Source organism: Hydra viridissima, unplaced genomic scaffold (assembly GCF_058129835.1).
Source record: "Hydra viridissima isolate aposymbiotic clone 2 unplaced genomic scaffold, HvirCarnegie_v1 scaffold_8, whole genome shotgun sequence".
In the NCBI taxonomy this organism is placed as follows: Eukaryota; Metazoa; Cnidaria; class Hydrozoa; order Anthoathecata; family Hydridae; genus Hydra; species Hydra viridissima.
The window spans coordinates 17,470,622-17,577,500 of record NW_028324307.1 but is presented as its reverse complement, the minus strand read 5'-3'; the positions used below and the strand labels follow the sequence as shown (position 1 = coordinate 17,577,500).

General features: G+C 30.9%; 8 protein-coding genes, 1 long non-coding RNA gene and 1 pseudogene across 16 annotated transcripts; all 10 read left to right on the top strand.

The window, feature by feature from the left end:
• Positions 1-6,933: 6,933 nt before the first annotated feature.
• On the top strand, positions 6,934-7,797 carry LOC149885436 (uncharacterized; annotated as a pseudogene).
• Positions 7,798-14,924: 7,127 nt separating this feature from the next.
• On the top strand, positions 14,925-16,660 carry LOC145190972 (uncharacterized). The gene is made up of 2 exons (XM_090094688.1): positions 14,925-15,484; positions 16,021-16,660. The coding sequence occupies exons 1-2, from the start codon at positions 14,925-14,927 to the stop codon at positions 16,658-16,660; spliced, it is 1,200 nt and encodes a 399-aa protein (XP_089950814.1).
• Positions 16,661-29,978: 13,318 nt separating this feature from the next.
• On the top strand, positions 29,979-31,191 carry LOC149885435 (uncharacterized). The gene is made up of 3 exons (XR_016455262.1): positions 29,979-30,133; positions 30,244-30,299; positions 30,804-31,191. It is a non-coding gene; the product is annotated as an uncharacterized LOC149885435 (long non-coding RNA).
• Positions 31,192-44,110: 12,919 nt separating this feature from the next.
• Positions 44,111-44,747, top strand: LOC149885434 (thioredoxin-like protein 4B). Its single transcript, XM_090095593.1, has one exon. The coding sequence runs from the start codon at positions 44,111-44,113 to the stop codon at positions 44,558-44,560; it is 450 nt and encodes a 149-aa protein (XP_089951719.1). The 3' UTR covers positions 44,561-44,747.
• Positions 44,144-58,464, top strand: LOC145194976 (polynucleotide 5'-hydroxyl-kinase NOL9-like). Of its 2 annotated transcripts, none has more exons than XM_090095590.1 (16): positions 44,144-44,532; positions 44,941-45,269; positions 45,361-45,421; positions 45,642-45,800; positions 46,235-46,411; positions 46,520-46,616; positions 47,086-47,173; positions 49,399-49,530; positions 53,819-53,958; positions 55,534-55,696; positions 55,797-55,871; positions 56,037-56,217; positions 57,029-57,100; positions 57,446-57,518; positions 57,675-57,805; positions 58,151-58,464. In XM_090095590.1, exons 2-16 carry the CDS (start codon positions 44,953-44,955, stop codon positions 58,283-58,285), a joined length of 2,001 nt encoding a protein of 666 aa, XP_089951716.1. In that variant the 5' UTR covers positions 44,144-44,532; positions 44,941-44,952; the 3' UTR covers positions 58,286-58,464. The 2 variants fall into 2 exon arrangements, with proteins under 2 accessions (XP_089951716.1, XP_089951715.1); XM_090095589.1 differs by having other exon boundaries at positions 44,369-44,532; positions 46,235-46,435.
• On the top strand, positions 50,428-52,275 carry LOC149885433 (uncharacterized). The gene is made up of 4 exons (XM_090096046.1): positions 50,428-50,521; positions 50,662-51,448; positions 51,566-51,707; positions 51,967-52,275. The coding sequence occupies exons 1-4, from the start codon at positions 50,428-50,430 to the stop codon at positions 52,273-52,275; spliced, it is 1,332 nt and encodes a 443-aa protein (XP_089952172.1).
• Positions 58,465-58,563: 99 nt separating the features above from the next.
• Positions 58,564-67,139, top strand: LOC145194953 (MTRF1L release factor glutamine methyltransferase-like). Of its 3 annotated transcripts, none has more exons than XM_090095592.1 (10): positions 58,564-59,203; positions 59,462-59,514; positions 64,087-64,180; positions 64,341-64,448; positions 64,576-64,640; positions 64,793-64,836; positions 64,951-65,059; positions 65,316-65,411; positions 65,557-65,670; positions 66,209-67,139. In XM_090095592.1, exons 3-10 carry the CDS (start codon positions 64,130-64,132, stop codon positions 66,243-66,245), a joined length of 624 nt encoding a protein of 207 aa, XP_089951718.1. In that variant the 5' UTR covers positions 58,564-59,203; positions 59,462-59,514; positions 64,087-64,129; the 3' UTR covers positions 66,246-67,139. The 3 variants fall into 3 exon arrangements, 2 of the variants coding, with proteins under 2 accessions (XP_089951718.1, XP_089951717.1); XR_016454887.1 differs by having other exon boundaries at positions 58,913-59,208; positions 64,550-64,640; XM_090095591.1 differs by having other exon boundaries at positions 58,919-59,208.
• A 3,837-nt stretch (positions 67,140-70,976) lies between these two features.
• Positions 70,977-75,007, top strand: LOC149885432 (uncharacterized). 4 transcript variants are annotated; one of them, XM_090096472.1, is made up of 6 exons: positions 70,977-71,163; positions 71,678-71,900; positions 72,099-72,314; positions 73,211-73,323; positions 73,406-73,460; positions 74,471-75,007. In XM_090096472.1, the coding sequence occupies exons 3-6, from the start codon at positions 72,103-72,105 to the stop codon at positions 74,634-74,636; spliced, it is 546 nt and encodes a 181-aa protein (XP_089952598.1). In that variant the 5' UTR covers positions 70,977-71,163; positions 71,678-71,900; positions 72,099-72,102; the 3' UTR covers positions 74,637-75,007. The 4 variants fall into 4 exon arrangements, 3 of the variants coding, with proteins under 3 accessions (XP_089952598.1, XP_089952597.1, XP_089952596.1); XM_090096471.1 differs by having other exon boundaries at positions 70,977-71,207; XM_090096470.1 differs by having other exon boundaries at positions 70,977-71,900.
• Positions 75,008-80,512: 5,505 nt separating this feature from the next.
• LOC149885431 (uncharacterized) lies at positions 80,513-90,374 on the top strand. The gene is made up of 6 exons (XM_090095574.1): positions 80,513-80,601; positions 83,186-83,508; positions 83,669-83,769; positions 84,134-84,197; positions 89,608-89,744; positions 89,981-90,374. The coding sequence occupies exons 2-5, from the start codon at positions 83,414-83,416 to the stop codon at positions 89,726-89,728; spliced, it is 381 nt and encodes a 126-aa protein (XP_089951700.1). The 5' UTR covers positions 80,513-80,601; positions 83,186-83,413; the 3' UTR covers positions 89,729-89,744; positions 89,981-90,374.
• Positions 90,375-96,713: 6,339 nt separating this feature from the next.
• On the top strand, positions 96,714-102,020 carry LOC145195086 (CDP-diacylglycerol--glycerol-3-phosphate 3-phosphatidyltransferase, mitochondrial-like). 2 transcript variants are annotated; one of them, XM_090095573.1, is made up of 6 exons: positions 96,714-97,029; positions 97,646-97,723; positions 97,879-98,153; positions 98,392-98,972; positions 100,504-100,574; positions 101,523-102,020. In XM_090095573.1, the coding sequence occupies exons 1-6, from the start codon at positions 96,796-96,798 to the stop codon at positions 101,574-101,576; spliced, it is 1,293 nt and encodes a 430-aa protein (XP_089951699.1). In that variant the 5' UTR covers positions 96,714-96,795; the 3' UTR covers positions 101,577-102,020. The 2 variants fall into 2 exon arrangements, with proteins under 2 accessions (XP_089951699.1, XP_079928983.2); XM_080072857.2 differs by lacking the exon at positions 100,504-100,574.
• Positions 102,021-106,879: the final 4,859 nt, after the last annotated feature.

Sequence of the window (106,879 nt, the reverse complement as noted above, 5' to 3'; positions counted from 1 at the left end):
ATAGTACTTGCATTTGACCGTAATTTCGTAGATATTTTATAACTAGGCTAAGTAATAAAGCACACAAAGAAGTATTAGAGCAAGTAGGAAGTGATAAAAGCATCGATTCAAGAAGGACAGGGTGGCGAGAGGATTTTTCTTTTATAGTAAAGACGGAAAGTGAAACATTAGTAAAAAGGCTGAAGTAGTTTTTTGAAACAAGAAGGTACCGTAATACAAGTAAATTCATTAGTTGAAAAAGAGGATGCTAATTTATATCATCCTAATTTGTTTCATCCAACGTAACTTCTGTTACTAGTGAGGCTTGACCAAATCAATTGATTTTTGACTGATTAATAGTTTAATATTAAAAAAAGAAAAGATATCTTTTTATCTCTATTCACAATATGTTACGTAATGTTCTAAAAAATACTAAATAAAATGTATTTAAAATACAAATGCTTGGTCAAAAAAGTATTTAAAATACAAAATAAATGGCATCTAAATCTTATGTATATATTCGTTAACTCTCAGCTACAACAATTGTTCAAAATGTTAATCTGACAACCGATTTCTAAGTGACACAGTAATTATGGCTCCTTTTGAAAAAAGACGTTCAACTGGAGCAGTTAATGGAACAGTTGCATTAACAACTCTGAAAAAATTTTTAACAATTAGATTTTGTTCCAAACACCCTAACAAAGATGTTAACAAGCCAACTTTAAGATCTCGTAAACACTCGATAATGACTGCTGACTGATTAACTTCTTTGCAATTTTTTTTTAATAATTCAGATTTATAAAAATTATCAGTTCCAGATTTCGAAGTTTCATCAGTGTCTGCCGAGCCTTCAGCTATATTGAATTTTTGTCCCTTTTCTATAAAGACGTTCTAAACGCAGCCTTTGTTTTCTATGGGACCTATCGCAGCTTTAATTGAGGATGAGATACAGCTACAATCGAGTAGATCCTGGATTAGCTATTGTATTCAAATAAAGGTGGGAAACGCCGATATAGGCTTGAAATCAATCCCTCAGCTAAACTTTCACTTTCATCAAAAGTTTCTTTCTAACTTGCTGAACTGTTGGCATGAGGAATCCCAGAAAACAGTTATCTTCCCCTTGAAGTTTATTCAGAGCATAGCAATAGGTTTCATAAGATATTTATATTCTTCTAATACCTCAAACTCCACTGGTTTGAAACAATGCAATTTTATTGCATCCATGACTTGTGGGAGCTTCTCTTTTACTCTTGGTTCTAAGAGTAAAATAGAAGCTCTTAAATCTTGTATGGTCGACATATGGCATCTTATGTAGAATTCCACCGAGTCCTCCCTAGTGTTCACAAAGAAACTTTAGTAATATTCTTCACAACATCGGATGCTTGTGAGCTTTGGCAGACACGTGACCACAGTTTTGAGCGATTTGCCATTGCACCCCTGCGTTGTCCTTTGTATAAACCCATACCATTTTTAACCAACTTCGGAATATCATTCTTGGCAACCAAGTTCAGAGTATGATTGGAACATTTTATGTGTTTTTGGTAAATACTTATCGTTAATATGTTCTTCTTCTTTTGTCAGAATGTCTCTTCTTCATTCGATAAATTTTGTGGTTCTGCTAGTTCTAGTGATACCGGATTTTCGCAATCATCACAATTAATAACATCTTGGAATTCTTTTTAATTGTATTAAGAGGTCCTTCAATTTGACCATCAAGCCTTTTTCGAAGAGTTGGATGAGACATAACTGTGATAAGGGAAAAAGGCAGGTTACTAAATCATTAAGCGATTGTTTTTCATCTGTTATCAGTGGTCAAAAATCACTTATAATGTAGTTGAAAACTAAATTGTTTACGTTTGCTTGCAATATAACTTTGGTCCTTACTGTTAATTTTTGTGTACTTGTAGTTGAACTCAATGTTAGTTGACCACCAGTTCCACTTAAAAACCTATTTCTAGGGACATCTTTCCCGTGCAGAGCAGCGTCAATCAGACCCCTTTTTTTAAATATTCTCGGACATTTTATCCTTGTATGAATTGTATTTGCTAACTTACTTACAATGAACAGCTTGAAAAATTTATAAAGAAAATGTCATTTATTGAAAAAGAGAATTTTTCTTGTAGTGTTTTTATGTAATTTAAAGTTGAGAAATATTTATCAACGATTACTATACTTAAAGGAAAAAATTGTTATTACTAATATTTTAACGAGAATTATTGCGCGTAAAGAAAAGTTCGCGTGTTAACATTAACAATTCGGATTGATACCATTGCACAAAACCAATAGACATTCCAATACCCCTATACATCCAACCGCCTAAGCTACAACACATAAAACCCCATCCACACTCTCGAAATAAAAATACAAGTAAACATGCTAAAAAGCCCCGCCTCAAATTGGAGGTCCTACCGAGATTGAATGCGTTTCTCTACTTCTGCATAATTAGAGAAAACTTTTCTGAAATCAGTATTCATGTCATTCACATAAACGTACAGAACATTGTTTATCATTCACTATTTTGATGTAGTTAAATGAGAAAAAAATTTAAAAGAAGTTATTTAATAGAAGAAAATTATAAGAAGAAATTAATGAAAAAATCAAACAACACATAGACTCACTCATTCAAGCCTTTCAAAATGAATATGAACTCTCTAAGCGTGTATGGATAAAATCAACCAGCTTTACAGTCTTAAAGAAAGATATGATAGTCCAGAAAAATTCATAGCCAACCTGGAAAAGTTATGCCAAGAATTAAATTTTACCGAAGAAACAAAGGTAGTTTTATTAATTCAAGGCGTAAATTCCAACCTTAAACGGAGACTTTAATTTTGTCAACCAGCTACTTACCAAAAAGCAGTCAGAATAGCACGCATCAACAACTCTGTCATGAACGACGATAAAGAAAGAATTGTTGACATCGTAGTGAGAGCAATGACCAAGCTGCAAACTAAAACTGCGAAGGCAAACTTGGTAACATTTGCTGAAAATGATGCACCTCCACTAAACACTTACAATAAGAAAGCTGCCAAATTATACAACCCTGAAAATGTAACAAGGGAAGTTGCTAGATTAAAAAAAGAACTAAAACAACTAAAATTGCACCTAGAAAACAGCAAATGGAAAAGCTACACCACAAAACAATTACTCGATACCATAAAACCAAATTACCTTCTACAAGTGTCATAATGTAGGTCATACTGTCAAAAACTGCCACCAAGTCTTCCATGATCCCCGGATTCCTTTACCCAATAACGCAACGCGTGAGTTCTCCTAATACAGACCTTCTTGGAGAAACAGTGACAATAAATACAATTCGAACTGGTTTAAACCCCGTAAAAAGATTTTTTATCATTGATTTTTCTTTTTTTGTTGCTTTAATTTTTTTCTTTCATTGATTTTACTTTTCTTTCTTCTAATAAGAGGAATAAAGTTGTAATAAAATTTATAAAAAATTAAATGGTTTTTAACATACACATTGTTTGAATGACTTAAAACCAATTTTTACACATTCACGGTATAAATTTGGATTCGGATCAAGTATACAAAAATAGGATCAAGGGTGCATTATGTAGGCTCAAGGGAGCATATTGGTATGCACCCTTGATCCCAACTCAGTGTTATTAATTTTTATTATTATACAAAAATAGGATCAAGGGTGCATTATGTAGGATTATTTTTATTTTTTCAAAATTATTTTTAATTTATTTAAATATTTTGTTCAGTAAATGATCATTAGATTATAATAAAATATAAAGCTTGCAATCATTTACTGTTAATTTAGAAGTCAAAGTGAAAATATATATTCAGTAAATTGGCCGGATAGGTTTTTAGGATAATGGGTGCATACTCTCCCCAATATATATATGCATGTATATATATATATATATATATATATATATATATATATATATATATATCAATTATGCTAAACTAATAAATTATTCGTAATAATATCTTTATTTTATAAATAAAAAAATTAAAAAGTATTTGGTATTTTGAAAAACATTGAAAATGCGGTATACATCCAATATTGTATTTCAAAACCCAATCACATATATTTCAATATAACTTAAATTACGTATTTGAAATAGTAGCATTTTTAAACTTTTTCAGCCTGTGGTCCTCATTCAAGACCAATTAGTTATTGGATTAATTGATAGGGCAATTGCTAGAAATAGAACAAGGCTGGCAAATAAAATACCAAACATTGTTTTAGTGAATATTGTTGGTGAAAACAAACCTACAGACCTAACTGCAAATGATACTAATAGATTTGAGGTAGGCAAGCTGTTTATTAAGGTCGTTGCGTTTTATTAGTCAATCACTATTCGCAATTACTTTTGTTTTTGCAACTTCCTTTTTAACAAAAATATATTGATTTTGATTTTGTAAGATAACTTATAGGGTAAAGGCTGTTTGAATATTGGTAGGGTTAAGAACGTTATCTTTAAAGACACGTTTTTCTTATCGTTTAAACTGATTATAGAACTGATTCAAAGATTAATAGTTAGTCATTTTAAATGCAGTTGTTTAGCATACATCATTCATGGCTGTATGGTATCTCAGTCAGTTTTGAAAAGAGACTGGTTGAGAGACCCTTATGTGCTTTATTTGTTTTGTTTTTCTTAAACTTCGAAATAATGTCCTGTACTCGGCCAAGTTATTTTAAATTGGGTATGCATTTTCAAATTCGTGTAAAAAGATGTGCATTTAGTTATTTGCGAAGTACATAGAGGAATTAAGAAATCACTTCTCTCCCCTTTTTAAGTATGCAAATAAAATGAGTGCTTGCAAATAAAGTTTAGTTTAACAAAAGCTGTTAAATAAATTCCTTCGTTTTTTACAAAGCTTTTATCTGATTTTTCCAGGGCACTCCACAAAATCTAATCCATGTGAACATCAATCGGTTTGTCTATAACAATGTTTAAAAAAATTTGACTACAAAAAATAATACTGACAAAAATATCGTCTTCTCATAACCATTCTTCATATTCGAACCTACCGAAAGGTGATTTCTTTTTTTGCTCGTTATATCATTCCCCTTTTCTCTGTGGCATGTCTTTCTCGTTATCTTGTTTTTCCAAAGCCATAGTCTCATATGCTAAGTCCTTATAATCGTAAGGTAATTTTTTTCGAAGCATCTTATATCTTACCCCTCTTTTCTATGACATGTCTTCCACGTTGTCAAGTTTTGCCCAAACCCAGGGTTCTAAATATTCGTTACTGCCATAAGGTGATTTCTCTACTTCTCTTCGTAAGACATCTTCGCTGCTTTTTAGTCCCAACCCATATGGTTGGTTTCTCATCAAACAAAAATCAAAAAACATGTAATATTTTTTTTACCTGTTAAGAAGTACTAAATAGAATATAGGTGCATCCAAAACGACTTTTTCGGTTCTCAAAATTCTTCGGATAAGCTGGCACCTCTACATCGGTACAGTAGTTGGTGTTCGTATAAGTTAATTTACTATAAAAATTAAGTGCCGATTATTAAAATTAAAGATGTGTTTTATGATAAAAGAATACTTGCATTTTGCTTATACAAATTTGCATCTTAAAAAAACAAAAATGGTTGAGTAGATATTTTTTGCAAATATTTATCAAAATCACTTGCATTTTTACTATTTTCAGATATTTTTATCTTCAATTGTTGTAAGTGAACTCTTTTGTTCCTAATCAAACATAATTGTTTTGTAATATTGAATTTGGAGCCAATACAAATAAGGAAGTGTTGTAGCACATAATTGCAGATTAATAATTAACAATCCATCATTTACGTTACATCACTAAAAAGATTTTTATCTTTTCCATTTGTAAAATTCTTGCTTTAGAAACGAATTTTAAAATTCTTTAGAATAATTGAAAAGGTTTAAGTTGTAACAACCTGACCCATGTCAATCCAGAAGATGGTACATCAAAGTTGCTTCATCTGGATTAGGTTCAAAAATTTCTCAATGAATTTTGGCGTAAAACTTCTTATTCAATATTAAACGTTATGTTCAAGTTTTTTCCTAAATTCATTTTTAACGGGTTCACGGAAAATAAATATTCTAGTCAGTAACAAGTGCAATCCCGGGACCCCGGCCATTTTAATAATCCTGTAATCCCAGGATTGCCTAACTTTAATCCTGGGATTTCCTATAAGATTGAACAAAACAAAGCGTAATGAAAAAGTATTTAAAAATAACAACAATTTTGCGTATCAATAAAAAAATTTTTATTCAGTATAAAATTGTAAAAAGTATTGTATTTACAATAAAATATTGAAAAAGATTGATTTAGAGAAAAACAAAAGTGAAAATCTTCGCACTTTGTCATGTTGGTTAAGATATACACTATTTAAAAATTGAATACGATCTGATTTAAATATTAAGTTTGTAAGCAATCAAAAATATTGCTATAATATGCATGCTTGCGATACCCATATGCTTGCGATATTATATATTACGGGTTTATATTTATCTTACAATCGTTATATAATACAAATTTATGTTGATTCTAAAAAGTTATTTACGTAAACTTTTTTTAAATATTCGCGTTAAATTAGATTTTTTAATACCTTAGTTACTATTGTTAATAATTTTTAATAGCTTAGTTTCTATTGTCAGTTTTTTGAAACTGAAAAAAAGCGCGTTTTTTTATGAGGTAGAATCTTAAAATTAAAAGTTAAATCAGTATATCATATGTGGATTTTACAAGTAAAAGTTACTCAGCTGTTTGGAAATATTCATCTTCGGGATGAAAAAGGCCAAACAGCGATGTGTAAATTTCCAAACTGCAAGAAGATTTTAAAAAATGGTGGAGGCTCAACAAAAGGACTTCATACACACATGTTGTCGGTGCATAATGTCATAGTCATAAGAATGCAGTCTGGAAAGACCGACCGTTTCCATTGTTTTTCGATTTCAACTTGAAAACTGCAGAACGACCAGCGAACCTGCACAAGTTAAAAAAATGGCATCTTTTAACAGCAATTTCGAGACAAATAGTGATTTAGAATGTTTGTTTGACGTGGTTGAAGGAGAATTTTTGAACAATGACATTAACTTAGTTACAGATATAGATTCTATTGCTTCTGATATCAATATTTATAACGATAATGTCGAACAACATGCATGCATTCAGTGTCCTAAAGGTTTCAAGACAATTTGAGGTTTAAAGAGACACATTGCATCGAAGCATATTTTAGAGTGTTTTGAAATAGGTTCTTCCAAACTGTATAATACGGAGAACTCTTCTAATAAATTGTCACCACTAAAGCTGAAAAGCATAGTTAAAGAATGTGAAAGTTTATTTGAAATGGACATGTGTCTGCCATTTGATATTAGAAAACAGTTTTCATGCGAGAAATTAAGTTATTCAATAGATGATGCTGAAAATTTTTGGCAAAAGTTAAAACCTATTATAGTAAAATTTAATGGCATTAGTGATTTACTTTATCAAGATTATTATGGATTGTTCAGTGATAATCTACTAGCTTCACACTTCAGGGATCTAACTTTGAGTAATACACTTCTTACTGAAATGTCTTCCCTTATTTATAAAAAAATCTTTCTGATATAAAACCAAATACTATTGAATCTGTAAATACAACTCAGGAAACAACTGATATAGAGAGAAAGAGTTTACAATATCTTATTAGATATTTTTCAAAGCGTGTATACTAAATTTAAAAGTGGTAAAAATGTATGCAAGTATAGCCAACAGTGTGTTTTAATTTTCCGGCTCCGCAGGGTTATGAAAGATGATACTCATAATAATAACCCAGTACTACAGCATGCACTGTGTGTCTTTTCGGGAGAAGTATGCCAAGTTTAGGTATAGTTTTTATTGACCTTGATGTTGAGCACCGTTCAGCATGTTGATTTGACTTCCCTAACTTGGGCTGTTCAAAACGATCAACGCTCTGATCAATGTGATTAGCATTCTACTAAAAAAAATAAATTCAGATCATCATGAATTGCGTATTGAAGACCTGAATTCTATAAATATATGATGAAAGAACCCACTACCGCTGTAAAACAGAAATGTGAGAAGGCTATCAATTCTTGCAAAGCTTTGGCGGCCGCACAATGAGAAAAACAGGGCCTTCTCCTCGAGTTGTTGGAAAAGGAGAAGTTAGAGATCGCCGCGGAGTCTGCAAAGAAGGTAGATGAGGAGGATGCAGGGAACCTGCAGAGATAAAAGCAACCAGAACCGGAAAAGAGACAGGACACTGGTGATGAGAGGCTAGAGGAAAGAGGGGTAAAGAAGCAGCGCTTCATTTATCGCAGTATCGGGTAGATCGAAGATCCCTGAAATATCGGGCTAATCATAACAGCTGCAGCTCCCATCTTGTTGATTGTGTAATCAGGAAAGCGACAGGTAAAGGCTGATACACGAGTCGATTCCTATTCCCAGGTAGTGGTGCCAGTCAAGACCTCACAGCAACAAACACTAGCGACTGGCGTTGTTGTGACGGCGACGAGCGTGATTAAGCAAGCGCAATTGCACAACAACTCAAAAAAGACAATATCTACAAGATTTTTGGTTGTTACTAAGGATTCCTCAAAACGAGGTATCTCTTGATGTCTTCGGATTTTCGGGTTTTCCGTCTATTTCGCTGTTGAATGTTTTTCGCACATCCGTATCAATATTGAAGAAATAAGTCCGATATTTTCTTCAAGAATCTTAAACTCCTCGACAGTATATCCTCCATCATTAATAGCGGCGCTTCCTGGAGGGAGGCCACAGCCGCACAAGTTTGGGTAGAGTGTGATAACTCTTCGAAGAAGATTTGTACCGCTTTTCGATAACGCTTAGCACGCTCGAAAGAATGCCACATGTCACCCTGTCACAGGTAAGCATTTTCCCAGGCATATAGCCAATTCCGGACTAAAAGACTGAAAGACTAGCAGTGATGAAACCGGTTAGGAGACCAATCTTATCAGGTATAGTGACCCAGACCCTTTTTGTGGTGCTTTTTTTCTTTTTCAATAGTAATTGGTGTTCTTCAGAGAGTTCGTCTGTTATATGCAATGGAGGAATATCAGGAATCTCAGGGCCCACCTATCCTTAGCTGAGAGTTTCGTCAGTGTTGACTCTTCGATCACGGATTGTGCGGATGGTGCTTCGGAAGGCACGGTCAGGGCGGTGGTCAACGCCGGGTAGAGCCTTTAATCAGACATTGTGTGTGAGTCTTATATGATGGATGGGATTCTTCTTCAGTTAGATCAGTAGTATACTACATCATATCATCCAAGCCATGAGAAACCTTCAGGCAAACACCGTCTATGCAAACAGTCCGTCGTTCAGCGCCTCTTGCACGCTAGTCTCACCATTGATTTCCTCGTAGTGCTCGCTAATACGGCTGTCCAGAATTATAAAAACACCTCCAGGAATTATGGTGTTTCTTGTCTCATGTGACGCTGTTGATTCGAGTGTTTTAAGTTTCCAGGGTAGACCTAGGACTGTTTTTGATGTTACCGTTCTCAACGACACAGCCCCCTTTGTGTCATGGGATTCCAACGGTAAGCCGAGATCGCAGGAATTGCAGTCTGAAACTTTCATAGACCAGATAAACTTTAAATTTCATGAGACTGATAATACTCCAGTTGTCCTCGCAAAAGCTATACTCGTGTTCGAGACATGTGACTTTTATGGTCAAACTCGGCAGTGGACAAATGTAAACTTTGTGATTCAGTGCGCGACAGTATAGCGAGACCCAGCAAGGCAGCCACAGAATCCTCCATGATTAAGGCTCTGAGTTCTTCCTGTTTCTCATCTGACGTCATACCTGTGGGTAGCTTAACATTAGGCTATTTATCACCTGTGTCTGGCTTTATCGGATTTTTATCCCGTGTTGGTGTTGATTGGATTTTTATCGCCGGTGTTAGGTGTTAAAGCATCTATAGATCTTTTCTTCACCCCACTGAAGAACTAAAATAAAAACAACGATCGATAAAAAAACAAACATATGATTCACCAACTCTTCACATAAATAAGTGATAAATAGTTAGAAGAAAAGCTAAATTCAACTGGGAAAAAACGTAAACACGAAGAAGCGTGTATGATAAAGCAAAAAAAGAGTTAAGTTAAAAACAGCTGAGAAGAGACGTAAACGCGAAGACTCGTTAGTGAAAAAGCGACAATAAGAAAAGTTAAATACAACGATCGGAAAAGACACACACAAGATGACTTGTCCACTCTTCACATAAATAAATGATAAAACAAAAAGCATTTAGTTAAAAGCAACAACTGAGAAAAGTCGTAAACGTGAAGACTCGTAAACGATAAAGCAACAATTAGAAAAGTCAAAAACAACGATCAGAAAAGACTTATACACGATGATTCACCAATCTATCACGTAAGTAGACGATAAAACGCAAAGAAGAAAAGCTAAAAACAACTGAGAAAAGACGTAAACACGAAGACTCATCAACCTGCCGTATATAAATAAATGAAAAGATATCGCAACTGGAAAACAAGCAAAAAACTATAAAAGCTCAGAAAAAGAGAGTCTAACAGAATTAGAGATAGAGGGATTAGAGCGACTGATGAGTACGGTTGTCTCTTTAGAAGAAGAGTTTTAAAAGGAGAAGTAAGACGTAATTTTAAAGAGAAAGTTTTAAGAAAGTTTTAATAAGAGTTTTAAAAAAGAGAGAGAATTTTATGATAAGAAGAGTACTTTGATGAACAAGCAGTTTTATAGGCAGTTTAATAAACAGTTGAATAAAAGAAGAAAAGAAGATTTTAATATTGATTGTTGGAGAATAACGAAAAGATTTAACTAAAGAAGAGATATTTGTAATAAAAGAAGATGTAAAAGAAAGAGGAGTAATTGATATAAACAGCATTTAACACTGTAAGAAGTGTAAGAAAATATTATTTGTATTATATAAAAGTTAAAAAATATGAGTGCTAGCCATAACACATTAATAGAACATTTGTTGAGTTTTATTTAATATCATATACTGAGGACGGCGATTATAAATTTAGCCCTTTTAGATTAAACCTTGTCCATTCATGACCAAATGTCCCCAAACCTCGCCCTTACCTAACCAAGTACTCTCCAGACCACTAACCTCAATCCCAACCTCCATATACCTAATCCACACAACCCAAACCTTCCCCTTCCCCTTACGCTTACCTTTACAAACATTAAATAAAATAAAATAAATAATTAAACAATAAAAAAAGCAATACCCTCACAATATGCACCTGGAGCAAGAGCGAAAATGAGAGTTCTATTAACGTTTGATGATATGGTCTCATAGGGCGTGATTTTGACACCAAAGTTTTTGGGCCGTACTATTTAGGCTTCCCTAAGCGTTTGAAAACAATGCCTGGACATTCAAGTTCTGGCTGTAGAGCCTACAATGCTCCCTCGGGCTGCTAGTTTTTCTATCCTGGACGAAGTTTGTAATCAGTTATGAGGTCTCGAATCTGTGCGAACTGACACGAGAACTCATAACTGATAAAAAATTTCCCTTTTGTTTTCCAGGCATTGATATCAGGATTGTCCTTATACACAACTCTTAAACACTTGTAGAACAGATCCTCAAGCTCTTTAATTTCTTCCATCTTATTTATTCACCACTCTTCTCCTTCGGGAATTTTGATTAGAATATCATTAGAAACAGAGGTTAGGATTAAACCGGTTCCCTCATCTTCAGACGATCCAAGGTTTGCATATTCTTCTAAAGTCTTCTAAAATTTCTATCAAGTGTGCTGTATCTGTGATTTCCATCATATATCTTGCATTAGTAAAGCCTTTAACAAATTATAGTCGCCTCTATTACAGAGTCGGTTATTCTTCAAATATTGTCTCATAATAGGCCAAGATAGTTTCTCTATCAAGCATGTATAGTACACCGCTCGACCCCACATGGGACGTACTGACATGGGACGCTATTAAAGGTGAGATGTTGAAAACCCCGTCAAATTTGGTCGTTAACTCAATACCTAAACCTTCGGGTTACATATTCTGATAAGGTTCCAGAGCCTAAGTATTGAAATGGGTGTGGTACCTATGGTATATGATGTGACATTTGTGAGAGTGATCAACCTGACAGCTCGTTTCGTAAGCAATCTCGGTCGAGCTATATTAGACAAGATGACTATCCGAATTCAAAGTCAAGAAATCATGACAAAGTCCAGAAATCTTGAAAATAACCTTCAGTCCTATGGAGAGTACTGAGGTATGCGTAACCTATATCTATCTCCCTTTCAATGCACCTCTCCACATCGTTTGATGCAAGGCTGTGTTGATCAGGCTGATTTATCTAACCATACTAAGGTCAGGGTCTTCCTCATTTTGTGATCTGTGCCTAATTTGGGTGCAGCTAACGCTTACGGTAAGAATCTTTCAAAATATTTCACACCTCTCAACTTTGAGATGATTAAAGGTAAAGTTCTTTTCCAAACTTCTAGTTTTGAAGACCATCTGGTGCATGAGATCGTTTTTAGCGACCGATCTTAGGTCATTATCTCGACTGCAGTTTCAATGATATTTCTTTTGCCTCACTGTCTGCAAATGTTGCTCTGAGTTCTCAAGGTCGCTTTGCAGTGGCTTTTGGAAAAATCATTTGCCCCAGAAGGGTCCAGCAAGTTAGTTCACTAACCAGTTGGCTGCTTAATGTTAATATTGTATGCGACAGCTTGAAATTTGTTGTAATCGCCTGTCCCAGCTCAACCATTTCGCACGCCAGTCTGAAAAGACTGCTTATTCCCAACCTTCTGAAAATAGAAATAGCGATAGAAGGGGGAATCCAGAGCAGTATGTTTGAAAAATCATGCCGTTGTCTTTGAGATGGCCAAAGGTAGATTTTGAAACAATCGACTAGAGTCTAGAACAAATCGCACAGCTTCCCTAGAAGCAAACATAGGTATTAATAAGTGATCCTCACAAGCCATAACCTTTTATGATTGGAAAGCTGGTACACACTAATTCCTCGCAGAGACACTTCTTTAGAGGCTACTTACATCTAGCCTTATCTGTCACAGCAACTCCAACGCCACCCTCCCATCGCCAACCCCGCGCTAGATGCTGTAGGATCCAGAGCATTGAGCTGTGGATAAATCCGGTAGTTCGCCAAGTCACTGTTCTCATCCCCTAACTGCTTAGCCTATCTCTGCTGGTCTAAAATGTCTAAGTATATCGGTCTGAAAGCCTTTAATTAAGTGACATTCAAATGATTGTTTAAAAGTAATGATTGATAAAAAGTGATGAATACTTCTTAAAAACTTGTTAAATTTCTAATAAAATCATCAATTCTTTTAATCAATTATAAGAAGTTTATACTTTTTGGTTTATGTTCAATTTCCTTCATTTTTTTTTCTAAATGCTATCAAGGATTATGGTTTGTTAACAATTGCTCTCTATTCATACCTGATTAGTTCAGTGAAGTGAGTTTAAAACTTTATAGTAACAAATTGCTTAAATATTGCCTTCAGGTTTACAGCTGACAGCAGGGGCGTGCAGAGCGTGAGTCACCCGAGCAAATTGCTCGGGGCCCCGGACCCTATGGGGGCCCACAACAGCGGCAATAACACTCCAGGTTTTTTTTTCTTTCTCTTTTTCCCCATCAAGAGCTTTAACTTACATAAAAAATAAAAATAGCTCATTAAGTTTAATGAAAATTGCCTCAAAAATGAGCTTAAGATCTAATAATTTTTTTAAAAATAAATTTAGCGTTGCGTAATTTATAGAAGATCTCTGCGTAAGAGCTTTTGTTTAAATCTTATCTACATGCTTATCTTGAATTTAGCGGGAAAAGTTATCATGTGTTCAAATGTTATTTTAAAAATGGCGTATTTGGATTAATTTTTTTACAGGCGATTTGCTTGATTGTACAATTTAATTTATAGATTAATAAAAATAAATTTAATTTTTTTATTTTATTTTATATTATTATTATATTATATTTAACTTAACTAATATAAATTTAACTAGTTTTTGTGATTAATTATATATAAAAATTTTGTATAAATTATTTAATCTCGTATATATATATATATATATATATATATATATATATATATATATATATATATATATATATATATATATATATACAAACATATGTATATATATACATTTTTATATATACATACGTATATTATGTATATATATACATATATTTGTATATACAAATATATGTTCTTATATATATATAAATATATATACATATATATATATATATATATATATATATATATATATATATATATATATATATATATATATATATATATATATATATATATATATGTATGTATGTATATTTATATATATATATACAATATATATATATATATATATATATATATATATATATATATATATATATATATATATATATATATATATATATATATATTAGACGAAAGTATTTAAAAAAATAAAAATGAAACGCACGTATCCATCTGGTGCATCAAAGTTAAAAATCAGTAAAGTAAAAAAAGCGGCTCTACAAAAAGGAAGGCAAACATTATTTGATGTTGGAATTACAACTACTCCTAAAACATCAGATGCCCTTTCCACTAGCTCAACGAAGCAAAAATATGACGGTATTATCCAATCTTTTGTTTCTGGTAATAGTGCTGGCAGTATAGAGAAATTAGCCACTTTTGAAGACTCTCAAATTAGTGGTAGTGATAATACTTCTACAAGGTCCACTAGCAGTGATGGACCAGCATTGTTGCAGTCATTTGACATTGGTGAATTTGAAACAGAAAATTTCTCCCCTTCTCAACTGGAAAAGTTTGTCATGGCTGGTCACATTCCTTTCCCACAGGATGTGCCAAAAGATAATGGAAATCACATATTTCAAATGTCAGTTTTGAAAAGCAGAATGCCGAATGGGGAATCCTTCTCGCGGGATTGGCTTGTATTTAGCTCAGCAAAGACAGCATAGTTTTGTTTTTCATGCGTATTATTTTTACCTAGAAATCAACTTCCACACATGACTTCATCCCTTGCAATAATTGGAGGATGGGGATATGAAAAGAAGTGGAAGAACCTCATCAATCGAATTCCTGAGCATGAGCATTCGAAAACCCATAAACAATGCAACATTCAGTGGCGTGAATTGGGAGCTCGAATGAAAACTGATCAGTCAATTGAACATTTGATGAATCGCCTAATTCTCAATGAAGGTGACACCTGGAGAAAAATCTTGGAACGAATCTTGGATGTGATTCTGTTTCTTTGTGAATGTGGATTGGCTATTGGTGGAAAATCTGACCTAATTGGAGATTCTCATAATGGAAATTTCTTAGGATTGCTGGAACTGATTTTGCATTATGACCCAATTCTTAAGGAACATCTGATAAAAGTTAAACAATCACAGAACAAGGGTCAACGTCTTCAGGAGCATTACTTGTCAAATCGTTCTCAAAATGAATTCATTGGCCTTTGTGCAGCTGAGGTTCGCAGGCAAATTATAGAAGAGTGCAAGTCTGCAAAGTATTTTTCAATTATGGTTGATGCCACTCCTGATGTGAGCCATACTGAACAAAGTACGTTTGTCATTCGATATTTACATTAAAAAAAACCTGGAAAATTTTTAATTGAAGAGCGGTTTTTGATCTTTGCAGATTGCGCCAAGAAGACTGGATCTGATATTGCGGAATTAATTCTGGAAACTTTGGAAACATTAAAAATTTGTTTTGAAGACTGCCGTGGCCAAGGCTATGACAATGGAGTCAACATGTCAGGAAAATATAAGGGTGTTCAAGCAATCCTACAAAAGAAGAACCTATTGTCTGTATTCTCACCCTGTGGTTGTCATTCATTGAATTTGTGTGGATAGAATGCTGCCTCAAGCTGTACAGATGCTGAGAATTTCTTTGGAACTGTTCAAACCGTATATACGATCTTTTCTGCTAGTCCGCAACGCTGGGAAATATTGCAAAAGAGACTTCACGGTGTGTCTTTGCATGGACAATCAGGAATACGATGGACTGAGAGACTTGACAGCATTCGCCCTTTCTATAATCACTTGGGCCAAATCATTGAATTTTTGAAAGAACTTAAGAGCTTGAATCTCACGCCTAAAGCAACCAGGTTATTAAGGCAAGAAAGGCAACTATTGATATTGAGGTGGAAAATATTGAAGCATTGATTGGTCAACTCAAATCTGTTCGGGAGGAATGGCCTACAATTTTAGAAGAAGCCAAGTTAGTTGCAGATGTTGCAAAAATCAGTTTTGAATTTCCAATCCACAGAAAAGTGAAACGCAAAAGTTTTTTTGGGGTGCAAATTAAAGGTGATGAACAAATTACGGAATTAATAGAAGCAGAATCAGGAGAGGAGGTAACATTTCGGAGAACGGTTTGTTATCATATTTTTGATTCTGTAACTGGTGGACTTACTGCACGTTTCACAGCAATTCAAGAAATCCTTTCTATATTCTCTTTTTTGTGGAAGTATCAAAAACTGTCTGAAGCGGAAATCAATGGTGCTTGCTCATACTTTTCGCAAAAATATTCTTGTGATGTGACCGAAAATGAACTGACTGAAGAATTGCTTCACATAAAACAAATTCATACTGCAAATTTTGGAAAAAAACCTCTTGCCCCATTTGACTTATTAAACAAAATTTCTGAAATGAAGCTTAAAGAACTCTTTAGAAATATAGTAATTGCATTGCGTATTTTTGCTTCAATTCCAGTGATAGTGGCTTCAAGTGAGCGTTAATTCAGTAAATTGAAGCTCATCAAGAATTTTTTGCGCTCAACTATGGGACAAGAACGAACAAGTGACCTCGCCATTTTGAGTATCAAGTGTCTATTAGCACAAAACCTTGATTTCCATGATGTGATTGAAAAGTTTGCTAAACAAAAGACAAGAAAAATAATATTGTAAGAAACAACAGCTGGACTATTTAATTATACTTATACTCCAGTAATATAATAAAAAAATTTAAGCAGGCCTTTTTTTTTTTTGGAGTAAAGGGTTGGGCCCCTAAACTGAAGGATGCCTGGGGCCCCCAAATCCTGTGCACGGCCCTGGCTGACAGGGTTTTTTTAATGGTGAAAGTAGAATCTATTAATACATAGACCTGTATAGTTAAAATACTGTTTATCAAATGATTAAACTTTAAAAAATCGCGTTTTGCTCTTAACCTTCGCTTCTGATTGTTCAGCGTTGTTTTGCATTGAGAAAACGGTAAAACATTGAGCAACGTATGAATAAATGTGTGACAATCGAACCAGCTTCGAAGAAAAGCAAGTGTTTGGATCATCATGAGGTATATTTAGGAATAAAATGTTGCTGCCACTTCGTTGTGGGTAGCTCAACAATATGGTTTCACCAATATTTTGTTTGCTAGAACAGTATAAAAATAATAGGGTTGAACACTCAACACCCATAGTTTTCCCACTAAATGATAAAAACATATTCCTACTCTTCGACTTTCTGAAGTGACAAAAGAATAATTAAGAGATTAGCTATTTAACTTTTAAAAGAGTATATAGCTTTGCAATTTATAACAACGGGGACACCGAGGCTAGTTGTTTATAGTTTAGTTTTTAAGCTCTGTACATCTCTGAGGGAATTTGTTTGAAAGTATCAAACTTTAAAGTTTAAAAGGAAATGAATTTAATAAGGTTGTATAGGTTTCAAACATTTATTTTAGAAATGTGATATAAAAGGGGCTGCGGAAAATGAGAAAATTTTGCCGAGTTAATCCGTTCTTTCGTAATTTGTTTTGAGGTAAATTTGGCGAAAGTTGCTATTGGTTACATTTGAATACCAAATAAACAAAAACATGATTAACAACATTGAGCACCCTTTTTAAGTGCAATCTTTTTTTTATAAAAGCTTTTTGATAATTTTCATCAAAAAATAATTTTAAACTTTTTTTTTTTTTCCCCTTACGCCGATACAGTATTTTGAACAAAGGTTATTTTTGAACATATGTAAAGAAACTAGTAAAAACAAAAAGAAATTTTACTACTAATTAACCTAATTTTTATTTAACCAAATCATTAATATTTAATAAATTAATCATTAATAGTTATTATCACTAGTTCGTTTCAAAACTGTTCGTTTAAAAACTGTCAAATTATAATTAATATATGGAAATTAATAAATATAAAAAAAAGGAAAGAAAATATTGTATAAAAAGAATTATAATTCTTAAAGTTTCTTAGGAATGCTTGAGCGAAATCAATATGACAAAAACTAATAGAAGAATATTATTATGCATACTTGTTAAATGTTAATCTGCTATTATGCACCGCAGAACTTCCTAATTTGGATTGTCTCCAATGTTAATATTGCAAATCAATAAAATTTGTTCAGGAACAAAATAGGTACGAAAAAAAAAGAAATAGATGACTAGAATAGTACTATTAAATTATGATCATTTAGTGCAAAGTTTATTTAGGGCAAAAAAATGCAAAAAAAAACCTTCCGGCAAATTAAATAAAAGTAGTCATTTTAGAAAACATTTTTACGACAGAAAGTTATTATTTTTACGTTTCTGCTCCTTAGAAAGTATATTTATCTAGGTCACCGAAAACCAATGTTCTTTTCTTAATAAACACATCATCAATTTATAAATTTCGCGTATGATTTTTACATTAAATACATCAAAATATCTACCGCTACCAGTAAGCAGAGATACCAATTTCACCAAATATTTTTGACAACTAGATAACTGGTGTTAGATTACTTGCTAATATAACTACGAAATATTTTCATGGTTTCAGTGCATAACATTTTACTAAAAGCACTTCATGATCTGAAAGATAAGTACGTTATTCTTAAGTTGATGTTTTTATTTGTAGATTAAAATATAATTTTAAAATAAAAGTGTACTTTTATAGTAAAATATGGCATTTTTAATAACGCCTAAAATTGCTTTAGTGGTTGGCTGTGCAAATAACGTTTCCATTGAGAAAAATAGTTAAAAACAACAGTGGGAGGAAAGAGTTTTTAGAAGTTTTAGTGTTGTGAGTTATTTGGCTTTTTTTTTGTCTTAGAATAAGAACATTTTTATCTAGATACAATTATGCCTTTTATAAAAAGTTTATACAAACAACGACGTCGTAAATATATTCAAAAGAAATACAAGAAATTACTGGAATCCTCATTTGTATCTTTAGACAGTTTACTTAATGTTGGAATCTTAGGAGGAGATAATTGTTCATCTTATGAGAATGAAGGGACATTTGAGGAATATTCTGACCATTTGAGTATTTGTTTTCTGACAATGAATACTCTGATAATCACGAGCTTAATGATTACGAACATAACTCAACTTTGAAGAAAAGTTTGTCTGCATGTTTTAGCATTTGACCAGTTTTAAGTATACTATAAATAGTTAAACAAATCTCTTTGATAGCCAAATTTTTTACAGGAGGAATGATCAAGAATTGCTCTTAAGCCAAGCCCTAAAAAAAGTAAGAGAAAGTTATCAATAATGTTATGAAATAAAGCAGATTAATATGTGACATTTTAGTTGTTTATCTGTCAAAGTAAGGTTTTCTTTAGCATCTGAATTTTTATTTTCATTCTAGCCTGTTTAACTGATAATTCGCATGCATTGAGTTTTTTTGTAAATACAATATTGCAAAGTAGTTTATTTACAGTCCAGACTATTTTTATTAGGATTCCAGTCTACCTCTTTTGCCGCTGTCTGATTCTATGCAAGAAGTTAACGCTGATATTAAAAGTAAGCTTTCAAAAGTATTAAGCCAACTACTGGGAGTGAATAAAATAACAAATTATATATTTTATTAATTCTTTTATTTTGCATTTGTGTAATGCTCGGGGTCAGTGATTTATCTAGAAGTTATTTAGGGACACAGGTAAAAAGATTTTCAGCTTATATTTTGAGGACCATTTTTTTTAAACAAAAAAAAAAAATGCAGTCAGCGCACAGCTGAATGGATATTTGTAACAAAAAATCATTTTTTTAAAAAACAATGTTTGCAGAAAAAAATGGTCCTTGATTTCTGAATTTGAGAATCCCAAATACTTTAAATGTTGTCAGAACAGTCTACATATCCCTCTAAAAAGAACTTATATATGAATTATATTTATTTTAACTAATTTGATCTGGAGTTATACTAGAATATTTTGGGTGCCCAAACCGGTATACCAGTGTCAAAATCAGCCTGAATATGTCACTAGGTGGTATGTACCCAAACATTGTTAGGATCAATTGATAAACAACTAATAGGATATTTTTGCTATTCAATTTCATGAGCTAAATAACAACTTTGAGGTTAAGTTTTGTTCCACTCTAGCGTGGAACATATAAAAATTTGTCAGGTTTTGGGCCGGCGATTAAGCAGACGGATTCATAGCTCTTTCTTATCTGTGTTCGCAAAAAAAATGACTTTCTATTGCGTTTACCATACCAATCAGTGGTGTCCAATCTATTTAAAATGTTGTCAACCAATTAGAATATCTTATTGGAGTGAGTATAAATATCATGTCTGCAGTAAACGCGCCCAATGTCCTGTTCCCAAATTATTTGAACTGTCCGCTGATCTTGTCCCTACCTTCAAGCTTGGATATGACGCGAACAGTCATTCTCTCTCTGTTATCTTAACACTAGACCCAAGTAGTGTCCCTATCCCCCGCATGTCTGACTTGTGTCACTTATCTGACATGTTGAGAAACTATAACTCTGATGGTGTGAGAAAGTTTATTGTGAACTACACCATAATGATGGAAGACTTGATTCGAGTCGGGTTCTTTAAAGAACAGACGGGGATCTGAAACAGACAATACCTAGAGTATGGGGCGATATTGGGTAAGGAAGCTGAGGTGGGCTCTCAGATAGGTCCTTACTAATCTTGACAAGTCGTTAGGTTCCATTTGGAGTTATGATATATCGACAATAACATTTCTAGCAAAATTTCTACCCCCCGCACCTGATTATAAGAAAGCAATCACTGACACTGTGTATCACAGAGCAGTGGTTGGTGTAGGAGCCCTGGCTATCTCTTGCGACTTGAAAAACACCAATCTTGTGTCAAGGACCGAGCTAAAATTTGATATGCGAATCACTAGGAAGTTGATCTGAGATTTGGTGAATTGGAAATGCAGATGATGGTCGATAAGAAAAATGGATCCCTGCCATCCTCACTTCAATTGAAAAATTGATTTAAGACGCACAGAACGCGTAATGGCGGCAGCTCTTGGGATGGCTATATTTAGCACCATTACAAGCGCGGCAGCTTTCACTGGCAGGCAAGTTGTAGCACAAAAGCCCTCAACAAATGAGACCAAAGATGAGATCAAACGACAAAACAAAGCCATGGAGGCACTTACTAAGGCGCAACAAAATTAAGCAAAGAAGTGTGAAGAGAACCTGGATAAAATGAACGCTCGTCTCGCAGCTTAGGGTGCATCCAAATCTCGACTCGACAACTATGTAATGGCGAGCCGTCTCTCCCACGAGATGATGAGTGCCAAAAGTGAGGAGCTCAACGAATAAGTTCTGAGTCTTTCTAAAAAAGCCGAATTCTCTGATTATTAAACTATTAGCGACGACGATAGGATGCTAAACTACGGTTATGAAACATAAAAAACAAAAGTAAAAAGAAGGAAAAAGAAACACGGATCGGAAAGACCAAAGATTTTCCTGATAGACTTTAGCTGTCTTAAATATTAATTCAAATCATCGCAAACCCTATTTTGGAATTTTTAAACCCCTTAAAGTCAGTCGATCATCGGATCATGGAAACCGCTAGTCAGAAATTCCTACATAGGATGAGATCAGCGCAGGACGATCTCGTCAGGCATGACACAAATGACCATGCGCTAAGGAGGCGATGATCTAAGGTTTGCATCAGCACAGTCACCCAGAACGTTTTGGTAGGCCTGGATTGCGATACCTAGGTCTACATGATTTCCGGGCTGTACTTCTAATACGAGGCTGTGTTGATCTGCCCTAGGCGTGTTATTACGGCTGACTGTCATTATGCATGGGATTGGTCGTGTGCTGCCTGGAGTTCGTCGTGACGCTGAAACTTAGCTTCCACAATGTTTAAGAAGTGGTTCTGAAGATTAACACAGCGGTTGCCATTATTTTTTCTTCCTGAGAATTTCTCTTGAGCTTATATAGAGGCTTTACGGATTTATAATAGATGTTGAAGCAGGATGTGGGATGCCGATATAGCCAGAGCTGTAATCGAGACGATTCTTGCTTTTTATGAGAACGTTTTGATGATACTTGTTGTAGCTGCACTAACTTTGATGTGGACCTTGGTTGCATTGGCTGCAATAGTGGTAGCGATAGCTGCGATAGATTTGACTACAGCGATTGTCGCGGTCAAGAGAGTGAGACAGTTACCGGTGGGGCTGACCAAATCAACTCAATTCATATTTGAGAGCGCGCTCTCTGAACGCCTCTAGCTACCTCTCTGGGTTACTAAAGCATGCTATTACCGTCCGAGCTCTCCGCAACCAACTTTTTCTAAAGTCTCCACGCTTATAAACTCAATAGATTCTAATATCTAGTTAGGATGCATTTTGGTCTAGCGGTTAATTCAACTGCCTCCCATGCTAGCAAACTGAGGTTTAAACTCCCGTCCTAGCAAAAACTTTAAAGGTGTACCCGCGAGAAATATTTGTTTGAATATATAAAATAAGAGATACATTCGACAAAATGTTTAAAAAAAGGCCTGCTTAATGTTACACCGCATCTCCTAACAAAAAGCAAGCTTGCTTACAAACTTCTTGTTGGAGTCTCATCTGGTTCATTATAGACGATGGATGAGAGAACATCTTATATTATAGCCCAAAAGCGAACTGGCACGGTTAGCTCGCTGTTAAGAAATTCCTGGGAGCCGCGAAAGTTTTAGAAAGGTTGCAGGTGAATGGCTAAAAAAGCAGGCCAAATGGCAGATCTACTTGCCAGCCCCTCACTATATGCCTAGGCCTATCTTTGAGGAAAGCAAACCTAATGCGGTCAACCTAGCGAACTTACTGTACACATGACAGAGTGGGTTGACGCACATATTCTTTTTGATGTTTCGAGCCGTTACATAGAAGCGGAGCCACTTATCGGTAAGAAGGCGACAGATTTCGCAGGTGCTATCACTCACATATACAAGCGCATTCCGCTGACGTGGCCTACCCTGTTTCAGGTAGATCCTGGCCGCAAGTTTCTTTGTGCTGCTTCCAAGATCCTCAAGAATCACAGCGTACAGATGCGGGTAGCAGCAGGCGGACACCATCGCGAGCAAGGGATAGTTGAGCGTTTCAAACGCACTCTTGCTGAGAGACTGTTCGGCGTACAGTACGCTAAAAAGATGCTGTTGGGGGCACATGGCTCTTCGGAAAGATCGACCGAATGGGTTAGGTCACAACCATCAGTGCTAGTCTCCCTTAATTACAACCCAAGCAGGTTGTAAGGTGTGAAACTCAAAGGCGCTATCAAGAGTTTGAAGGAGTCTCAGCTACCCTCACAACAAGCTCGGAGGGTTGTCGGTCTTAAAGAACCTAAAGTATATTCTAGCTCTCTCGTGCGTTATCTGTACGCGCCAGGCCAGCTGGAATTCGGAAGTTGTTACGCTACTAACCTTATCTGGTCTATGAATACATACACTATAGATTCAGTCTTGAGACAGGACAGGCAGCCCGCTCTTTATACTTTTACTATAAATTAGTAAAGTCTGGGCAAGCCAGACGCTTCGTCGGGTCAAATGAGGTCTTCACTTGCTCATTGACACAAATCTGGTGCCCTTCAATATGGATCGTTACATGCGTGTGTCTCATCACTTTTCGGTCTTTTAGGCACTCGAAAAAAGACCGAAAAGTGTCGTATTTCCTTGGTGGACGCAGCCTTGCTGACCCCCTTAAGTCTTTGTTTTTAATCTACTTTCCCGTTTTTACTCTCGTAGAGGATCGAATGCATCTTGGGTCTCAGCCCTACGAACTTATGGATGACACAACCGTTAAACTCGTCTGTGAACTTGCCCACAACGTTCTTGTTTTTCTGGTCGAAGACGGGTGATATTTCGGGTAATCGCTGAAGTCATAGAGATCGGATTTTTCCCACATATCTTAATAGATATCGTCTGTCTTAACCTCGAGTATCAAGGTATCCGTATCTGTGTACAGAAGCTGTCCCTTTAGACCATACTTGGTTTTGACCAGACCGTACCAGAAATCATAGATTAGGTGCTTCGACAAGTTGATTACAACTTGCTCATTTATAACGGTCGGTTTAGCTTCAGCCTTGTTTTTGTGTAGTGGGTGGCTACCAAATCACCATCGAATATCTAGTGCAATAGGTATGCAGGGTTGGCGATGAGCCCCCGCAAGCGGTCTGTTTCACTCGTTCGAATGAAATCAACGCGCTTATCCTCTTCCGCAGATTTTCCATCGTCTTGCTGAAGACGCTGTTGTTTATGTCTTTTTTTTACTTATAAAAACAGCTGCAGCTATACACTCAAGAGAGTCAAAGGACTCTAGCTCAATAAGGAGTGAATAAATGGACAAAACGTGAAGTCTAAACTCAAGATCTTTAGTTTTTTATTCCAATTAAACTCCAGCAAAGACAAAATTATACCAGCACTAGTAAAAGAGCGAAATTAGGTTACTTGATAATACGTCAAATAGGAAATGGAATTTGGAAAACAATTACAGAGCATCTGAGGTTTTAAATCCTTTTTTAGACTAGAATGATAGATCATCTGATGATTAACTTTTTTTCAATTTCTTGTTTGTTTATTACTCTGAATAAAAAATTTAGTAACAGAAATGCAAATAGCAATTCAAAATAAGCCTTTTTAATTCTAGGGTAATCAGTGAGAAAAGCGGTTAATAGCGGTAATAGCGGTAAATAGTAATGTAAGCAGTAAAAGGTGATAAAGTGGTAAACTTGCGTGTTATGCTTTTTCTCGCAAAATTACCGCGGTCATTGCGCAATTTAACCGTTTCTGTTTTTTTACGCAAATTTACTCAAGTCGGCGGTGAACGTTCCAACCTGACTATACGAAAAAATACCTAGTTTTAAACTCCCACCTCCTCCCTTGAAACCTAAAAACTTTTTAAAAAAGAGCGATCCCAATTACGAAATCGCTGCTACTATTTTCGCAGAAGCTGCTGCAAAAGCTCAAAGAACTCCAAATGATAATCATTGGATTTTAGCTTTTTTCCCTCCTTCTTTAAAGCGATCTCGTGCTAGTTTAAAGAATTGCGCGCTCAGCTAGAGCTACACTTTTTTCTGTTAAAGAATGAGGAATTAAGTGTAACTTTTAAAATTTGTTTCCTTAAACATTTTAGTAAAAAGTTTTATGCAGCATTTTTATAAAACTTTGTTATGACAAGCAGTAAATGATGTCGTCAAGTTGATGTTCAGTTTGTAAAAATCTTGTATTGGCGTAGAAATTCAAAAAAAAAAACAAAATTATTGCCGCGTTTTTTGGTTTTTGCTTATTTTCGTTTTTATCAATTTTTTTTTTAGTTTTAGAGATTTGAGTTTTCTTGTGATTTTGTGCGCTTTTTTTCTGCTTGATTGCGTCAAACTTTAAATTATCAGCTCAATGATGTTGGGAGGAACATTCTTTCAAACAATTTAAAGGTTACTTTCTCTTAAAAACTTTTATCGCAGTTATTAATTTTAAAATTTTTTATATTTCATAAAAATACTGCTTGTATTTCTGAAGTTTTTTAATGTAATTAGTGTATATATTTTCCGGTTCTTATTTCATTTACAAATATCAATATATATAAAGTCCATTTTTTTAAACTTTTTACATTCACATAAGAAAAATGGCAAAATAAGTAATAAAATGACTTTTTATCTATTAAACGCTTCTCTTTGTACTTTTAATGATTACAAGATGCTAAAAAAATGTTTTTAAGAAAGACCAAAAACAACCTAACCATTACATAGTTGGATAAAAATACAAAAAACTATTAATCATATTTCCAACTTTTTCATTCAAATGGTTTACTTATGAACCAGGTGGGCTCAGAAACTGCAAAATATTTTCAAAGTATTTTAAACTGCATGGAACTAATAGGTATATCTATCTAAGCTTCTTTAAATATCTCGAGCGTGACCAACCCAATGATGAAATGTTATATCGGAAGTATGCAATCAAATTTTGAAAAGAGAAGTTGTGCATAAGGGGAGTAGAAACTTCTGATTTAATCAATTAAAAATTTCTATTTTTTTTAATGTGTTAGGTACTTGAACAAGTTTTAAGAATTTGAATAAGGATTTGGAACTTAAGTTTTCTCATCAAGGATGCAAATCATAAAACCCGCGTAAGTTAATAAAATCTGCAAGTCAGTTTCTTTTGTACAACTTAGACTGATAGTATTATAAATAAATTTTCATAATTCATACATAGCTTTCGGATAATCAACCAGCGTTTGTTTTTCTATACTAAATATGTCAATTTATTTGTCAACCATTAAGCTAGCGGCAATGTTGTCCCACAAAAGTACTTCTGAAACTTGCGTGTATTTGTTGATGTTTATGGGAATCTGAATCTAAAAGAAGCTGTTGAGAATAGTTCTCACAATTTATAAACAACAAATTTGATGTCAAAACTACCAACAAGTTTCGAAGATGAAAAAGGGGAATCGTTTCTCCACGAAGATCGATGCCAAACACTTGAAGAGCTGTTAACTCTGGAAAGCAATCATGTAAAATTAATGGGACTAAATAACACTTGGATATTGGCCTTCAGATGACTTGAAGCGAAGAGACATTTGATGGAGGTTTTCAATGTGCAAATTCATACTTCAAAGGCATAAAAGGTAGTCATATTTGCACAGAATGGTAACCGTGGTTGAGAAATGGATTATAGCTAATACGACCCTGAAAGCCATCCACACCAATGGCAAAGAGTAATATTGACAGCTGTAAGGTCATGTTGTATATATGATGGGATTAAAAAGGCGTGTTAAATGTTGTTCGTTATCAAGAACATTTAATATAGCCAATTTATAGACAAGCATCAAAAAAAAAGAGTCAAGGAGATCTTTTTACAGGATGTTTTACCTCACCTGCCTCGTTCACTAAAAATTGTACAATCAGAGTACCATTTACTTTGATTGATGCAGCATAGCAATTCCTATAAGCAATTTAATTCTGAAAAAATATAAGAAAAATGAGTCATATTTACTGAAAGGCTATAGCTAAAAAGGTTTTGAAAACATATTTGCTCATGTCATCGTTTAACATACGTCTTTTATCTTTCACAAAAAGGTGGAAACTACTTCAAGTACCCAATTTTTTTGATAGACTTTTGCCGGTTGCTTAAAGAATAGGGAATATCTGCTACTCAATAATTCATCTTATTTCAATATTGGGTTTGATAGATCAACTGAGCAATCTGTGAACAAACAAGTTACAACATGAAAACAGAGCTAGTGTGTGACTCTATGCGGTAAGAAGCAACATTCTGCATTTGTACAATCCCTGTTCAAATGAATTCTGTTTACATATAAATTTTAGGTTGGCAAACAAGAGATATAAATACAGATAATAGATAAGAGATGAGCAGGTAAAGCGATAAGAGATAAAGGATAAGAGACAAGATAAGGAGATAAAGAGAAAAGATGAGATATAAAGAGAAGAATTGTTTTCAAAAAAGAATTTTATCAAAAAACGACAGCTTAACTGAGGGTCCTTTTAGATATGCCCAAATCATGATTCAAAAGTCATTTTGAGACTTTGAATAGATTTCAAAGGTCTTTGGCTTGGATCCAATTTTAGAATAAAGGATTAAACACATAGTTCTACATATCCTTACGTACCAAAGATTGCGTTTAATTGGTTTGTCATTATACTTGGCTATGATTGGTAATTGCATTAGGTATTGGGTATGACTATTTTGCCTCAAAAGTCAAAGAATTAATTTTTAAGAAAGAAAAAATAAAAAAAGTGGAAACAAAATATTAAATGATAAAAAAGAAAGCACGTGTATGTGTGTATGTATACATGATCTATATATATATATATGTATACATGATCTATATATATATATATATATATATATATATATATATATATATATATATATATATATATATATATATATATATATATATATATATATATATATATATATATATGTTATGCATGAATATATGCTATTACATATGTATACATACGTATGTATGCATGACTACAATCAATGGAAAGGCGGTCGATTTTTAGCAGGGTGAACGCAGTACTCTTTCAAACACAATATTTTGATTTTTCCCGATCGCATTTTGATTTTTCCCAATAGCAGCAATATAATTATCCTTTTTTTTTGGATTTTTGATGAATTGCTTTCCGATATTGATTAGCGAAGCTTGAAACCTTATGTTACTGCGTTCTACATTTGAAAGAATGCGACTGACTAGAATATTTGTTTTCCATGAACCCATTTAAATTATATTTAGGAAAAAACATGAGCATAACGTTTAATATTGAATAAGGAGTTTTACTCTTAAATTTGTTAAGAAATTTTTGAACTAAATCCAGATGATGCAAATTTGATGTACCATCTTTTGGATTGGCATCGGTGAGGTTGTCAGAACTTAAACCTTTTCCATTTTTCTTTTAAAATTCGTTTCTAAAGCAAGAACTTTACAAATGGAAAAGATAAAAATCTTTTGAGTGACGTAACGTAACGTTAATGATGGATGTTTGATTTAAAATTTTAAAAAAGTTTACGTAAATAACTTTTTAGAAACAACGTAAATTTGTATTATATAACGATTGTAAGATAAATATAAACCCGTAATATATAATGATACAAAATGTGGGTATCGCAAGCAAGCATAATATAGCAGTATTTTTCATTGCTTTAAAATTTACTTTTTATATCAGATCGTATTCAATTTTTAAATAGTGTATATCTTAACCAACATGACAAAGTGCGAAGATTTTCACTTTTGTTTTTCTCTAAATCAATCTTTTTCGATATTTTATTGTAAATACAATACTTTTTACAATTTTATACTAAATAAAAATTATTTTTTTGATACGCAAAATTGTTGTCATTTTTATATGCTTTTTCATTACGCTTTGTTTTGTATAAGGAGTTTTTAACCTAACGTAAATGATGGATTGTTAATTACTATTCTGCAATTATGTGCTACCACACTTCCTTATTTGATAAGGAACAAAAGAGTTTACTTACAACAATTGAAGCAAAAAATATCTGAAAATAGAAAAAATGCAAGTGATTATGATAAATATTTGCAAAAAATAGCTACTCAATCATTTTTGTTTTTTAAAAAAGATGCAAATTTGTATAAGTAAAATCCAAGTTTTCTTTTATTATAAAACACATCTTTAATTTTAATAATTGGCACATAATTTTTATAGTAAATAAGTTAATACGAACACTAACCACTGTACCGATGTTGAGGTGCCAGCTTAACCAAAGAATTTTGAGTACGGAAAAGCCGGTTTGGATGCTCCTTTATTCTATTTAGTGCTTCTTAACAGATAAAAAAAGATTACAGGTTTTTTGCTTTTTTTTTTTAACAAGAAACCAAATGGGTTGGTACTAAAAAGTTTCTAATTTAAGGGTACTTTTTTAAAAACTCTAGTAGTAAAAAAATTTCTTAAGAGTTTCTTAAGTTTTAAAAGAAAGAAAAAGTAAATAAAATACAGTTTGAAAACATGTTGACAAGTAAGATTAAATGTATTACAATCAATTAAACTAATTTGAATTCCATCAATAACATTCAAAATAATATAATACTCAGATTTATCCCTGAACAGAACACAATTTAGGAAAGATTCCTCAAACTCTTAAAAAGTTCTCTTATCTATATAAGATCTCTAATCTATGTAAAAGTAATTAAAAATCTCTTAAGATTTTTGGCTTTAAGCTCTAGTTTCTTATAAATACGTTTCTTATTAATAAAAAAAAAAAAAAAAAAAAAAATGATCGAGTAAATTTATCAAACCATCGCACAATTAAATTTTTGTAATGAAAAATTACCGGTATAATAAGAACATTTAATTTATTATGTTAATTACAACAATGTGTTAACGGGTATTAAAAAATTAATCACTGTATCATCCTCTAATTTTCATTCCAACATAATGATAAAATTTGCTTTATACATGTATTAAACCAAATCTGTTGAAAAGCATTTAAGACTGCGTCAAGTCATTTGAAAGAAATTTCGCGAGAATGGAGTTATGTATTGCTTTTAGCTACGCTTTGCTTTTCATTGGTGAGTTTATACTGTGTTGCGTATGTGTAAAGTGAGAAGGTAAACTTTTCATAAAAATTAGGCGATATCGTCTAAACTAACTGTTTTTATTGGTCTTAATTTACAACTAGGCGTTAGCAAAACCATTTCACAATGAAGATGACGGTCGGATGGATGATTCTGAAAGGTAAAATCTATTACTTTTTTAAAAAAAATAGACAGAATAAAGATAGTTGGTAAAAGAAGAATTTAAAATAACCAAGTCCGAGGTTAATTTTTTAAAATTACTTATACAAGCCTTTAAAAATGGTTTTAACCAAAAAAAAAAAAATCTTATTACCTTTAATTACGAAACTTTGTTATAATTTCTTTTTTTTCTGATCGAAATTTTTTTGCATGAAGTTTTTAAGTTTTTAAGCTGTTTTTTAAGTAGAATATCAACTTTTTAATAAATTTCTAATAAAATCATATAGAAATAAATCCACTAAAAAAGTAACAGAAAAATTTATGCTAAGTTCTTAATTGCAGCCATAATGACGGCTAACTTTTTAGAAGAAATATATTTTAAAATGAGAGATAAAATTCTTAAAGCGATATGAAGTAGTTAAGAAACCTAAGCTTTCAGAGCATTTCTAGTGTTCTTGAGTTGTAATTATTATTCATTTTGACTAAAACATATTTTATTTTGCAGTGATGTCTTAAGGAGAGAAATAAAGAAATCACCTTATGAAAACGGATATTTAGAACCGTGGGTTTGGGCGAAACTTGACGACGTGGAAGGCATGCCACAGAAAAGAGGAGAAAGGTATAACATGTATCGAAAAAAATTACCTTACGCTGATAGCGACATAGAATACGTGGCTATGTCTTGGGGAAAACGAGATAACGAGAAAGAGATGCCACAGAAAAGAGGGGAAAGATACAACCTGTATCGAAAAAAATCACCTTACGAGTATAAAGACTTGCAGTGATTTTAAATGTCAGGCTTAGAAGGCTATTAGAATGCGATATTTTAGTCAGTATTTTTTTTGTGGTCAAATTTTTTTAAATGTTGTTATAGATAAATCGATTGATGCTCACATGGATTAGTTTTAAGTTGAATGTCTTGGGAAAGTCAGGTAAAATCTTTGTAATAAACGAAGGAATTTATTCAACAGATTTTGCTAGCCAAATATTTATTTGCAAGCATTCATTTTATTTGCAAACTTAAAATGGTGAGAGGAGGGATGGTTGTGGCTCTAACTTTCTTAATTCTTCAATGTACTTCGCAAAGGAGTAAATGCACATCTATTTACACGATTTTGCAAATGCAACCTTTTTTTGTAATTAATCGGCCAAGTACAGCAAATTATTTTGAAGTTTTAATTAGTCTCCTTTCAAAGCTGACTGAAACACCATGCAGTCTTGAATGAGACATGCAAAACAACTGCATTTAAACTTACTAACTATTAACCTTTGAATTATCCAAGTGAAGCTTTTAAAAATCTATAATCATTGTCTCTGGAACACAAGTTTGTTGGCTGCAACAAATAAATAGTAAATAATAGCTTAAAGCAATATCTGTTCTATATTCAGTTTAATGGAATAGAAAAACAGGGCTTCAAAGATAATATTCTTAGTTCTACCAACATCAAACAGCCTTTACCATATGAGTCATCTTACAAAATCAATATCGATATACTTTTCGTAGATAAGAAAGTTGCAAAAACACAGGTCATTGTGAATAGTGATTCATTATTAAAATGCAACGACCATAATAAAGAGCCTGCCTACGTCAAATCTATTAGTACCATTTGCTATTAGGCTTGTATGTTTGTTTTCAACAATAATATTCACTAAAATAATGTCTTGGATTTTTTTTGCAAGCCTTGTTCATTCAGTTTAAAACTATCTCTAGCACCCAACATCAGTGTTGGGAAAAGCTTAGCATAGTAGTATTTTAAATGCGTAATTTAAATACCTTTAAAATATTTCTATTTTGGTTTTTAAATACTGTATTGGACGTATTTTTTATTTTAAATGTCTTTCAAAATACAAAATACTTTTTGATTTCTTTTTGTTTATAAAGTAAAGATATTATTAGTAATAGTTTATTTGTTTAACATAGCTGATATATTTGTTATAAGGAAGCTTGTTTTATTGGCGAACAAAGCAGCATTTATATGTAGGTCCCAGTCCTTTTGGTGACTGCTCACCTTTATTGAATGTGCTTTTATTAGGGTTTCATTTAATCTTTCCACCATTTTCTCACATTCAGGGTGGAACGAACTCGCCTTTATTTTCTTACTATTTATCATAACGCATAACTTACTCATCAATTTTGAGAGGAAGTTAGTACTAATATCTTTAAGAATGTTCTTGGGGCTCTATATCTAAGGGCTATATTATCTAGCAGTATCTGTGCTATTATAACGGTATCAGAAGTAGCCGTTGCGAAAGCTTCTTACCAGGCTGTCAATCTATCTTGAAAAACAATTATTAACATATTTCCGAAAACAGTTACAGGGTATGGTCCTACAACATTACCAGCAACTTCCTTTTCTTTTGGAGCATTTTGCTCAGCTTTTATCCAACTTTCCGTCTCTGAGTACATTAGTGGCCAAAAGTACCTTTTTCTCAGTTTGTCAATTGTTCTGGCTAAACAAAATGTCCTGACATCGCATTGTCATGAGCCCAGAATAAAATATCGTTCCTGAGTTTTGGTGGTATGACTAATTTTAAAAACAACTTCGGTTTAACTTTTACTTCGTTCAAAAATATAGTAAAGTATATCATGCTTATCGAGTAAATATTCGCATTCTTCTTGTTGTCAGAGATAAACATTTCTTTTAAGTTACTGATCTTTTAAAGTAATTCGAGGTCTATTCTATGCTGGCGTTAAACTTTCTCTTTTTCTGGTATTGTTTAACTTTTTATTATAAATTGTTTTGTTTCTCCGACTAAGTCATCTTTAAATATATAATCCGTTTGTCTAACGTCCGTTGGGAGCTAACTTGTAACATTGGATTGACATCCTCGCTAAATTATTGTTATTTCTTGAGAATAAGAATGTGTCATTATTGTCTGCTTTTGTTGCAGGTTACTTGGGTGTAACTTCTGACGTTTGAGTGGTGTGGAATAAAAGTTCTAACATGTGGCAGTTATTGCGGCAGTTATTGCAGTATCCACTAATATTCTCTTCCACTAATCATCTACTTTTTCCCATTTGCTCAAATTTAATGGTTGCGATATGTTTTGGTGTTTTTGTATCTGATTACAGTTATTACAATTGAAGATATTATTTTCCGGTAGGATAACTGGATTGATTTTGCTCGCTATAGATTCTTGGATTGAGTTTAAGCTTTTTAGAAAAGGAGTATCGTAATTTAACTTGCAGCCATTGCCATGGACAAATTTATTAACAACTCCTGATTTTGAAACTTGGTGGGCATTTTTTCCTCTTAAGTTAAATGTAGTATCGGAGCAGCTGTGTTTTGTTGGTTGGAGGTCGTTTTTTAAAAAGGAACTGTTCCTAAGAGATTGGCAGCCTAAATCAATATTATACGAGGTAGTACAATTTCAGTTTGATTTTAGAACGCTTAAAGATTTGTGTCTGGAATTCTCGTTAAGGTGCTAAGATTTTGTCCGGGACCTGTTCACGTCATCATTTGGGTTCTGATTGTATATTCTATTGTTATATCTGATTGATTATATAGTGTTATATTGTATTATTTTGTTATATCTACTGGATGAGTACGTGAAGCCTTCAAGAAACAGGTAGCTTCGTAAAGCCAGCAAAACGTCCTCATACCAATATCGACCCTACCACCTAGGCTGACCCTTACAACCCGACCAACCCCCCACACCTCGACCAACCACCACATTTCGATCAAACCCCACATCCAGACCAAAACCCACACCTAGACCACTCCCAACAAGATCCACGCCTGAGGCTGTCCTTAATCAGAAATAAGAGTCTTTAGCTCACACGATTAGTGATGAAGAGCTCATCAAGTTATTCGGAGATTACTGGAATGAACCAAAAGATCCACAAGCGTTTCCCATCTACAAAAGTAATAAGTTCTTCAAGGACTTCAATGCCATTATCTCATCAGGGTACGAGCTTAAGTTTTATGCGCCAACGCTTCTGATTGACATGGCTCCCCGCATCTGTAAAGTATTGGAGGAAAAAGGGCGGGAAGTCAGCTCATCCTTGGGGGTGGGCTGGAAAAGGACAGCTTTACTATCGGCAGTGTCTATGATGATGATGGGATATAGACAGTTAGGAAAATCGTCTTCTTGAGGAGTGAAACGATGCCAATCCTAAGTAAAATTGATATCGATAATATCTTTGTGAGATTGAGGGAAAATATCATATAGTGGCTGGAAGCGCACTTGAATGAAGGATCTGGCTGGAAAATTCTTTTTTTCAATGAATTTCTTTATAAATTTTTTAGGCTGTTCATCGTAAGTCAGTTAGCAGCAATAAAGCATACAAAGGTAACATGTCAAAGAATATTAAAAAAAAGAGGTCTAATTGACGCTGCCCTGCACAGGAAAGATGTCCCTAGGAATAGGTTTTGTAGTAAATTGGTGGTCAACTAGCATCAACTACTAGTAAACAACAATGAATAGTAAAGATCGAAGTTCTTCCTTAAGCAATGGTAAACAATTTAATTATCAGCTACATTATAAGTGAATTTCGACCACTAAAAACAGTTGATAAACAATTCTTTAAAGATTTAGTAGCCTGTCTTTCTCCCTCATCTACAAATATGCCACGTCAAACTCTTAGAAAAAAGCTTGATACAGCAGCGTGCAAAAGTTTAGAAACACGTACTTTTTTTCAGTTTTTAACGCATAACTTTTCACAAACTTTCTCAAATAACCTGAAATTTTTACCGAATGTGCTCTATATTATAACAATTCAAAATCCATTTTATAAAATTTTTAAAACTCACCGGTCAATTAATTTTTATTGTTATTTTGAAAAGACTTCCGTGCAAAAGTTTAGAAACAGCTGAATTTGGATTATTATTTATTTCTATAAAGCTGAAATATTCACTAAAACTTTCAAAATTTACAATTTCTTAATAAAATAGTTTCAATAAAAAAGTTAGTATTTGGTGGCATATCCATTTGCCTTTAAAACAGCATCACAGCGATGAGGCATCGATTCAACTAAATTAATGAAAACATCTTGAGGAATATTATACCAACATTCTTTAATCAAACCAAATAAATTGTCTTTGTTGGTTGGTTTTCTACCAACTAATTACCTGTCAATGTACTCTCAAAAGTGCTCAATGGGATTGAGATCTGGGCTCTGTGAAGGCCATTCAAGAACGTTGACTTTTTTTGATCGAAAATATTCCTTAACAGATCTGGCACAATGCTTTGGCTCATTATCTTGTTGAAAGATCCAATTGCGATTCATTTTGTCCTTTGCATGGGGCAGCATAATGTTCTTCATTATGTCTAAATAAACTCTCTGGTCCATAAAACCTTCTATGCGATGAATGGGACCCAGGTTGTCACTAATAAAACACCCCCAAACCACAACATTTCCTCCTCCATGTTTAACAGTAGGTAACTGATATTTTGGATTGAATCTGTCACCTATTGGACGTCTGACATATCTAATTCCGTCACTAATGAATAGCATAAGAAAACTGTAGCTGTTTCTAAACTTTAGCACGCTACTGTAAACTAGATGGAGTTCTTAACACAATTAAAGATTACTTCCAGATGTCTATTTCCATATGTAAAGCGGCAGACATTTGGCGCTGTTTAAAAAAAAGCTACATGAGTGTTACCGCTATTAGAATTACAAAAGATTTATTTCGAATGCCTGTTGCGCTTGTCTACAAATGTTTCAAAAAGAAGTTTACATTTGACGCAATTGAAGAGCAAATTATAGACATTCATTCCAACTTTGGGCTTGATCATCACAACATAACCTTCACCGTGACTGATAATGGTTTCAATGTTGTCAAAGTATTCAATGAATTTGAAGATGATGCCGATTGTGATGATAGCGAAACTCTGGTATCATTAGAACCAGCTATACCACAATATCATCGGATGAAGATGATGCATACGAAGTAGAGACATAATATGTTGACACCATTCTGACAAATGAAGAATATTACTAAAGATTAATTAATGTTACCAGGTAAACTCGATGGAATTCTACATATGTTGCCATATGTCGACTTTTGGAACCAGTAAGTAAAAGAGAAGTTCCCCAAATCATGGATGCACTAAAATTGAGTTATTTTAAACCAGTGTAGTGAGAGGTGTTAAAAAAAATAAACAATATATGAAACCTATTGCTATGCTCTTGATAAACTGAAAGGGGAACGTAATTGTTTCTGGGATTCCTCATGTTCATCAAGTTAGAAAGAAACTTGTGATGGTTATTCCTAAAGTCATCCACAGTGGAAGTTAAGTTGAGGGATTAATTTCAAACCTAGATCAACATTTGTCACGTTTGTTTGAATACAATAGAATCTCATCCAGAATCTACGCGATTGTAGCAGCATCTCATCCTTAATTAAAGCTGCGATGTGTCCCACAGGAAAACAAAGATTGGGATAAGAAAGTCATTACAGAAGAGGCTCAAAAATTCAATTTTGAGCCTCTTTTATAAAGGCATTCTTATCCCAATCTTTGTTGCTCACTCTAGTTGATAGAAATTGGAAAAGAAAAAGAAATTTGCATTATTTTTCGATCTACTTTTATCGAGGTTTTTCAAAAGACTTTCCGAGCTAGCTGCTATTAATCTAAAACAATCAATAAACCTCAGTTCAATTTTTTTATTAGAGTTGTCATCTTTTATATATTATCCTTTGCGAAGGTTATATCATTTTCTTTATTGTTACTTATACATTTAAAATCGCCTTTAGTTTTACCAAGATATTTTATAAACTAGTGATTGTCATATCCAGTAAGATTATATATAACAACTGGAATAATCTTTGGTATTTTAAACTAAGGTTGCAAGAGTTGTGAGCTGTTCCTCTGTAATAGCTATAATCCATATAAGGATTATAGCAATTACAGAGGAACAGCTTGGGCTATCTCGTGAACTAATCAGCTCAGATTCTTTTAGTTTTGAATAAACAGTTATATCTGAGCATTTTTTACTTTGTAGATATAATTTTTGTCAAAAAAGTTTCTTATTTCATTTTCATTTTATTAGTTAAATGTCCTGGAATCCGTATAAAAGTACATTTGCCATTCTTGATTGCTTCTATGCAATCAAGAACAGCAAATGTACTTTTATACGGATTCTAGGACATCGCCGCCGGTCTCCAGATGATTAGTACTATATATCAATATAATTAAAATTTATAAAGTATCTATTAATTTTAATACAATTATGACAAACAAAAAAGAAAAAAATTGAATTGAATTGATAGGTATGCAGTTAACAACAGGAAAAATGATACTGAAAAAATACAATACTACAAGACGAAATATAATACTAATTTATGACATTAACAGATGAACTATGATATTAGATAAAATCAAATTAGAGGAAGATCAAAAGAGTAAATGGATGGCTAACATTTGCAAACAACTGATAGAAGATTAAGAACGGCTATAAAACATAATGATAAAAATGCAAAATAACTTCTTAACTCATAGTTATAGGTAAATAATGGGATGTGACTGGTCAGAAGCTGACCATTTTCGATAAAACAGTGGGTTGCATAAATATAGAGTCACTACTTTGTTTGTGTCAAAAATTTTCTTTGAAACTAACTAATTAATACGATTAAAACCATGTTAAATGTCCTTATTGATTCTCTATCAAATGGTATATAATTTGAACTCGTTAGGTTAACCAGTCTTGAGTAATTATTAATTCAATTAGAACACACCTGTATTTCTAATTGGCCAAAATCATTTTCAGCGACGAATCCAATTTTGAGGTGATAAATCGCAAAGCAAGATTAGTTATCAAGAGGCTGGCTGGTGAAAAGTTCAAAAAGCGTTTTTGTGTACCAAGGATACAAGGCGGAAGAAGGTCATTTTGGAATATGGGGATGCTTCTCCCATAAAGGAACAGGGTCATACAACATTTACAGCGGCAGAATTAACCAGTACAACTACAAAGAGACCCTCGAAAGTAAACTTTTGCCAACAGCCAGAGCTTTTTATGGAAGACGACAACAATGGATTTTTCAACACGATGGGGCATGGGCTCACACCGTAATCTCAGTTGAAGTGGCTTGATCAGAAAAACATTATGGTCATGCCTTGGCCAGCTCGTTCTCCAGATCTCAACCCCATCAAGAACATTTGGGCTTGGATAGACAAGAGATTGGTCAAAGAGAGCATAGCCAGTGTTGCGCAATAACAGCAGGCCCTAAAAAAGCTTTGGAAAGAATTTCCAAGAGAATTATGCATCCGACAAGTTGAGTTTATGCCTAGACGTGTATGTGTGAAAGTACGTGTATGTGTGAAAGTCACGTGGTGCGCATACAAAATACTAAAATGCACCTTCCATATTTTTTGCTTTGTTTTTTTTTTTTGTTTGTTTTTTAAACAGTTGAATATATTTGTCATAAAAAATTTTTTTTTTGGAAAAAATATTTTTCTTTTTTTGTTTATAAAACCACTGCTAACAAAATATAAAACAATTTAAATTATTATCTTTTTTATTTGCTTTAAATTTTAAAAAAACATAAAAAAAAACAACACCTTTACATTTTTAGCTTTAAGGTAAATACAAAATCCCTTTGTAGTTTTACTTTCATCCAAACATTTCTTAAGCTGTGCACTCCTTCTATGCTGACGCTTATTCTTCTCTATATTAGCTATTGAACTCTAAAAAAAAAAAAAAATAATTTTAACTGCTCTGGTTTATTATGGTGCGTGATGCGTACTATTACTAAAATACACTTTAACCTCTTTATTCCATTTGCATCTCTAACAAATTTTTCTTACCGTTTTTTATTTACAACAGAAAAGTTTAAACAAAATTTTCATTAACTTGTAGAGAGTTAAGGAGATCCTACAGATCTGCAGGTCCCGCTTAAACTGCAAATGTACAGTATTGGACAAAACATTTGCAACCAACATCGAACAATGCTAAAAAGTGTTCCTAATTTTACGTCTTAAAAACGAAACAAACTATACTACCACAGCAAACAGTTCAGGATTCTGGAATCATAGCATGCCATGACATGAGCAATCAGCTGACAGGTGACAGCACACAGGCAGAATTTTGTTGACAAATGCCATTTTGCAGCGGACAAAACAAGTGCAACTTTTTTGGTTTGTTTCATTTTCTTAAGTCTGGTCCGTGTCAACGTCACGGAAGTTTTTTAATAATTAAAGGAAGTATCCAGAAGTTTCCAGAAATTTCCAGAAGAAGCATCTGGAAGCATCTAGTAGCATCCAGAAATATTTTTATGACTTCAAGTGCAAAAATGGCTCCCGATAGTCTTGGATTGGAACTAAGAAAGAAAATTATTGGCGATTACGTAAGTGTCACAAAAATGTCACAATGTCACGAATGTCAAAATGTCACGAATGTCAAAATGTCACGAATGTCACAAAAAATTATTTGTGATAAATATCGCGTGAAAAAATGGACCGTATCAAGACTATGTTCCAAATATCGTTCTACGGGGAAGTTGGCAGCAGATAACAAAGGTGGAATACCGCGTTCCACCACTTCTAGAGAGGATTCTATGATCGTCAGATCCGTCAAGAAGGTTCCCTGGATATCATCAGTCGAGATACAAAGCAAAATTAGAGCTGCCTGTATCGGACCGAACAATCAGACGACGTGCTGTTGAAGCCGGATTGTTTTCTCGACGCCCTGCAAAGAAACCGCTGATTTCACTAAAAAACCAGAAGAAAAGACTCCTGTTTGCTACATCTCATATTGAATGGAATGTGCGGAAATGGCGAACTGTCCTGTTCAGTGATGAATCGAAGTTCAACATCATTGGGAGCGATGACATTTGCCGTGTACGTCGACCGGCCGGAAAACGCCTCGATTTACGTTACTGTCATAAGACCGTGAAGCATGTTGGAGGAAACGTAATGGTCTGGGGGTGTTTTTCTGCTAACGGTTTAGGTCCAATACATTGAAACGATGGAATAATGGACCGTTTCATGTATAAAAATATCCTGAAAGATGTTATGTTACCTCATGCTGAATGGAATATGCCAATAAAATGGGTTTTTCAGCAAGACAACGATCCAAAACACACTGCAAAAGTAGTCAAGCAGTGGTTTCAAGACAACAACCTATCTGTGATGGATTGACCGCCTAAATCTCCGGATCTCAACCCTATCGAGAACCTGTGGGAGATCGTCAACCGCAGAATTAATTGTGAAGGTGTTCGTAATAAGGATCAACTGTTTGAACAAATCCAAAAGGCCTGGGCAGCGATTCCACAAAGTTTCATTGATCACCTGATTGAATCTATGCCTCGAGGATGCAAGGCTGTGATCGACAACAAAGGATTCGCCACGAAATGTTGATAGCAAAATACAGCTTAGTCAACATTTTGTCGAGTTGCACTTGTTTTGTCCAGAAGGAAATCAACTTTTTTTAATACTTTTGATTACTTTATTAATTTTCGTGTACAAATAATGAACTTTGCGATGAATAAAACTTGAAGAACTTTCTCTCTAAACAGTTACATAGTTATTTCTCTAAATTGTAAAAAGGCATCACTTTTATATAAAGAAACTAAATTAGCATTATTTGGTTGCAAATGTTTTGTCCAATACTGTAGATCAGCAGTAGAGATTTAAGTACCAAACAAATTTAGTAACGTTGTGATTAAAGAATTTATAATAACTTCATGGTTAATTTTGTTGAAAAGATTAATACTTACATTTTATGGTCGATTATTACATTTTATAAATCGTTTAATTGTTTATGGTTCATCTTTAAAATTAGTGCTGTTACCAAAACTAAAAGTTGTAACTTACTTTACTAAAAAAATCTTAACTAAAATTAGTCGACTAACTTTTAAGTCTAAAATTAGTCGACTACATTTTTAGTATAAGTAAAGTTAGTCGACTGACATTTTTAGCGTAACTAATATTAGTTAACAAACTTTGTAGTCTAACTAAATTTAGTCAACTAAATTTTAAATTTGCGAAAAATATAGTTACAATTACCCAAAAAATACTTTTTTAAAATCTTGCTATGCGTTAGTTGTGAAGTGGTTTGAGCGCCATACTTTTAATTACAAATTGCAGTAAGTTACAATTTTTATCTGAAGGGCAGCTATTTTAAGGTTCGAATTTGGAAACTGTATGGAATCGATGAAGCATAGCTGCCCGATTGAGAAAGTCATATGTTTTTCCATGTTATTTCGGATGCAGGTAATTTCCTCGTTTTCTATATCTTTACCGAGAGCCTGCTTGATGTGGTGTCCGTCATAGCCCCTGAGATTTACAGAAGACAACCGTAAGCATTGTGTTCGCTCGCTAGCATCGTCGTTTTTCCAAATAAATGGCGATCTTTCCATTATTTTCTCTCTACCTCCAAAAATGCTTTTTTTTCTCAGCCAGCTCTACTTGTAGACTATACATGAAGTGCTCCACCGCATCCTCACCACGCTATAAGAAGTGTCCCTTAGTTTGCCTATCGCTGGCGATCCTTACATGGCAATAGCTACATGGAGCTTATTTTGAGATCAGCTTCGTTAAGCTTTTTTCAGGGTCAGCTGGGTCGCTTTCCACGGACATGTTGAAGCACTCGAAATCTGCATGGATGATGAAAGGCACCAGCGTCTCCTAGTACCAATTCACAAATTTTAGTTTGTTTTTGCCGGCCTCATGCATCACGGTTCTCTGAGATTTTTCCATAACGCCTAGACAATCGCCACGGTGGGTTTCAAGGAGCTCTGCTCTCAAGAAGACATGAAGGCAACGGGACCAAGGGTGCTTTGAGCCTGTATGTTTTTTCATTCAACAACATATTGTTTCAGGTTCTTAATCCAGACATGTCGTCAGGTTAGAATTATTCTGTTCTATCTCCCATTTTAAACGTTGGGAGAAAATGAATTTTTAATTTTACTAAGTAATGATCACTTTTAAAATACATTTTTATTTTTAATTTTTTTTTTCCTAAATAGTTTCTTTAAACATAAATTATTTTAAAAATAAGTTACTTTTTAAAAAAGTAATTGTAAAATTTTAAGTAATCTTTACTTATAGAAAAAAATCTAAAACTTTCTTTCAACGTTTAAAATGGGAGATAGAACAAAATAATTCTAACCTAACGATGTATCTTCTCAGGATAGGCGTTGTCTACTATTAGCAAGAGGTTAATTGCCATGCCTTCCAGCTTATTTACATATATCGGGTACAAGCCAATCTTCTATGCGAAGACGTTCACTGAGAGTTTAGGGTTCAGACGCTAAAGTCTTCTAACACCTTGACCTTCACAGGGAAATCGTTACCCTTGAAGTTCAATTGGTGTAATATTTCGCTAGATAATTTGCGGATAGGATGGCCCATTTGAAGCATATGTTACCCATATTCTTCACGTTGATGAAAGAGCGTTTGGGGATGTAAAGAGGCGTCTCCACAAAGCTACTCCAACAGAAAGGTTGGTACACAAAAGTGCCAATGATCAATGTTTCACAGCGAAAGCCAGGTTCTTAATTCACAAACTTTCCCTGCCACTATATGATCCTAATCGTGGATTTGAAGAGCACTTCTTCGATGTCATTTTTATTGAGGATGTGCATAGTCTTAGTTTGTGTAACATTTTTTATCTGATCATCACCATAGAGATTGGCATCGTCATAACCTCCCTTTCCCAGTTCGGCTAAAAGGATTAGCGAAACTGTCCGCCCTTCCTTTGGCTTTGTAGGTCTTGAGTAAGTCGGTACTCTTGTAAACGCTTAACACTGGTAGATCTTCGACTTGTAGATCTTCAACAGGCTCACTCCCGGTTAACCCCAAATATTCCATCACGAAAAGCTCTTTCGTCAAAATCTTAATTGCTTAGCGTATGAGACACAGAATCAGGTCTTAGATCTTGGATTGTCTTACGATTAGACTTTAAAACTGGGAGTTTGACCCTGACGATGACCCTACCCTGACGATGTTTAGGAAATATTAAGTAAACAAATAATGTTTATACTCTTATTGCATAGATAATTTTTTGACTGTTGTTTTGACGTTTTATGTTCTGAAGATTAAGTCAAGACCAGTTAGCGGTAAATATATATCTTTTATGAATAAAATCTTCGAAAAGAAAATATTTTTTATATTTTGAAATTAAATGTATATTTTTGAGACGTATTTGGAACAAAATATTGCAGGAGATATTCAAAAATTTTTATTAGTAAGTTGTTTTCTTACTTTTATAAAGTGTTTCACTATGTTGATATTAAAGATTAAAAAGGTGGATTAAGTCTTATTTGCTCTTTATGGGTTCTTTCCCACCTTTGGCTTTTATGCCATCGAACGTAATTTATTAGACTCTAACATGAAATTGGTTTCCTCTAATTTAGAGAAAACCAATTTCATGCTTGACGAAAATAAAATTATTACTTTATGAATAAAGACAAACAGTTTTGCTTCAATAAAATTACGGTGAAAAAATAAATTATTCACAATGCTATTTCACTTGTGTACCATCGCCAAACCCCTAATGATATGTTCGATTATAATACTCTACCCCCTCTTCCTCCTTCCAACAAAACCTTAACCGCAACTGAAAAGGGCTCCGTTATTTCCAACGATCTGGCTTTGCAAATACTATTTTAAAACTCACGGATGCGTTAGGTTTGCGGTTATGTTTACTTTGGACCACGAGTTAAAAAAAATTCTTTTTAGTTAGACATTTTTTTATTGTAAGAGATTTTTTTTTTTCTTTCTTATTTTATTATTATTATTTTTTTTTTATTCGGGTATAATGCTTATGGGTGATTGTGAGAAGTTATTCTTTATTCTTTCGTGATTTAGGTTGCTTAAGCATAGTTGGTAGCAATATGTTTTCAATATTAAATTAAAAAGATAAAAATGAGTTATTTGATGCGGTCATTAGTTCAAAAGAAAGATATTGATCGTGTTATAAAAGAAGTGGCTGAAAAAGTCCTTGTGCTTCGATTTGGGAAAGTTGACAATCCTGATTGTTTGCAGTGCGATGAAATTCTGTTTAAAACTTCTGAGAAACTAGCTAATATGGCAGAGATTTATCTTGTTGACATTCATGATGTTCCTGTATACACAAAATATTTTGACATTTCAATAATACCTACAACTGTTTTTTTCTTTAATGGACAGCATATAAAAGTTGATTATGGGACACAAGATCACACCAAGTTTATTGGTTCTTTTGCCTCAAAACAAGATTTTATAGATTTGGTAGAGGTTGTGTATAGAGGGGCTATGAGAGGAAAACTTATTGTCACATCTCCAATCGACCCTAAAAATGTACCAAAGTATGAACTTCTTTATCAAGACATTTAGTTTTTCTTTGAGTTTGAGTAGAAATTAGTATATAAATAAAAATGAATTATATTACAGATACTTTCTGTACTAAAAAGTTCTTAATGGAAGTATCCTTTTTTTTTTTGGATGTATTTAAACAATTATGTATGAACTTTTTTACAAGTATTTTATTTCAAAGTGAAGTAAAAATTTCTTAGAAGGTAAAATAAATACTTTATCATCTTAAATTAACATTAGATGTTCATTGTTTTATTGTTAATAGGTTTTTATTTTATTTTATTTTTCTTGCAGTTATATGTTGCAATTTAAATTATATTGGATATTCATTTTGTAGTATCTAAATAAGAAAAACTGTTTTAAATATGTTGTTATTTCTTATGTAAAATATTTTTGTTAAGATACCATACAAAATGGCAAAGAAGAGATTTCTTTTTTCAAAATGGTCATCAAATAAAATGTTATCCAAAAAATTAATCAAAAAGCAAAGAAATTATGGCAAAGTCATTTCAAGAGTTAATTTTCCGTTTGTGAAGTCTCGAGATAACAACTATAATAAGTCTGTAGTACGAGTCAAAAACCATTTTAAATGCAAGCTAAAGTCTCTTGTAGAACATTCAAATGAAACTTTAGAAGCCAAATCAATTTTAAGGAAGCTCTTAAACAGCACAGCAAACAGCAATTCTAGAAAGGCAGTGCTTTCCAACACAGCAAAGAAAGAAAAACTAAGGTTAATTTTTAATAGGAAAATTTGTTCATGAGTTGATTTTTTTTAAGTTCATACCTGTCAATTATTTTGTGAAACTGGTTTTTTTTGATAGCTTTTTTGTGACTAAAGAAGAACCAAATATACATGGCATATTATTTCTGAAACATTATCAGGTTGGTATCATAAACATTTCTACACTTTCTTCAGGGAATAATATTAGCTTATTGACAAGTATTATGTTAGAATTTGAATGTTACGGTTTTTAAAAAACTCTTTTAGCAGAAGAAGTACTCATAAAAATATATCTTAAACTTCAAAAATTACAAAAGATAAAAATATTTTTAATGCAAACAGAAAACCAAAAAATGTTTTCAGAAATTTTTTTTTATTTAGAAAGTTTCTTTAACTGGTTATGTACAAATCAATGTTCTATATGGTGAAGTTGAAATCAATGGGTATTCCGCAAAGGGCATCCTAAACACCTACAGTATTTATTCACCAGTGACATCTGCACTTCAATATATCAAAGACAATACTAAAATATCTTGCTCGGTATTTAATATTTACTAAAGTTTACTTCGATTTTGGATGCACCAATAATCTGTTGATGTATCATTAGATTACTGGTCTAGATATCCTTGTTCTTCTGGATTGTAGTACAACTTAATTTGGGGATAATTATACATTGTTACTAAAAAAAATGTAAACAAATATAAAGAATTGGAATTTTTTTCTCACAAACTGTTTGCGAACTCTAAAAAGCTCCTGAATGTTCTAAAAAGTATCAATAAATTAGAGAGTACCATTGCCAAAATCTGGTTTCAATTTTTTTTTAGGATAATGTTTTTTTTTTCGTTAAAAATGTTTTTATTTTTTTGGTTTTGTTATTATTTTTTTAATTTATTGAAACATTATTTTATTATAATATTTGTTATATGTTATTTTGCTGTATTCTTATGTTTTTTTTCTACACCTTATTCCTTCAGGTTACTGAAAAGAAAAAATTGGTGACCTATCTTTCCAACATCCTTAAAGGAGTAGACAAATTAGAAGAGTTTCTTAAACATCAAAAAAAGTTTTATTCTGTCATACTTGTGGCACATTTGAACTCAGTATTGCCACATATTTTGTTTCGAACTCCAGCTGATTTACATTCACCACTGGTACTTAAAAAATGTTTTCTTAAAGCAAGTTTGCTTTTTCATGATCATTTTTAACAGGTATTTTAAAATTTTACAAAAGAACATTTTTGAAAAATTTTTTAATTTCAGTTTTCTGCTGATTCTTTTAATGATGCAGTTTTGGAAACATGTGCATGGAGTGAAGTTATTGATGAGATACAATCCCATTCTCTTGATATGAAAAATGGTAAGACAAAAACCATGGGATTTACAGTTAGTTCTAAAGTAATACTGTTTCAACTGTTAAAAATTGAACCCAAAGTATAAGATTGTTTTTGTGTTTTTGTTTATGACTAAGAAATTTTTATGTGAAAGTTTTCTTGTGAAAGTTTTCATGTGAATTATGTATTGCATAAAAAAGATAAAAAAACATATAAGCTCTTTGAAAAATCTATTACAGAATTAAATATCTAGAAAATTATGTTACATCAATATTAATTAATATTGTTTATATAAATATCATCTTTTATAACATCTATTGGTTGCAAATCAATATCATTTTTCTTTTTCTTAAACTCTCACTCTTAAACTTCTCACCCTAAATAAATTATATTTTGAATAAATTATATTTGGAATAAATTATTTTTTGAAATAAGTTTTGATCTGAGGAAGTTTTTTGGCCAAATGATTAAAATTTCTCTTTTTTTTCATCTAAGAGGTGCCATGTTCAATAATGTTTTGTGGTGGTAAAGATGTTGGAAAATCAAGTATGGCACGATACACTATGAACAGAATGCTCTCTAGGTTAGTTAAATTTTTTAAACAGCATTCTAAGAATTATTTAGTTGTTCATTATATTCAGTATTTTTTAACTTTTTAAAAAAATGTTTTTATATTAGCAGATTTTTAATGTATTCATTTTAGAAAATATTTATTACAGAAAATACTAATTTATTTTATAAAACAAATTGGTTTATTTCAGAAAATATCAGTTTGTTCACTTTAGAAAATGTTTGTGTAACTTATTTTTTAAAATACTTAATGCCTTTAATATTTCATGATGCAACTTCTTGATATTCAGTTACTATAACCTATAAGTAGAAAGTAAGGGGGATCCCATCCCCTATGAAATTTAATTTCAAGTTGAAACTATTTGTCTGCTATTTAAATATGTTGAGCAAAAAATGTTAATAACTGTTATGTAATTTATTAATGTCAAACAGGATCTAGTGTCAACTGATTCATATTTGAATCAAGCAGCTGTAAATCAGTGTCACTATGGAAAACTATGAATTGATATATGCAATCCATGACACTGTTTCTCAACTTGCTTGTGCTTTTGCAGGTTTGGCATCAGCTTACATTCCTGTTCAACAACTTGAACAACACTCTGGTAATATTCTTTGCCTTGGCAAAAGACAAGAAATCCAAACTCAGTTTTATATCTTGCTCATCACAATCATCAATGATGTTTATATCCTTTAAGTTGATGTTTGGTATGTGATGAGAAATCACAATTCTGCAACTTTCCAAAAACTTTGAATTCAGCTACAAAATGTGAAAGCTAAAGTAAGAATTCGGCCCAACTAGATTACCAAGACTTGTTGACAAAGTAATGTCTAATATTTAGCTTTTTTCTAAACGTATCCATGAGTATTAAACCCAACCAAAATAAAATGGCAAACATTAACATAGAATTTGTAATTATATATTTGGAGTACTATAAAATTAAGAATGTATATAATACTGCACTTCATGTACATTCTTAAAGAAAATGATCTTACTAATAGCTCAAAATATTCATACAAATTTCCTTGAGGTGGACACCTTAAATCAATAGAAAATTAGAAAAAAGGAAAAATTGTAAAAATGGGCAGAAGCAATTCATTCAGTAAAAGGAAACTTTTTAACTAGAGGACAATGCAGTTTGTTGGCCTAAGGTGATGGGATTTACTCTATCAGCAAGTGTTAAAAAGTGGTGGTTATGCAATTTTTCTTAAAAGGCTACATTGTCAATTCAAAATTGTTTTTTATATTGGCATTGTCAATCAATTTCATAACTTTTATATCATTTCTTTACTAGTTACTTCATTTTTATACATTTTCTCTTGCTTTGTGTTGACTCTTTGAGGAATGTTAATGATTAGTTTCTTATTTTATTCTTTACACTGGCAAAGATACAAATGAACTTCTACTCATCATGAACTGCATTGTTGATTATAACAGCAAACATTTATAGAAAACTCAGAATGTGAACAACTTTGGTTTCTTTGAATAAAATTAACATATCAGGATTCTTATATGCTTTACAAGAGTGAATAAATAACATTTTTAAAAAATGTGTTATTTTTTGTACTGGAGTATTTATTTTGGTCTAGAGTCAAAAAATATATAATCTAAAGGCAAATATATATATATAAGTACATGACAGACGATTTCTGCATATCTAAAAACATAAAAAATTTAATATCTTTTAGTACATCTTTTAATATCTAGAGTACAAGATGTTAATGTTTTAATTGACTTGAGTTATAAATATCATCATAAAGTTAAGTTTTAATTTTGTGACGAAATTGCAAGCAAATTAAGGTAGCAATTGCAGCAAAAGTGTGGTAATGATGCTTGTTCTTTGAGTTAATTATTTTCTATTTATGCAATTAAGTTTAAATCTTTCAAAAAAGACCATTTACATAAAAAGATTGTATCTTTTAAAGAGGATCAATTATGTAAAAACAAATGCTTCGTGCGGAAACAAAAGTTCCAATTTTTATTTTCATTTTTTACCTGTGGAAAAGTTTTTGAACGATATGTTGAGAGATCAATGTGCAGGTTTAAATTCAAGTGGCACAGGAAACTGTCAAAACTGATATTCCAAATCTTTTTTTATTTTGTTTTTCAAAAAAAAAGATTCTTTAAAAATATTTTCATTATTTGTGATTTTCATTTAGAGTGAATTTAGAGCAGATTTTGAATTAAATAGAAAAAGTGTCTAATAAAATTATTTTAGTTATAATTATATTTCAACACAGATATGATTCAGTCTTTTATTTGGAATGTGACTGTGGTCAATCAGAGTTTACACCCCCTGGTATATTATCTCTTGTAAAAGTAACACAACCTCTTCTCGGACCTCCTTCAACTCATCTTTTAAAGCCTGAAATGTAAGTTATAAACTTGTTCAGAAAAAAAAAGGTTTTGCACTTTATTATTTTTTTATTTGTGTCTTTTAAAAATTGCAGCAGCATTAAAGTACAAATTGACGCTATAAAATGTATTAACAAAATTTTTCCTTTTGGTATATGTCTTTTAAAATACTTTTGAGATGTAGGAACCTAAATTCACATCTTAGAAAACATTTATCTATTACTTTTGATAAAGTTAATGCCATTAAATTTTTTTAAGTTTTGGTATAATTTTCAGTTTCCTTAAGCATTCAAAATACTTGTTTTAACTACTGTTCGTTCCCCTTATAAATTCCATTTATTATTATTATCTTTGTTATTATTAGTATTATTATTATTAGTATTATTATTAGTAATAGTATTATTATTAGTATTACAGGGTGGCCAGCGGTCCTTGAAATCCTTGAAATCCTGGAAAAGTCCTGGAATTTTATAGGTCCTGGAAAAGTCCTGGAAAAACACCCCTTTTTACAAAAAATCCTGGAAATCCTGGAACTTTTTTTTATAGAGTTATATATTCCGTTTATTATGAAAACAAGAAAATGGAATATTATATATTCCGTTTTCTTGTTTTCATCTTTTACAAAGTTTTTAGTTTAATTATGTATTTTCTGGAATGATCAAAATATTTTAATTAATTTTATTATATTTATTATTAATTCTACTAATTATTTAGAAAGTAAAATATACAAATAATGTATATATATATAAGTTATATAAGTTAATATATAATATAATTAACATAATCCCAAGTCAAAGAACTGTCGTTTCCAAACAGAACGGCTATACAATAAAAAATATTCCTCTTGGATAAAATTTTGTTCTTCAAAGAAAGCAAGATGTAATTGGTGTTGAACAGATGTTAATATTTCTAACATGGGAGTATCTGCTTTGGATTCTCATGCAATTGGTAAGAAGCATAAAGAGCATGCAAGGACACATAATGCAGCTGATATATTCTTTACAGTTAGTTTTTTAGTTATTTGATTTGATTTTTTACTTTTTGTTTTTAAAAATGTTTTTAAATTTTGGAATGCTTGGAGCAAATTGATTAGCTGTGCACTTTACCGGTTATTAATTATTTTTTTTTTACACATTTTTCATTCCTAGATTTTACTACAGAAATATCTGGCTATAAAGCAGCTTTTGTTAACTTACAAGAACATTTTCCCAATTCAAACAAGGTTTTAAATGACAAAATGGCACAACCTACTATAGAGGATCTTCTATCTCCAGCTCTGGTTACCAAGGCAGAAATAATATGGACCTTAAATGTTGTAATGTCACATTTTTCTTTAAGATCATGCTTAAGTTTAAATGAAATATTCAAATCTATGTTCTCTGATAGTACAATAGCATCAAAGTTTGCATTAAACAAAACAAAATGTGGCTACTTCGTAAGTTTTGGTTTAGCACCATACTATCAAGAGCAACTTATATCTGAAGTCAGAGCATCACACATCTTTGCTTTGTCATATGATGAGAGTATGAATGTAACCTTTAAAAATGAACAAACGGACTGTGTTGTAAAAGCTAGATATATTGATTCTAAATTCCTCAGACGCCCTAATTCACAGAATTTATTTGATAAACTTATTGAAGCAACAGAGATGTTTGATCTTGGAAATCTAATTCAAGTATCAATGGATGGTCTCAATGTTATATGGGAGGTTCTAAAAATGTTAGATGAACATAGACAGGAAAAACGATATTCTGATATAGTTAATATGGGAAGTTGCAGTTTGCATATTGTTCATGGTGCCCTACAGACAGCAATAAATTCCCAAAAGTGGGAGTTAGAAAAAATATTTCGTGCAATGTGTAATCTTTTCAAAGAGTCACCAGCTAAAATAGATGAATATATTAGAGTTTGCAAAACTGATCTGCTTGCTTTGCTGTAAGTAAGCATATTTGAACAGAAAAAAATATAATAATAAATTATCTTATCTTTTATATTTATATATAAGTTAAGAGCATTTCACCATTTATATTTTTGGATTTTATTGTTTCACAGTTTCTGTGCAATTTGCTGGGTAGAAGATGAAGGTGTGGCTTCTAGAGGCATTATTGTATGGCCAAACATGGTTAAAATTATAAAGTATTGGGAATCACTATGCAAAAGCAGACATCCTAAAAATAAGAGCTATGAAGTTCTGGTATATCATTATCTTCACAATTTTGTACCTTTGCAAATGCAGTTTTTCAAAGATTTTGCTAAAAAATTGAAAGGAAAGCATGAAAAAATTTGAAAAAAAATTGAAAAGAAAGCATGTTGCAAAGTTTGATGAAAATGATTCTCAAACCAAACATTTTAAATGAAGCTGCAGCTGCATATAGTTTAATTAAGATTGAAGTATGTAATCAAACAACCACCTAGATGGAAACAAAATTGAATTTGGAACAGCACTAAAACAGATGCTAAGTTCTCTTTATTGTAAACCAGAAGAGAAATTAGAGTTTATTGTGGAATGTAAGCAGTTTATCATAGTGTTATTGCAAAAATTACAAGAAAGATGCCCATTGAAATATTCTTTAGTGAGGAATGCCTCATCTTTGTCTCCAAATGAAGTGGTTCAAAACAAGGAAATATCCGTTGTTAAATTCAAGGCTCTAGCTGAGACATTAAGTGCATTAAAATGGCTTTCAACTGATGATGCAGATAATGCAAAACAACAATATGATGAATTTGTTAGTGCAGAAAGTGTTTTAATGAAAGTGTTTTAATGAAAAGTTTGAGTCTTTTAACTAGTTAACTGATTCTTTTGATAAATTTCTTGCTGTCTATTTACACAAAACTCTGAAGTATTCAGCATTGTGGAAAGTCTGTGCTATCATTTTTGTGTTATGTCATCTGGGTTCAGATGACATAACACAAAAATTCAGTGTCAACATTCAGTGTCAACAACTGTTTGTTGACACTGAATCCTTGTTCTATCCCCCAATCTGGGATAGAACAAGGATTCAGTGTCAACAAACAGTTGTTGGTCGAAAATCTGCTAGAGATCTCTTATTTCTCAAAGAATAGTTATGATCACATCAATTTTCATGACATTGTTATTCATCAGTATGAGCTCCCCAGTGATCTTTTAAAAAGTTGTAAGCTAGCATACAATCGCTACACTGCAGTATTGAAAGAAAACAAGGATCAGTAAAGTTAGATGAAATAAGCAGGAAACGTCAATTGATTGATGGAGATATTTTAGTTATTAAAAAACAGAAAGAAAGTGTTAGAAAGTGCATTGAAGTTCTCAAATCTGATGCTGACAAGTTAAGTATCGACAAGAAGTAAAGAGAGACTTCACTGTCCTTTCAAAAGCAAATTCTTTTAGAAACACAATTTCAGAAAAAGAACAAACAATTAAAGACCTTTCATTAAAAAAACTGGAGCAATCCAAAAAAGAGATAAAATAAAAGAGTTGTAACATTTAGTTGTTTCGTTTTAAGACAATATATTTTGCATTTACTGGCCCATTTTATTATCGAGAAAAAATCAATACATCCTTGAATAACCCAAAATTTCCTTGAAAAATCCTGGAAATATCCTGGAATTTAAAATTTACTTTTAGCTAGCCACCCTGTATTATTATTATTATTATTACTATTATTATTATTATTATTATTATTATTATTATTATTATTATTATTATTATTATTATTATTATTATTATTATTATTATTATTATTACTATTATTATTTTTGTTGTTGTTGTTGTTGTTGTTGTTGTTGTTGTTGTTGTTGTTGTTGTTGTTGTTGTTGTTGTTGTTATTATTATTATTATTATTATTGCTGTTATTATTATTATTGTTATTATTATTATTATTGTTATTATTATTATTATTATTGTTATTATTATTATTATTATTATTATTATTATTATTATTATTATTATTATTATTATTATTATTATTATTATTATTATTATTATTATTATTATTATTATTATTAATTATATTATTATTATTATTATTAATTATATTATTATTATTATTATTATTATTATTATTATTATTATTATTATTATTATTCAGTTGATTATAATAGCTATTGTTTAATTTGAAAATTAAGCAACTTTTTATTTTGGCATCAAATATTTTGTTCAGTCTAACTTATCCTAATTGATTTGGTAAATAAACAATAAATTTGCTTGACTAGTTCACTCCCATATTACACTTTAAATATTGATTTGGTTTTATATTTTACTTAGTTGCTTCTTTCTTGCCTTAATGTTACATCGGGGCATGCATATATTGAGTTTGTTTCTTTCAGATCATTTTTCTATGGTTATATTTCACCAAAGGATAGTCCAACACAATACATTCACTTAATTGGACAGTTGGTTGAGTTTTATTATAAAAATCATTTCAATTATGGTCCTCTCATTATAAACCAACAAGGTTGGGTAAAAGGTATATTTTGCTACTATCTAAAACTTGCAAACATTTTATTCTTTTGGTGTTTTATAGCTAATTTTAGTTACTCTTTGGCTGTGGCGATGGAGTAGCTAAAGGGTGGTGCAAAAGTTTCTATACAATAAAAACTCAGCTTCATTTCGTTAATAAAAATGTCTCTGTAAACAGTGATTACTATGTTAAAAGTATTTTACCAGTTTATAAAGAAGCCATGAAAAATAAAAAACTATTCCCTGTGCCTAAATAAAATGAAATTTAGATGCAAGATGACATAAAGTACCATACATCAAAGACTGCAATGTCATGGATTAATGAGAACCTTACAAATGTCTGGGCAGATAGGCCAGGAAACTTTCCAGACCTAAATCCTCTGGAAAATTGCTGGTCTTATTTAAAAGATAAGGTATGTAATGAACCTAAAGTTCAAGCAAAGGACAAGCTCATTTCCATGAATATTGGTTACCATAGAGATCATAAACATAGTCAAGACTTGATCATGATCATGAAAGCAGATTAAATTTGATTGCTTCTGAAAAAATTTTCTGAGTTTTTGTTTCTAGAAACATGTGTGTAGAAACTTTTGTGCCACCCTGTTTAAATAAATTTAGATTGAAAGTTATCAAGTTGTGTTTTTTTTAATGAAAGTTTTAATTTTAGTTATTCTAAAGTTTTAAACTTTTCAAAAATAAAATTTTAAACTTTAAAAAATGACTTTTAGGTTTTCAGTTCAATAAGTTCACTAAAAAACATTTATGATTCATAATTAATCAAAAATGTTGCTCTTGAGTTCAAGTAACTCTTTTCACTGATTATTTTAATATAATTGTGTTATGCAGATTGTGCTATAGATTTCTTTTAAAACTAGAATTTTAAGTTGATTCTTTGAGTTTTATAACACTTACACAGTTGTCTAAGAGCACTTTAGTACTTACCCTTCATTTAAAACCAACTTAGTTTTTATTTCTTATTTAAAAACACCTTGGTTTTAAATAAGAAATGAAAACTAAGTTGGCTCATTTCAATTTAAATTTCTTAAGATTGTGTTTAAACTTTTTAATTTATAGTTTTAATTCTGCTTTGATTAAATTTGTATAATTTCTATTAATTGCAATTTGTATTGATTGCAATATGTTTTCATTGCCATTTGTATCAATTGCAATTTTTATTGATTTTGGCTTCTGAGGACTAGGTTTATGTATTATATCTGTTGTCTTTACCCCAATAGTGTGTATTGTAGAAAGACTGATTTATTAATTAATTATTTGGAAAGAATTCTGTTTAGTATGTTTTTGTCTTGATTACTAAAGAGTTATAGAAATTTTCAACTTACACTTTACAAGAATTATTAAGCTTAAAGAGTCAAATTAAATAAAAAATCAAACAAACTTTTTATTAAGGATACTTAATAAGAACTCTTCTCCACTTGTAATTCAAAGATTTGGCACTGGTAAATAAATATTTCTGCTTATACATAATTAGAGTAATTTCAAATTTACATAATTAGAATAATTTGCATATATAAAACATAATTAGAATAATTTCCTGTTTAAACTTTTTAACTGTTGTTAAAAGGTCTTGGTTTGGCGTTGCTGATTGACTGCATTCGATTGGTTTCACCAAGGTTTATTATTCAAATTGATTCTGTTGAGCATGAGTCACGCAATTTACCTGTCAAATTAACTGCAAATTTTGTTTCTCAACAACATGGCTGGTGCATTGACCCCAAATATGAGAGGTTTACTTTTTTTTTCCATTTCTCTCTTTAAACCGTCTAAAGGTTGAAATTATTGGATTATTGCTAATAATTTTTAAAATAATTTGTGGCTATGTTTTAGCTTAGCAAATAATCATAATAATTGCAAGTTTATTCATTTGAACACTTCAGCCACTCACAAGGATTGCAATAGAGGGTCTGTTTTAATTAAATTAAGTTATAAAGTATGTTTTATCATAGCTTTTTACATTCTTGTAAATATCTTGCTGTGTACAGCAATTTTTATGTTACTGAACATTTTTGATTTTAACACTTTTTATTGAAGTTTATTTATATTGTTAATAGTATTTGTTGGTTTCAGTGTAAACAAATCTGTTGCATCAAGAAATGATACAGTGGCTGCTTATTTCAGTACTTTGTATGAAGAGGACTTCAAGTTTCATGGATTGACAACTCAAACATGGATTCCACCTGTGTTGTCCAGGCTACTGCCATATAAAGTTAATTGGAAATATCTGGCACTTCATGTGATGCACCAAACTGTAAGATACATATTTTAAATGTAATCTTAATTTTATATATTAATTTTTTTTTAATTTTAGTTTCTTTAAATTTTTTCATCTCTTTTCATCTCTTTTCATCATCATATCATCCACAAGGTAAGAATTTTTAAACTATAATGAAAAATATGCAAATCAAATAAAAGTGATTTTATTTCCAAGTTAAGGATAAGATATTTAATTCCAAGTTAAGATTAAGCAATTCTGAGTAAAAAATGTTTGAAAATTATTAATAAAACATGTTACTAATTTATGTTAGTGTCAATAATTTCATTTTGTTTAATATTTGTGTTTTTAACATTCTGATATGAAATATAGGCTGATAAAAATCAATTTAAATGAAATTTAACACAAGTTCTAAAGAAATAGCAAAACAATAAGGCCCCTTCTAAACAAACTATAATTTATCAAAAATCATGGTGCAAAAAAGTTGTGCATCTGATTCTAAAGTGCAAGCTTCTACCTAATGATTTAAGGCATATTGTACTTAGAAAAAATGGGCTGCAAAGTTGGCGTAATTCAATAACCAGGTATCTTGGTCTTAATCAGATCAAGAATTTTTAGTTACATTAAAAATTTCATTGACAACAAAAATTCCATTATCTGAGCAAGGAAGAATTTAATGAAAATATAGAATCCTAATTAAGTATCCCAACCAGAAGGTTACATCCTTGTCTAAACATTATCAAACAGAGTAATGTACAACAAACAAATTACGTACAATTATAATGGTTACTCTTCCAAGTTTTATCAAGTTTAGTTTTAAGTTTTTTGCAGTTTCATTTGACTTTAGATTTCATTTGATGTTATATTGCATGCATTTAATTTGGCTCTAGTGTGTTTGGCTGTGGTAAAAGCTGATTTAGTAAGTTTGATTGCAGCTATTTTTTTCTTTTTCATGGAATGTTAACTAAAGATGAAAAATTTGTATGCTATGTTATATCTTTGTAAATAAAATTCCTATCAATTTATATTTCAAAAGTTAATTTTCAAAAATGTTGATGAAAAGAGCATGTAGATAAAATGAAAATAAACAAGTTTTGTCAAAATTTCTAAAACCTCTTTTACATAACACATCAAAGTCTTGCTTAATGCAATTTTAAATTAAAGCTGAGCATAAAACTTTGTGTGCAGAATTAAATGATTTAATGTTGAGTCAAAAAAGTTTGCAACATCAATGTGAAAGAAATAAGTTAATTGCTATATTTAGATTATATCAAATGATGAGAGCGAATTACCATGCAAACTTAAGGAGAAACCTGTTGCAGAATGTGTAGGAATGGGTAAAATATGAAAGTTTTTTTTCCCCCAATTTTTCTCAAAAGATTATTGAAGCGAAAACATTGAAGTTTCTAAAGATTTCCCTGATACTAATCCAGCTTCAAAAATCTTTAGAGTGATGTATAATGTTGTAATGATATTGATTGTTCTATTCTTAGGCATTATACGTAACATTGACCCAATCAATAAACTTTTCTATATTTTGACTCCGGAAAGACCAGAGGTATTGCAGCATGTAAATGCTCTTTTAAAGGGGAATGTGCAATTGCCAGTGAGCTACTTAATAGAAGTATGTGATTTCTTTTCAAATATTTCTAAACTGCTCTATTAGTAAATACCAAGTAATTTTTCAATAAAATCTTATTTTGTTGATTGTTTATATGCTATTATAAAACATTAGTCTTTTTAATTAATTTTCAAGCTTTATTTAGGCAAAGCAAATGATGAAAGCTTGAACTTAACTTGTTTCCTATCTTTTAGTTTTTTCTTGTGCAAAGAAACAAATACTTTCTTATTTCTCTTTCTTTCTTTTTTTTTCTTAATTTTTTTTTTTTTTTTTTTTCTTTAAATTATTCTTATACCAAAATTAGTTTTTCAAAAAAGTTAAAAAAAAAACTCTTTTTTTTAACATTAGCATCCCTATGACAATCATCCATACTTTTGCCATGACTACATCTCAGTAAGCTCAAAAGTATCCAGTGGAATGAAAACAAGATTTAATCTGAAACGAAAACCTTCAAGAAACAAGAATACATTTGGAGAGAAGTAAAATTAAAATGTGAAAATGAATTTTTGATGAAATTCAGTGATCTGCCTTGACTGAGTGTTGGAAGTCAGGGGTTTGTTAAAAATCAAGTCTCTGTCAGAATGGATCATTTTAAAATAAAACATAAAAAAGACAGTTATTTAAAAAATGAAAATTTAGTTTTAGAAAAAAGTTTTAACTCATATTTGTTTTTTCTAGAGGTTAAAAAAAAAACAACTTTCTTTTTAATGTTCTATTGATGAATTGAAAGCTGTCTGATTAAGAATTTATTTTGTGAATATCAAAACAAAATAAGACTATTAATAGAAAAGAAGTTATAAATCATAAAAATGTCATCAGTTAAGTAGAAAGAGATTGAAGAGATATATCAAGTTTTGTTTTTAACAAATAATACTGTATTGTAGTAATTATAATAAGTTTTTTATACAGAAAGTTGATGGAAAACAAGGAGAAATAGAGTTTAAGTTGTTGCATCAATATATTCATTGTATATGGAGTTTGTCATATCTAGATCCTACTGTATTTATGTTGCTGTTTTGAGCATTGATTGAGTTTGAATGTCTGAAATTGCGTGAAAAAAATTTTTTTATCTTGTTTAATTTACCCTCATTTTATCTGATACAATTTGAATATTGTATTAGTCTGTAGATGAACTTTTATTATTATACATTCAGACTGAGATTCAGATTTTGCATCAAATTGTCATGTTAGCTGTATAAATTTCCTAAACAAGTTTTTTTAATCAAAAAGAAATGATTTTGAAAAGATTATATAAGCTACAAGTATATCAGTTTCGATGTTGCGTTTCTTATATTTCTCGATCCTTACAAGAAATGTGGAAAAGAAGATTTACAGAGAATGATATTGAAAACCCTTTTGGATCAGTCAAAGAATTAGCAAAATATGCCACAAAAAATTTAAGTAAGGTATCTGGTCATTTTTTTATATGCAATGATATTGTATGCTATGCTAGACAAATTTTTTGTCAAAAATATTTTTTTGAATTTATTAACTGAATTTTGAATAAATTTTTCCTAAAGAAAGCTAAACTATGAATGATATATTTAAGATGAAATATATGATTAAATAATTTTGATATATTTATTTTTTTATGTGTCTGTATAACATAAATGTACATAGGTAAATCAAATCATCAAAAATGATTTTATTCTTTATTAGGAAAAGGATGCTGAATCTATATTTAATTCACTATGTAACCGTCGTCTAAACAGGTATGCTTTACCATTTTGGTTTCAAGCTGCTTTTGTTTTATTAACACCAGATGTTTTAGTGGAACCAACTAAGTTAAACCAAAATAAAGAAAAAATTTCAGTTGACTTTAGATGCAATAAATGTAATTTCAAATTCAAGTCACTAAACATTGCAGAGTTTATGTTCTTTTTGGGTCAAAAGGTTTTTTTTTTGTACAAGTTAATGGTTTGGAATCAGGTGGTCAAAAATTTAAAAAAATCATATTTTAAATTTCTTTATTTGACTATGGAGTTTTGTTAAGAACACATTTTATAAGACACCTAAAGACTTTTTTTAGAAAAGCATTTGTACAGTAAAGAATAAAAATTCCCCCAGACATATATATTGTTAGTACCACAGTTAAACACAGTTTTTAATAATCTCTTCCAAAGGTATCTCTGGTGTATCTTTCAAATTCTCAGCTTAAATTGAAATTTATGAAAAATGATCTCTATTTTTAATTTTTTGTTGGAAATTTAAAAATTTCTTTAGAAAAATTTTAATGAGATTGCGGTGCAATCAAATCAATGACATGTTTACTAACTCCAACCAAAAATTTTGCTTCACATTTTTTCACTTTTTTGAAAATAACTAATTAAAATATAAAAGGTAGCACTACAACATTTCCAAGGATAAATGGTATATTTCTAATACTAGGTTCAAACGTTTTATAGGTATGTTTTTGAGAAAGCCTTACAGTTTCAATTCGGGTTTTTTTAGTACCAGGTACACAAATGTCATTTGATTATATACCTAATGAAATTTTATTATCTCAAGCTGTAGGAAGAAAAACATTCCTCATTTCTATTGATTATCAGGTACAAAAATGTCACATGATGGATATACCTAAAAATTTTGTATGATCTCCAATAGTTGGTACAGAATGTACCTAGATATTTTTTTGGCAGGTAGAAAAATATAGTATGATGTAAAAATGAATTCAAGATTGCTGTATGGTTTTTTGCCATAACTGCAAAATGTACCTGATATGTATCTGCTATATTACTATAAAACACACAAAATATGCACAAATTCAGCAATTGATATTACAAGTTCCCAGCTGTAATAGAACTAAATAAAATGGATATTCATATCAACAACATAATTGGGTGTTTGACACTCATTTGATTACAAATTAAAATTTTTCTCAAGGTTTTGTGAAATCGAAAGAAATTTTCTAAGGTAACCAGGAGGCAGTATTACATAGTAGCGCAAAAAGTACTTATGTCATTTATTTACAATTTCAGAAGGGGTGTCCTAGTATTAGTAAAAACATAGAAATTGGTTGAATGATCTAAACTGTGTAAAATGATTTAAACCGTAAAATTGCAGAAGTATTGGCATCATCTGAATCCCCAGAACCAACATCAACTCAATGTGGACAACCAAAAAAAGTTTTTGTTGATTTAAGTGAACATAGCAAATGCCTGATTATTGCCGACAAAGATGATAATTCAAGCATCAACTCAGTGGAAAAATCCTTACTGATAGCAAGGAGGAAAGCATACAATTACAAGAGCTTTACATTGGCAAAACTCATTTCTTACATAGCAAAAATAAACAATATTCTTCCCATATGTACATAAATTTAACACAGGAGGATAAACAAATGACACCAGAGTAAAAATAGGCGTGTTCCTAAGGATAAAAACATTGAAGTAAGAGAATCAAGATTTAAAATCAAACTTCAAATTTTGCTGCAGATGGAATCATGGAAGTTATTCAACCCAAAATTATTGAGTATTTAGAAACAAAATACTCAATAATTTTGGGTTTAAAGCAAAGACTGTGAAGAGCTCATATTTCTGAACAGTTGGGGGCTTAATAATTCTTTGGGACACTCCCAATATTATCAGCGATTTTTTAATCATGGAGCAAATGACTCAGATCTATTAGCCATAACTACCACTCATTTATGTTAGTATACATTGAAAAATTAATGCAAGCTTGTCCAATATGTGGAGCTACTCCAAAATTAATGACAGAAAAACATAAACTCAATTAATGCTTTAAAGTAAAGCCTTGTGTGTTGTGCTATGGTATTTGTCTTTGTCATGCACGGATGAGGCTTTTCAAGTGTCTGCTCCATGTATCATATTGGCTTGAGCTATAGTTTTGGAGAAGCTAAAAGGATCAATGCCCTCTACATCAGGATAAATCCAAAAACAGTTTCAAAAAGAGTTTGGGTTAAAGGTTGATCAGCCAAGAGCTGGAGGTGCTGGAACTAGCATGATAGGAAATGTTTGTTGATGAACTTTCTCATATCCAAAGAAATTAAGTGAAGTTTTAGAAAAATTACCAGAAAAGTACCAGAAGACCTGATTGTTTCATTCAAAAATTTATTGATCACAATTAGCTGCCAGCAAGAAATTAATGCAGAAAAGTTGTGTTTATATTGCAAAGAAACTTATAAATTATTTCTTTTATTTGTATGGTTCTTGGTTTGTAATTCCAGCCTCAGGGCATGAGGTTTTAGCACTTGCTGCTTAAATCTTGTTGCATTCACCTGTTCCACTTGGAATAATTGGTAAAGAAGCTGCTGAGTCATGAAATAAACTGCATAGTAAGTATTGTGAACTCCAAGCTTGTAAAAAAGTAGGGAAGCAAATTTTAAAAACTTTTTTAGTCAGACAATAGAATCATCTGACTCTCTTATCAGCTTAGAAACATCTATTAACTTAGAAATATCTGGTTTAAACAAAATCTTAGGACTGCCATCAAACTTCCTGACCTAGTAAAAGGCTTTTTATCTTTCAACTATTCAGGCACAGCAAGTGAATGTGAAATCAACCCTGAAAATATTGAACAGAAAATTTTTTTAATGACCTCAATGAAATTGTCAAACAATTTGGAGATGATAAATATTTGGGTAAGAATTCTGGCTCAGAATAATAAAAAATTGATTCTTGATTAAAGATAATTTTGTTGTTTTATTAAAAATTTGCCCAAAATTTCTCACAAACTATTTAACCTGGAAAGGTGAAAATTACTCAAGAACTAAGTTATCACAGTATAACTTAAAAAATCCTATACACGTTTTACTTAGCAAGGTTTTTGATTTTTGGCCACCATAGTTTACTGAAGTTCCACACTGTGAAGTTATGTCAGAATGAAGTACAATCAAAAGCTCAAAGTTTAAATTCTCTTTTTCTGTTGGGAGAAATGGTTTTAAAACTTAATTAGAAAGTTTTGCTCTTGCAAGGGGAATATCTTGGGAGTTTTATTCATACAGGAATTTCTTGGAAATGTAGCCAAACTGTTGTGCTGTTAAATTAATGTATTGACTAATAATTGTAGTGATGCTAATTCATAATTTTACTTAAATTATTTTTTGGCAGATTTTCTGCCGGAATGCAAGCATTAACATCTATTCAAAAAATCTTATAAACAAATAATTAAATTAGGCTTGTTTTGAATTTTCATTGGATTGTTAATATATTATTCATGGCTATTTTAGTCATTTGAATAAATATACTTTTATGTATTTACTCAATATTTTTGCAAGCAAGTAAATGAGGAATGTAAATTTCACTTCTTTTAGTTACTTCTGGAAGTTTTAGTTATTCTTCAAATACAAACTTCTCATCAAGCAGGCTTTCTGCTTGCAAAAGAGGAAAATTAAAGAAAAGAAAATTTGTTTAATATTATCGTGAAAAAACTTAAGCAACTCATTAATGGAAAATAAGTTTAAAATTGTGTGCTTTATGAATTACTTTTATTGATGGTAATTTCTTATGAGGTTGTAGTTTTAAATGAACATTGAAAAATGTTAGGGGCAGAACAATCCAATCCTCAAAACCTGAGATATCAAGTCAAATAAGTATTAAAAGTAATTGCTTTGAATTTGAATTTTATTTGTACTTGAAGAAATTTTGATGAGCAAAATGTATTTCTGCATTTGAAATGGTTTTTTTGGATTTCACAGGAAAAATGTAAAATATCATTTTTAAAATGTCAAAACAATAGAAACTCACTTCTTTTGAGATGAATAAATAACTAGCATTCCTTAAAATAAAGAATCAGGTATCAATATTATTGTTTATGAAAGTAATCTTTTAATCAAGGTAATCATAAAAGTTCAGAAAATACCTCCTCAACTCTTTTAACATCTTCATCAAACACTTCATCACAATCAAGTTTCAGCAAAGTACAATATTGATAATTAAGACTGAAATGGATTTCATTATTTATTTCTTTATAAGATATAAATGGTTTTTGAGATTTGAAAATTACTAATACTGCTTCACATGAAACTCTAAGATAAAAATATTGCATCATAACTGGTTTTGCTGTTTATTGGAAAACTGTGAGTAAAAAAAATTGCGCCACCATATTAGTTTGAACTTTTTGGTTTAAATGCAGTTGCTTCAAGCCAAAAATTTTTAAGTACCTCAACTAGATTCAGAAAATTCAACTGGTATAATAATAGCTTACTGGTATAATGGTATGATTTTTAAGTTAAAGTGTTTTGGCATAAAACCAGGCATTGAATTAAGTTCATTTATTAAGTGTATCTAACAGGTTTTAAAGTGTTAAATATTTTATTTTTACAGGGAACCCTTGCAATATTTAATAGAAGAATGGGATTTTCGTTCAATGACTTTGATCATAAAACACCCTGTGTTTATACCAAGACCAGAAACTGAAGTATTCTCTTTTTTCAAATTTATTTTTTGTATTTTCTTAGAGAAACGTTTTTCACGGAATCTTTAGAAATTTTTTCAAGTGTGCACACAGTTTTCACCTTTGTTTTAAATTTGTTCACATTTTTCATCTATATTTACTTTATTCAGTTTTTTTTCTAAAGGGTCTTATTGATATTGTAAAACCGCATTTGAAAGAAAATGCGAAATTTATAGAGGTGGGATGTGGAAGTGGCGCCATTTCGTTAGCCCTTTTAAACGAACTTACCGCAGTTAGTAGAAGTTCTTGTTAATTATTTTCGTTGTTTTTTTTTTTTTTTTTTTTTTTTTTAAATCGATTGTGCGGTTCATTATTTGTTAATGTTTACGTTAGGTAAAGTGTGTTGATGTTTACGTTAGGTACAGTGTGTTGCCCTTGATAGTTTTCATGAGGCGGTGACTTTGACGCAAAAAAACGCAGAAAAGTAAGTTTTACTTCTTATTTGATATGAATTTGATGGAATCCTTTTTTTTTTCTTTTTACTTATAAATATAGAAATATATGTTTCATTTGGTGGTTTCACATTGCGCAGAGTTTAGAAAAATCTTTTGAAAAACCATTTCTTCTTTATTTCAGGCTGAAGCTTGCTAACAGAATTAATGTTTTTCATGGAGCTTTAGGTAACATTTAGCTTCTTGCACGCGCTCAGTATCAATGATAGTGATTTCATGTTACATTCGTCATGAGTTATAGATGATCAAATCAAGTTTTTCTCTGGTTTTTGCAATTTTTAGATGAACTTAAATTATCAGATGTGGGTGGAGAAAAGTTTGATATGTTAGTTAGCAATCCTCCATACATTCCACACGAACAGCTGGCGTTCCTACAAGAGGAAGTGAAGAAGTTAGTGTTAAAGGAATTTTCAGTGATTTGAATCACAAGAAGTTTTGACTTTTGTTTAAAATATAAGTTCTAAGAAATAATTCTTTGAGGAATAAAGACCTTTGTTTAAAAAAAAATCCAAACCCTATACCTACTAACCTAACCCTACTTTTATCTCGAAACCCAAGTCTAACTTTAAGCCTAACGCCAATTCAACTTTGAAACTGTAGGGGACTTTTTCCTGAAGGACTTTTAATACACTATTAATTTACCATAGTTATGAGCACCATGATGCACTAGACGGTGGACGTGATGGTCTGGATGTTATCCGCTGTATTCTGCAAGTCGCTCCTAATTTCGTCACTATTGGCGGGTAATTTTAAGTTTCTTTAAACCTTAACAAAATTTTGAATTTCAAGCTTTTATTTTTAATTCATATTTAAAATTTCAATCTACGATCTTTAGTTTTTAGTTCTGTGTTTGCTGTTTTTTTTCTTTCGAAAATTTATATGTTTTAGGTATGTGTGGTTAGAAGTTGATGTTTCTCATCCGCCATTAATACAAGAGCTTGTATATGTTAAGCCCTCCCTTGGCCTGAAGTTTGTTTCTACATTTAATGATTGTTATAACAGGTATGAATAATTTATGGTATCCATGAAAAAATCCTATATATAATAAAACCACAAGAAATATGTTAAATGCGCTGAAAATTTCCATCGATTTAAACACAACCTGCTCCTTATTGTTTATTTTTTCTCAGATTTGCTTATTTTTCTCATCTCGTTTTTTGCAAGACTAATTAACCGTACGCTAGAGTTGTTTAGAAAGTTCTCCCTGTGTTCCTTAAGTGTTATAAAAGCGTTAACTCCTAATTGATTTGTATTTTATTTAATTTAGCTTTGCCTGTCATGATTTCCTTACCTTTGGCATTTATTCTATTCTTGATATATTATTTCTGAACTTTTGAGTATTATTCTAATAATAAGTTATCAAAATTAATTTTTTTTTTTTTTTTTTTTTTTTTTTTGTACAAATCAAAAAAATAGAAAACAAGAAAATAAGCATCTTCGCTGAATCTTCTGGAACAAAAAAAGAACTTAAACTTGATTAGACAGTATATATATAGTTTTTTTTGAGACAGTATATTATAAATATATTCATTTGGTTTAGACCCAGATTCTGTCAACTTCAACTTTTGCCAATTTAACAAATCTTCACGTCTTTCAACTTCTAGAGTGCATCAGTCCCGCATATAAAGTTATAAAATTTTAACAACTGTCATTAAAAGAAAGCAGTGAAGAACATTTTTCATTTTCATGAGATTTCAATCTTCTGAGGCTTCAAACAAATGAACAATTGTTGCGGTCGAAAGATGTAAGCAAAGACGAAGAATATTGTCTTCTATCACAGAATTTTCAGGCCAAATACATACAAACTTCGGTTAATCTATCTAGACACTAAAACTGTGTCTGACTTCGATATGGTTTGAAGGTTTAAAGGCAACAGTTTGTTGTCTTTAAACTCTTACACGACCTAACATATGCTGCTGGGATTTTTTTTTAAGATATCACAGATTTTCCACATATTGGATACATGCATGGACGTTCATCCAAATGGCTTGCCATTAATTTGGTGTTTATATACTTTCAAACATAAATTATTATAAAAGCATTGCTAAAATTATGAGCAGGGTACCTTTTGGGACTGAATTTCAATGGTAAATCACAGTGTGATTTACCATACAAGAGTGATGTGAATATATTCAAGGCTGGAGCTAATAAATTCTCTAGCTAACTAATGACTAGCTTTTTGCTAAATTATTCGATGGTTCGTTCCATGCTTTATTTTAAAGGGCTCCTTATCATAATGTAATTCAGTTTTTTATCTTTTCATTTTACATAAGTGTTGAAAAAGCAGTGGTATCGTAAACAAACATGCGACCGTTCTTCGGTTTTAATGAAAACGAGTTTTGCATAAAACCCCGGATTTTGCTCGTTTTCAATAATGTAACGAATTTTTTTCAATAAATTATATTATAAAGTTTTCTTTGATATGTTGAAATTTATTTAGGTAAAAAAAAGAGAAAAAATCACTGTTATAATCGCTATTTTTCTTTATCAATGAACACTTTTTTTTTGACATTAAGAAGCTCTATGAATAACTAAACAATATGGTACTCATTCAATCTTTGACAGGTCAATGACGCTCTGACTGACAGTTTACGGAACGAAATGCCAACTTTTTTTTAATAATAATATTTTGGAAATACAATGAAAAAAAATATAGTTGAAATAATTTTTGTTCCAATTTCAGTATTACTAATAAAAAAATGCTGTTGATTTTTTTTTTTTTTTTTTTTTTTTTTTTTGACTTTTTTTGGTACCATTTTACACAGATTAATAAGGGTTTTTTTCATAAGCAGACGGAAAGTAATTTCATACTTAAAAAAGAAATCAAGCGAGACGGGGGATTTGCGCTTTAATTTCATATTTCATTGAAAAATTTCATTGCAAATTTGAATCAATAGTTTGAAAATTTTAGTGAGAAATTTTTTGTATCTAAGAAAAAGAGTAGATCATTATTTCTTTAGGCTATCAAAAAGTAGAGCATTTTCAGTGATTATTGCGATGATCTTTTAGTGGTTGCTTTAAGAATATTTAAGTAAAAAATTTCAACAAAGTAAAGAAATTTGATAAAACATTAAAATGATTTTAATAAAAACAAAAATTTTTTTCAATGCAAAGCATTACAGAATAATCACTTTGCTTTACACAAACTTTTAAAAATAATCAAGAGTTATTAATTCACAATCCTTAATTTGTCAAGTTACCGCTGTGATGATATAATAGGCAAGCATTGAAACTATTTGCTCATACTTTTATCGTTATTATTGTTACTGTTATCATATTTCTGAATTCTTATAAACTTTCTGTAGCATGTTTTGTAATAATATTACTGGAGCCCCTCTATTTAGGAGTTTCCCTCATTACGAAAGTTCCAATTTTCAAACAGCATATTTGCTGAAACATTTCAGAGGGCGAGATACAACTCTAGCTTGTAAAAGATGCTGCATTCACAAACCAACAATATTCGCCCCTTATAATAAAAGTTGCCATATATGTTCAAATGTTGTTTATGTCCATCAGCGAGAACTATTCTCCGCAATTCCATTTTCTTTTTCCAACAACTACGGATGGAAGTAATTGTTTAAAAAACTCTCCTGTCATCCAGAAACTTATTGTTTGTCCGATACCTAACGAGTATGAGAAGAAAATGGTTAAAGGAACTTGGAAATATGAATGTACTACCACAAGAGAAGCAAGATCTCAAACTACACACACACACACACACACACACACACACACACACACACACACACACACACACACACACACACACACACACACACACACACACACAGACACACAGACACACACACACACACACTGCGTTGTACATATGTTATATATACAATTCAGACATGCATTAAAGTTTAATTTTGTATTTAGGTGCTGTAAAAATCCATTAACCTTAGGTGTATCAAGTGAAGAGGTCGTTGGCTGAAGAGAAATTTTCAGCTTTCAGGAGATCGAAATGGTTGACAAAAAGCTCCCCAGACAGCACACAATATCGGGCCAGAATTCCAGTGAATCATCGCACGCCGTGTTGACTATATTAAGAACGGATCAGTACTGAAACCAGCCTGGCAAGAATTCAGCAAGTAGTTGTATAGTATTGCGATGGCATTTGTTATTGGGCCAATACTGGCTCAATTGTGAAGGCTACAGAGTTTTTACCAAATGTCGTTTTGCCATAATGCACCTTTTCACAGTTCCGATATAACGTTAAAGCGCGCGCAGAAATGGAAGTAAAAATGTAGACAAACAATAATTTAACAGTGATTTAAAGGAGATTTTCCATGCGAAACAAAAGTAAAGCGAAAGTGAGGTTCACTGAGCATTAGTACTTAACGATTGCCGTATTTTTGTTTAATGCCTATTTACAGTGAGAAAAAACAAATTTATAGATTTCTTTTGAATTATTTTACAAAATGGAGACAAAAAGTTCTGTGACTAACTAAATTTCGAATGTGGATTTATATATATATATATATATATATTGGCTTTATTTTTTTTTGCCCATTTTAAGTTATTTTAAGGTATTTTTCCTCAAATCCTGTGCATTTTCAATCTTGTTGTTATATTCCAGCTTTAAAGCAAAAGACTCTGTTACTACAATAACATCCATATAAGGGATATCTCTCAAAAAAGGTACAAAGTGTGGGCCAAGATTAAGAAGATCGTTTTGGTGTTTTGGTGTATGGTCTAATTAAAGTTCACAAACCTGAAAAATCCTACTCTATAAGAATTGTAGTATCAACAATTTGCACTCCTAACTATGGAATATCTAACTACTTAGTAAAGACAATACAACCTGTCTTAAACAAAAACAAAACAAGTTTAAAAAACTCTTTTGACTTTATTAACAAAACAAACTCATGGAATATAAAATATAATAATGTTCAAGTTTCATTTGATGTAGTAAACCTCTATCCGTCAATTCCACTTAAAGAAGCTACTTTGATTCTTTTAGATCAATTAAATAAAGATGATTCCTACAAATCTTCTACTAAACTTACTATATCGGAAACTAAAAAGCTGATAGAGCTTTGTTTACATCGATGTTATTTCTTGTGGAATGAAGAAATTCATGAGTTGGAGAATTCCGGTCCTATTGGTCTTTCGTTCATGTCATACTGGCGGAATCTTTTCTACAATACCTCGAAGAAAATGCTTTTAAAATTGCAAAAACATTAAACTCTCCTCTTGATTTAAAATCCTAAGATATGTTAATGATAGTCATGCTAGATTTTCAAAAATTAAGGAAGCAGATTAATTCCAACTTATTTTGAATAAACAACACCCTGCAATACAATACACAATCGACATCGAAAGCGAAAATAAAACTTCCTCGATGTAATAAATAACAGTAATAAATAACACCAATGGTAATTACGAGTTTAAAGTTTACAGAAAAGAAGCCATTACAAATATTTAAATTAAACCTCACTCGAATCACGACCCCAAAATTTTAAGCGCAATATATAAGGGTTACGTTCACAGAGCTCACTCCATATGCAGTGATTTACATTTACAAACAAGATAACTTTTCTAATTCAAATGTTCAACGAAAATGGTTACGACAAAAGCCAACTGATAAATATTGCAAACCAAATTAGAAAAAAAAACGGTCCATAAATAAAAACAAATATCAATCCGAATGTGACACCCTCCAAACAGTTTCATTATCGTGGATACCATCACTGTCCCCAAAGTTAAGAAAAATATTTTAAAAAGTTGGATATAGAGTAGTTTTTAAAACAAATCCTAATTTAAGATCACCGCTAACGTGTAAAAACAAATCTAAATTACCACGCAATAGCCAACCTGGAACTTACTTAATTGAATATAACTGTTTAAAGAAATACGTTGGTGAAACGAAATTCCAAATTAGAACTCGAACCCAACAACATCAAAAAACCTTAAACGAGGGCAAACATCATCAGTCTGCAATAGCAACACATGGTAAATCATGTTCAGAAGAAGTTAGTTGGGAGAGAACTAAAACTCTTTGAGTAGAGACAAAAACATTTGATAGGTCCGTGAGGCTCTTGAGATACAGAGGCACCAATGTTCCCCTCTAAATGGCGGGATTAATCTCGGTAATGGGCAATTTGTTAAAACTAAATTTTGGACACTATTTTTTACGTTTTTACGCAAGGATAAAAAAGAAAGAAGCTATTCAACTGCTGACGTCAGTTAATTTTAACCGTCTTTTGTAACTTAAAATAGTTTTACGAGCTGATGATGCTGGTAACCATTATCTAGCGAAAATTACTCATAACAAATTAATATTTGTATTTAGAGAATTCGTATTATTTGATGTTTTTTATTAATATAACATACACTCTTATACAAGATATCAAATTTCAAATCATATATATCTATATCTAAATATATGGCCAGAAGCTTGCCAGACTCGCGCCAGTACTGGTAACACGCCGTGCAATAACTCGTCGTAATTCAGTACCGGATTCGTGTGCTGTTTGGGTAGCTCACAGGAATGTATAAAATTAATTTTTTTAGAATGCCAGTACTTAAAATATGGTGTAAGAAATTTTTTTTTTTTCTTTTAGTTCGAATAAAAAGTTCATAACATAAAATGTTGTTAAAAAAAAATATATCAAAAAATATTTAAAATATTAAAAAAAGTTATTTAATTATTTTAAAATACATTTCGCGGATTCGAAGAAATAAATTTTGAAAAAACGCAAGTTGGGTATTCGAATAAATATTAACGCCCGATAAAAACAACTTCGTTAAAAATCAGCTGAAAAAACATTTTTAGAAAATTGTGAAGCAAACGAAGAAACCGATAAGCTTCAAGTTGACACAACGAACTGGTTTGACACAACAACAAATGCGTGTTTGCGGCTCGTCATAGACAAATATTAAACAACTTAAAATTTATCTCAAACAAAATTATTTTTTAAATAAATATTTTTTTTTATTGTTATGTTTTTGTTCGTCAGTTATTGAATTGTCATAAATTTTTCACCTTTTTTTTTCCATTAAAAAGGTTTTTAGTGAAACACGATCCAGCGAAGTCGAAGTCAAAATATTAATAAAGAGTGGAAACACGTAACTGATAATTTTTTTTTTTTTGAAAGACGCAATGGGAAACTTTATTAGTTGTACTTGGACTATTTGACCAGCGAACTTTGCTGTAAAATATGGCAACGAATAAACTTCCTTAAACTTATATGCTGATTTAACAACTGAAATCCGTTATCTCTAGATAGGCAAGTTATATATGAAAAAATCAAGTTTTTTTTAACAAAAAGTTTGTGGTTAAAAAACCGTTACTTTTAATGTTTGTTTATTAAGTTTTGAGAGATTTTTTTAAGAGTATTATAATAAGTAAGTATATTATGTAAGTAAATATATTATATATAAGTAAATATATTAGAAGTTAGTATATTAGATGTTTATAACAAAAGGAAAATGAGCTTATTGTTATGCGGTTGCGTTTATCAACCCGAAGAAGAGAATCTTGTTGTGCAAGAAAAAAACACATATAGAGGAGCAAGGAACTGTTTACGCCAGCGACACGGAAAAGGAAAATATATTTTCGAAAATGGCGATATCTACGAAGGAGACTGGAAAAACAACAAGATGCATGGATATGGCCAATACCGAACGCCGTCTGGAATAACGTATGTTTAAAAATACAAGAATTTTCTGCATTTTAATAGAAATAAATAGAATTTCGTGTTGGCTGTAAGATGTGTAAGTGATTTATAAGGTAATTAACAACTAGTGATATGTGTAAGGTAATTAACAACATAAAATACAGCAATCTTTGCACAATGCTTCAAATAATTTTTAATTTTTAAGTTGGTACCATAGCAGTCTGTACTAACACAGTACAGTTAGTACAGACGGCGATGATTGGTACGCTATCAACTTTATCTAGTTTTAAAATTAATAAAAGTTTGATTTTTAATCTTTTGTTTATCGCTTCTCATACCACTATTTGCTCTTTACTGCCATTAGGAATTCTCCCACGAGAAAGCTTACTTGAGCGTTAAAGTTGGTATTTAGGGTTTGTGGCGAGACTAGGGGTTAGGTTTTAAAATTTACTTAAATAAAGCTTTAAAAATCGCTGTTCTCCTTAGCCATTAAAGCCTTTCAATTTACTTAAATTCGACAATTTTCGGCAAACTAGATTTTTTTTGCATAACTTATGTCTTTAAGGTGGTAAATTTGATGATAATATACATAAAAAAATGAAATTCAATCACTAAAACAAGCTTCAACGGCTGAAATCAATTGTGTACGAAGTTTCATTTAGATCAATGTGGTGGAATTCAGGAAGATTATGATTTATATTTTAGTTTTTTTTCTGTTTGACATTTCGGTCATTTAGAATAAATTTTTATTTAATTTAAATCATTTTTGTGTTTTTTGATAAAGAAAAATCAGAAAAAAATCTGTTGAAAAAACAAGCTTTAGTTTTTAATATGCAATTCACTTACTAGTAAATCCGGTTTACTAGCAGCTGCTTGTAAACCAGATTACGAACTTTTACTGATTAACTCAATGCCTTTAGATATAATGGTCATTTTGAGAATGACGAATTCGTCGGTCCTCAGAAAAAAGTAAAAGAAATAACGAACATTGTGAAAGAAAAAGATAAACCGAAACCAATTACAATAGCAAATAGTAAGTGTTTTCTATCGGAGATATCTTTTGGTGGTACAGAGTTTTTAAATGAAAAATGATTTTTATTTTCTTTATTCTTAAGATGCATTTAACCGTTCATCCGATATGAACAAGTGCTTACTTCAGCGTCCAGAGAGGTAGCAGTTTCCTTTTTTATTAGATTCCAATGTTTTATTTTTTTGGCTATTGCTGTTGTTTGCCTTTTTTCATGTTTTTAAAACTTAATTTTTACCTGGCTAACTACATCAATTACATACTTAGTGAAGTAAATTTCCTGCTTTTCAATAAAGTCCCTTTTATAATGGCCAAATAACTTTCAATGACTCACTACTTAGCAGAGTTTGAGGGCTTTGGTTTCTTAGGTATCCTACAACGTTATTTTATTGACACCATTCTGGTGACATCTTACAGAAGTGGATTGTGACCAGATCAGGCCAAAATATTGTAGGCATACCATGCTTTTCAATAAATGTTAAAAGACGTTTCTTTAAGCATTCTTCCATATACAAGTACGTGGTTAAAATCTTTAGAGTAATGTACTTTTCAAACCACAACAGCAGATTGCTTGCTATACTAAGCACTTGGTAAAAAAAATCTCACTTGAGTTTTGGTGACATATCTAACATTAGACTGATAAAAATATTGATGGACTGAAAAACAAAAAAAATTTTTTTTGCGACCGGCTTCATCGTATCAATTAAGCGCAAGATTTCTCGGCTTTTACTTTATATTGAAGAGTAAAATTGATTTTGCTTCCTTCTTTTCTTTAAACTCTCTCTTTTTTTCCCCTTCTGCTTTTCTTTCGATAGCCTCTTTATGTCGCCGCAATGTAAGTCCAACGGCAGATCGAGCAAGATCTGTGAAATTTTGAAATGTCAACTTGTGACAACGAAGGATTTTCAAGAAAAAATTCCAAACGCTTTCTCAATTAAATATTTTTCTCATTTTAACTGAGTTTTAATTAAAACAAATAAAATCAAACAACAAACTATTGGCTTCATTTTTCCAAAAAACTAAAAAAATCTGTTTAGTAATTAAAGATTATAGGGAGCTAACTTTCATTGCGTTCAGCCAATACCATAAAATCATTAACTTAAAACTAAGATTATCAAGACTTTTTTTCTTTTATTTTAAAATATTATTTCAGATGTGGTAATGGTGCTCAGCCACCCGTTCAGCTCACTGAAAGTGAAATAGTGGAAAGAAAAGCTCAGTATGATCTAAAGCAAGAAAAATATAAATTAAGACAAGAAACAGCCATGCGAATGCGTGACAAATATGCAAAAAAAATAAAAAGAAGAGATGGTACTTAATAATTTTTCAGTTCGTTATGAAAGAAGGGAAAGATAACGCAGTAAAAACGTAGAGTTTTTACACCAGGTGATAAATCTGCGGACCCGTTAGAGAAGAGTTAAACACGCATTACTCATTGAAATTACATTAAAAGGCACAAGTTTCGATTTAAAAACTTTTTACACCAGGTGATAAATCTGCGGACCCGTTAGAGAAGAGTTAAACACGCATTACTCATTGAAATTACATTAAAAGGCACAAGTTTCGATTTAAAAACTTCTTCAACGTTGAGTAAAATGGATTAATAATAAGCTGTTTTCATAAATTTACTTTCGTGTAGCTAACAATTAAATTCTTTATTGAATTATTAGAATTTATAATGGTGCTTTGGTATATATATATGTGTGTGTGTGTGTGTGTGTGTGTGTGTGTGTGTGTGTGTGTGTGTGTGTGTGTGTGTGTGTGTGTGTGTGTGTGTGTGTGTGTGTGTGTGTGTGTGTTTATATATTGAACTGTATGATGTAGCATTTTTTTTAACTTCTTTCGTCGAGCAATTTATGCTGTTGGAGCAGGAAAAAGAAGTATAATAAGAAATACAAACTAAAAATATAGTATTATAAAATATAAAATAATTATAAAAACTAAAAATATAAATGCAAAAAAAAAAAGCATTGAAAATAGATGAATTTTTTTTAAAAAAAGAAGAAAAGTAAAGATAACATTCTTCTTTTTAAAATGTTTTCTTTTACAACTTTCTATTGTTGATGCTGCTTTTTTCATCGAACCAAGTTTATTAATTTTTTCCAGCGGTTTACTCAACTATTAATTTCGCTTAAAACAGTAACCTTCTTCCTTTTCTTCTCATCCTCCTTTTCTTATTTAGAAATTATATCTTTCCGGTATGTAGTTGTAGAAAAAATGGGGGTTCCAGCTGCACCGGCACAGCTGGAATTGAAATATCAGCCGTAAAATAGTTTTTTTAACGCAAACTTTGATCGGGCAGGTATTACTACATTCTTGTTTCGTTCGCCACTCGTCGGAGTGACGAGCGAAACGAATACACAGTAAACATGGACGGATTAGTGTTGGGAAAGCGATGTTGGTGCTGCAAGCAGCTAACAAATGAGAAGCAAGACATAAAACCTCCTCGAGTATATGGTATGAAAGTATGTGGTATGAGCAAGGCGATGTATAACTCCAAGATGAAAAGAGACTAAGTGGTAGCAAAAAAATGTACCGAAAGGGGGCTACTCGTCAATTCTCTGCCCAATATAACTTTTATTAAAATAAAAAGTTGTTGAAGAGAAGCATTCAAAAATGTGGTATTGATTACATTTGGTAATGAAAATTTTTAAATGCAGTGGCTTTTTTTTTGTGGAAAACATTTTTCTTTTAAAGAGGATTAAAAGCTTGTGAAGATATTTTATTTTCAATCTTCTTTTGTTGTTATGGGAACCTTATTTATAGCTAAAAATTGTAAAAATTTTAATGCTTGTTTTATTTATTTATTTATTTTTTTTTTTTGGTTAAATTTAAATGTTACTAGAGTTTGTCAAAATATTATTTAACTTGGTTAAAATCAAACATTTGCAATCCTTCCCAAAAGATCATCTCCATTGAATTGCCATTGCAATAACTTCTTAAAACTCAAACCACTAGAAATTTTCAATTGCAGACAAGTTTCGGAATACTAATAAACCAAAATCCACCGAACAATGAAATTCCATAAAGATCCAAATAGCTGCAATTAAAGAGTTTGAACTTAGAAATTATATGCTATATTTATTGGAAACCTATTGAATATAAGGGATTCAGCATTTAGACATATCTTAGACCTTGCATCCAAAAAAGTGCGGTATTCTAAAGTAGCACGGTAAAGAGATACTCAAGCTATAGTTTGAGTGTCTTTTTACCGTGCTACTTTATATATTGGCGTTCTATACACAGGCGTCTAAGGCACAACCATATAGAAAAACCTACCTCACGGCTTATTCAGCCGCAGAAAATATAGACCTTACTAAGTCAACATTCGAAAATGCAGCTAAAAGTTGAATTGATATAACCATTTTGTGTTTCTAACAAAACATATTAATTCTCATGGTTGATCCCAGTGGGCAAGCATCTTATGCACGACGTCTGAAAGAAGTCCGTAAGACGTCCGTTATTGTAAGGTCCTTCCCAATGGGAAAAAATGCGGTCTTTGATATTGTTTGTTTATATTCAATATTGTTTAACAAAAGTGTAAGTCTTCAATTGATTATTCAATATGATACTAAAAGAATGCCTATTTAAACTCTATTTATTCTTAAGAAATTATTAGCTCTATTTATTCTTAAGAATTAATTATGTAAAACTTTACATTAAAAGAATTATTACAATATAAGAAATTTAATTTTATATTTCATGATGAAATAAAGTTTTATTCTTTTTATTTTAGTATTAATAAATGACATAATTTTTATTTTAAAAAAGGCAGGCAAAACTTCGGTAGTGTATACCAAAAAAATTGTAGAACTGATTCGCCTACCCCACAGCCAATTATATCACAGCTTAACTGCATTTTGCAAAGAAGAACTTTCTAGCAGAGACGTGAGGAATACAACTTCCACGCCTTTTGGATCAATTCTCAACGCCCTTCAATAGTTTGATTCGTTGCCAGAGGAGTCAACGCCTGTTTCACGTTTTCAATATCAGAGAAAAAACTAAAAAATTTTTCTTCGCCTGGTAAAAATTATAACTAATTATCAATCTATACCTCTCTTGAAAAATATTACAATCGTCGCATTATTAAATACCATTTAATTTTCTATTGTGTTAATATACGTTATTTGATAGATAAAACCTTTGGAGTGAATAGGCTCTATTATTTCAATTTGTCTATCAAAAATAATTTAAAAAAAAAAAAAAAGTCAAAAAGTAGAAGTAATCCTCATGGAGATTCTGCGTCCTGAGAGATTTGACGCGAATCCAAACTCTTATAGTCAGGTAAAGAATGGACTCACTGGTTTAAAACTCTCGAAAATTTCTTTCTATCTTCAGAATCTAAATCTGACGAAAATCTAACAATATTAATAAACTTCGTATCACCAACTGTGTATGAATACATATCCTATTCACTAACTTTTGAAAATGCGATCGACGTTCTCAAATCGTTGTACTTTAAACCGAAAAACGAAATATTCACTCGGCATGAGTTAGCAACACGTAGGCAACAAAATGGCGAAACACTAGACAAATTTATATAAGCTCTCCGAACTCTTGCAAAAGATTTCAACTTTAAAGCAGTAACAGTCGATATTTATTGTGATGAGTCTATTAGAGATGCTTTTATCACTAGCTTAAACTCAAATATAATACTTCAAAGGCTACTGGAAAACACGACACCCACACTAACATCAACATTCGACCAAGCACGCTAATTAAAACTTGCTGAAAAACACTCCCAATAGTATCAATCTAACGTACCCCAAAATAATCTAATAAATAATGCAAAAAAATACACTGATAATCAGGTAATTTCACCGCCGTCTACAAAACTGTGCTACTTTTGTGGAAACAATCCTCGTAGTGCTATATGTCACAAATTTCAGAAACGAGGATACTTTGCGAAAGAAGATTTTATAAAGAAATTATTAAAGGACGAAGTTATAGAACTAAATAACTCACCATAGAGGGCAAAAATTGTAATCACTACAAATGAGCGACATAAAAAACGAACGTATGTTGATTATTCCCAAACTATAAAAAAGTTCACTTACTCGATACCTATCCTCTACCTAGAATAGAAGACCAGATAAAAGAATTGTACAAGTACCACTTTTTCAGTAATATTGATTTTACTAGCGCCCATCATCAGACACCACTTCTAATAGAAGATAAGCCATGTACAACATTTGAAGCTGATAGCAAATTATATCAATTTACTCGCTTACTATTCGGTGTAACAAATGCCGTTGTTATTTTCGAACGGAATATTGAAGAATTTATAATTGAGAACTCTTTAAAAAACACCTACGCGTATTTAGATAATATTACGGTAGCAGGGATGACTCAAGCTGAACACGACTCTAATTTAAAAAAAATTATACGAAAAAGCGAAGGAAAACAAGCTTACTTTTAACAATAGAAAAAGTGTAGTTTCAGTTCAATAAATTTACTTGGCTATGTTGTATCTCATAATAGCATAAAAGTAGACCCAGAAAGATTGCAATTTAATTTACCTTTAGCGCTAAATAGTAAATTATTACAAAGAACTGTATGACTCTTCTCCTACTACTTAAAGTTTATTCGTAACTATTCTGAAAAAATTAGTTTATCATTACAGTGTCAAACATTCTCACTCAATCAGCAAGCTGCAGACGCTTTTAAACAACTAAAGCACGATATTGTGAATGCTGTTGTAAAACAATTGATGAAACAGTCCCATTTGTTGTCGAAACGGACGCCTCTGATTTTTTTTTGGCTGCAACATTAAACCAAAATGATCAGCCAGTGGCCTTCTTCTTGAAATCTCTAAACAATCATGAAATGCACTAACCACCTTATTTGGCATGTCTGGTTAAGCTCATTTTGACAGAGGTAGCTCCTTAGGAACTACGTACTTTCCTTTATACTCGAGGCATTGCAAAAAGCAGAACGACACGTTATAATCCCAGAGAAATCGGACAAGTAAAGTGCTTTAACACAATAATATGGAAATCAGTAACATTAGCTCTCAAATCGAAAAATCTACCAGTCGAAAACTTGGAAATTGTGTTTCAAGATGCCTTACATTCAATTTGTTCTTTACTCTCTACTCCAATAAATGCAAAACCCCACGAAAGGTCCTACAATTTTCCACGGAGATTAAGAAACGGATAATCTATCCAAACCTGGTTACTAGAACAAGGTATTTGTAAAGAAACACTTTCAATCTAGCAAATGCGATCCTCTTTTATGAGAAGCCGATCTGATAGAAGCAGAACCACAATACGCCCAATGTCTAAACAAACGAGAATCTACTGTATCAATTGGAGATTTAGCACCATTAAGAGATAAAAAAACCCTCATCCTAATCCTGAAAATGCTGACAAAAAGGAAACTATTCATTCAGAGCATACATACATTTATACACCATTTACTTAGAGCATGCACCACATTTGTTTAACCACTAATTATAAACAAAGAAAACTTGCTTGATACAGAATCTAAACTGGAAACTTATCTAGAAGTACAATCTAGCTCTTTTCCAAGACGTTCTCAACTAAACCGGAGAGCGTCCCAAAGGTATGGGACAATTAATTTTATTGATTGGAAGAATGTTATGAACTATAACTAATTATCAGTTTATACCTCTCTTCAGAAATATTACAATCTTTGCATTATTGTATTAATGTGCATTATTTGATAGATAAAAGCTTTTGAGTTATGAGGTTTTTTTATTTCATCGTCTAATTGATGTCAATGCAAAAAAATGTCTGCCGCACTGGAGTACTCATTTTACTTGTAGCTCTTTAGGAAAAAGTAAGATCACTTTATTTTTTTATGAAATTTCTGATCTTACAATGCAAACCTGGGTTTGTGAAGAAGATGTTTAACCAGACAAACTGCTGAAATCCTAAATCTGTATGTCACTTAAATCATGATTATTTAGCAAAGAGTGCTTTATATGGATTGTCTTCGCGCCTCCTTCCATTTCGATGGCTTTATAGTTTTTATAATTATAGTTAAGTTATAAAATATCTTGTGAACAAAAAACTGGATGATGTTTGTTAAAATTCTTAAAAGTTTAACTCTTTCACTGTTTGTTAAAATGTTAATTTTGAGGAATTCAATTGTTTCCTTGTGAAATGGAAACTGACATACTAGTATGTAAACAAACCGTGTTTGCATTTTGGTGTTTTCTTTTCTGTCAAATATTTCGTAATATTTTTGCAAAGTGAAATTTTCAAATGTTTCTTTTCGAATACGTTAGTAAACAAAACATTGACATAAAGGACAAAACTGGTAAGTACAAAATATTTTTCCTGTGCCAAATTAAATTTTGAAAAAAATGCTTGATAACTCTTTTTCTGAACTGAAGAAAAATTAACTTTTCAAAATAGATGAAATTTAATTCTTTTTTAGTTTGTTTCTATCAAAAAAATATGAACATCTTTTATTCTTATTTCATTTGAAAATTTTAATCAAGTTACAGATTTAAGTTATTTTACAGAGAATTCTGCCATTTGGAAATTTTTTGTCATTTTGTCATTTGTCATTTTGAATTATTTTGAAAACGATAATCTTCTATACTAAAGTTGAAAATATGTTGCTAGGGCAGAGCCACCATCAATTCTCATATTTAATTTTATAATATACAAGAAAAAAGAACTGTTTTTGCTCTAATGCTGTCCATTTTACGCAAATGTCCTATTTTAATTTGACATAAAGAAAATTTATTTGCCAATCTTTTTATAGATACTTAAACTGGTTGCTTTTCTGTAAAGTTTGTATTTTTTAAGCTGCTTGTCTTATAAACCGTTAACTTTCATAATTTTACATGTAACACCTTTTAAAGATTAATTACAATTTAATCATATCAAATACAGTTTTATTATATTATTTTTTGTTTCTACTTACTTTTTATTATATTTTTGTTTTTATTTATTTATTCGTTTATTTTTTTATCTTTAATTTATTTTTTACTATTTTATATTTTAAAAAGGTTTTAAAATCATAAAATAGCGTTATCTTCCTATACCAAACTCCAAGATCAAGGTTTAATAGGTTTTTCTGGTTGTTTATTCCGTACATTTGAGGTTTAGGCTTTCTCATTGTCGGTTAAAATTGAGTCTAAACGTTTTGGCTATTCCTGAAAAAACGCTAATAGAAAATAAATTGTATTTGAAAATACTTAGTTTTTATTTACAAAATGATAGATTTCACAAAATTTTTCAGTTTTACAGCATTAGAAATGATCTAGATGTTTCAGGAAGCTTTGCCGCATGGATTCGAGAGTTTGTTCATTGAAGATACCGTTGGGAATTTTTCTCATCACAATGTGTCAATCAGGCTAAAGATATGAAATCCATAATCTAACTCACCCAGCCTTTGGGCCAATCTATGGTAGTTGGCCACACTTGCATCATATCGTTGATGGTTTCAAAAAGAAGATGGAGCTCTATTGAAGGAATCACTTCCAGGATAAACTTGCTCTAAGTTGCAGGAATCAGAGGTTTATGAACAACGTTTTTGAAGACTTTGGTTATCCTGATTCGTCATCAAAAGCCTTAAACTCTCTGTACAGGTATCTGATAGAACCCAAGGTCTGCAGGATTTCAGCTTTGCCAAATTCAGAGAGTTAAATCACACCATGTGCATGGGCAAGAGCTGAAGTCAGACTCCAGACCAATTACAACTTTTGCCAACTTCAGGTCACACGATGGGAAGAATTCCAGCTTGTCCAGTTCAATCAGGGAGAGAATTTGTTTGACATTTTCATTGCTCTCTTAGAAGTTCTTAGTAAACAACACTAACTGTTTGACATCACTGTCCTTCGCTATCTGGAATGTTAAAAGTTTTTTACTTTTTGGGCAGAGCTCTGGGTGAATTCATGGATGCACAGGCTGACGTTGAGGAATCAACCATTTCCACCAATTCTAATTTTGATAAAGTGTTCTGAGTACTTGGCTCTCATATTCCCAGAGGAACTTTTGAGTCAGTGAAATCAATTTCCGTGGCCAAGATAGTTTGCAGCCTCTCTTCAATAAAGCTTCTCACCTGTTTTGAACACTTTCCCATGCTTAAAAAACATACTGTGTGAAGTGTAGACTGTCAATGATTTTGTAACTCAGAAAGAAGTGCAGACTTCCAGAATCCGATTCTAAAGTGTAAATATTCAAGACTTATGCTAAATATGAAATTACCGGGAGCAGAGGTTATTAGTCTTAGAAATTATATAGTATTTTCGTTTGTTTTTTTTTTTTTGTCAAATTATAGTTTGCAAGAATTCAGCTAAGAATTGATAAGTTGTTGTTTACTCCACTTAGATTTATAAGTAGTTCCTAAACCACAATGGTTTGATGCACATTTAGATCAATATTAACTCTGTAAAACTGTAAAATTTTCTAAAATCACTGGTACTACTTGTGATAGAATTAAAAACTAAAAATTTTCAAATGCATATTATTTTCTTGGAAGAAATCGCTTCATTTCAATTTTTTTGATAAGAGTGCCATCTTTTTTATTCCAATTTTTGAATGTGAGCATGTGGGACTGTACTTACACCCTGCACATAGTGTTTCTTCGAGAAGAGCCAAAAAGTTTATACTTAATTCTAAGCGACGGTGTTCTCCTAGCTTGGGAAAAGAATTTTTAATCGTAATACAATAGAATAATTAATTTATTAAAAAAATCATTTATCAAAAATCATAGCAGTAAAATTTAGTGAGAGATTTATGACAAGCTACCTTTAAAGTTTATGGTTCTTGGCATACAGAAAATTAGTTTTATTTAGTTTTTTCCAATGAAATTTAGTAAAATGATTTTGATAAACTTTATTGTGAATTTTTAAATAGTAAATTATAAAAAGAAAATTTCATTAATTCAGGCGCCAAAAGGAAAACTTCGTAAATATATATTATGCGGTTGTGGCTCGAAAACCAATGATGAAACGGATTTCTTAATTGAACCCATTAAAAATGATTTTGACAGTGACACACGAAGACAAAGTTTTTCTAAACCCATTGATTATGATGAAACTGATTATGTGTTTGTCCCTTATAAAGAGACATATACAGGCACTAGAAACATTTTAAAGCAAAAGCACGGGAATGGTATGTATTTGTACGATAATGGGGATATTTACGATGGTGAGTGGAAAAACAATATGAGGCATGGCTACGGTCAATACAGATTTCAATCTGGAAAACTGTACGTTAATATAAATTTGTATGACACATATAAAGAAAAAAGTTTTCTTACAAAACTCATAAAAATATGCGAAACAGTAATGGTAATAAACAATAATGAGATAAACAACTAAATAATAAATTTATTTTTAAAGTTTACAAAATGTCTCTCTCGATTTTAGATTGGTTGGCTACTTTGATAATGACGATTACGTGGATTATCCTAAAGTTAATAAAATAAAGAAAGAAAAAAATAGACCGAAACCAATACAAAAAAAAACTGGTTGGTATTAGACAATGATAAAATTCATTTAAGAGTGTAAAAGGGTAGTTTTAGTTTATGTTTTTAGAGATGAGATTAAACCTTTTTTGATAAAAGCAAAAATTTGTGATGTTAACATCTGCTATAGATCTCAAAAAGATTAGGGGTGTTCTTCTTGCTCCAGCTGTCTGTTACTGGTTTTTTGTTTTTTTGTTTGTTTATTTTTTATTGCATTGATTATTTTGGAATTGATTGTGCTGGTCTTGATTATTATGATGTTATCTGTTCTTTTTATTAAGTGCTATTGATGTTGGTGCTTCAGATTATTTTTTGACAAACATATAAATGAATAATAGCATTTCTATTTAAAACTTTCATTTTGTAGGTCAAACTACAACCATTCGTGAATCGTCATGTTTAGACGAAAAAAAAATAATGGAAAACCAAAGGTAAGTTTTTTATGAAACTTTTCAAAAATGTGATGCTAATAAAGAACAAAAATTTTAATTTCTTTGTATTATTTTATTGCTGTGCTGATATAAGTAGTAGAAAAATAAGAGAGCTCGCTCATATATTTTTATCCACATTTTCTACTATCAACGAGCGATAGCAAGCCTTATACATGCACAACAAATGAGATACACCTCATGCATCCATGTCAACATGAGAGAGCTGACTCAGAACTAATAAGCGATTCCAAAAACTAAAACAATTCGAAAGATAATCAAAGTTATAACAAAACTAATCATAAAAACCCCAAAGCTCATAGCCACTATCTGTCAAACCTAAATCTAACACAGCAACATAACATTTTAAATTGTGGATATCCGAAAGTAAACTAAATTTAACAAAAATATAACAAAACTAGTCAAAGACTCAAACAGAATTCAATCAAGATATCTCGTGCATGCTCGTGACAACAGAATTCAATCCAGATATCTCGTGTATGCTCGTGACAACAGAATTCAATCCAGATATCTCGTGCATGCTCGTGACAACAGAACTCAATTTAGATAGCAAATATATATCCAAGTGTTATTTTAATAAAAAATCTGTTTAATAAAAAGTGAAAAATAAAAACGTTAAAAAAAAATTAATTTTATCTATAATTTTTCACATATTATTTCACATTTTGATGTTAAATGAGATCAACTATTAAATAAAAAATACTTTTTTGTAAAAAGAAAAGAGTAAAGATAAAAATCAAATGTTGGTCAAATCTAAATAAACAAAAAGTGATAGGCTTGTAAGTAAAATATTGGATTTGCGAGAGGTAGATGAAAACTGTACACCCGCTTTGTTCAGATCTATAATCAGCTATCTTCAAGCTAAAGTGGGCTCGCCCGCTCATTATCAAACATCCTATCACTAGTTAAGTGATGCTAGAAAAAATCTCAGAACATACCCCCTGAAATCTTATTTGATATGGATGTACCTTAAGTTAAAAGGACTATTCTTAGACAAGAACAAACGTAACGATCTAACCAATATAAATTCAGATTGGAACAAACGTTACGATCTAACCAATATAAATCCAGATTAGAACAAACGTTACGATCTAACCAATATAAATCCAGATTAGAACAAACGTTACGATCTAACCAATATAAATCCAGATTGGAACAAACGTTACGATCTAACCAATATAAATCCAGATTAGAACAAACGTTACGATCTAACCAATATAAATCCAGATTGGAACAAACGTTACGATCTAACCAATATCAATCCAGATTAGAACAAACGTTACGATCTAACCAATATCAATCCAGATTGGAACAAACGTAACGATCAAACAGTCAAAATGTTTTTGACAATGATAAGTGGTTAAGATGATGTTGCAAAACGAACCAAGAAAGCTGACAATCCACATAATACAAATGTTAACAATGAATCTAAAATTGCTAAAAAAAAAAGATTGAAGAAATAAACAAAAAGCAAAACCAACAAAAGAAGCTTTCCATTTCAAGAAAACTTCCGATTCAAATAAGAAATTCTGCATTGAAGAAGTTTTTAAATGTAATTGCTACTGATGCTGATGTCGCACAACGAATTAATGATGAAAAATATAATCCTGAATTTTTTTTCAAACCTGAAAGACCAACAGTAAATATTGCCTGGCAAACAACATAAAAACAAAATAAAATTTATTGTTGATACAAAAACAAAGTATTTCAACAGATTTTGTCATTGAACAAGATATTGATTTTAACTCTAAAATAGAAGTGAGTTTAGAATCAACTTCTTATGAGTTAGATGATACTATGACTGATCGTATTACCAAGAGATTTTCAAACTTTAAAAAAAAAGGTAGTGGTTGGTCATTAAATCAATAACATTTTTTAAAATTAACCCTATTAAGTACAAAACATTTAAAATCAGCTCATACCACTTCCTAAAAAGTTAACTTTAAAAAAGGCAATAATCAATATGAAAAGTGAGGATAAGAAATGTTTCTGTGGTCTGCATTGAGAGCAAATAGCTTAAAAATTATAAGAAGGAATAAATTGTTACAAGTTTCAAACGCCAGGAAAATAAGATAAATATTACTGTTATTGAGTTTCTTGTAAGTATTAACTTACAGACATGCTTGAAAAACAAAATCCAAATATATCAATCAATGTACTTGGTTATGGAAAAAGTGTGTATCCACTTGAGAATGGAATGATCCTTCAGAATCTGGAGAGCCATCTGAAAAATCTGATCTTTAAATGGATACACAATTTAATGCGGATCCGATAAATCGGATCAATTCAAAGTATCTGTTCGTTAATCTGCTTCTTACCTCAGATGAAAAGTAAAAATGGCAAAAAAGAAAATATGCTATTTTTCGAAAATTATAAGAAAATTATTAGCGTACTTTTTATAGTATACGCCGATTTCAAATCAATCATTAAGCCAATTGATATGTATCAACCAAATTCAGAAAAAAGCTATTCAAACCAGTATTGAAAGCATGTGTTGTTTTAATAATCCTATTACCTACACCACAACAACTGATGATGAAGGTGTAATACAGAAGTTTGTAAAAATGTTAGAATGAGATATCAAAGTCATTCGCGACATTCATATATATGTCGGCTTGATGTAGAGAAGCCTTTTTTATATGGTGATGATGAAAAAAAGAAATTTTAAGCTTTACAAACGATGTTATAATAGATGATAAAACAAAATACTATTTAAATTTATAGTTTTTAGGATTTTGTCTGCTGGCTCAAATAGTCTCATGAAAAAACTTAATTGAAATAACACAGCAAAACTCCCCGAATCTTAACACCTAGATCTACTTTTATAACATGGTGCGTACCCTTAGGAATTTAATGCCTATTGGGTAGTGTTAAAGACTATGAACATGCATAAAAAGTATGGACAATGTTTCATATGAAAGCTCTTGAAGAATATCATAAATTTTACAATTGGCTAGATGTTTTACTCTTAACTAATGTTTTTGAGATATTTAGAGATGAGTGTAGTAAAACATAGAGTCTTGACTAGAACTGCTTACCATCACTGGCATGGGTTTTGCAAAATATAATAATAAATAACTGATAAATTTAATAACCAAAAACTGTCAAAGTTTTATTATTTGTTGATGCAAAGGGTCTTTTTTGATGGGGAAAGTGTAAGCCTTTTTCTACGCAACGAAATACTTGGATGGGAGAAGATGAACTCAAGTCACGGAGAAAACACTTGTATTTTAGAAGTACACTTAGAATATTCAAAAGATCTGCATGACTTGCATGGTGATTAACCATTGGCTTCTGAGAGAATAATAACAAATAAAGTTGAAAAATTTATGCCTAATTATGTGATAAAACTAATTATGTTGTTCTTAATGCTAAAGTCAAGCAATACAAAAATATTGGTATGGCAATAAACAAAATTAGTAGGGGTATAAAATTTAAATAGAGAGCTTGGCTCAAGAAATATGTTAACTTGAATGCTGATTTAAGAATAGAAACTAAAAACAATTTTGGAAAAAAATTTGTTTAAGCATATGAAAAGCGTTTTTGCTATAACTATGAAGTACATAAAAAGTAGAGTAGACATTAAATTAGTTAACAATGAAGTTAAAGCTAAGAAACAAGCCGCCAAACCATACATTAAACACCGTAATATGATTGATAAGAATTTAGTAGCTAAACATGTAAAAAAGAAGGCTAGTATTTTACAAATCAGTATACCTATTGATATTCGTTGTAAAGAGATAACTTATATGATTCTGATAATATACTTTTTGATACCTTCTCTGAGACTTAATGCATATAGGAAATAAAATTAACAAGCATATTTGCAGTGGTTATCTTAAACCAAATGATGGTTTACCGACCAAATGATGGTACGGTAAACAAATGATGCTAAGTTGATTGAATTAGAAATGGCTGCAATAAATTTTGAATGGTAGTAATTCTTGGTATAGAATTTCTGGAAAAAAATATTGTTATACATTTTTCGAAGATTAATCATTTCGAAGATAAATCTCTTTTCAAGTATTTATCTTCGAAATGATTGATACATTTCGCCGAGTTTTTTTCGAAGGTTCCGAACTTCTCGGTTGACAGACTTAATCCAACAATTCGAAGATCTAGATAATATCTATCAGGAAATTTAAAAATATTTTCATATAGTGCATTGTTGCTGTTACTGGAACATTTTTTTATTCTTCGCTTACCGCCACTTCTAGAAAGTACTACGCAACACTTTGCGTAGTACGTTCATGAAGTGGCGGTAAGCGAAGGCATTGCAAAAAAGAGTATATCTTATGTTTAAAAAACATTCAATTTAAGTTATATAATTATTTTTTAAAACACAAATATATCCTGTGTCTAAATCGCAGAGTATATATATCCTTATTCCCCATTTTTTTGGTTTCATAGAATTAAAAGTAGTAAAAAAATTTACCTTAAACTTTGAGAACGAATTCATCGACGCATATATTTTGCCAAGGAACAAAATTTTCTAAAAATTTCAAGTTTATTTCTTTAAATTTACTTAAAAAAATTTTCGATGCATGCTCAGGTTAAGGTATGTATTATCAGAAATAAAATGGCGCCGTTCAAATTGAGGTAAACATTAGAAGGCGCCGTATTTACATGTATATATATATATATATATATATATATATATATATATATATATATATATATATATATATATATATATATATATATATATATATATATATATATATATATATATATATATATATATATATATATATATATATATATATATATATATATATATATATATATATATATATATATATATATATATTATAGTTTTAAAGATATAATTTTAAAAAAATTCATTTTATATTCATTTTTTGTTCTAATTTATAAAAATAAAAAAAAAAATAAAAAGGTGACCTAGAATAAAATAAATTAATACGTTTGATATATAAGGGGTGTTTGATCTTTTAGTGGTGTTTGATATCCAAGGGGTGTTTGCAAGAGAAAAACAAATTTTACATTACCAAAGCAACACAAATATTTTTGTGGAAAACAAAACGAAATGTTTCATTTCTAAGACATTGGCAATACTAAATTATCCCGAGGGAATTTTGAGGGTTTTGAATATTGTGGTGACTTTATTAATAAAAATTCGTAATTATTAATAAAAGTAATTTATTAATAAAAGTAATTCGTAATTAAAAAATAAAAAGAGTAATTCATTAGTTCATCATCTTAAATTATTCTAATTTTCTGAACTTTAACAAAATATGTAAATCACAACTTGCTTTTTTGCTTAAATCCAAATGGTGCTTAAGTTCATGTTAGACAGGGTTTAGTTGGACTTTTTAGGCAATAGGCATAAAAATGGTTCTAACTTTTACTACCTTTATGATCTTCACCGTAGGAATAATTCAATTGGTCAGCAAGCTGCAAAAAAGAAAAAAGATGATCTCGATTCTAAACAACGTGCGGAACACAATCAGTTAACAGAAAGAATTCGTGCTAAGTACAACTTGCCAAACTAAATTTTAAAATATTCAGGTAAAATAAATTTACTTAAGCATCTCTTTTTTAAAATATTACCCTTAATAAATCATGATAAGCTATAGGTAATTTATAAAAAGTTTAATATATAACTACATGGATAACTATAAATATAGTTATATAGATAATTATATTTATAACTATATGGATAATTAAGTATGAGACTATGTAGATGATTATATAAGTATCTATGGAGATACTGTAAACGAAAATTTTTTATTCTCTTTTATCAGGTTGATGATTGATTGCAAAAAGTAGAGAATCACGTGTGAAGGTGACTCGCTATCGAGAATTTTGTGCATATCATCTTCGAGTCATTTGTTGTAGAAACCGTTTGCTGATTGCGGTTCACAAACTTTCTTGTATTATAGCCCATATCTTTCAGTTCATACATTAAAAAACGCACAAGATATAGCTTTATTTAAGTTGAGTAGCTCCCAACCTCATAGATCTTTTAGTTAGAGGAAGAAAATGATTGAAAACAAGTGACTTTTGTGTTGTGCTATAGACATAATATCAATAGCATAATCACACACCACAAAGTGTTTATATAATGTAAATTTCATTTTTAAAGGCACTAAATGCTAAAATATTTGTATTAAAATGATTCTAAGCTTCTTTTACACTTAATTCAGGATAAAAATGATTTAATAGGTTTTTTTAACTCTGCAGGCATTCCGAGCTACACTATTTTCGTCAATATTGCTTATTTACATTTTTTTTTTAAATAAGGTATTTTTAGCCACTGTTAAAACATACCATTTTTTTCTGAGACACTGGCTCACTTTGAGATTTGTGTGAGACATAACTATACGCATAATTCCGAAAAATTTAGGTAATTTGGAGTTATGATAATTTTGGGAAATTACTTGAAAGTTTTTAACTGTTTGTGTGTTTTCCCAAATATTTAGAAAAATTTTGCAAGATCTTTATATATGAACCATTTTTCAAGTTTCAATTGTTCAAAAAAAGTATTTTTATTTTATTAAGGAATGTTAGCTATTTCTAACATTCCTTAACAGAATACAAATACTTTTTTTATAGTCCTTATTAACATTTTTCTTGTTTTCAGTTCTGCTCTGGTTTTTAGCCAGAGTGAACTATGACTCTTCACCCTTCCATAAACGTTTTTAGAGGCTTCAGAAATGAGCTTTACAGATCTTTCTACCAATTGAGAATTGTTTGGCAAATCAGTAAGAGAAAGTTGATTACCAGTTTGAATAGCTTGATGAAACTCATTTCAAGAAATGTTAAAAACACTTATTGCCTCTGCTTTGTCCAAATTAGCTAACTGCCAACTTCCTTTCGGCCTTATCTTGGATCTTTGGTTCTTTAAGTATTCTCTTTCAATAATAGGGACCTAAAATGAGTAAATTACTTTAAAATTAAAAGTATTTTAATTTAAAGTGAAAGCTAATGAAATATGAAGTCACGGTAAAATGATTAGAGATAAGCAATTGACGTTATTTTCTTTACCTAACCTATAATTTTTGTGAAGTGTAACCGTAAATACCTAATAATACTGGTAAAAAAAAGATTGCATGTATTGCCTTTCTACTTTTCTCACAGACACAAACAATGTGTTTCATTGTGCACTCACTTTTCCGACATTCAAATTGTCTAAATGTTTATTATTTTACTATAACATCAAATTATCAGTGGCCATCACTTTTTGAAATACTCTGGATATTTTATTTTTTAATGGTTTGTCTTTTATCAGAGGGAGAGAGGTTCGAATCAACTCCATACCAAAGCTTTTGCAAGTCACTACTGACCTTTGTCACAATTAATGCAGAGTCAATTTTATGTCCATTAAATAACTCGTTTTTAATCTTGTAACCGTATTGAATTAGCTGTTTGTAAGTTGGTAGATCAATCAGAGGGTAAATCAGAGGGTTTTCCAGCAAATCTTCCACAATTATTACGAGTTTTATATAAAACCTTTGTAGGTCTTCCAAAATTTTTTTAACTCATTTTGATATCATAATATGAATTATCTGACATTAGTAAAACACTATTTTTCATTTATTAAGGTTGTCTTTCATTAACTTATGTTAATGTCTTTCATTAACTTATGTTAATGTCTTTCATTAACTTATGTTAATGAAAGACAACCTTAATACTATATAGTACTAGTTTAAGAAAAATGTTTTAATTAAAAAAATTGTGAGAAACTGATCTTCGATACAAATTAATAAAAAAAATATGTTTTGGAAATTTAAACATGATACAAACAATAAATGTTACGTATTCACTTAAAAACAAGTTTATTTACTTATTAGCTTTGTAAATAGTATTTTTATCGACCATACAGCTCATTAATTTGCTTTAAACTGTGGATTATACAATATTTACTGTTAAGAACCGTTTGAAAAGTGCAGTTTCATTTGCGGACTCTAAGTAACTCCACTGTGAATTTTTCCCGATTTTCTTTTGAGTTTCCCAAAAAGATTACATTTTTTTTAAAATGTAATATTTTTGGGAAACTCAAAAGATTAACTTTTTTTTTTTGTGGTAATGAATTTCTAAATATACAATGCGTAAATTCCACACTGAGCCAAGTGTTATCTCATACATGACAGTGGTTTATTATAAATTGCTTATTTAACACAATCTAAAGTAACACCAGAAAAAACAGGTTAGTTATTTTCCTCAATTTGTTTAAAAAATGAACCAATAATTAAAAGCCCATTTTTTTCAACAAGTTCTCAGATATAATAAACAAAAGCTCAGCATAATTGGTTGGACGATTGTCGCATCTTAAACGACTTAATGAGAAATTTATAACATGAAACATTTATCAAAATTATGTTCTTTATTGGATATGCTCAATGAATTTATCGCAAACACAAACCATATTTCTTCAAAATGTGTTAGAGATATTCTCGCAAAACATTTAAAACCTCTCGAAGAAGCAAAAAGTTCATTAAAGGCGTGTCACCATATTTTATATTAACAATTAAAAAAATTGAAGAATTTGTAGAAATTCTAAAAATACTAGTTTAGTTCTAAAACTTACAATACTCTATTTTCATCATATTTGGATGAGCCGTACAGCAGTAGCCAAAGAGCCTTACAGAAGTTGTCAAAGAGCGATGTGGATCTCCGAGCTGCAATTTGCCGATTAACTTTACTATAAGTTTGGTAAAAATTCCTTCTAAGAAAAATTTACCAAATTTTCCAACGAAAAAATGTTTTGCAACCTTAACCCGTCCCTCTCTCCCCCCTCCCTCCGATAGAATTACCATTGATGGACATTCGTTTTTTAAAAAAATTTTTTCCCTTCCATTTGCAAGCCTTGCAAATGCTTCGTAAAAATGAGTTGTAACAATGCTTCTTTAGTTTTCTAAAAAAAGTTGTGAGAGTTTTAGTTATTTATTGAAGAAATCACAAATCCATTTTCATAGTTTCAAAGTTTTTTCTCTACTCTCTAAATAATTTAGTTTTTGCGCTACCCTTAACAAAATATCTTCAAATTACCTTTTTTCGTCACCAATAAAAATGAGTAAAAACATATTAGAGTCATTTTACGTCAATATAACAAGTTAAAATCTAAATTTTAAGATGCATTTCAGAAAGGGTTTAATTTTTAAATCTGAAAATTTGAACATCCCATCCCGAGTAATTCTAAAGATATTGTTTCAAAACGTTTGCCACACAACAATCTTGACCCCCTCTTGCCGTAAATAAATTGTGTATTTTTATCATTAACTTAACAAATAATTTCTCTGATTAGCTGAAAGTTGGTGTCTAAGGGAATTTGAGCACGAAAAATCTTTTAAGTTTGTTGAAGTTTCAGGGTAAAAACTGTATAACATTGCATTTTTTATTTTTAACATTTAAACTTAAGTTATACCCATCCCTTTGATGAAATTATAAACGTCAATTTCGACTTAATAAGACAAACATTCTTTGGAATTATCAAAATTGGTAAATCTATTGTAAATTAAATTTTTCTTTTTTTTTAAAAAAAAAAGAAAAATTTAATTTTTAACCAAATTGATATCATTAAAACCGAACATAGAAACATAATACACGTGGAGTCAGATGCTCAAATCGCATATTTTATAACTAAGCCATACGTTAAAGACCTTTCGTGTAAGAAGCTCATAAGTCGCATCTATTGTTTTAAACTTAAATAAAAAAGGCTTTTTTAAATATGAAATGTTTTACTTCGAACTTACAACTACAAGTGTGGAATTGCATTAATATTTTTCTAAAAAAATGTTAAAAGGGGACAAAAAAGGTTGAGGAATCACTAAACTAATTTATTGCAGAAAGCTCAATCTTAATTCTTTGATATTTATGACTATGAGGAGAGAGAAAAATCCATTTGAGGGCCTGGAACTTTACGAGACGCAAAAAGTTAAAACAGTACACCCTCATCATGAAGATCGTTTTAGCATTAATTTTGGAAAAAAGAGACATCAATGATGTTTTTTTTTTTTTATAACGCGACAAGCACAAAGGAAAAGCTTGTTAAGGTGAGTGTTAAAGCTTTAGTTGTTGGTTTTAAAGCTTTTTTCAATATGATATTAACTTTAGAAATAGAAGAGACGAGGTGACTTTATAATTTATTTTTAGGTGTTTAAATGATTTTCTTAGAAACGGTCAAAAAAAACTTTCACCAATGTTGTTCCCTGGACACCAATTATGTAGTAACTGCAATGAAGAGGAAACAAAAAGCGCCAAAGCTTTCAAAAGCCAAAAGTGATAAAGTTTTGTCAAGATTTAGACAAAGTTACAGAAGCCACCTCTTATAATATAGAAAATTCAAACAGAAGCACCCAATATCAACTGCTAACTCTGACTCCAAAGTCTGGTTCCATAAATTATGATCCTGAATATTTTGAGGTAGCAGGAATTAAAATTTGGTAAAGCACGAGACTTGATTAAAATGGAAAGGCGTTTTATTAAATCTAGATACCAAAGAAAAAACCATTTCTAAACCAGTGTTAAGAAAAGTTGCTGATTTTTATCATGATAACAAGCTTACAGGAAAATAAACTACTTAACTAGTATCATAAACCACCAATTGTAAAAAAGTCTTGTACTAGGCAAAGATGAAATGATCTCAAAGCTCGTATGCAATGCAATTAACAATGACTGCATGATTCATAGATACCAAAGTTGTCCTTTAAAAGTATTCCTGGATTTGAAACTATTTGACTTTATAAGAATTAATTCATTTAACCAATAGAAAGCTATTGATTAAACTTAGCTAATCACGTAATCAGCAAAAATTGATTACTACAAAGTAATGTTGTGTGAATCTATTGACAAGCTTACTTCACACTCTTTCATAGCCAAGTTCCAAACCAAGTATTTAAAAGAAGTGAAAGAAAAACTGAAAAAAGTCTTGCATAACGCTACTTGATTTTGTAGAAAACTATGTGTTTGTCCTTTAAGATGAAATTCAAAGTTACAATTGGAGCAAATTTAAATACATCTTGCATCCAGTAGTACCATTTAACCTCTACGTTTTTGACACCAAACACATATTTACAATTCCACATCTTATCTTCTATCAATAACTCAATCTTCAAATTTGTTATTTAATTTCCCTTGTTATTTAGTTTCACTCAACAAATTTATTATTTAAATGAAATTTAAATGAAATGTGTCAATTGAGACAAAATCTTTCTGCTTTTCTTCAGAGGACAATAACGCTTATTTTGTGTATAAAGTTTAAACTCAGGACAATAAAAAAAAAACTTATTTTGTGCATAAAGTTTAAAATCAGGATAAAAATTTTCCAAAAACTCATCCAATAATAACCAAGATAAATTATTTTTAAGGGGGTTGCGCTGCACAATATAAGAATTACAAAAAATTAATAAATCTTTGTTATCATAAAAATGATTTTAATATTGATGCAGAGTGGACATTTTTCACCGAAAATCATGAAAAATCGGTTTACGATGAAATTGGAGAGGTTTTAAAAAGTTAAGAGCAAATGCGAGTTTGCAACGATCTTTAAAATGAGGAAATTTTAAATACCTATAAAATTTTTTAATTTTGTGTAATTCGTAATATTAATCGTATTATTTTTAACAATATTGATAAAGTAAAGTTGATTGACATTCGTAAAAATCTTAAGGTTCGTTCTCTAAAGTATGACAATCTTAGGAACAAGAAGTTTTCATCAGTTTAGCAGTAAATTATTAGGTTTAAACAGCACATGAGAATTCAAGTATGCCTGAATGTTTTACCTTTAAAAGTGTGAAAAAAAGCGTTACAAAATTAAAACCAATGTATTGAAACTCAATGAATTCATTTTATACTTTTTTAATTCATTAGATTGGAATTGCGGAAGAGAATAATTTTGTTAAAAAAGACAATAAAAGCTAAATTTTATGCAACCACATAGGAGGTCATTGATTTTTATTGCGTCAACGAAAGGCTGGCTAAAATTTATTTTTAAATATTAAATTAAAAATGTTAGGTTTTTGTTTTTTTACCTTACCATTTCAGCAATTTTAGATTCCTCGATTTCATATTCAATTTTCAGCCTATCAGAGAAATTTTTTAAAGACAGATTAAAGTGAAAAATTACTTTTTTTCGCAAGAGGGGGTCGCGACTATTGCAATGTGCTGAAATTTTTTATAAAAATCTCCGGAACCACTTCGAAATTTTTGATTTTTATTATCTGAAAATTCTAAAAACCAAATAATTCTGAAATACACGGTGACATGACCTGGTTAAGTTGACGTGGTAATACCCTTTAGTAGTTAATATTTACATGTAAATATTGCTTAAATCTTCACTCCCCAAAGTGTAAGGTGCAATCGCAACATTTATCGTTTATCTTTTGGTTGAGGCACAACTTTTTAATTGCCTATTACTGCTAGTTTAGAATAAAAATCTTTTGTTTGGTAAACTCTGTGATTATCAGCATTTGTAAAATTTAAAAATATTGTGAAAAATAGTACGTTGATAAGAAAAAACCTGCTCAAATTAAATGAGATCAAGTTTTAATGAGATATTTTAATTTTAGTTTAAAAAAATCTATCAAAAGTATATTTTGATATTTGCAAGTAACATGCCATGCTTTTTTGCTGTTGTAAGACTAACATTCAAGAATTCTTAAATGGCTCAAAGTATGTTTTTAAAAGAGGTTTATTAATTTCTTCAAAAAATTTCCAAGAAACTAATTTGCAATTTTTGGAATTGAGTAAAAAGTGGTTTTATGGAATTGAAAATACAACCCCTGTGTTTTTGGTGAATGGTGCAGATATACAAGTTCTAAGTCACCCAGAAGAATTTTACAAGGAGTTATTGGTGAGATAAGTTCAATAACAGAATTGAATTAAGTTTGTAAATGCATTACTAAATTAGTAAGAGTTCCCTGAAATTCTGTCAAGCTCTTTTTATTTTCTTCGTTCTGTTTTTTTCTTTCTTTGTTTAATTGTAAAAAAACTGATGACTTAAATAATTGAATTAAGGACTTTCCTTTTTGAAGCAGATTGATTAGTATTTCCTAAATCTTTTTGTCTCATGTTCATATAAGAATTTCTAACTTGAATATAAAATGGTTTGTTAATGATAAAACAAAATGAAAAAAATAAATTCAACACAGTAAAAGATACATGTGATCATGCAAATTGTTATAAGCTTAAAATATTTCTCAAAATGTTTTCAGAGGTTTTGAAAATTTAAAATGGGATAGCTCTCTTTGTAAAAGGTGTTTGAGCCTTATGTCTGATTTTTAAAACTTATAGCTTTAAATATGTACTTTTTTGTATTGAGTAAAATTTAAAAACTTTCCACCAAAAAAAGACCACATTTGATTGCAGCTTGCAGGAATACAAACTTAATAAATCATGCTAGTTAACAAAATAAATTTAAGTATTTTAAATTTCTTTATTTTTAAAACTAAACAATGCTTTTTTCACAGCATCAATCAGCAACAGCTAGCAAAAGAATTTCTTTGGCATCCCTTTATCTTGGCAATGGTCAAAAAGAAGAAAAACTTGTAGGTAAATTTATTATTTTTTAATATATGAATTCTAAGATATTTAAAAGCAGAATGAGTGATAAGTTGTTGTTGATGTTGCAAGTTTGATGTGTTAAAATATATTATTTTCTCTGTGTTAATAACTTAATTTTTTAAAAATGTTTTTGTTGTAGGTTCAGGAGATATATGACAACCTCAAAAGACAAGAAAACCCAATAGAGGTTAATATTCTGCTTGAGTACACAAGAGGCTCTCGAGGAACTAAAAGTTCTCGCACCGTTCTCCTTCCTTTGAAAAAACAATTTGGATCTACAACAACAATTTCATTATTTCATACTCCTAATTTACGTGGTTTATTAAAAGCAATTATTCCACCACGATTTGATGAAACTATTAATGTTTCACATGTAAAGGCCTATGTTTTTGATGATACTTTGATTCTGAGTGGGTTTGTAACTTTACTTTATTGATTTTAATGCTGTAAGAAAGAAAAAAAAAAATTTGTGATGGAAACACGCATCAGCAATATTTTTTATGAAAACAAGCAATCAGCTTAAGGTTTTGTAAATATATCAATGATCATTTTTCTCTTAACCTTGAATAAGAATATTTTTTTAAAAAATGATATTACTTAAGGAATATAAAATTTCCTTGAGTTATTTTTTTTTAATCTATTTTTATTACAGAGCAAATTTGAGTGAGGATTATTTCACAAACCGTCAGGACAGGTATATTGTCTTTAAAAGGAACAAAGAACTATGTGATTTTTTTCAAGATCTTATTAAGACAATCTCCTCATTTTCATTCACTCTTCAAAGTAATAATGATGTAACTTTTGCTTACTCTTCAATCCATCCTTATAAAGGAAGCAAAACTGGCTTCAACAGCTTTGCAAAAAAGCAGTTATGTGAATTGACGGGGCGTTATAGCAATAAATTTTCAATTGTTGATGCAGTTAAATCAATAACACAGCTAAAGTTAAATTCTTCTGTTACTGCTGATAATTTGCATGCTTCTAACAATGTTCATGACACTTTGGTATTTCCTCTTTTGCAAATGCGAACTATGGGAATATCAACTGATGAAAGGGTTACTTCAAATATTCTTTCATCTGCTCCCAAAAATGCTAATCTAACACTAGCTACTGCTTATTTTAATCTCACTGATAACTATTGGTCCATGTTACTAAGCAACCATGCTCAAATTGTTAAACTAGTTATGGCACACCCAAAAGCCATGGGTTTTTATAAAGCACCTGGTCTTGCAGGTAATTTTTTTTGTTATGTAAAAAGTTTTTCTTTTCTAAATAATCTGCTGAGGATAAAATCTGTTTCTTTGAGCTTAAGTAATTATTACACATTTCTTTGAACTAATTGAAGTAATAGAAATTAAATGTTATTGAAAAGAAGTTAAAAGAAATCTAGTTTATCCAAAACTCTGATTGTGAAAAGGAGTTTTTTTTGTCAAATGAATCAAAAGCATTTGATATACATTTAGGAAAATCCTACCCTGTATCTATTGAAGTCCTAGCAAAATACAAATGAAGAATGAGATCACTTTCCTTCTTCTCTCACTTTTAAAATGATTCTGCAACCACTGTATTACAGATAAATCATTTGCATTATTTGATCTTAACTTTTTTTGAATTATTTTTCAATCTTTTAATCCATATTTTAAGTTTTTATTCTCTTGTTTTTTTAAGACAAATTTTGCCATAACAAATTATACTTGTTGCTTCAGTCATTTTCATAAAAGTTTCTGGAGTTCTTAAAAACTTTTTTATGAATGAGTGAAAATGGGGTTATGGGCTTATGCTTTTTAAGCATTTTACGCATACATACATACATACATACATACATACATACATACATACATACATACATACATACATACATACATACATACATACATACATACATACATACATACATACATACATACATAAATACATACATACATACATTCATAGACACACATATTTACATACATTATGGTTTTAAAAGTAACCTAAGTAACAAAATGACACTGGACTTTGATAAAAATTTAAAAATCTCATAAAAAATTATTATGTTAAAAAACATTTATAATACTTATATTATAATACCTAAAAATTTATTATATTGTATTAAAAAAACCCTAAAAAAATAGACTTTTTCATTCTTTGAGTAAAAAATAATAGTTTTTATCCAACAAAATCTAAAGTATTATTTCTTATATAAAAATAGTTATTATTTTAGCAAAATTTTATATAGTTTTGTTTTTTTACAACCCAGGTTGACCCACTTTTGAAGATATATATTTAAAAAGTATAAAAGATATATTTTTGTGTGGGTGTGAAATTAAGAATTTCTAGAAATCTTTTCCTTAAAGTGTTTGCACATACTTTTAAGAGTACTGCGGTTAGGGTTTTTTTAAAACTACACAGTTTTTCTTTTTTTTTATCGAATACTTAAGCAGAGAGTGATTGAAATATCTTTCATATTGGCACACATACCTTTTTGTGCTATGGCAATAATCAAGTTAAAAAAAACCAGTTGCTTTTAAAAAATAACAATTTTTTTTTACCACTTTAATGCTGTGTAAAGTCACCCTAGGATATATAGATGGGATATTTAGGTGGGGTATATAGGTGGGATATATAGGGATGGCTTAGCACAGCATTTTTGTAATATAATATATTACAATAAATTTTTTTACAATATAATTTAGCATAATAAATTTTTATGTATTATAATACTTTTTTTTTATATAGCATTTCTTTACGAGATATTTCTGCTATCTCTAAAAATATATTTTAGGTGGTTCTCAAAATCCAGTGTCATTTTGGAAAATTTTTATTGAGTATTATAAAAGAAGAATAAGACCAACAGTAAGTAGAAATAGTAAAAAATGTTTTAGTGTAAGGAGTTATTTTTGACTATTTGTACGTTTTTACAGTTATATTTAAAATAGATTAGATTAAAAAAAAAAAAGACAATCAAAAGCATTCTTAACTTTCCATATAAACTAATTTGGAAGCCAAGATTATGGTTAATAAGTTTGGCTATTGCGTAACGGAAAAAAAAATCTGAAAAGTTGCTATAAAAGCATCAACGTTTTTGTAAATACCCCCTCGCCATGCAAAGTGACTCCAAATGACTCTGAGCCAAAATTTGTAATATGGAATGCAACCATCTTTTTGCAACACAAAAATTTGTTCCAGGCTTCATACCCAGCAACCATCGAGTCTAAAAAAGACGTCTTTTAGATGTTTAAAAAACGTTTAATACGTCTAAAAAACATATTTAAGACGTCTTTTTTAGACTAAATGTTTGCTGGGTAAGATCTGTTTCCTAAAAACGTTTAAAGCAAATTTTATTTAGGCACTTTTTAGGATTTGCTAACAAGCTATGACGTAAATTTCAATGGCGAAGAAATATTGAAAAAAAAATTTAAATAATCATAAAAAATCTTCAAAATTTTTTGTAAAATCTGATTTAAAACTTAGAAAAGATTCAAAGCCAAATCATTTAAATCATTTTGGTAAATTGGGGTAATTTTTTCGGTTTAGAAGCAATTTGTTTTTACCCTTTTCATAGTTTTTTTTCCTTACAATCTCTTGTAACTTCTTTCAGGATTAACTCCATCTCCTGTACAAAAATCCTTAATAATAATTTTTCTTCAATTGCGATATTTTTCTTTAATGATCAATTTCTTCTAGGAAAGAGTTGCGAGTCGTTTTTTAAGCTTCTTTTTTAAAAATACCCTGATTTGTAAGCAGATTGAAACCCAAACCTTGACTTTGCGTCATTATTAATTTTTCTTGGTCTCTCTTTAGGAGGAATACCAAACGCATACAGTCTTATATCGAAATGTCGTTACAAAGACTTAGTAAAGCGCAATCAATGTGAAAGAATCCAATTTCTTGAATTTCACAGAGAAAATTGGAGCTTTCACGGAAAAGGGTTGTGGTTTTACCTCGAGAATAACTTCAATCAAGACGAAAAACCGCACACTAATCCAGACCCTCTGAATGGTTTGTCGAGCGGTCCATTATTGACATTGATCGGATCTCCGAATTTCGGCAAGCGTTCTGTTTACCGTGACATGGAAGCTCAAGTAGGGATTATAACAGTTAATAAAAGTTTACAATCGGACTTGATGAAGGAACGCAATGATATGCTGAAAGATACTACGTGTGTCAACATGAAAACTTACGATGAAGAAGAGAGAAAGATAAGTTGGTGGGTTTATTTGATAACGACATTTATGAACGATCAGTTTTAGCTTACGTTGCCATAGTATCAACCTCAAAAGAAAAGAAATGCTTTATGCATCTCTGTGTTGTGTTTTATTCAACTCTTCCTTCTGTTCAATTCAAACTCTTTAATTTTTTTTTTTTTTTTCTTTATCTGTCTATCTTTCCACCGCAAATGATTCGTGTGGTGTATTACATTCGTACACGTGCCCTTTCGTCATAATGTCGGATGATGTCACGTGGTATTGATATTTAATTACCTTTTGGTCGGTGAATCTGTTCGGTTGTTCGGTTGTGTTATGACAAAAATTTATTTTTTCTCTGTTATAGAAAGTCAATGAACTTTCTGATATGAGATTCAGAAAAATTTGTCTTTTTCAATTCCAAAAAATTCCCGCACCAAATGAAGTTTCTGAATCTTACTCAAATCTTAATGAGAATTAATAAATGATAGGTTTGTTTAAATAAATTTGACGTTCAAATTTTTTTAATTAATTGGAACCCCTTCCCCCCCCAACCCCCACCCTCCATCACAAATATTATTACGTGGACTATCTAGAATTGATTTGTCCTAAATCCACTGATCTCTATAATAACTGGATAGCGCAACTCCGAGCAAAACTTCTATTTTTTTGACGCCAAAATCGCCATATTGGAAAGCCCCAAAAATTTAAATCCCGTGAGCTTTAAGTTCTGTTTTTCGACTAATCGCTTTAAATACACAGTATCAGTTTTCAGCGTTCTGGGGCTTTCCAATATGGCGATTTGGCATCAATTTTGATATTAGAAATGCGCTATCCAGTTATTATAGAGATCAGTACCTAAATCCCATTCGTTGTAAAGGATTCCTTAGCTTCCGAAAAATTTAACTCAGAAATTTCATCTAATAAATTTTTTATGAATCTCCTCTTTCAACCTTGTTTTTAAAACCAGGTCTACTACTATGCAGCTAGGATGAAAGAGTATTCTAGTTCCAGTGCGATTTCTTCATTTAGGAATGAAGAAGTAAGAAATAAGAGCATACATGGGTCGTGAGTTTAATTTGGAATTTCATTTGGACGGTAACTCACGCCATTTAATAAGTGAATATTTACGTTTTTTTTTTAAAAAAAAGATCTCAAAATGAAATTTAAAATCTTCTCACTCGCTATCTTAAATTTTCAACAATTTTTATTACAATTCTTAAATGCACCAAATCTTAAAGTTTTGCATATCATCACATCATTACTTCATCTTAACGTCATCTAGTAACTTGTAGTTGAAAGTGGGTTTTATTAAGGAAGTTAGATTGAAAAAGTCCAAAACATGTTTTATGATTTTATTAAGAATATGTTGGTAACCAATGTACTGTGATTTATATAAGCCTCTGCTGTCGATTGCATTTTGTAGTTTGACAACGACACCATTCAGTCCACTGCTGTTGTTCACAAGATCATTTTTAAATTTTTCAATGCATGAAATTCATTCAACAAGCTTTTTAGTTCATTGAAAATATCTTGTGATGATCTTTGGTGTACCTAATTTACATTTTAGTTATTATATTTAAAAATTTTTAGTTTAGTCAATTTGAATTTTTTAATGAACTCTACGCACAAAAAAAAAAAAAAAAAGTGTCTTGAAACACGAGGTTTGTAATTTTTTTTTTACCATCAAACTGCTTGCTAAACAGCTGATTGTGATGATGATGAAATATTGATTCCATCTTCAACTATCACATAAAACTGCAGCTTTGTTAAGACTTTGTTAAGACTTTTTTTGTCACCAGCTTAGCTGCACGTGACGTAGAAAGACCCAAAATTAGTTTGTGTTTGGTAGTGTTACTTCCTTTTGATGTAGACTCTGTCAATAAATGTTGTACCAATTTTACCTGTTAAATCGTCATCATTTTTGGAAATGGCATGGGATAAAACCGCATTTGGTCTAGTTTGTGATGTATTTGGCTTTTATTCTCTTCGAGGGATGGATTGAGGATTTAGGAGCAGCCAATTTTACTTTGGGATTCAACTTGTACATTATAAAGTTCCATGTCTTATTGGCATAGCCATTCTCTTTCTGCTTTTAGTTATGTCAAATAAATTTTTTTTATTTTCTCGTATCCTTCAATCAGTTTCAACAGCTTTAGAATTATTGTTTGCTCTATCAAAATTACAAAAGTGAAGTTTTTCCCATAGAAAAATAAGTTCAAATTTAAATTTACCCGTAAATTGGTAAAAAAAAAAAAAAATCAAAGTTTAAAGGTAAAAGTTTAAAGGGTAAACATTAGTAAAATTGGCAAAAAAAAAAAAAAAAAAAAAGCTGGCATAGAAACTTTGTTTCCTCAAGTTCACTTTTTATTAAAAACTAAGTTTAGCTTTGAGATTAATTTTTCCGAGTCATCACTCACACTCATAATCACACTGGTTCTAAAGCGAATTTGTGTCACATTAATCCAATAGCAAGGAGTTAAATCTTGTTGTTTCAGCTTGTTCGCAAAAAAAATTGAAAATTGCTTTAGTAAGAAGAATTGGATTTCGCTTATTTGACTAGTTCAACAGTACCAATTTTGTCGCATAAAATGTCTACATCGTCATCGCTGTAAATCAAATATGGAGAAATGTCCATCAATATTTTTCAGATTGAATATTTGACTTTGAGAAACTGTTAAATCGTCTACAGTAGATTTTTCTTTCTTGTTCTGCAGTCAAGGATGAGTAAAACCTTTTTTTCTGCGCTGCCTGTAAATCTTTTTTTTTTTTGACTGGGATTTTCATAATAACTTTAAAATTTTGCTAACTTTTGTGATAGCAAATTGAAAATGCAAATTTACTTTTGGAATGGGAATGCTTTCATGCAACGTGGCACCAAGACAACTGATTTCGAATTCAGATTTAGATTCCTCGCTGCTGATTTCATAGTTGTCGGTTGTATCTTCGAATTCTTTGGATTTTTTGGAAGGCTTCTTGTGCATCACTTCTTGAGCAGCCAAATGCATTCCCTGGGTGTAATCAGTTTCATGCTCAGTTATTACCAGTAGTCCGAACATTAAGCTTTACAATCATTCAGTTAAAGCGTCATAGTTTTATAATATCCTTGGTTTCTTACCCTTCCTATGTTCCAAAAATGTATGTCATCAACCAAGGTCAATTTTTGGTGGAAGCTGAATGTAACTGCTATGTGCTTAAATAAACATCAATATTTTGCGTCCATGTTTTTTCATTTTTTTTAAAGTTATTTGCTAGGCTTATGATCAGCCATGATAATAAAAAATATTGAACTACAAATTCTGAAAATAAAGCAACATTTTATTTAATAAAAATAATGTTCACAAAAAGGCTGGTTGATCGAAGCCTATTTAAATATTGATTATCACATATTTGAATAGGCCTCGATTATTATATATATCTCAAAGACTTTTAAAAGTAAATACACATTTTAACCATTATGGATAAGTATATTTTTAAACGGTTTAAACAAAACTATCCCGCAGATTGGCGCGGGATCATTTTGTTTAGAACTATTTTAATCAATGTGCTTTTGGTAATCAGAATATAAAAGATCATCGTTTGTGACAACAGAATATAAAAACGCTTGAAAAAAAATTTTTTCGTCACAAACCTCGATTTGGATTTGGATTTTATTTTACAAAATTGTTATTTAACACTCAGTTTATTGAAATTGCGTTATTGAGATTTATTTGTGAGATTTTTCTAAATATTTTTCATATAATTTATTTGCAATAAACTTGACGTAATTTATTGATTATCATTTGGTTATTGAGTGGTTTTTTTTTAAAAAAAAATTTACAAGAACCACATCATCAAAGTATTTTTTCTGTGTAAACCTGCAAAATGACCGTAAATTTTCGAAAAATTTTGTTGCATTTGCACGGCTTTGTTGCATTTGCACGGCTTTGTTGCATTTGCACGGCTTTGTTGCATTTGCACGGCTTTGTTGCATTTGCACGGCTTTGTTGCATTTGCACGGCTTTGTTGCATTTGCACGGCTTTGTTGCATTTGCACGGCTTTGTTGCATTTGCACGGCTTTGTTGCATTTGCACGGCTTTGTTGCATTTGCACGGCTTTGTTGCATTTGCACGGCTTTGTTGCATTTGCACGGCTTTGTTGCATTTGCACGGCTTTGTTGCATTTGCACGGCTTTGTTGCATTTGCACGGCTTTGTAGGAACTTTATATAAAATTTCCTAAATCACAGATTAACTTAATCTTTTCCAAATATCAAAAGCACCGATGTGTGTTTGAGAAGATTTACAGAAATCTGTATTTACTCAGATAAAGTTTTTGAAGATCATTAATGTGTAATGTAAAATAAAAATATTTGCTTTCGCTGGTTTAAGGAATTTCAATTTTATCATTAAAAGATTTTAATGAGCAAAATTTATAATTTGTATAATTTGTGTCCAAAATCTTTTTCTTATAAAAAGGAGCCAAAACTTGACAATTTTTGACTACTCAACGTAATCAAAGTAAAATACTCAGGTGCAGATTTCAAAAAAATTAGATTTAAAGTCTTGATGACCGGTAATTTCTTTGCTTTATAGACAAAATTTAAAACTCCAATGCATTTACCTCATACTAAATAAAAGTTTTATTAGAAAAAATTTTAAAAAAATACTTTAAATATTAGAAAAGTAGTGTTAGAAACTCAAGTATTGAGAACCTTAAAACCTTTAGGAGGACATTTCTTAAAACCGGCTATTTAATACGTCTTGTCAAGGTCCTGTCAACCAGTGCGTATAATAAAAGTACCTAGTATTGCAAGAGAGGCAAAACAAGACCTGTGTCTGTCTAAACCCTATGGTTTAACGTTAAAAAGCATTCCTAGTAATGCTTGTATGCCATACCGTTTTAGTGGCTTTTGCGGAATGACGAGAAAAATATTTCCTTTATCCTTCAATGATGAAATAAATATTGCAAGATTTTTTTTTTTTTTAACTTGTT

Coding starts and splice junctions, on each gene's coding strand:
- LOC145195086 (XM_080072857.2), top strand. CDS start 96,796: ATGCTTTTTTGCTGTTGTAAGACTAACATTCAAGAATTCTTAAATGGC. Junction 97,030..97,645: donor AATTTTACAAGGAGTTATTG/GTGAGATAAGTT, acceptor CTTTTTTCACAG/CATCAATCAGCAACAGCTAG. Junction 98,973..101,522: donor TAAAGCACCTGGTCTTGCAG/GTAATTTTTTTT, acceptor GTCTCTCTTTAG/GAGGAATACCAAACGCATAC.
- LOC145194976 (XM_090095589.1), top strand. CDS start 44,953: ATGGCAAAGAAGAGATTTCTTTTTTCAAAATGGTCATCAAATAAAATG. Junction 45,422..45,641: donor TATTTCTGAAACATTATCAG/GTTGGTATCATA, acceptor TTTTTTATTTAG/AAAGTTTCTTTAACTGGTTA. Junction 55,697..55,796: donor ATTGACCCCAAATATGAGAG/GTTTACTTTTTT, acceptor GCTATGTTTTAG/CTTAGCAAATAATCATAATA.
- LOC149885433 (XM_090096046.1), top strand. CDS start 50,428: ATGGGAGTATCTGCTTTGGATTCTCATGCAATTGGTAAGAAGCATAAA. Junction 50,522..50,661: donor TGATATATTCTTTACAGTTA/GTTTTTTAGTTA, acceptor TTTCATTCCTAG/ATTTTACTACAGAAATATCT. Junction 51,708..51,966: donor ATAAGAGCTATGAAGTTCTG/GTATATCATTAT, acceptor GCACTAAAACAG/ATGCTAAGTTCTCTTTATTG.
- LOC145190972 (XM_090094688.1), top strand. CDS start 14,925: ATGACTTCATCCCTTGCAATAATTGGAGGATGGGGATATGAAAAGAAG. Junction 15,485..16,020: donor AGCCATACTGAACAAAGTAC/GTTTGTCATTCG, acceptor TCACGCCTAAAG/CAACCAGGTTATTAAGGCAA.
- LOC149885434 (XM_090095593.1), top strand. CDS start 44,111: ATGAGTTATTTGATGCGGTCATTAGTTCAAAAGAAAGATATTGATCGT.
- LOC145194953 (XM_090095591.1), top strand. CDS start 59,035: ATGATTTTGAAAAGATTATATAAGCTACAAGTATATCAGTTTCGATGT. Junction 64,449..64,575: donor TTTTAAACGAACTTACCGCA/GTTAGTAGAAGT, acceptor TGTTTACGTTAG/GTACAGTGTGTTGCCCTTGA. Junction 64,641..64,792: donor ACGCAAAAAAACGCAGAAAA/GTAAGTTTTACT, acceptor TCTTTATTTCAG/GCTGAAGCTTGCTAACAGAA.
- LOC149885432 (XM_090096472.1), top strand. CDS start 72,103: ATGAGCTTATTGTTATGCGGTTGCGTTTATCAACCCGAAGAAGAGAAT. Junction 73,324..73,405: donor ACCAATTACAATAGCAAATA/GTAAGTGTTTTC, acceptor TTTATTCTTAAG/ATGCATTTAACCGTTCATCC. Junction 73,461..74,470: donor TTACTTCAGCGTCCAGAGAG/GTAGCAGTTTCC, acceptor ATATTATTTCAG/ATGTGGTAATGGTGCTCAGC.
- LOC149885431 (XM_090095574.1), top strand. CDS start 83,414: ATGTATTTGTACGATAATGGGGATATTTACGATGGTGAGTGGAAAAAC. Junction 83,770..84,133: donor ACCAATACAAAAAAAAACTG/GTTGGTATTAGA, acceptor TTCATTTTGTAG/GTCAAACTACAACCATTCGT. Junction 84,198..89,607: donor AAAATAATGGAAAACCAAAG/GTAAGTTTTTTA, acceptor TCTTCACCGTAG/GAATAATTCAATTGGTCAGC.